The sequence below is a fragment of the Hemicordylus capensis genome, chromosome 5 (assembly GCF_027244095.1).
Source record: "Hemicordylus capensis ecotype Gifberg chromosome 5, rHemCap1.1.pri, whole genome shotgun sequence".
NCBI lineage: Eukaryota > Metazoa > Chordata > Lepidosauria > Squamata > Cordylidae > Hemicordylus > Hemicordylus capensis.
Genome location: NC_069661.1, coordinates 240,847,484 through 240,991,662, shown reverse-complemented (window position 1 = coordinate 240,991,662; position 144,179 = coordinate 240,847,484). Strand labels below are relative to the sequence as shown.

The 144,179-nt window shown below is 45.0% G+C and overlaps 2 protein-coding genes and 1 long non-coding RNA gene across 8 annotated transcripts; 1 reads left to right on the top strand and 2 right to left on the bottom strand.

The window, feature by feature from the left end:
- Positions 1-36,664: 36,664 nt before the first annotated feature.
- DERA (deoxyribose-phosphate aldolase) lies at positions 36,665-100,131 on the bottom strand. 4 transcript variants are annotated; one of them, XR_008308137.1, is made up of 10 exons: positions 99,959-100,124; positions 88,586-88,683; positions 79,669-79,816; positions 78,567-78,662; positions 76,802-76,936; positions 65,051-65,179; positions 48,603-48,715; positions 42,734-42,883; positions 40,881-41,116; positions 36,665-38,300 (listed from the first exon to the last, which is right to left on the bottom strand). XR_008308137.1 is itself a non-coding variant. In XM_053253760.1 (9 exons), the coding sequence occupies exons 1-9, from the start codon at positions 99,987-99,989 to the stop codon at positions 41,060-41,062; spliced, it is 957 nt and encodes a 318-aa protein (XP_053109735.1). In that variant the 5' UTR covers positions 99,990-100,124; the 3' UTR covers positions 40,854-41,059. The 4 variants fall into 4 exon arrangements, 2 of the variants coding, with proteins under 2 accessions (XP_053109735.1, XP_053109736.1); XM_053253760.1 differs by lacking the exon at positions 36,665-38,300 and having other exon boundaries at positions 40,854-41,116; XM_053253761.1 differs by lacking the exon at positions 36,665-38,300 and having other exon boundaries at positions 40,854-41,116; positions 79,669-79,812; positions 99,959-100,115.
- On the top strand, positions 91,566-118,482 carry LOC128326608 (uncharacterized). Of its 2 annotated transcripts, none has more exons than XR_008308139.1 (3): positions 91,566-91,881; positions 106,300-106,438; positions 118,102-118,482. It is a non-coding gene; the product is annotated as an uncharacterized LOC128326608 (long non-coding RNA). The 2 variants fall into 2 exon arrangements; XR_008308140.1 differs by lacking the exon at positions 91,566-91,881 and adding an exon at positions 100,122-100,420.
- Positions 105,433-119,946, bottom strand: STRAP (serine/threonine kinase receptor associated protein). Of its 2 annotated transcripts, none has more exons than XM_053253759.1 (10): positions 119,615-119,946; positions 117,699-117,834; positions 117,420-117,501; positions 117,094-117,166; positions 116,458-116,554; positions 114,490-114,627; positions 111,080-111,216; positions 109,249-109,398; positions 107,046-107,111; positions 105,433-105,927 (listed from the first exon to the last, which is right to left on the bottom strand). In XM_053253759.1, the coding sequence occupies exons 1-10, from the start codon at positions 119,724-119,726 to the stop codon at positions 105,869-105,871; spliced, it is 1,050 nt and encodes a 349-aa protein (XP_053109734.1). In that variant the 5' UTR covers positions 119,727-119,946; the 3' UTR covers positions 105,433-105,868. The 2 variants fall into 2 exon arrangements, with proteins under 2 accessions (XP_053109734.1, XP_053109733.1); XM_053253758.1 differs by having other exon boundaries at positions 105,433-105,930; positions 119,615-119,935.
- Positions 119,947-144,179: the final 24,233 nt, after the last annotated feature.

Sequence of the window (144,179 nt, the reverse complement as noted above, 5' to 3'; positions counted from 1 at the left end):
TCATTCTAATAATATAAATATTATACAATCTGTACAAAATACATAATAAAATGCATTGTTCTTCCTTTCCACCTCTGCCAAATCATCACACAAAACATGGAACACTTTTAAGGAGGAAAAAAATGAGAACCTTTTCTCATAATTTTGGAAAAGAATGGAGAAGGGGAAAGAAAGATGGAAAGGATGCAGCAGGAGGCTTGGAGAGAGAGAGAGAGAGAGAGAGAGAGAGAGAGAGAATGGAGCTGTCATGGTGGGAGAGAGAGAGAGAGAATGGAGCAGTCTTGGTGGGAGAGAGAGAGAGAGAGAGAGAGAGAGAGAGAATGGCGCAGTCTTGGTGGGGGAGAGAGAGAGAGAGAGAGAGAGAGAGAGAGAGAGAGAGAGAGAGAGAGAGAGAGAGAGAGAGAATGGAGCAGTCTTGGTGGGGGAGAGAGAGAATGGAGCAGTCTTGGTGGGAGAGAGAGAGAGAGAGAGAGAGAGAGAGAGAGAGAGAGAGAATGGCGCAGTCTTGGTGGGGGAGAGAGAGAGAGACTTAAGAGACTTAACTGCGCAGGCGCGCCTTGCAGTTGGGAAGCAACACCGGGCCAAATGGCAGACCCGAGTGTCGCTCTGGTTTCTGCCGCTGTGCTCCACTGCTCCCGTGGGGGAAGTTAAGGAAGAACACCTGCACCCCCACAGCCATCTCCTCGGCCATGCAGCGGCTGGAATTTTTTTCGAGGAGGTGTTTTTTAAGCAGCAGGGGGAGGAAGAGGAAATAGCCCCAGGGGCCAGGAAAAAAGGCCTCGCGGGCCGCATCCGGCCCCCGGGCCGCATGTTGTGCAGGCCTGCCTTTGACTGTCTTCCTGGACCTTAATTACAGCAGGTGGCATTTCTCTCCTTTTATAGATGCATCAGGCAGAAATTCATCACCTAGCATGTGATTGCATTCGTCACCTAGCATGTGATTGGGCTGAGAAGATATGCACTCTGGCAGATATTCAACTGGTACAGCTTCCCCACTGTCAAACTGAAAGGCCAAGGCAAAGTATGGGTGCATGGAGCTTAATTTGTGAACCCAGCATACTACACAAGTCTTTGCTGTTTATGATCTTTGCTGCTTACTTGGTGCAGAAGTTGAGGTGACCACCTTAACTTGCAATTTCCACACTTTTTTTAGAAAACAAGGGGGAAATGTAAGTACTCAGCTCTCATCTTAAACGGAATCACTGCCAAGTTATGGCTTTGTAATGCTCCACCCCAACACTGCTGCAGACTCCTAAGTATCCACGACACTGAGCTCTGATCAAGCAGTCACACAGCACAACCACAAATTTCCCCATTCCCCACAATGGCCAAAACCACAGTAGTGCTGCTTGGACAACCACTCATTCAGAGCAGCATCAGGGATGCTTAAGAGTCTGCAGCAGAGGATCATGGAGCCATAATGTCGCAAATGATGTGGGGCAATTTTTAAAATCTATTTTACTATACATCTGCCTCAGCCCTAGCAGACTCATTTAAAAATAATGTAGATGCAGGAAACTGAAAGAAGAAGAAAATGTTTCCGCATTTATTTAATAAAAAATGTTTCCGCGTTTATTTTTTGTGAAATAAATGTCAGTATAATTTCCAGCTTTATCCTGTGCATGCTTACTGAGAAGTTAGTCTCACTGAACTCAACGGCAGCCTCATTCACTTGTGGGGTGGGGGGAATAGGGTGGCTGGCATTAAAATCATGGAATTTGCATTCTCTTTTTCTCCCCTCAAAACCTTGCTTGGTTTTAAGAATCACACCATTCCGTCCCCCACCCACCCATTGATTTAAATCTGTTCTTTTATTTCAAGTGCTAATTGCCTTTCATAATAAACAGCCTCTTCAGCTACAATTACTGGCATTGCCAGAGACAGCCATCCAAAAAGTGTGGCTTCAGGCAAAAATAAGGTTGCCTTGGTTACCTAGACCCCCAAATGCTTCCATAGTGCATCTTTCGCCACTGTTTCCTGATCGACAGGATACAATAGAATTAAAAAATTCTGTTTGGCCTCCCTTCTTTCCAGCCTCCCCCATCCCAGTCACACATAAGGTCTCTTAGCTTCATTTAGAAATGTTGGTCCCACAGAGTAAGAAACATGTCAAGTAACAGGTTCACTTCCAAGAAAGTTAGGGCTGGTTCCTGTGTGGCTTCCTTTTACTTGCCTTGAGTACGGAAGACACAAGCCACACATCAGATGCGAACCACAAATGTGTGGATTATTATCCCTGCTGCTCTTGACAACAAATGTGCATGACAATTCGGTCCCCACGCATATGTGCCTTAAAAGAACATGTAAGTGTGGTTCCCATTTGACATGCTGCCCATATTATTTTATAGTCAGGCAAGTATGTACCGCATGGATATATGGAACTTGGAATGCCCCACCTTTCCATTTATAGAAAATCCTGAAAGCAGCTAACAGATACAGATTGAGAACAAACAATAAAACATGTCATAAAATGTACTACAACATAACAAATTGAAAACAGGAATTCAACAGCAGCACAGAGCAAAAGCATTAAGGATTAAGCATTATTCTCAAGCTTGGGCCCCCAGATGGTGTTGGACTACAGCTCCATCATCCCTGGCCACAATGGCCTACCACGATGGGAGCTGTAGTCTGGAGACCCAAGTTTGGGGACCCCTTGCATTAAGTGATATAAAAGCCATTGAGGCTATTCCCATGATCAGGCAAAATCGGGCTAGGGGAGCCTAGACTGATTTTGCCTGACCGTGAGAACCACAGGGCTAGCAGGCGAACCTGGTGGCCTCCAAGCGGTTAACCCGCTTAAGTAACCCTCCCCTAAGCCTAGGTTAGCGGAGCAAGCACTCTGCTAACCCAGGCTCTACGATCGTGAGTTGCCACGGTGTGGCTCTGTGGTGCAGCAACTCACGTGTAGACCCCAGACCAAGAGGCTTAAAAGCAGCCTCCTGGCTTGGGGGTCTCTCTAGCATGCCCTGCACACTCGCTCAGGGAATGCTGGAGCTTCCAGGGGCTGTGTGGCCCCCGATCCCCCCAGCCCCCGCCAGCTCCATAACGGAGCTGGCAGTCATGTAGGCAGCCAGTTCGGCCACCCGGAGCAGACTGACTGATTGTCTGCAGGGAGAGCAGGCTTAGCCCACTCTCCCCTCACACCCCATCCAGGCTCTTCTCACTGATTGTGATTGTGAATACTGATTGTGAGAAGAGCCTCATTATTCATTAAAAGCACCCTCAGGAAAGGAGAACCATCTTAGCCTGACAGCAAATGACAACGATGATGGTACCAGGTGAATATTTTTAGGGAAGGAGCTCAAAGCCAGGGTGCCACCACATCAAGGATGCTCTTTCTAGTAGTCAGCTGCTGAATATATAAAAGCAGGGAAGTCCATAAAAAGATGCTGCCCAGTTGAGCAGGAGAACCTTTTTAGTTGGTCAACATACTTTTTCATTCATTAATCTAGCCAATTTCTTGAATAAATATGGTAGTCCTAGTTCTATCCCTTAAGCACCACATGAGCAATCAGGTAGCCCTTTAAAAAGAAAGAAAAGCAGCAACGGAGATGGTGGCGCCCGTCCATTACTTCATGGGTGGCCAAACTGAGGCTCTCCAGCTATTGTTGAACTACTGTATAACTCCCATCATAGGAACATAGGAAGCTGCCATATACTGAATCGAACCATTGGTCCATCTAGCTCAGTATTGTCTACCCAGACCGGCAGCAGCTACTCCAAGGCTGCAGGCAGGAGTCCCTCTCAGCTCTATCTTGGAGATGCCAGGGAGGGAACTTGGAATTGTCTGCATGCAGGCATACAAGTGCTCTTCCCAGAGTGGCCCCATCCCCTATGGGGAATATCTTATAGTGCTCACATGTAGTCTCCCATTAAAATGCAACCAGGGTGGATCCTGCTTAGCTAAGGGAACAAGTCATGCTTGCTACCACAAGACCAGCTCTCTTCTCCATTTACGACTCTCTTTTTTAAAATGACCTGCACGAACTTTAAAAATATTTCAACTTCTTCTGGTTTTTTTTTTAATGTATGAAAAATGACACTACATTTGTTTTCAAATGAGTAATTCAGAATTATTTCCATTTCCGGCCGTAATGCAGCTGGGAATGATGGGAGTTGTAATCCACCAACAGATGTTTAGCCTTAGGTTGGCTATGTGGTGTTTTTGGTTAATGAATTCATTGATCCAGGCCAGCTTTTGAAAGGGGCTTTAGCTACATTTATTCCAATCCTGGAGTAGAGGTAGGGCTAACAAACAGCCAGCAGCAAGAGCAGAGAAAAGCAGTCTGCACTTGCCTCTCGATAAATAATATCTGTCCTGACATACCACAACTCTTGCCTCTGGACTCTACAGTCCACTGTGTCAACCAAAGGCTATGCACTTTCATTTCAAATGTGGAAGTAGGATTTCCACCTTCATACTTTGAATTTCAAATTTTGCATTTAGAATGGGAATGTTTTGGTTGAAATCTGAAAGGATGCAGAAGCATCCTTTAAAGTAATGGCTCTCTTATTTTTAGCTGGGGAATAGCCATTTTCTGTATTCAACAGCACACAACAACCCTCCAGTCAGGGGCATAACTATAATAAGGAAAGGGGAGACAGTTGTCTGGGGGCCCCCCAGAGGCAAGTCACATGACTGACTCCCCCAGCTGCGCATCCGCCCGGGATTCCTTCAGTTGTATCCATCCTCCGAAATTGATGTGAGCGTTAAGACCTGGAGCTACCAGAACAGCATGTCTTTCTCTAGTACCATTAAATGACTTGCATCGTCCACAATTTACAAAACCTTTTAAAAAATAATTTAGGATGATGTTCTATTGTGGCACATAGGTATATCTATATCTATATCTCTATGCTTTTTGTTTCCACTATTCAGCCTCATTTAAGATTTCTTTACTTCATGAGCTGAGCTTAAGGGGGGGGGCATTTTAAAATCTTGTCTCTGGGCCCACTCCAACCTTGCTACACCCCTGCCTCCAGTGGCTGTTGTTGGTTTCTCTCTTTAGACTGCAAGCCCTTTTTGGACAGGGAACCATCTTTTCATGCCCTTTGCTGTGTTGATAATGTTTTTGTTGAAAAGTGGTATGTATTCTTAAGAATACTTAATCGTTTCAGATTAGGGAGGAACCAACTGACTGGTCTTCCTCTGGTTGCCTTCTTCCCCTACCTATTGTGGACTTGATGAAATGTTGGAAGAAAAAGGGAAAGAAGAACAAGGGAAGACAAACCAGTTAGTCCCTCCATGCGGTGGAGAAGACGTGCTCCCAGCTGGTTGGGAGCAGACAAATCTACCTTTAGTAGGAGCAGGAGTTGGAATCTCCTTGAAGATTACAATATTTCAGTTAAGAAACAGGGGAAAAAAGAGGGCTCATTGCTTCTGAAATCGCAGTGCCTTTGTAGACACAGCTGGCTGATGTTAAAATTTTAACTGTTGCTTAAGATTCCATTTCTTAATTAGAGATAAAACTTTAAAAACAGCCCAGCTGCCATCAAAGCTCAGCATCTGGTATGGAGGCGTGAAGGAGGTGAGAACTGATGCAAAGGGGTCCCTGGGGGAGGGAAGCAGAAAGGGGGATCGGTGGACACTGTGAGATCGTTCCTTGAGTGACAGGCTTGCTAGGCTGCTCCTGAGACACTTTCCAGATCCATCATGCATAGTGAACGGCAGAATGGAAGAAGTTAGAGCTACTTCTAAAGCACAAACATGTAGGTTCCAACTGTCCCTGTTCACACAGTATGGTCCCTATTTCTGGAATAGGGACTGGGAAATCTCTGGCCAACATAATGTGTCATTCTAACATCTCTGTTAGAACTTGAGAGGCCACTGCCGCAGACCCAGAAACAGCGGCACTGCTGTAGAGAACCAGCAGTAGCTCTAACAGCGTTGCTGCAGTTTTTACCAGTCACACCAATGGGGAAAAATACAGTAGGACCATAGGAAGCTGCCTTATACCAAGCCAGGCCATTGGGGCATCTACCGCAGTATTGTCTACACACTAGGGCTGCATAAGTTCAGCCCTCCAGCTGTTTTTGGACTTCAACTCCCAACATCCCCAGCAGGGCCATCCCTTGGGGGTTGCAGGGCTGGGGGCCAATCAACATGTGCAGGGCCTCCTTGACATTTCATATGATTACAAAAACATATGGACTTATGACATATTGGGGCAATTCTCACGACCAACAAAAATGGGGCTAGGAGAGCCTAGCCCGACTTTTGTTGGTCGTAAGAACCACCGGGCTCGCAGCCGAGCCCGGTGGTTCTTGAGCGGGTAACCCGCTCGAGAACCCCTGTTAAAAAGCAGGTTTGCGGAGCGAGCGCTCCAGCAAACCTGCTTTTTAGGCTCGTGAGTAGCCGTGGCGCTGCTTCGTGCTGTGCCTACTCATGAGTAGACCCCTGGCTGGGAGGCAAAAAGCCACCTCCCGGGTTGGAGGTCTCCCCACTAAGCCCTGCGCACTCGCGCAGGGCATACTGGGGCTTGCGGGAGCTGCACAGCCCCCGCTCCCCCCACCCCCCACTGGCTCTGTCACGGAGCCGGTCATCGTGTGGGCGGCCGATCTGGCCACCCAGGGCTCCCTGCTTGCTCGTGAGCGGGGAGAGCAGGGAGAGCGGGCTTAGCCCACTCTTCCTGCTCACCAGTAAAAACCGGGTCTCACTGATCGTGGGACCCGGTCCACTGTGTAAATAGTGTGCGTGAGTGAAGTTTTGGGGCATGTCCAACAAGCTTGGACGTTTAGTGCATTTGTAAAGGGTGGGGAAGGTTAAAAGCACAACACATGCCCCTTGCTTCACAGTTCTCACTCAGACATTCTGGATTGCAAACCAATTTGAGCATAGTGCATGGGCAAATAAAATACAAAAATAAAGTTTATTCAGCTGTTTACAGTTAGTCCTACTTTCACTACTTGTGAAGTACTCTATGGATATAGAGAACTCTTTCTGGCAGCTTTACTGCTGTAGGGAAAAATGATTAAAAATCAACAGATTGGCCAGTCCATTTCAATTTCAATATTCAGAGTCCTCCCACTCTGCCCTACAGCTGTGCTCAATATCAAAGCCCTATGCCAAGTCATTCCAGGTGATCTAAAGGGTGGGGCAAAAAGTGGGGTGCTTTTACCCTTTTTTATGAAGGCAAGGGGGGATTGAATGATTTTCCACATGAGGGTGGAATGATGGTCCAAGGGAGTGTGGCTTCAATTCTAGGCGTTTTTGTAATTTGCTGCCATGAAACAAGACACTTATTGGATTTTTTTAATATATATATATTTTTAGGAAACAAACAAACAAACAAACATTTTTCCCAATCCATTACAATTTCAATATTCAGAGCCCTCCCATCCTGCTCTATATCGGTTCCCAATATCAAAGTCCTGTAGGAAGCCATTCCATAAATATACAGTCATCTCTCGACAACCACAAGGGTTCAGTTCCAAGAAAACCTTGCGGTTGGTGAATTTGCAGTTGGCGAGCCATTGAAATCAAAGGCAGAAAGGGGGTTAGGGGAGTCGCGGTCGTGAAAGGACTGCAAAATACAGTTTTTAAAAAGACAAATCCCTCCAAATCACACAAGTCAGTAAGTAGAGTGAAGGGGAACCCCTGAAAATCACTCCCTGACCCCCCCAAATCACCTCTGACCCCCCAAAATCACAAAAAACCCACAACTGCCCAAAAAATCACACCAAACCACAACTGCCACAACTTCCCAGTCATGGATTCTCAAAATCTTGACTGGGAAACCCAAGGTTGGCGAGAGATGACTCAACAAGGGGGCGGGATTATGAAAAAAAGGGAAACCCCAAACCTTCCATTGCTGGCTCTGAGAAGGAGGAGGGAGGCACAGGCTCTTAACACAGCCCAGGACTGCTGGCTAGGGTGGGCAGCCAGCACTGGCCACTCTGCCTCCTGGCTGGAGAGCTTCAGGGAACTGGGGAGAGCTTCAGAGAGGCCTTTTCCGGCAGAGAAGCCCTGGGAAACCCTGCCCACCTGCTGTACAGCAGAGAGTTGGGGAGCAGCGTCTCCACTCCTGTAAGGAGCCTTTGCATAGCAGACAAGCCTGCGCGCAGCTCCTGCAGGCGGCAGCTCTACAGGTCAGGTGAGTTGGGGGAGAGGAGGAAGGTCCATTTTTGCAGGGCAGGCTGCTTCACCGGGTGGCCTGTCCCAGTGCCGGGCCGTGGCGATCGCCCTGGTCGCCCCACCCTAACAACCAGCCTGATCCCCAGCCACAGAGGCCAATAGTCAGGTATGATGGGAGTTGTAGTTCAACATCTGCAAGAAGGTCAAAGATGTGCAGCCCTGATCTATATTGACTGGCAGCGGGGCAGGGGTTTCTCCCAGCCCTACCTGGAGATGTCAGGGAATGAACTTGTAAGCTATGGCCCCATCCCCTAAGGGGAAGATTTTACAGAGCTCACATGTAGTCACCCATCCAATGCAAATCAAGGCAGACCCTGCTTAGCAAAAGGGACAATTCATGCACACTACCACAAGACCAGCTCTCCGGCCCGAAAGGAGAGGTTATGCTGGTCGTGTGATCACCAGGTCTCAAGGCTTCTGAGTCAGCAGCAGTGGCAATTCCAGTTCTAACAGGAGCATTAAAACTGTGCTTCAGGTCAGATACTGTCACTATTATTTCTCTCCTTTTGCCTCTTAATAGCAATAGCACTTACATTTATATACCGCTTTATAGCCGAAGCTCTCTAAGCGGTTTACAATGATTTAGCATATTGCCCCCAACATTCTGGGTACTCAATTTACCGACCTCGGAAGGATGAGTCAACCTTGAGCCCCTGGTCAGGATCGAACTTGTAACCTTCTGGTTACAGGGCGGCAGTTTTACCACTGCGCCACCAGGGGCTCATTGGATGCCTTGTTCAATTTTCAGCTTACTTTCCAAAGGAAAGAAGGCTTATGAGATGTGTGTGTGTGTGTGTGTGTGTGTGTGTGTGTGTGTGTGTGTGGTGCCTCTCTCCAATAACGTATGTTTACAGTCCCCTGCCAAGAGAACAAAGAGGCACCTTTTTAAAGTGGTGATTCCCTTTATTAAGCAGGGGGAGAACAACTGGCCCTATCCATCCCCAGAACAGCATCCCTCCAGTGGGTATTGCTGGTGTCTTTCTTAGGTTTCTTTTAAAGATTATGAACCCTTTGGAGACAGGGAGGCATTTTGTTTGTTTGTTTGTTTATATTCATGTACCGCTTTGGGAACTTTTGTCAAAAAGCGGTATATAAATACTTGTTGTATTCGAATTTGTTCGGTCCAAATTCACAGGACTCTTGTCTGCCAGTTCCCCCCCCCCCCCTCTGATAACTTGTATGCTTACAGTCCAATACCAACCAAATTCACAGGACCCCAATGAGGGTACCTTTTGTGGATCTGACATGTTGTTTCAAGATGGTGGCCACTCAAAGTGTAGACAACACCCCTTGTAACCCACATGCTGACAACTGCATACAAGCCAAATTCACAACACATGGGAGTAGATCCTAGGTAAGAGTCACCATGTTAAGGGAAGCGAAAAGAAGGCCCCATTCATTCTACTTTGATCTATTTCTTTTCACAGGAGTTGCTTGAGTTGTCATTATTTGGGATTTCTGCTCATAGGAACATAGGAAGCTGCCATAAACTGAGTCAGACCATTGGTCCATCTAGCTCGGTATTGTCTTCACAGACTGGTAGCGGCTGCTCCAAGGTTGCAGGCAGGAATCGCTCTCAGACCTATCTTGAAGAAGCCAGGGAGGGAACTTGGAACCTAGATGCTCTTCCCAGAGCGGCTCTATCCCCTGAGGGGAATATCTGACAGTGCTCACACTTCTGGTCTCCCATTCAAATGCAACCAGGGCAGACCCTGCTTAGCTAAGAGGACAAGTCATGCTTGCTACCACCAGACCAGCTCTCCTCTCCTGCTCCCTCCCCAGAGTCTCCAGAAATTAAGTTTTCAAGCGGGTGAGTGTATGCATTGTTTCTCCAGTACACCAGCATGTAAATGGGTGCACAACACCAATGCGCTACACAGTGCACAGAATATATTGGGTGGAATCCAGTCTTCTGCATCTTGTAAGCGTGAAGTGGTGGAGGTGAGGGCTTGGGTGAAAATCCTTAGCATGAGAATTGGCTGTCACAAACATGTCTGTCTGTCTGTCTGTCTGTCTATCTATCAATTGTATTTTTATACCACCTGATAGGTATATCTCTAGGCAGCATACAAAATTTAAAATATTTAAAAGTCACACATTAAAATACATGAAAATAAAAACAATAGAATAACATTATTAAAAGAAGTTTTTTAAAAAATTATTAAAATTAATTATAATTAAAAGCCTGAGAGAACATATTGCTGTGTCCATCTGCAAGGTGTTGGTGGGTATGAAAGCAAGAGAGCATTCTTCTCTGCCCTTTCCAGGGAAGTAAAAAAGATCACATATTGCAGTGCTTTTCATGGAAAGGCCAGGGGCCAGTGGTGTCCCTCATTAACCCTAAGTGCAGCTCCCTGACTAATTGTTTATTGGGCCTGTATGAAGCTGAATATTCTTCAGAGTCTCCCTAGCACCATGCAGAGATGAGCGTTCTCATCTGTGCTGTGCTGTGCTTTGCCCAGAGCCTAAGGGCTACTTGAATGGAAACTGAGCCCTCTTGAACCCCTGCACTACCCTGAAAGGTGGGCATGGAGTGCTGAGAAGTGTAGCCCCTCCCAGGGCTTTCCCCACAGAGTGGGACCCGTCTCTCTTAAAGGGCTCTTCCAGCACTGAGAAAAGCACAGTACCATGCAAAGGCCAGCACAGTGGGAAATGGTTCTCATATTGAAGGGGTTTTTGTTGGTTTATTTTTGCCAGAGTGGCTCCTGCTTGAAAAAAATAGTGACGATCACTGACATATTGGCTTAGATATGCCAGACCAAAAAACAGCTCAACCATGAGACCAAACAGAACAACACTGGATAAATCTCTGTATCCTCAGTAAATCAACTTCACAGGGGATAAAATAAGGATATTATTGTGGGGTGTGTGTGTGTGTGTGTGTGTGTGTGTGTGTGTGTGTGTGTGTGTGTGTGTGTAGAGTCTGTCACAAAATGGCAGCCTGTACAAAAATTTACATAGAGAAAGAGATATGAGCACCCTGAATTCCAGGATAAATTTGCTGCAAGGGTGGAGAGAAGCAAGAAAGGATGCTTTGTGATTGTGGGGAAACTGGAGAGAAATCAATGCGAGAGAAAGTAAAAACAACCCTGATCACTCAAAGAGAGAGGAATTAAAAATGGCTCAGTCAGACTCTCACTCAGGCAGTCAATCAGATCTACCTTATTGGCTGGGAGGGAAAGGAGGGAGAAGCAAGCCCCAAACATCTGCAGAGCTACCTCAGATAAGCCAGGGAGCTACCTGTGCCAACCCTGCCCTAGGCTATATGTCATTTTCAACTCTACCAAGTTGATTTATCACTTTTCCCGTGTAGCACCTGTATTTGGAATGGAATGGAATGGAATGGAATGGAATGAATGAATGAATGAATGAATGGCTTTATTATGGTCAAAGACCAGCAATTGTACAAATGACCTAAACTATAAGCAGCTTTAAATAGAGGTTAAAAAGCCACCTAATGGCACAGTGGGAAATGACTTCCCTAGCAAGCATGAGGTTGCTGGTTCGAATCCCCGCTGGTCAGAGGCGTAACTAGGGAAAACGGCGCCCGGAGCAAGCACTGAAATGGCGCCCCCCCGCACCCCCCACTCCCCCCCAACATACTACATTATACTTAGGTTTTTCCTCACAAGTGCCCGCCACCGCCGCCAAGCCAGGCCACTGACTGGCCGCCAGGTGCCAGCAAACCAATGGGGGGGGCGCACGCAGCGTGGAAGGGACCGCTCGTGGGGAAGGGGGCACCGATGCGCTTCCTTGACTGCTGCAGCACTGCTGCACTGAGCAGGAAACATTTGTATTAACAAAAAAATTAAAAAAAATTGGTCATGGCGGCGCCCCCCACGTGACCAGAAAAGATGGCGCCCGGGGCACGTGCCCCCCCGCCCCCCTATAGTTACGCCTCTGCCGCTGGTACTATATCGGGCAGCAGCGATATAGGAAGATGCTGCAAGGCATCATCTCATACTGCGCGGGAGGAGGCAATGGTAAGCCCCTCCTGTATTCTACCAAAGAAAAACCACAGGGCTCTGTGGTCGCCAGGAGTCGACACCGACTCAACGGCACACTTTACCTTTAAACAGCATAAATAGAGGTTAAAAAGCATTAAAAGGTACACATGTATATCTAAACATGATGAGTCAACATTAGCTGTAGTCTTTCCATCACTAGAAGGATCCACCATAGTCTGGTGGTGTAATCTACAAGCTGACACACAAAATTTGTCTACATTATGAGGGATGGCAAGTGGCTGATCTGATAAAAGAGAGGTGTAAAATTCATCTGAACGACCCAGAAGACATATTTTTAAAGGTGTAATTAACTTACAGTGTACCTCACTGTCACATTATGTTCAACACCCGTGCCACAAGTGTACATTGTACACAGGTACAGATCTGTACATAGGTAAAGTTATTCATCCATTATATTGGACGCAGGTCCAGCAGAGCACTTCCTATCTGTACCATGCATTTAAGGGGGCCTGTACACAGGTTCACTTTTAACATGAACACAGATACAGTCTTTCACACAAAAACATGGACAGATGTACAGACATCTGAATGCAGGTACAACAGAAGGTCTGAATAGGGCTCTTCTGTTGCTGACGGCATTCCCCCTCCCCAAGCCATTAAATCACAGCTAAAAGGAGCAGCCCTGCTCTCCTAAAAAGAGCAAGGCAGTTGGGAACCTGTAAGATAATGCATGCAATCTGTAATGCCTGGTGGCTTTCAGACAAAAAGTTTAGATGTGAAGGAACGGGAGCAGTGTGACATCGGAACAAAACCATTTCCCTCTAGGAATTTGGAGTTAAGCTGACAGTGTAAGACCCACTTTTGAAAATCTTGGCCAGTCGGTAAAATTGCAAACTGCTAATTTTTGAATTACCTTGAGTTCCCAGTGACAAGCAACCCAAGCACTTAATTGCTGTTAACAAGTATGACTGACAAATCTGTGCCACTTATCTGGAGAAACCTTTCATTTGTTCCATATTAATAGTTCCACCCCACCACACCCACCCCCTAAAAACCCTTCTCCAGAGTAGTCTTGATCATGTACTTTGCTTCAAGGATTAACTGGTATTTGATATACTCTTTCAATATATTCACCACACATTTACTTATATTCTGCAATTGGTGTGTTACAATCAGTATTCTGTTTGTATCCCACTAAGTTCAGCCTTAACTTGAAATTCCCTTTCTCCAAGAATTCGGATGCTCTCCTCTTTGGCGGTCTTCATGTGTCAGCTAAATATGCCTCTTTTCTGGCAGGCTTTTTTGGAGCTCTTATGAGTGTAGGTCTTGCTAGCTGTTTGGTTTTATTTTTGCTCTTTTTAGAAAGATTGCATAATGCTGTTTTTATTGGCAAACACGATGCACCATTCTAATGTCTTCGTTAGAACTTGTGGTGCCGTTGCTGTAGATATGGAATCAATGGCATTGCTGTAGAGAACTGGTGGTAGCATTACCAGTTTCCCCCATTTGTGACAATGGGAATAGAAATGCTCAGGTAGCTGAGAGCATCAATTATTGTCTGGCCAGGGTGGGGGTGGGGGGGAATAAACCGTGCCAGACAGAGGTGCACCTAGGTAATTTTGGAGCCTGGACCTAAAGGCCTTTGGAGCCCCCACCCTTCTTTGGAGCCCCACACACACACACACACAGACTGTGACACACACAGTATTTTTAACGTGAGAGGGCACAAACGACAAGAATGTGAGAATATAAAATAGGCATATTTATGCAAATATGCATTAGCAGAAACATTTCAACATGCAACTTAACATATTCCCATTCCACATATTTCTTTCCCCACTTGCCCCCCCCCCCGCCCCTGTGCCACTCAGGACAGACTAAGGAGGATTTGGAGGCCTCCAAGGAGTGTGGAGGCCTTGGACTTTGGCCCCAAAGTCCAGAGGTAAGAGCGCCTCTGGTGCCAGAATATACTGTGTCTACCTGAATCCAACCAAGGCTAGATTTTTTCCAAGTTCTTTGCCGTTAGAAGTTGAGCAGTCATCTTAAATTCAGAGTCTTCTTCCTTTTGAGTTAATAGTGGTATAATTTGCATTTAACCTCTGTTTTTAATGGGAGTTGTCTTAAATTCAGCGTCGTCTTGTATTCAAGTAAATATGGTAGCACTGCCAATTATTCATGGAGGCGAGTCTCACGATCAGTGGGACCCGCCGGAGGGGGTTCAGTGGGGAGAGCAGGCTTAGCGCGCTCTCCCCACAGATGATCAAGGCTGCAGCCCTGGGCTTAGCCCGCTTTCCACTGATCATGAGAATCGCCTCTTTCTCTCCCTCTTGTATGGCACCCCTAAAGTACTGCACAGTGGTGTAAGAATGTAATATGTCACACTGCACCCTGCTCCCCAAAGGGGCCCCCAAATGCACGGTCTTCTTTGCTCATTGCACCTCAGCCCCCGCCTCCAGTAAATAGCTAGTCTCATAAGCTGCACTCCTTCTTCTGAATATGAATTGCCTGCCTCAGCATTCATTTCCAAAAAGAAATAGTCTCCGACTGAATTTCCAGATGAACAGCAACATCTTATCATCTCTGAAGTGTTAGGCGTTTTACCTGCAGGATAGACTGGGAACTCTCTCCCATTGTATCCTCAAACCAGCGAGGGCTACCCATTTGTTGGTTTTCTGTGCAGGTTGGTTATTTCAATTCGACCTCGTGAACGAGCAGTCTGTGTAGCTCAAATTAACGCTGGGGCTTGGCACTTCTTAACCGGGGATGGGGAACAAAATCAAACTTCTCCTTGGGTGCCAAAAATCCTAGGGCCATCCCTGGTCATGCTGCTAACCTGACTGCCATTTTTCTACAGTAGCCTTTCTGCTTCTGGATCACCAACAAAAAAGGAGGAGATTCCAAAAAGACCAAATGTAAACCATCAACCGGAACCTTAATGAAATACTACAAACAACTGCAAATACAAACAGTGATCAATATATACATATAAAACATGCATATGATGAGTTTTCTGGAAAACAACTCATTTCTATATTTTATCAACCGAATGAAAAAATTTATGTTAATGGACAAACTCAAAGATACTCAAACATATAGGATTGCTGAAGGTAAATGTGATCCTCCTGCTGGGTCTACAGTTCCAAAATGGAAAATAAATAGAGCCAAATTCCTCAATTCAATGATAAAATTGTATTGGAAAGAGAGAGAGAAATAAAATCCCTAGGAACTCTTTTCCAAACTCACCTCCAACGCCCCCACAATCCAATAAAGTTTAACTATTTGCCAAAATCAACCAAATTACTCTTGTGACAAATTCTCACTAAGAACTCTGCTTCCAGATCTGCAGCAGCCACACCAAAAGTAATAACAAACGTTAGAACTGTGCATCATGTTGGCCACTGTATTTTATTGTATTATTTTAACTTCTGGAAGTAACCTTGAGTTCTTTTAGAAAGTTGATGAGGTAGTAAGTCTCAAATTAACTAACTAACTAACTAACTAACTAACTAACTAAATACGATCCTCCCCATCTCTGACAATTTTTAGAAAGCATTTGAAAACCCACCTCTTCACCCAAGCTTTTTCTGTTCTTTAAATTTTAAGCTTTTAATTCATGGTTGATTTTTAAATTGTAAGTTTTTGTATATATTTTAACTTGTTTTATACTATTGTTAACCGCCCAGAGACGAAAGTTTGGGGCGGTGTACAAATGTAATAAATAAATAAATAAATAAATAAATATTGATTTTGCATTATGAAATTCTAAACCCTCCCAAGTTAGCATTTGGGTTGTCTGACTAGATTTTTGTTTAAAGCTCTCTGAAGGTCTTAGCTACCTTCCTGAAGGCTCAACATGAATGAGTTCGAGCAGCTGCCGGATAGCAACAAGGACAAGTGGAGGGCGGGAGAAACCGCTGGCCAGGAGAACGGCTGAGTGGCGGCCATCAGGCAGGGAGGACAAGAGGAAAGCCGAGGAGAACTAAAGGCGCAGATGCTCTGTGCCCGGTTCAGCTAGTTCACTTTTAATGATTGTAAAGTTTGGTTTTGAAAGGGTGCCGTCCCCCAGCAGGGACATAAGGGCAAGGAAGCATTTTGTGCTTCACCTCAGGTGCCACAATATCTGGGGCCACCCCTGTGTGTGCTGGTGGCAAAGCAACTTGCTCTGAGCCCTCTGAGGTAGGAGGAGGCCCAAGGAGCAGGGAAGTGCACGAATCCTTTGCTGAAAGCCTAAAGAATTTAGTTTAAGGTGAAAGACCATAAAGCAGGGGTTGGGACAAATAAGGACTGTCCTTTATTTTCTTGCCCTGTTTGTGAGCTTTCTTGAAGCATCTGGTTGTTGGCTATTGGACAGAGAAAACTGGACTAGTTGGGTCTTTGGTATGATGGTTCAAGGCAACACTTCTTATATTTGGAGGCTGTTTTTATATTACTTAACCAAGGAGTTTGCAAACTTGCATCCCTAGATGTTATACTATAACTCCCATCATTCCCTTTCGCCATTGTAGCTGGAGATGATGGGAATTGTAATCCAACAACATGTGGGGACCCAAATTTGCAAACCCCTGGGTTACTTGATTACTACGCACACTTTAACCCTTGGGCATCCAAAGATATTGCCTCATAAAATGAGAACATTGCTGGATAAGAGCAGTTTTTCCCCAACAGAAGGAAAGAAGCCTATTTGGAAAGCAGACAGGAAGACAATCTTTTCATTGTCCCTTGAAGTTACTTGGCCCTACCCTTGAGAATGATCTTAAGCTGCTCTACATTTCTCTGCCAGTTGTTTGAATGTACTCATCAACGCATCATGTCAACATGAGAAAGTGACCATATTTTTATTTTAACAATTGAGATGACTTTTGCAGGTTTTTCTCCGCAAGGAGTAAAGGAAAAAAACAACAACCCACATCTCTTTTCGCTTTTTGAGCGTTGGCCTCGTTTTTCCCTTGTAAAGATGTCTCAATTTATAGATTTATTTTGTACTCTTGTCTCGGAGACAGAATGTATCTGGTGTTTTTTGGGTTTTTTTAGTCCCTCTTTCTCTGTTCTGTCACTTCCAATTCACAGTTGCTAAGCGTTCCAAGAGCTCACCAGAGGGACCCTCTGATAGTGTGATTTGAAAACTTTGAAATAACACCTACCAGAAGAAGCACCATATGCTCCAAAGTTTCACAATGAACCAACAGGAGCATTCCAGAATAGCATTTGAAATTCCTGAAGCCTTTGCTACCAACAAAGGCCTCTTCAGTTAGGGTTCTATCCACACCAGCCAATTATTACATGAATTCTATCCCCCACCTCCATTATATACTGCTGCTGGCCTAGACAATTGCACCGCAGGGGTGCCATTTGCTAGGGTGACAAAGGTTTTAGGAGAGGGGGGCAAAGCTTCAGCAAGATCTAAAGACCTGCTGTTGAATATATTCATGGCATTCAAAAGAAATGCAATGTTTTAAAGAGCATGTACTACGATTGTGTCTATCCATCTATCTATATTTCACATGCACTCCCCACTTCTCTGAGCAGCAGAAAGTTAGCAACGTAGGAAGCTGCCTTACACGGAGTCAGACCCTTGATCCATCTAGCTCAATACTACAGTGAATAGCAGTGGTTCTCCAAAGTTCCAGACAGGAGGCTCTCCCAGCCCTACCTGGCCATGCCAGGTAGGGATGTGCATGAACCGCGGCTTGAGCACATTTTGAGAGCTTTAGGAAAGAGGAGAGCTTTAGGAAAGAGGAGAGCAGGTCCTTACCTGTTCTCCACCACCCCATACAGCTTTCTTCTGGAGCGGCACACATCTCTATGCGGCATCAGCATGCACGTGGCATCTATGCAAATGCGGGCACCCTTTGCAAGATCAGCAACACCATGCTGACCACGCAAATGGCACACATGAATGCGTGGATGCCATTTGCATGCTGATGCTGCGTGGAGCTTACAGTATAGGGCAGAAAAGAGCAGGTAAGGACCAGCTCTCCAGTGGTCCCAAGACCACTCTCAGACCCTGCTCCCAAAATGTGTTCGAACCGTGGTTCAAACCATGGTTCGTGCATATCTCTAATGTTAGGGAGTGTACCTGGGACCTTCGCCATGCAAGCAAATGCTCTAGCACTGAGTTACATCCCCAAGTTTCTAGTCCCTCTGGCTTGTGCATAAGAAGCTGCCATCTACTGAGTCATACCCTTGCTCCACCTAGTTCAGTATTGTCTACACCAGGGTTTCCTAACCTTGGGCCCCCAGATGTTGTTGGACTACAACTCCCAGAATCCTCAGCCACAAAGGCCATGTCTGGGGATTCTGGGAGTTGTTGTCCAACAACATCTGGGGGCCCAAGGTTAAGAAACCCTGGTCTACACTGTCTGGCAATGGTTCCCCAAGGCTTCAAGCAGGAGCCCCTCCCCGCCCTACCTGGAGATACCAGGGAATGAGCCTGGGAACTTCTGCATGCAAGCAGGTGTTCTACTGCTGAGCTGCTGCTCCATCCCCTCAGGGCAGTATTTTACACCAAACAGCACTTACATGGAGTCACCCATCCAAATGCAAACCAGAACAGACCCTGATTAGTAAAGATAACAATTTGCGTGCACTACCACGAAACCACCTAATGGCACAGTGGGGAAGTAGGGAGCAAGAGGTTGCTGGTTCAAATCCCTGCTGATATGTTTCCTAGACTATGGGAAATGCCTGTATTGGGCAGCAGCGATATAGGAAGATGTTGAAAGGCATCATTTCATACTGAGCAGGAGGAGGCCATGGTAAACTCCTCTTGTATCCTACCAAAGACAACCACAGGGCTCCGTGGTCACCAGGAGTCGACACCGACTCAACAGCACAAAACCACCTCTTCCCTCCAGTTCCAGGGGTGCAGTGCTTCATGGATTCTGGCTTCCTTTGAAAGAGGAATCACTGGAAACATATAGTCGCTGACATGATGTGCAACATTTTTGGAGACATAACACTGTGCGCTGGGGCTGCTGAGGAATTAGAAGGTATCCCGACACTGCTAAAAGTAGCACTTCCGCAGGTTTTTTAATAAATTGCCACAAATGGAGAAACCTGTCGACCCCTGCTATTTTGGCAAAGAGGCACCTTTTAACATGGTGATTCTTTTTATTTAGCAGGGGGAGAGTAACTGGCCCTATCCACCCCCAGCACAGTACCTCCAGTGACTGTTGCTGGTGTCTATCTCATGTTCCTTTTTAGATTATGAGCCCTTTGGGGACAGGGATCCATCTGATTGATTTATTATTTCTCTGTGTAAACTGCCCTGAGCCATTTTTGGAAGGGCGGTATAGAAATCGAAATAATAATAATAATAATAATAATAATAATAATAATAATAATAATAATAGGCTATACCTCCCTCGCAGGTCAGGTGGAAGAGGAATGCTGCAAGTCCATCAAACAATAGAGGAGGAGAAAAGAGGCCTTGAAGAATATATCAAGGACAGTGAAGAAGATGCACTTCAAATGGTCAATAATGCGAAACTATTCAACACCAATGAGACAAAGCAGGCCTACAAGAAAGAACAAGTCAAGAACCGAGCAGAAAAATGGAAAAAGAAGCCCCTGCATGGTCAATATTTGCACAATATAAGTGGAAAATCAGACATCACCAAGACCTGGCAATGGCTTAAGAATGGCAACTTGAAGAAAGAAACAGAGGGTTTAATATTGGCTGCACAAGAACAGGCACTAAGAACAAATGCAATAAGAGCAAAAGTAGAAAAGTCAACAAACAGCAAGTGTCGCCTTTGTAAAGAAACAGATGAAACAGTGGACAACCTAATCAGCTGTTGTAAAAAGATCGCACAGACTGACTACAAACAAACAAAGGCATGACAAAGTAGCAGGGATGATACACTGGAACATCTGCAAAAAATACAAGCTACCTGTAGCCAAACATTAGTGGGACCATAAAATTGAAAAAGTTGAAGAAAATGAAGATGTAAAAATATTATGGGACTTCCAACTACAAACAGACAAACATCTGCCACACAATACACCAGATATAACTGTAGTCAAGAAGAAAGAAAAACAAGTCAAAATAATCGACAGCAATACCAGGGGATAGCAGAATAGAAGAAAAAGAAATAGAAAAAATCACCAAATACAAAGATCTACAAATTGAAATTGAACGGCTGTGGCAGAAAAAGACCCAAATAATCCCAGTGGTAATTGGCGCCCTGGGTGCAGTTCCAAAAGACCTTGAAGAGCACCTCAACACCATAGGGGCCACAGAAATCACCATCAGCCAATTACAAAAAGCAGCTTTACTGGGAGCAGCCTATATTCTGCGACGATATCTATAACAACAGCAACAACATTGACAATAAAATTCAGCCATCCCAGGTCCTTGGGAAGGTCTCGATGTTTGGATAAAACAAACCAGTCAATAACACCTGTATGACTGTGTAAACAAGAAATAATAATAATAATAATAATAATATAAGTGCTGCTGACACAACTGCCCATTCTTTACAGTAATGGGGCTCCCTCCAACCCCATTGCAGTTCTGGAGCACGTCACGTCTCTGTAACACTTTGCATCATATTGCCCAGTGGCATATCAAGCTTAGGGAGGGCCCATGTTCAATAAATGTGTTGGGAATTCTCTCTGGTAAGAGATACCCTTCTATTACAGCAGAGTGCACTGAGGCACAACACAGCGGAGTCTGCCTAGGCATGTGTGTATGCTGAGAATAAAATAAACTTGGAGCCAGTTCATGGTTTCAAATCAATATAAGGAGTCTTTATTGGAGAACTCCATTCTAGATAGGAAAGTGGAGAGATAGAATCTCTAATCTAGCTAGCTAGCTGGATGGAGAGGGATGGTTTCTGCATCTCTGCACACATAGTGAAAGGAGAGAGGAGCGTGTGTGTTGCAAGGGGAAAGAAAAGGGAAGAGGAAGAGGCAAGCAGGAAGGAAGTCCCTGAGAGTAGTAATCTACATATCAAAGGGATAGTGTCAGAGCAGTAGAGAAGGGATGACCAATGTCTTGACCCGACTAGTCCTCTGACTCACTAGTCTGTCCCCCTCGGTCATTGAGACATGAGACTGTGCAGAGTCCTTCACTTCCAACAAAACGAACATTGCCCCCCTCCCATATTTTTGGGTAAGCAACAAGTGAGGGAGCCTTCGACAGCCCCTCTTTTCAGGGTGACTGTGGGTGACCCATGTTCTCAGGACACATCTGCCAACTCCGCCCAAGCAGAGTTGCACCCCTGACGTTGCTCCGTGTCTTAGGAATCTTTGATTTATTGTCAAATCTACAGGTTGAGTACTAAATCGAGTTGAAATCGCACAGCAATCCTACAAGAGGGCAACAGGTTACATCAGACTCCCAGCGAGAAGAACCTGCACCCTAAGGTGTTTCAGCTTTCTGGTCTAGTTTTCCATTCCACTGTCTTCAAACCACAACCCCAATTTCCCTTGGCACAATTCCTGTCTGGTTTCCAAACTGCTGCTTCAGTTTCTTAAGTCATACAAGAGGGAGAGAATGAAGTACCTTACACTCACCCCTCCCATCAGGTGGACACACATGCCAAGATATCCCCCACCAGGATACTTCTCAGGCCATTAACAGCCCATTCAGAGATATCCACTGGCCTCCTGGACTATCAGCCAGTGATCTGCCTAAGAAAAGTGTGAGCCAGCTAGCATTCCTAATCCTAACCTTCAATTCATTACAATATAGTCTCACAGTGTGTATAACAGTATTATCAGTGTGTGTGTGTGTGTGTGTGTGTGTGTGAGAGAGAGAGAGAGAGAGAGAGAGAGAGAGAGAGAGATTCATGCCTGTGGCACACATACCAACTTCACAGGTCTGTTCTGATATTTAGAATAATAGTCACCGTGTGTAGAAATTAGGACTAGTCCAAACATAAAGGTGCCCCCGAGAATTCACCACACGAAATCTGAAACATGGGAGGAGGAGAGGAACTGGCATTTCTAATACCTTGTATCCTGATCCTGTGGCTTCTGCTGCATCTAGCAGGGATGTTTTATATGTCAAACAAATATTCTCTGTGTGTAGTTACATGCACACAATCTCCTGTCTCCCACCCCTGGAATTCCACTGCACAGGAGAAATGGACAGCCCATTACTATTCCTTCCAAGATTGGCTGCCCAACTAAGATTCTGTTTTGTGAGAACAGCCAAAGCATCTCATACAACTTGGCAGAGCAGATCTGCAGACCCATTTCCATACATACAAAGTATTATATGCATGTGGAAACATGGCACAATAGTAATGCAGTGAGGATAGGAACATAGGAGGCTGCCATATATTGAGTCAGACCATTGGTCAGTCCATCTAGCTCATTGTCTAGACAGACTGGCAGTGGCTTGTCCAAGGTTGCAGGCAAGAGTCTCTCCCAGCCCTATCTTGGAGATGCTGCCAGGGAGAGAACTTGGAACCTTCTGCATGCAAGCATGTAGGTGCTCTTCCCAGAGCAGTCCCATCCCCTTAGGGGAAATATCTTACAGAGCTCACACATGGAGTCTCCCATTCACATGCAATCTGGGCAGACCCTGCTTAGCAAAGGGGACAATTCATCCTTGCTATTACAAGACCAGCTCCCATGGCAACCCCTGCTAACTTGGCAAAGAGGCACCTTTTATCGTGGTGATTCTCTTTATTTAGCAGGGGGAGAGTAACTGGCCCTATCAACCCCCAGTACAGTACCTCTAGTGACTGTTGCTGGTGTCTATCTTACCTTTTTAGATTGTGAGCCCTTTGGGGACAGGGATCCATCTTATTTATTTATTATTTGTGTAAGCCATTTGTGAGCCATTTTTGGAAGGGCGGTATAGAAATCAATCAATCAATCAATCAATCAATCAATCAATCAAATAAATAAATAAATAAATAAAATGTACCATATTTAGCTGAATCCAAGATGAGGTTTTCCCCTAGTTCTTTCCTGTAAATATTGGGTGTCTCCATGTGTGTTCATCTTAAATTCAGAGTCCTCTTTCTTCGGGGTAAATACAGGCACAATCTATAGGTAACCTCCATCGTTTAAGACATCTTCTTAAATTCAGAGTTGCCTTCTATTCAGGAAAATATAGTATATTTGGGTCCTAGAGCTTTAATGATTGTATTTAAAGAACCCTCATTCACTCCTGTATCCCAGAACAGGCACAAAAGCCAGTGCAGCCAGGTAGGTAGGAGTTGCCGCCAGTGTCCCAGGATCCAGGCCAATCCTTTCTGGCTAGGAATTGGCCTAGGTGAGACCATGTGTTCAAGGGGGTGCAGGGTCATCTCCCCTGCAGATTTCAGCTGGCTTGGTACTGACCTCTCTTCTCACCCTGGTCTATCCTGCCACATAGTCCTGGACAGGAAGAGAGAACAAGCCTGGAAAGCCAACTACAAGGAATCTAGCCCCTTTTCTGAATAAGTTTGAAAATGCCAGGCAAGAAATTAGCCACATTAATGACCTTCCCTTCGCTCTATATGCCTAGCAAAATCCTTGAGCCCCTAAAAAAGTTCTTTGTCCCCCTTTTGCTCCCCGAAACTAGTTGTTCTAGATCCAGCCTCAGGTCCTCAGCATCCTCTGTAGAGCCTGAACATGGGAGGATAAATTGCCTTTTTTGTTGTTGTTGTTCAACAAACCAGGCAGCTCCGTCTACAATCGCAATGACAGCTTTAAAACCTAATTGCTTCAGCCTTGGAAGTGCGAGTGGGTTGCAAGGTCAGCTGGTGAATTTTGTCATGTCCGCCCCCATCAGGTTCAGTGCCATGTGGGTTTCTTTACTCTCTCTAACCCTGATGCTTCCATGTTCCCCGTTTTTATATAATAAGATGGAGCATGGAAAAATATCTTTTTGAATCAAAGGCAAACTTCACATAAAACACAAGCTGTTCCCTTTGTGGTTAATTTTCATCCAGCTGCATTTAACTACTGATGGAGCCAGCAGAGAAAACTACTTGGCAACATTTCCTAATTAGGGGACGTTAATTACTGCTAAATACTATACAATTTCAATGTTATAAGAGTTCATCTCCATCAATGTTATTACAGTACTAAAAGAATTAATAATGATTTCAGACGTGGAAACTGTTGCCATTAGTTCAGTTTTAAAAGTGGCTCGACAATACAGTTTCAATATGTAAGTTGCAGAAAAGGCTCGGGGGCAGCCACTCTTCAGGGTTGTGTTATATTGGGCAGGGGTGGGCAAAAGGCTTCAGGGAGCAGCAACTCCCACCCACACCCCCAGAGACTTGGAACTACCAGGACAAAATGGTGGTTTGGGGCAGCAGAGCCAATCACAAAATGGCGGCTTAGGAAGGCAGAGCCAGTTGCAAAATGGCTGCCTATACAAAACTTGCCTCAACAGAAATCATTATAAGGGATGTTAATATCAAAACCCTTGCATTCCAGGAGGCTGTTGCAGCAGGACAGGAGGGGAGCAAGAGAGGTTGCTTTGTGGAGGAGGAAAATGGAGAGAAAATTATGGGACAGAAAGTAAAAGCAACAAAATAGAGTTTTCTCTGGGATTCCATCCCAAGTTCAGGGAGGTTCAAGCTCTGACGATAAGAGAGGTGGCGGCGGCAGCATTTTGAACCTACTGATAACATAGGATAGTTTTAGGAGGAGCCTAGCTAGGCAGCTCAAGCAGGGATGATTCAGCATTTCTTTCCCTCGCATGAGCTTGCTCTGAGACAAAGGCTTTAATCTGCTACACAAGCCAAGCCCACACACTTCAAAAATTTGCAGATGATTTCATTTGTAGCGATATGTTTATGGCAATCCATTTTCATATCAAGGATTACTGCCCAAACTTGCCGCCCCCCACCCTGGATTCCTCCTGCTGGGTGCTGTGCATCGCATTGCATTGCATAGTGCCCTAATAGTTGGGTATCCAATTACATGCAGATGTACCAGAGCAGGGCTGCTCAACTTTGGCCCTCCTGCAGATGTTGGCCTCCCATAATCCGCATAATCCCATGATTACCATAATCCCTGGCTATTGGCCACTGAGACTGAGGGGAGTTGTAGTCCAACAACAGCTGGAGGGCCAAAGTTGTTCAGTCTTGTACTAGAAACGTGATTCATCCACCACTTTCGTAAAAGGGAATCCCAAAGGATGACAAGTCTAGAAGTTCAATGAAGAAGGCATCCCCAAGAGGCAAAAATGGGGACCAAATAGGGTCAGTGATTTTCCAGGGGCAGATTCCAAAATATGTATCCCTGGAAAATGGGGACAGTTAGTGCCTATGAGATAGGGAGTAGCACCCCTCGGACCCACCTTGCAATTCAGGCATTGCTTGGTGGTGCTCCAAAGCTCCATACTCTGATTCTGTGGGACAGATTATTCTCCTGCAGCACCTACCGTTGCTCAGGTGAATGGGGGCTGAGATACTGGTATGGTCATCTGCTTTGGTACTTTGTACAGCAGCATAGGGAGACTGACGCAGCCCATGTGCGGCCACCGCCGCAGCCCCTTGGCCCCACGTCTGACGCCCGATGTGGGGGACATGGTCTCCCTCCCTGGCAGCCCCGTTTGGAAAGATTGGGCAGCGTGGGCTGGAGCGATTCTCCCTGCCTTAATAGCAGGGAGAGCCGTTCTGGCCGCGCTGCCAATGTAGCGTGGGCTGATCTCTCTCCTAAATGGGGCTTTGCGGTCCCATTTGGGAAGGAGATCAATTGGCCCCGCTGCATTGGTAGTGCGAGCAGGAGCAGCTCTCCCTGCCTTTAAGGCAGGAAGAGTCACTCCAGACGCGCTGCCAATCCAGCGTGGGCCAATTTCGGCTCCAACCGGGGGACTGAAATAACCCCTCCGCATCTGATGTCAAACGTAGGGGGGCATATCTAGGGCCGTGTTCACAGCCCCTGATTGGTGGCGGCCTGGGTTCTTTGAACTCATTCTCCCAGTGGTGGCTCCACCCCTGACTTTGTGCATTTAATGCTGAAACACTTTGATTTAGGCAGATTCAAGTTCCACTGCTGTCCAAACAGGAGTAAGAAATGGCTTAAATCCAGATGCTTTTGATTAACTACGTTATGGGGACCCAATGAAGCACTAAAAAAACTGCAGTGTAAGAACATCTATGGCATGTTAAGTAGGATGTGTCTGTTCCTCCTCTGACCAATACCTAGTGCTTTTCCTTCTTTAAGTGTTATTTTCACAGCAAAAAAGGGGGGGGGGAAATCTTGTTAGATAATTATTATAATGTGCAAAAACACCGCAGGGCATTTGCAACACATTCTTCTGAAGGCTAGCTTTTTTTCTCTTAGAGTTTATTCTTGGCAGTAGCACAGAAAAACAACAGGTTACTCACCTGTAACTTTGGTTCTTCTAGTGGTCATGACTCATCTGTACTTCTACACAAATGGGCTATGCGCCTGCGCAGAGACCGCGTCAGAATCTAACAAGCTCAATTCTCCTGCTTTGGGCAGGAACCCGGCCCCCAGCTGCTATATGTGGCTGCACCACTCCTCATCCCCTCAGTCACAGAGTTCAGCTTCAGTGAACCCCGCGGGGAGGATGGGAGGGCTTGTAGAAGTACAGATGACCACTAGAAGAACCAAAGTTACAGGTGAGTAACCTGTTGTCCTTCGACGTGGTTTCTGTCTTCTACACAAATGGGTGCATAACAAGCTAGCACCTTAAGGAGGAGGGAAGAACAGAAGCAAATATAATCTGCCAGAAATTTTTATTTCAGAAACAAGTACATCAACTGAAAATGGATTACAGGACACTCCTGCCAAACACAGCATCATTCCGTGCCCTGCTATCAATTGCATAATGATGAATAAATGAATGGGGTGAAGCCCAAGTAGTTGCCTGACAAATAGCATCCAATAGGACCGCATGATCAAAGGTCACAGAAGCTGCCACGGACCTAACAGAGTATGCCTTAACCGTAGCAGGTAACTGCTTATGAGCCAATTGATAACAAAGTTCAATTGTGGAAACTATCCACCTGGACATGGATTGAGCCAAGACTTGGAGACCTTTACGTGGCCCATCGTACAGAACAAACAAGGAAGGAGATTTTTTCCACTCAGCAGACCTCTGAACGTAGGACAATGCCCTTCGAATTTCTAAACGGTGTAACCTCTTTTCCACACCTGATGAAAGATTTGGAGAAAACACGGGCAAAGTGAGTGGGGAATGACCAGTGAAACATAGAAATCACTTTGGGCAGGAACTTGACATCTGTCCTGAGTACAACCTTGTCCTTATGGAACTGAAGGTATGGTTGGTCAGCCCTCAGGGCCCTTAACTCACTTACCCTCCTGGCAGAGATAATGGCCACCAGAAAGGTGACCTTCCAGGTCAGGAGCCGGGGATCAATTGAAGCCAAAGGCTCAAACAACATCCATGGTAGACCAGCAAATACTACTGACAGGTCCCAAACCAAACCGGTGACATAATCGGATCGACTGGGAACATGTGTGTTAAACCTTTAAGAAAACTTTTCACCACCAGGTCTTTAAACCAAGAAGCCCGGCCATCGGGGGAACATGCTACACAATAGCAGCCAAAAATACCTTAAGGGATGAAAGTTTTAAACTGGACTCCTTAAGAGACAACAGATAATTACAGATATTTTGAACAGATGGATTAAATGCATCAAAATTGTGCAGTAAAGCGAAGGAATAGAAACCAGTCCACTTTTGATCATATGATTTCCATGTGGACTGTTTTCTGGCAGCAACCAGAACTTCCCTAAGTCTCAACAGGAAGTCGGCAGGACCCTCTATGCCGTCAGATGGAGGGATTGAACATCTGGGTGAAGCGTCTGTCCTTCCTCTTGCGACAGCAGGTCCAGCCAGGCAATTAGGGGTTTCCAGGCCACTGCCAAGCACCTCAGGACCGGAAACCAAGGCCTCCTGGGCCACCATGGGGCTATCAGGATTGCCTTGGCTCGATTAACCCTTAGTTTGAGCAGGACCCTCAGAATGAGGGGAAATGGGGGAAACACATACAGAAGGGGGCCCGTCCAGGATAGGACGAAGGCATCACCCAGAGAGCCCTGGCCTATCTCTCCCCTGAAGCAATAGAGGGCACATTGCACATTGTCCTGGGAGGCAAATAGGTCCAGCAACAGGACTCCTCAGTTTAAAAATATGTCCCTGAGAACACTCTGGTGTAAGGCCCATTCATGGGAGACCACCGTCAATTTGCTCAGAGTGTCCGCTTGGACATTCAGTGCACCTTAAATATGAACTGCCTGAGGCGATACCGCATGTGCCACACACCAATGCCAAAGGTACGGAGCCAGAAATAGAAGGCTCCTTGAGGATGTGCTGCCCTGTTGATTGACGTAGGCTTTCGCTGTCGTATTGTCTGTTTGCATTATCACTGAATGACCCCCCAGTCAGGGGCAGGAAGCCTTTGAGAGTGTTGAAGATGGCCAACAGCTCCAGATAATTGATGTGTTGAGTCTTCTCTTTTTTGGGACCAATGTCCTCTCAGACAAAGCCCTTCCAGGTGTGTTCCCCAAAGGAGCTCCAATGCATCTGTCGTGACCACCCACCAGGCTCGAAGGGATTGAAAGGAAGTACTGACACTCAAGTGCCGAAACTCCATCCACCACTCTACTGTTATTATTTTATTATTATTATTTTACATTTATATCCCGCTCTTCCTCCAAGGAGCCCAGAGCGGTGTACTACATACTTGAGTTTCTCTTTTCACAACAACCCTGTGAAGTAGCTTAGGCTGAGAGAGAAGTGACTGGCCCAGAGTCACCCAGCTAGTTTTATGGCTGAATGGGGATTTGAACTCGGGTCTCCCCGGTCCTAGTCCAGCACTCTAACCACTACACCACGCTGGCTCGCCCACATCCATCAAGGGGTGCGTGCATTCTAGATGGCCCAGATCCCGAAGGGGATCGAACACGTCCAAAAACTGTCTCTGAATGACGTGCATAAGAAGACACGCTTGAACCGCATGCCTGGTGCTTGCCACGATGAGCCAATCGTCTAGTTATGGCAGCACCTGCAAACCTTGCTCCTGCAGAAACGCCACCACCGGGGCCAGACATTTCGTGAAGACCCTCAGTGCAGTCATGAGGCTGAACAGCAAGGCCTTGAATTGATAGGGGATCCCCCCAATCTGAAACCGCAGGAAGCATCGATGCTGAGGGCGTATTGAAAGATGATAGTACTCATTTTTATGTCCAGGGAAACCATCCACATGTTCTTTTCCAGGATGGTCATAATGGTCAGTACCAAGAACATTCGGAACCTCTTGTAGACCAAATGTTTGTTCAGGGCCCCGAGGTCTAGTATAGGGTGCTGACCACGCTTTGGTGCAAGAAAGTACCAAGAATAGAACCCGGGGCTGTCAGGTTTGGCGACTTTCTCGATCGCATCCTTTTCCAGGAGAACAGTGACCTCTTGATCTAACTCTGGGGTGCAAGGAGTCACTACAATCCCTGACGCCAGACAAGTCCCGCAAAACTCCAGGGCATAGCCCAAACATATAATTGTGAGGACCCACTGGTCCGTAGTCACTTCGTCCCAGCTCACCAAGAATGCAGCCAGGCAAGTCCTGTAGCGCCCCGAGTCATTGCTTCTTCTAGGGGATATTCGGGCACTGTTTCTGAAAGGCCAGCTTACTGGACTGGCCACCCGACTTGTGTTTTGGTTGGAATTTGCTGCCACAAAAGGACCATTCCTAAGGCGACTGTTGCTGGGAAGCGGCCTTCAGTGGTTGGTAAGGTGACCACTTGGCAGTTCTCTGCATTTTGCTAGCTGGTGAAGCATACAGCATGGAGTGCGCTGTGCTCCTCAACTTCTGAACCTTCTGGAGCGTATCATCAGTCTGTTCAGAGAAGAGGCTAGAGCCTCTGAAGGGCAGATCCTCGACCCTAGCCAGGGCCTCATAATGCAGTCCCGATGAATGCAACGAAGCGTGTCGCTGGAGCGCCACGAATGTGGCTATCACTTTAGCTGCACAGTCCACCAAATGCTGGGCCAAATAAAGTTCTTGTCTGGCCATCTGAATGGCCTCGCGGGCAAACAATTTGGCCGGATCCCTCTTGTCCTGAAGGAGGAGATCCAGAAAGGGACTCACCTTCTCCCACAAAAAGTGGTTATATCAGGCATTATAAGCCTGATAATTGGCCACCCTCAAATGTAGGGCCGAGGTGAAGTAGAGTCGCCTCCTGAAAGAGTCCAGCTTTCTGCCCGCTTTGTCACTCGGTGCTGACTGGCTGTGACCTCTGGTCCTTTGCAGCGATGCCTCCACGACGATCGAATTCGGGGTCGGGTGGTTCTTCAAAAAGGCTATATTGTCTTCCAGTTGTAGAAATTTCCTAGATGCCTGTTAGGCAGGGAAAGCGTCGGCGGCTTTTTCCAGTGACCCCAGATCACTTTTAACAATGCCGTGTTCAGGGGCAAAGCAGCTGGTATCTTGGCCTCAGAACCAATAAGGCTGAACGGGTCCAGCTCTCCCTTCTATTGGTTACCCAGGTTCACACCCAGGGCTGAAGCCATTTGTGTCACATATGCTGTGTACAGTTTGAAGTCCTCTGACAGGGAGACCAGCTTCGAGTCCAACTGAATGAAGAGCGGGGACGATCCCAGAGAAACAACCTCAGAGTCCTGCGAGCTAGCATCACTCTCATATCCAGGCTCCAACGGGGCCAAAGAGTCCTGTGCCACAGGCGTTGAACCCGAAGGGGAGCCCAGCTTGCTACCCTGATTGTCTGGTATCAAAACGGAAGGTTCTGCCAGCAGCACTTGGGCAGGCAAGGCAGCATGCGGTATCACCGGAACCAAAGGGGGTGGTTCATGACACTCTGTATGGTCCCTTGGGGAGTGTTGCGGTGAGCGGGAATGCGGCCTCCCTTCCAAATGTGAGGGGGGTTCTCGCCAACCCCTCATCATCAAGGATTTCCCATACACTAGGTCCTCCGAGTAGCGTAACCCATATGGGGATGAGCATAGTCGGAATAGTCAGACCGATAGTCCATCTAGTACTGGTCACACGATCCAGAGTCCTGGCGCCACATGCCGTAAGAAGGTTCACTGCGCTCAAGGGGGAGCAATATTCCACCACTCGACATCGATCTGGATAAAATTGATCATGACGGTCCCAGGATGCCAAAATCGGTGTAGAGACCGAGTTTTTGGCCTCCACAGGAGCAGACACCGCACGCTCCGATTGTCCTGATGAAGCCATCTTTACGCACCACTTCAGCGACAATACTTCCAAGAATGGACAGCCAGATCCCACAGGGCTGCGTGCAGTCGAGAAGCCCTATTTTTGCGAGCCTGCTTCATGAACTTCTGGCAATGAAGACAGGTCTTGACAATGTGGGATTCCCCTAAGCACAAGAGGCACTTGGTATGAGTATCGGGGGAAGAGATCTTAGATCTGCAAGAGATACATTTGTTAAAGTTTGTCGTACCCAGCATAAACGCCAAAGGCCAGCCGGCCACTACGCTCCATCCCAGCCGGGATCAGAACTCCAAAGGAGAGAAAAACCGCAAAAACAAAACGCAAGGAACAAAAACACTACTACACTGAGCTGCATATAGTGGCTGGGGGCGGGGTTTCTGCCCAAAGTAGGAGAATTGAGCTTGGTAGATTCTGACAAGGTCTCCGCGCAGGCGCACAGCCCATTTGTGTAGAAGACAGAAACCATGTCGAAGAAGAAGCCATCCATTTTTCTTCCTAGTCATATGCTCAGCAGGAACATATGGATGTTAAGCTTGCTGTCTTAGTACAACTTATTTAGTCCTGCATCGTGTTGGGGAAACTTTGGTATAATCAGGGATAGAATGACTAGATCTCTCTTAATCACAAGATATCCCATGATGCATTTGGTTGCTGGCCTTTTACTCCATTGCTCCTACCAAACTCATCAGTTAACCTTTGTTTTCTTTGAAGCACCATGAAAGCTATTCGTTATCTTTTGACCAGGCTTTGGGATGTTGTGTGCTTTCTGTCTGTGAGGCCGAAAGCAATATGTAGGATATCCTACATCCTAGCTTGAAAGGCCTCTATCCTGAGCCTGCTCTCTGCTTCAGTTCACTCAGCTTGCTGATGAGGGCACTTCTGCAGCACATGGACTATGACAAGAAGGGCTTTCAGCAATCAATTCTAAGTTGAGAAGTTTAAAAGAAGTTTGAAAGTTTGAAATGCGGTTGTGGTAGACTCAGCCTAAAGCACAAAAGTCTACTTGGTGGCAGTGGTTAAACTGGTAATTGTCAGAGAATGACTGACTCCAAGACTAGTTTCAACAAAATTTCCCCTTTGCGGTTATATTATCTATTACCCTCTTAAATGATCAAGGAATCAAGTTTGCTTTAACCCCACTCACTTTCCTTGCTTTGTAATGAAGAAGAGTCTTATAAAGTGCTCTAAGTCAGACACCAGGGATCTTGGTAAACAGATCCAGTGTCATCTTCATGGCACAATATGGCTGCTCTGACTAGTATATTTGTTAGAAGGCAAAATTTCCTTCACTGTGTGGAGGAATAGCTGTCTATGCCACCACGTGTGGAGGATCTACCTTGCTGTGCTACCACAAGACACGGATCCCTCTGACAATTACCAGTTTAAGCACTGCCACCAAGTAGACTTTTGTGCTTTAGGCTGAATCTACCACAACTGCATTTCAAACTTTTAAACTTCTTTTAAACCTCTGTTGCAAAAACAAACTTTGGTAGAATAGTAAGGACTATAGGCATGAGGTAAAGAAACAGAAGCTATAGTTCTTTTTATTTTGTAGAAGTCGTCAAGAAATTTTACTTTGCAATTCATTCAATTTAAATTTAAAGTTGTTACACAAGTTCAGTAAACCGCCCCCCCCAAAGGTCAACCAAAAGAGCATAGGGAACAAACAAAAAATGGTCAAAAATGCATCCACTAACTTGACTCTCACTGAGCCCAAATTTAGAGTCCTTGATGATCACCTTTAGCAACTCTGGCTTTTCCGCAATGCAGCTTCAGGTTTTTGTTTTTGTTTTTCTAGTTTTCTGTGATTTCAGCTCTGCAGACATTACACCTCCCTGCCAGTGACTTTAACAGCTATGTGTCAGCAGTCCTTCAGTTCTCTGATCCCTCTCCAGACTCCAACTTTTCCAGCCTGCTTTGACTGAAACTTCAACTCTTTCCAATTCCAGCTTCAACTCTTGGACTCTCTCTGTTCCAGCTCTCCAACATGTTATCTCTTAGACTCTCCTTCTCAGCTGAATTCTGACTTCTTCAAGGTGATTCTTTCTGACTTCTTTGGACTCCAACTTCTTCTAAGTCTCTGAACAACCCTTCTATATATACAAAAATTGTTCTAACAGTTGTTTATTGAACAACCCAATCAGTGTAATCCAAAGTCCCCTCCATTTTTCAAAAATTTCTTCCTCTCCAAAATCCAACCAGTGCATTGAATCATCCCCAGCCAGAACTTGCTTCATAGAAGCTGTGAACTTTTGATCCTGTTCACTCCCTTTACCAGCAAGCATTTTTACACAGAAACCCTATTTACAATCATGAAGAGTTTTGTGCCTCATTCCTTCACACACTGTATTATGCTATTCAGTGCAGGCATCTGGGGCTGAGATTGTTGAGCAGATGCTGAGGGCCCAGAGTCCACAGATGGATTCCACTGGTGATTCCTGAGACCAACATTGTGCCCTTCTGTGGTGCGAAGCAACTCCCACAAGGCCCACCCAGGTTTCAGGGGTCCATGGAGGGCAGTTTGACCAGGGCCCCCTGAAACCTAGAGCCTGGCATGTTATCATTCTCAGTGCACTTCATCTTGCTTCAGATTTCCTGTCATCAAGGTTTCACTGTTGGTGCAGATTCTGGGAAGTTTCCTCCAACAGATGACCTCGGAAATCTGTCCATGCGCAGCGAACATCCCCAGCTGTGGATACTCTCTACTTCTCTCTGATTGCCCCAGGTTTCATTTGCAAAGGCAAAGCAGTGAATTTTCTTAGTTTCATAGCTGTGAAGAAAAAAGCACCACCACAGGAAACCCACCACTGTGCAAGGTTTCTAATGGAGTCTTAGGCATCCATTGTGCTGTGCCATGGTCAACAATAAGAGTTCAAGTCAGGAACAACCATCATTGCTCAGGCAAAGTTCCAGCCTTTACAGCCATTCCTGTTGAGAACCACCAATAGTCTGCTTGTGTGGGTAGAACCACACCCTTCCCTGCCCCGAGAGATATTCCAAGCCATAGCCCTGCTGGCTACATGGGGTAGATATGCAAAGAGCTGTGGGTACCGCGTTCTAGCAATGGCAGTTCCTAACAATAATGGAATGGACTCTCTGCTTTATCATTAATAAATCTATTTTGTACCAGCTACCTTAAAAACCAATGTAGGACACGAGTAGAAGGAATTAGTTTTTATAGAAGTGTAGCGTACCCAGCATGTTCGCTACAATGGCCATTCGGAATTTTAAATAGTGTCTTTGTACAGTTAGAATACTCTAGTTCTCATCTGCCCTATTAAAAAATTGACCAGATGGAGATTTTTTCCCCCATCCTTCTTTCTGCACAGGTTGTATTTAATTAAAAATGATTTCCCTTTTAATCCTACTCCTGACATTTTATCTATCATCCAGATGTTACCTCTGATCATTTCAGCATAGGATCAGCAGGATAAAACTTACTTCTAGTCTCTGAAGGAAACAAGAAACCAAAGTAACAACTGAAGAAATTATCATGTGGAAGTAGGGTCTCCCCTTGCCTGTGCTTTGGTCCGCCTCTGCAGAGTTATAAAGTCTGACTTTATAGGTCATCTTGTGCAACATGCTGACTTGAGAAAGCGGGGAAACAAATCAATACTTTGGGAGAAGGAAAGTTATTACTGAAACCAATATACAGCTATCAGACCTTTTGGTCAAAAGTTAAAACTGATCTGCTGCTCTGAAAAAAAATTCTCTGCGCAATTTACAATAAGCACGAATGTACATAATATGTAGAAAGTTGTGATAGACAGAGCTCTGGCCTGGACTGCAGGTGGGGAGAGGAGGGCCATATTTTTAAAATACCCTCCATGTAAAATGAAAAAGAAAGAAAGAAAGAAAGAAAGAAAGAAAGAAAGAAAGAAAGAAAGAAAGAAAGAAAGAAAGAGAAACCAAACAAAAAACCCCAACAACCCCTCTGCATGTAATTACTGTATTTTCACACAGGGTTTGCATCTGGTGAAAGGGGGTGCTGGAGTATATGATTTGGGGGGGGGCATAAAACCTGCCACCATTGCCGCAGTACTCATCCCCCTGCTGCACCACCACCACTTGTTAAATATATTACACCCAAGGTGAGGGAAGTCCCAGCAGTAAAAGCAAAGTGGAGGGGGAGGTGTATGAACAGCCTCTCATTAAGATTCCCAAATGGAGATGCTTAGAATTGAACCAGGGACCTCAAGCTGGGAAAGCATGCCTTCCACGAGAGTGTTATGACCATCACCTGTCCAAAATTTCATTTAATCCTAATGGGAGGTTCCCATCCCCCAAGACATTCCCTGGTCTCAGGAGTGGTGGTAAGAGAGAGAGAGAGAGCAGGCCATTGGGAGAGCAGACAAGGCCACTCCTTGGCATATAGCCTGTGGGTTTTACACAGGTGCAGGGTATGCAGGTGGGTTCCCCCCCACCCCAAAAGTTATAATTTTCTGCAGATTATACTCAAGTGTGGGGTATACATGTGAATATATGGCAAAGGGAGAAAGGCTGAACATAGAATGCTTCTTGATGTACTAGTTTGCTGCATGCAGAGAATGCTTTGTTTATTCATCATCATGCAAAAATATGAACACACATATAAGTGCAGCCTACAGAGGTACAGTCCAGAATTCTGCAACCTCATGTCCCAAAAGGAATAAATTGGCTCAATATATGAAGCTGCCTTATCCTGGATCAGACCATTGGTTCATCTAGACCAGCAATGTTTACTTGGACTGGTCGCAGTTCTCCAACGATTCAGGCAAAGATATTCCCCAGCCTTGCTACCTTTTAAAGTGGAGATGCTTGGGACTGAACCAGGGACCTCAAGCAGGGAAAGCATGCCTTTTACCAGAGAGCTATGACCATCACCTGTCCAAAATTTCATTTAAAACTCTGGCCTACATTTCCACTGTCCAAGTGTCCGAGTGTACATAGGTATACAAACAAGTACATTCTGGGATGAATGTCGGTCTCAAGACTCAAGACTAGCTATCTGTTTTCAACGACAAAGGCCAGAGTGGCTGGGAGATGTGGGAATTGTGGTCCAACAACATCTGAGAATCCATGAGAACCCCTACACAGGGGATGGGGCTTCTAGGCAATTCTTAGGCACCTTGTCGCTGGTTTTAAAGTTAGCTAACATTTTAGCTTAATGATGCAGTATGAAGTGCTCGGTTTTGTCCTTTGAGCTAACTGTTTCATGTGATGGTGGTGGTGGAAACAGGAGGCTTAATGAGGGGGAAAAGAAGTCTGCCCAGCAACTGAGCCCTGCTTCCTCAGCAGAAGGCAGCGACCACATAAGGCATGAAGCTTGCTGTGGCCTGATCTTTCAAAAGGTAATGATTTTAGAATTATTTTTAGTTGTGTCGCGTGCATGCAGTAATTAATCACAAATCAAATGAGAGAGAACAATCCCTGTACAGATTATACTTTTATTTAAACATATGTTCTTAAAATGTCAAGCAATTTATTTCTGCAAAGTCAAAGTTGAAAACATGACTTAAAAGATTTCACAAAGTAGAAACTTTCTTCTTAAAAAAAAGGTGCAGATTCAAGGCATTTATGGCCATTTATTTATTTTATTTACAATATTTGTATACCAGTTTTGTTCCTCCCCCACCCCTCATTACCCTATGAAGGATTAAAATGGACTATAAAAGGCTGGGTGCTCATGGGCAGACTTGTGTGCTACACTCTGGAGTTTTGTGGGGCTCTTATGTGCAAGGGGGCTCCACAGGAACAACAGACTTGCCTGCAAACTAGTTACAAGAATGGGGAATGATGCCACGCACATACAGAGCACTCCCCAATTCGAAAATGAATAGGGAAGCTCCTGCTTGTGGTGAAGCTCAGGATGTGCACCGAAGCCTCCACTTGTTCCCCAGTCAGCCCTGGTCTACGCATGCAACCAAATGAGGTAGAAGAGTCCTGAACTGCTAGAATGGACTGCACCATTTCAGATATCTAACCCGCAGCCTCCACACAGACATGTCCCTCAAGGTAAGGTGTAGCCCTCAAGGACACCTCGCGAACTCTGTCTCGACGCAGAAGGGAGTCAAACAGGGATGCATCCTGGCCCCACTTCTTTTCAATTTCTACATCGACAACATGGTGAGCCACCTTAGTAACCCAGATTTCCATCCCCACAAGCTGGCCGAAAGAAGCATCTCTACTCTTCTCTACACCGATGATGCTGCAATCTTCTCAAGGGCGTTGGCGGTGCTAGCTCAGTATTGCAAGAGTGCATAACTTGAAATCAATGACCAAATTACAAAAAAGTCATGGCCTTTGCTAGAAGACCCAAGATCTGTTCCTGGAGTATTGATGGCCACAGGGTTAAGGAGGCTGGTTGTTTTACATACATGGGGGGTGGTCCTCCATGCCTCTGGCTCAAGAAAGGCCCATTGTGATCATGTCACCCTTACTGCACAGAGGAGATCAACTGCCATCCTGAAGTTTCTGTGGACTAGAGGTGGCCAATATGTACCTGCAGCGCTCAAATTATTTGAGGCTAAGCCGCTGGCACAATTACTCTACAGTGCCCACTCGGGTCCCCTCTCCAGTTCTGCCTCACTAGAATGAGTCCAGTCCAAACTTCTAAGAGCGGCCCTACAAGTGCCATCCTGGATCTCCATCCTGTGTCTCTCTAATACTACCCTGCAATTGGAAACTGGTACGATAAAGGTCAAGGCCAGAGTGTGGATGACCATTCTTAACCTATGGCTTAAACGATCCTTCAGCCCTCAGGGCCTGGCCCCTTTGACCCTGCAGGACAGTTTTCAATCCTCTTGGAAACGGGCCGTCTGGACTAAAGTGGTGCTGATGAGCTTTCCCCCTCCTCTCCTACTTGCTATGGCCTGTGGCAAGGTGAAAACAACCCTCAAACAGAGGATATTGGACACTGAGCGCCAGACCGACCTAAGCAAGGCTCCAAGCTTCTTGTCCTCCGAAAGTATTAGATGCTCTGCTTCTCCCGCTGCGTACTCAACACAGTTGGAAATTCCAAGCCACAGAAGGGCCTTCACTCTTGCCTGTTGTCATGTCTTCCCCTCCACTGTTTTAGAAGGCAAATACAGAAAGATTCCAGTCACGGAGAGACTTTGTTCCTGTGACACTGGGGAGGTTGAAACCACAGAGCATGCACTCTTCTCTTGACCCTTTTATAGAGACAATCGTGCCAAGCTTATACTTCCATTACTCCTCAAGTACCCTGGTCACCCAAGCCAAGGCTACACCTGGATGCTGCTATCGGATGAAGACCGGGCCTTCACGTATAACCCTGCCAGGTTCTGTGTGGCAGCGTGTATGTTCCTCTGGGACCCAACTCCCAGTCCATAACCATGTATCAGCTTCGTATTGTTTTTAACTACTGACTATTTTATCTGCTTGTTCAGTATTCCCAATTAGATATCCTATTTTATATATCTTGTTACAGTCCCTTCATATTATCTCTCTAAATATAGATGTATACAGTCATGATTATAATCTTAGTGATTTTACAGTTTTCCCTCTTGTTGCATGCTTTATTGCTCTGTTGTATTAGGCTTTTAGGCAATCATGCCTTTTATTCCCTGGTATCCTTTTTATACCTTTTATGCCTTTTTAATTTTTGTTTTATGCCCATTTGGCATAATAAATATTAATTTATTATGCAAATATTATCATTTGGCATAATAAATATTAATGCTATTTTGATGTCTTATTTCGAACCTAATTTTCTTTTATGTATCACTATGCATCACTTCGCATTGTAATAATCTCCTGTATCTTATGCTGTTATATGACCGTAATAAAGACGATAGTAGGGATGTGCATGAACTAGTTCATGCACTCCCGGGAGGTGGCGGCGGGGGGGGGAGGTCCCTTTTAAGGGGCTGGGAGGGTGCCCTTACCTGCCCTGCCGCTTTCCTCCCATCGGCGCTCTCCTCAAAAGCGTAGGAGCAGGGCTGCAGCGTACCTTCTTGCAGCCCCGGTGAACATCACCACGCTAATAGCCGGTGTGGCCATTTGCGTGGTGACGTTCACCAGGGCTGCAAGAAGATATGCTGTAGCCCCGCACCAAAGCTTTTGGGGAGAGCACCAGCAGGGGGAAAGTGGAGGGGGCACTCTGCCTGCCCCTTAAAGGAAAACACACGCGCACACACACACACCCCGCCTCTGAACCGGCTCGAACACCAGACTTTCTAACCGGTTTGGCACTCCCTTTCCGGTTCGTGCACATCCCTAGAAACTAGCAGAGCAGGGAGCAGACTGAGCCAGAACCATTCTCTCTACATGGTTGGGGTTTTTTTTAATGCTTGCAGGAAAGCTGTGTTTTTAAAATTAAAAAAATGGGGGATATCATTCAAAAATGTGACACACAGCCCTGCAATCTTAAGTGGTACACACCATTCAAATCAGCTCAGGATTCTACCACATTCTCTTGCAAGAGTGGTAGATCAGGCATGCAGGAAACTCCATATGGGTGACTGGGATATTCTAACAATGTATAACTTCCAATCCAGCTGATCTGAAAAACTGGGGCTACAGCTTACAAGGCTGGAAAACCCTAGGTAAAATCCAGCAATGGGGAAGAACATCAGCACTGAGGGCTGGAAGCAGAGAGCTGGTCTTGTGGTAGCATGACTTGTCCCTTTAGCTAAGCAGGGTCTGCCCTGGTTGCATATGTATGGGAGATTAGAAGTGTGAGCACTGTAAGAAATTCCCCTCAGGGGATGGGTCCGCTCTGGGAAGAGCAGAAGGTTCCAAGTTCTCTCCTTGGCAGCATCTCCAAGATAGGGCTGAAAAAGATTCATGCCTGCAACTTTGGAGAAGCTGCTGCTAGTCTGTGAAGACAATATTGAGCTAGATAGACCAATGGTCTGACTTAGTATGTGGAGGCTTCCTATGTTCCTATGTTCACTGCAAGGTAATGCATGATGGCTTCTCCAAGGGCTGGGGAAAGTAGCTGTAGATGACTGAAGAGAAGCGGTAGTGTCATACTGCAGGAGTGCTCAACCTTGGATCCCAAGAGGCTGTTGTGCTACAACTCCCATTACCCCAACCACAATGGTCAAAGGCCATTGTGGCAGGGGATGATGGGAGTGGTAGTCTAGAAACACCGGGGGACCTAAGGTTGGTAACCCTGTCCTGTTACCTCAATATGAGGACACTAAAACAAAAATCTCCATGGCTGAAATCAATGTATGCCATGAGCCTCTCCTTTCTAGCTTGTCTAAGCCAGCGGACCTCCTTGGCTCCCACCCAATCACATCAGACGCTCAAAGGGCTTTCTCATATCATTTTCAGTTCAGCATGGGTGTAGGGTGGAAGAAGAGTTCCTTTAAAAATTTCGCTTTTAAAAAAAGACGAAATCCCTGCTGTTCCTCTTATGAATAGGTCCCCTGGATCATAACCACTCACAGAATAGATAACAGCCTGAAAACTCTGCAGTCCAACCTTAAGAGAGATCAGAGAGTCTCAGACATGAAGCTCTTGCAAGTTTTTGGTCCATTCTGACACTGGTATTATTAAGCTGAAACATACTTCTGTTCATTCTTTTCTGGAATTAATGTTGTAACTCACACGAACGTGGCAGGAGACACAGGAAAATTGGCACTGCAAAATCTTTAAATTTGAAGCTTTTCTTATTTACCGTTAGAACGGGGTACACTCCTTAGTACAATGAAACCGTGAAATGGGAGCACCAGCCCTTTAATCCTTTTGTTAAGCACTCCTTGGGTTTGGTTGCAGACAGAGATTCAAGAACATATGAGAGGGATTCCGTATCCCCCGCTCCTCTCCCCCCCCAGGTATCCTGAATTAGTCTCTGGTCTAAGCCATAGGCAGGTCATAGTAAGCTGCGTATCTGCCAGTCACATGGTGGTAAATCTGCAGAGAGGTGGGGGGGGGGAGAGACAAAAAAGTTTACCAGAGCAATTATAGAAAAGCAGAAATTAAACAGGTGTAACAAAGCCGACAAATTAAGGGCAGGTTAACAAGAAGGCGGATGCAGTTTATAGACATTTAATTACTCACATTGATTAAAATTGTTCTTTATTCAAGTTTTCCGAAGACTGCTTCTTTGAGCAAGTACAAGATGATCTCATTTTACCCTACAGGCTTCATATTTTATTTGCAAAATGTATGTGTTCCTCCTTCTCCAAGTAGCTCAGAGTGCCCTGACAAGTAGGAAGTCTGGGCTGAGAGAGGAGGCCAAAGTTCTAGGAACATAGGACACTGCCATATACTGAGTCAGACCATTGGTCTATCTAGCTCAGTATTGTCTTCACAGACTGGCAGCGGCTTCTCCAAAGTTTTAGGCAGGAATCTCTCTCAGCCCTATCTTGGAGAAGCCAGGGAGGGAACTTGAAACCTTCTGCTCTTCCCAGAGCGGCTTTATCCCCTGAGGGGAATATCTTTCAGTGCTCACACATCAAGTCTCCCAATTCATATGCAGCCAGGGCAGACCCTGCTTAGCTATGGGGACAAGTCATGCTTGCTACCACAAGACCAGCTCTCCTCTCCTCTCCTCTTCTACGGACCAGCGGAACGTGGTCCAGCGGACCTCTTCTCTTCTACGGACCTATGGAAGACCAGCTCTTCTCTTATAAGCTGCATGGGAATTTGAACCCAAGACTCCTTAGCACTAATCCAATACTCTCTCCACTACACCACACCAACTCTTTAATGATACAGGCGGCCATTTGTTTTGGATTCCTAGCTAGGCCGGAATTTGTATTGATACTTCCTACATCCAAATCCAGCACATTCTCGGTGGTTAATGGTGGATTGTGATGCAGTGGCTAATGCACTGGATTGGGCTACGGGAGATCTACTTCCTAAGATCACCAGAAGCACATTTCTGACTATGCCATCCACATGGCAAGCCTCAATGGCAAAGTGGGGCCAGTTCGCATAGCCCAGTTCGCATAACTGGTTCCAGTTTGCACAGTCAAACTCGGATCCACACTGCCTTCGAGGACACCATTCACATGGAAAATATAACCTGAAGAAGGAACCAGGACCACTTGGGTATTGTGGCTGTATCTGCGGATGGGCCAGGTCACAGATAATGTAGCATTCTCTACATCATTACAGAGAGGAGCAGGGCAATAGATAAAACACATCATACAAATCCAGCTGGCTGCCTCGCTGGGTAGAAAGGAAGGTTTCTATTCTTCTGAGACTTGTAAAGCCTCAGATAGCAGGAGACCCATATTTGAGACCCTGGGGAGAGCCAGTGACAGTCACAATAGCCACAATTGGGCTCGAATGGCCAGTTTGAGTAAGGCACGTTAAAAGCCGAATGCCGGCAGCCAATTTAAAATGTGAAAATCATGCACACACAGAGTACAAGTCTCTTGTGGGCCTGTGCCACCCCAAGAATGCTAGAAGTAACAATGAATTCCCCTCTGCACCTCCAAACACATGGCCAAACTTTATATGGCATGAACAGCCACGATTTTTATTCATGTGTCTACACTGGTTAAAAAAACAACAACTAACCTGTCTCTCAATATCTCCCAGCAAAGAACTGGCACCGAGGCGGAATAGTTCTGGTCTCAGCCACTCAGCCCCAAGTTCTTCTTTTATCAGGGAGAGCCAGACAAGAGCATCTTTGGCACTGCGAATGCCTCCTGCAGGCTTAAATCCAACCTTGATTTTTTTTTTCAAAACAGAAAACAAAACACACACACACACACAGAAACAAACAACAACTCAGATGACAAGAAGATATAATTTGAGGAACACCAACAGCTGAGATACAAAAAATAAGGGATTTGCAAATAATGTAAATGCATCTTGTATGAATTTTATACAAAGTAGGAGAAATGTTTCACAAAAATATAACTAGTACAATTCACACGATCAACAGTTCATATGATTGAGGAGACACCTAGAGGAGGGGTAGGAGTGTGCACGGACCAGTCCGGGGTCATACAAAAGGCATCCGGACCGGTCCGGAATTCAGCCGGTCCGGCGGGGAGTGTGTCTTTAAGGGGGGGATAGTACTCCCCCCCCCGCTGCTCTTCCCCCTCCAGCGCTGGACTTCCCAAAAACGTTCTTGGGGCGGCAGAGTTCCTCCCTGCCACCCCTGCCCCCGTCATTGTCTTCAAAGAGTTAACAAGTAGAAAACGCTGGCGCTACGCATGCGCCCTTCGTGGCGTGCACGCTCGTCTCCGCCACTGGTGCGCGGGCGCCACATACATCGTTGTGACGTATGTGGTGCATGTGCCGGCAACGGGTGTGCGCACCGCAAAGGGCGCATGCGTGGCGCCAGCTTTTTCTACTTGTTAACTCTTTGAAGACAACAATGGGGGCAGGGGCAGCAGGGAGGAATTCTGCCGCCCCAAGAACATTTTTGGAAAGTCCAGTGCCGGGGGGGGGTGTTAAGTACTAACCCCCCCCCAAGACACACTCCCCCCAGTGCCGGACCACACCTCCGTGGTTCCGTGCACATCCCTAAGGAGGGGACGCCCCTGCATTCTGCTTCCCATAGTGGCCAACCAGTTGCCTCAAGAAACTCCACAAGCAGCATGGAGAGAACTATAGACTTTGGGTGGGCAAATTAGGCCTTTCAGCTGTTGCTGAACTACAACTCCCTTCATTCCCAGCAACAATTAATTATGACGGGGAATGATGTAGTTCAGCAACAGCTGGAGGGTCATGTTTGCCCCCCCCGTGGCCTTAGTCAATAGCTCTCTCCTGCTATTATTTCTCAGCGACTGGTATTCAGAAGCCTCCTGCCTCTGAATGTGGCACTTGGAACATCTGAGGACTGGTGAGAGGCATGTGAATACCTTCCCCTGTGCCCAGGGCTGTTTGCATCTGCCACCAGGACCCAGAAGCTGCAAGAGACCTCAGCAGCAATCCGAGTGAGGAAGTCACAGCCTCGAGGGACCCCTAGCGTCTAGCTCCTTCAGCAGCCACTTCCAGGCTGGAGTTGTTTCTTGTGCTGGGGCCCAGAGATTCTGCAGCACTGTTGCAACAGGGACCTCTGAGGATTGTCTGACACTCCCTAAGCCAGTGCCTCTTGCATCAGGAAACACCACAGGCATCTGCAAGAGGAGGTTCTGCCCAGTAAGAAATGCTCAGATTATTTATTTATTTATTAGTATTTTAAGTATGTTGTAAAACTGCCTCGAGAACTTTGGATAGGAGGCAGGATGTAAATATTTCAAATAAGTCAATACCTACATGGTGTAGTGGTTAGAGTGCTGGACTAGGACCGGGGAGACCCGAGTTCAAATCCCCATTCAGCCATGATACTTGCTGGGTGACTCTGGGCCAGTCGCTTCTCTCTCAGCCTAGCCTACTTCACAGGGTTGTTGTGAAAGAGAAACTCAAGTATGTAGTACACCGCTCTGGGCTCCTTGGAGGAAGAGCGGGATATAAATGTAAAAATAAAATAAAATAAAATAAAATAAAATAAAATAACAGTACTGCTACAAATATTTATACATTGCTGAACAGAACGGATGTTCTCAAAGCGGTTTGCACAATAAATAAATAAATAAAACAAAGATGGCTTCCTGCCTGGAAAGGGCCCCCCACTCTAAAAAAGAACATAAGGTGGGCATCGGCCACAGCCACTGGAAAGTGCTCTGCTGGGGTTAGATAGGGACAGTTGCTCTCCCCCTGCTGAACAGAGGAGAATCAGCGCTTTTAAAAGGTGCTTCTTTGCTCAGTTAGCAGGGGGTAGGGGTTGGCAGGCTTACCCTTCATGAAGTGGATTGCCTTGCCATTCTGTATAACAGAAGTATAAGTCCCTGAACAATATTAAATGCTTAAAGTAAAAGAAGCAGGCATAGCTGCTTTTAGATTGTGAGCCCTCTAGGGACAGGGTTCCATCTTATTTCTCTGTGTAAACCGCCCTGAGCCATTTTTGGAAGGGTGCCATAGAAACCAAATGAATGAATGAATGAAATCTACAAATTGAAATTGAAAGGCTGTGGCAGAAGAAGACCAAAATAATTCCAGTGGTCATTGGCGCCCTGGGTGCAGTTCCAAAAGACCTTGAAGAGCACCTCAACACCATAGGGGCCACAGAAATCACCATCAGCCAATTACAAAAAGCAACTTTACTGGGAACAGCCTATATTCTGCGATGATATCTATAATAACAGCAACAACATTGACAATAAAATTTAGCCATCCCAGGTCCTTGGGAAGGACTCGATGTCGGGATAAAACAAACCGGTCAATAACACCTGTCTGACTGTGTAAACAAGATAATAATAATAGCTGAAAGCATGAACCAATGCTGTTGCAACTTAACACACAGTCAAACTGTGCTGTGCTGATGTGGCAATGGTGCTTTCCCCCCACTATGGGAACAAACACCTACCCAGATCTGGAAGCTCCAGTGCACCGGGTGAGTGAGCGAGTGCACATGGCCACAAGGGGCTTGTGCATGAGCAGGGGCCACCCTGCAGGTTGCAACACTGTCTGCAGCATAGAAGTGGATGAGGAGCCTATTCCTCACACAGTACACCAGCATGCACACCTGAGCTCCACTGAGGTCTGGATCAGGCCAAGAGTTATGACATGCATCTAGGTTTCCTCGTGCATTTCTTCAATGCCATTACATTTCATTGGATTTGATAAATTTCTGTTTGTAATCTGCATGGTCCACAAGTGCTTGGGATGACACTCACTAATATAACTTAATAGAACATGGGAAGCTGCCATATACTGAGTCAGACCATTGGTCCATCTAGCTCAGTATCGTCTGCCCAGACTGGCAGCGGCTTCTCCAAGGCTGCAGGCAGGAATCTCTCTCAGCCCTGTGAAGTGGAGATGCTGCCACGCGGGAACACAGAACCTTCTACATGCAGGTGCTCTTCCCAGAGTGGCTCCATCCCCTAAGGGGGAATGTCTTACAGTGCTCACACATGTAGTCTCCCATTCATATGCAACCAGGGCAGACCCTGCTTAGCTATGGAGGCAGGTCATGCTTGCTACCATAAGACCAGCTCTCCTCCCATAGGAAACCTCCGTGTCAAAGGAGGAGGTGAGAAAGTTAAAAAATGAAAACAGAAAATTAGGATCAACTGTGCACGTGGTGTCGGGGCCAGAAAACCTCCCTAAGCAGGTGGAAGAGCTTCTGTGCCTACATGCAACACAGCTCCTGAGTTCCTGGTACTTTTTGGATCACATCTCCTTGCAGTACATAGAAGCCTGCTGGAATTCTCCTGACTTTTGGGGAATGGCTTGTTGGTGAGTGCAGGGAGCCACTTTTGGATGGGGTCTCAGAGGAACTGGTTCACAAATGGTAGCTCTGTGCACAACCCTTTGCATACTGACTCTCATCTTCTTCAGACTTGAACATTCATGTTCCCCCAAAGCATTCCATTCATTTCCACCCATCACTGCTGCCCATTCCTATCCTCACTCCCTTCCTGTTTGCTGACTTTCTAAAGAGCCCATCCGACTGCCAGAATACACCATATATTATTATTTTATATAAAATGTTTCATTCAAGAGCTATAAAAAGTCTGGCTACTTTCCCCCTGCTGTTTCACCGCATTTCATTATTTTGTTTAATAAGTTCATCTCCTTGAGAATTTTTCTCGTCACCTTATATTATTAAAAGTAATAAGTTTTCCTGGACTGGGGATTTCCCAACAGAAAAACCAATTTGTGTGTGTCCTTCAGTAATGACAGGAAAAGATTATTTCCCATTATGCTGCATACTTTTCATATCACCACCACAGCTTATCATTCAATAAATGTTACTCTGCAACCCGCTTCTGTCATTGGAAGAAGTTTAATTTCTACATTAACCTGTTTTTACTAGCCAACGCCTTGCTAGAAAGCATCTGTACGGCAGCCAAATTGGTTTGTTAAGGAAACCATTTAGAAATCTCTTGTCAGTGATAAAATTGTCTTCATTTAATAAAAGGATATAAACTCAGTTTACATCTAATTTTTCCCCCCCTGAGCAGGTGCACACACACTTTCAGTTAATAGAACTTGCTTTTAAAAACACACACACACTCCATAAATTCTGTTTAAATGAAAGATAAATTAAACAGTTATCTTAAATGACATGCAAGAGCTTTGCTGAGGCAACATAAAGGTCCAAAATCACATCCTCCACCACGCAGAAGTATGCAGCCAATGAAGAGCCCTATTATGTTGCCACATGAGAAAGGATGAGGATGTCTGGAAAGGGCGCCATTGCTTCGGCTGCAGACTTCACCTGCTTGGAGAATGGTCAGGAAGGATAACTGCTGAAGGCACTGGGCCGGGTATAGTTATGTGCCGAGATCCACATCCCAGCAGGAGACATACTACCAACCACAGAATCACAAAATGTTAGAGATGGAAGGAACCTTGGAGGACTTCCAACCCTATGCTGTCCTCAGTGCAGGAATCTGCTACGACATCCTTAAGAGATGGTTAGAATATAAGAACAGCCCTGCTGGATCAGGCCCAAGGCCTGTCTAGTCCAGCATCCTGTCTCCCAAAGTGGCCCACCAGACGCCTCTGAGAAGTCCACGGGCAAGTGGGGAGGGCTGCCCTCTCTCCTGCTGTTGCTCTCCTGTAACTGGTATTTAAAGGCATCTTGCCTCTGTGGCTGGAGGTGGCCTTTAGCCCTCAGGCTAGTAGACAGACCTGTCCTCCATGAATTTTAAAGTCATCCAAGCTAGTGGACATCACCACATCCCATGGCAGAGAATTCCATAGAATAATTATGCACTGTGTGAAAAAGTCCTTTTTTGTTGTTGTTGGCCTTCAGTTTCATGGGATGACCCCTGGTTCTAATGTTGTGAGAGAGGGAGAAAAAGTCCCTCTGTCCACTCTCTCTACTCCATGCATGTCTGTTTCCCCTCTGTTGGAAAATATCTAGAGAACAGCCCATCACCACCTTGGCGTTTGGCTCTGCAGTTTTTCCTCCTTGGTCTTCCTGCCCTCTCTGATGGTGATGGTGTGAATTGGGGACAGATGGAGTGGGGGAGTGACCGGGCAGAAGCAATGACACAGTAAGCCCACTCAGTATCTTGCTCAAGGGCCCCCAAAACCTAGGGCCAGGACTGATATCATGAATGCAGGTGTCAATGCCCCCATGCTAACCGTTTGGAAAGTCAGAGTGAGAGAGAATGATAATTTCTCCCCTCCACAAACAAGTGCCACAATTTCTCATGTTAGCTTGCACTAAGTGCTTGCACTAAGTGCTTGCACTTTGAACAATTACCATTAAATAAAACGGAGGAGCAGGAGCAGGAGGAGGAGGAGAAGACAACGACAACAACTACAACAACCCTAGAGCATAAGAACATGCTTCCTTTCTCTTTCACCATGCTGTTACTTTCAAAATACATGAGCAAGGCACCAATGCACTGGAAAGACGGGTATGGTATTATGTTACCTTATAGCCAGTTTTCCAGTGGAAGTCTCGAATGGCTCTTGCCATAACCAGCCCTACCGGAATGATAGCATTAACAGCTTCTTTTCCTGTAGAGGTCTTAATAAAATCAGAACCTTGGGGGGTAATAAAGAAAAAAGAAGAAGCTTTCTGTTACTAAAATTATAATTACTGGTTTATATCATTTATTTTATTTTATTTTATTTAGTACAATATTTGGTATCCCACACTTTTGATCCCAAAAGGACCTCCAAAGCTTCTTAGAACAGACAAATGCATTATAATCCAGGGTTTCTCAAACTTAGGTCTCCAGATGTTGCTGGACTACAACTCCCATTATTCCCAGCCACAATGGATGAAGGCCTGATGTGGCTGGGAATATAGCAACAGTATATGAGGACTCAAGCTTGACACCCTCTGGATTATATTCTGTAACACCCAACAGCATCAAAAAGAAAACTTCAAGCAGGCATAATGTTACCAATTAGTCCCAGCAGCAAATATTTCCTCTTGCCTCCAAAAACCATCTGAAAAAGTCATATTTCCCCCTGACATAATGTGCAATGATCCATGTGTGTTTTAATGAAATGAGTGGGTAGTTGCACAAGAGTGCTTTTGCACAAATGCAAAAAATTACGCAAATGGAGTCGTACGATGGACAGCCATTGGAAATAATGGCCACCCATCACACAACCGCATTTGCACAGTTTTTGCATTTGCAGAAGAGTGGCTTTCACTCACACGTGGGCAGGGACGAGTGATTTTTACCAGTCCTCTCTTTCCTCTGCAGCCCTCCACTTGTCCATCAAAAATACATCCCTGAGCACTGGGGGACTCTCGGGACAGATTTCTGGCAAACAAAGGATGCTGCAGAGGGAGAGAACATTAGCAAAAAATGCCTCCCCCTCCCCTCCCCCTGTGCATGTACAGAAATATTTTGCTTAGATAGTCTGGGTGCTTCCCACTGTCTTTTATGCCCACCCACCTAAAGATTGGAAAAGCAGGGTCATGGATGCTGATCTAAGCATAGAGGAAGCTACATACAGGGTTAGGTAGTTGTCCACATACCCTGGCCCCAGATCAATTTGGGCTCTAAAAGTTAACACCAGCATCTTGAATTCAGCCTGAAAGCAAACTGGTAACCAATGCAGAAGGTATAATATTAGAGATATTCTATGCTCTGTGTAGTGAACTTTGGCAGCTGCAGCATTGCAGACTAATTAAGTTGCCACCGTTCTTCAAAGGCAGCCTCACAGGGAGCATATGGCTTGTAGTTCAAAGTATTTCTCTCCACGACAAGGGAAATGCAGCCACTGCGGGTTTGGGCATCTCTCATTCCAGAGAGATGCCACTATACTGCTCACCTCTGCCAACACCTCTAGAGGGCTGACTCTAAAAATGACAACAATAAAACCCAACCAGCAGTAGTGGAGGTCCAACAAAGTGAGACCCCAACCTCAAGGATCGGCCATAGCCTAAGGTAAAAGCCCAGCAGCAACTCCAGAGACACTGCAAATTTTTACTCTCAAGTATGAGAAACACAGGTCAAACCCTTGTAAAATTTTGACAGACCCAAGTATGCCATAGGAGCTGAAAAACGACAGCTGGTATGCAGTGAATTAAAGCACTTGTGATGTAGCTCTGCTTCTGCATGGTGGGTGCTCAGTTCCTACCATTCTCCCCTTCCTTTCTCACAGCTTTAGTCTGCATATAAGCCAGCAGCTCTAGACTTCTTTAAACTTCCCTCCTTGCTTTGGAGCCTTAGTTTTCCCACCAGGAATCTTCTCAACATGTCGTGGCAATCACAGGGACTAGAAACCTAGGGAGTTTTGTTTAAGATTAATAGTGCTCAATGACAGGAAGCTAACAAGGATGCAAAAGTACTGAGTGCACTACCTGCGTTATCACACATCTACGGGCTGTTCATTTCAAAGGGGACTCAAACCAGGCTGCTTCTGACTGCCACTTTAAGAGCTGAAAGGCAGCAGCAAAATATGCAGCATGGATGCCTTCCGTATTGCTGCTCCAACAGTTGCTTCACTTCTGTTCTAACCTGGCATTGCAAGTAGGATTGTAGATGTGCCCCACAGCAGAAGGGGGGGGGGGGAAGAGTGGGCAGAGTGGACCAGGAGGTATTGTTGCTGCCTATTATTCTGTAACTCCTGAAAACTTTCTGTACTGGGCACTGGCACCCCACACTGAGCCCTCCTTAATCCTGGTGATCAAAGCCTTTTCCTCCTCTGTAGAAGAGCAAATCAAAACTCCACCCCACATTTTTCTGTGTGTCCCCCCCACATTTAATTGCAGAGTTTAAGCCCTTTAGCACAATACTTCCCCTCCCTCCTCCTTTCAGGGTAAGGTAAGTCAAAGCTTTTATAAATCTGGTAATTAGAAATCTCTATGGTACAGTTTCATTAAAAACTTTCATTAAACAACATCTGCCCTTGTATAGGGTCTCCTAATCAATTTGGTCAAACAGAAGGGCTTCTAATCGGCTGTTGATAAAAAATAGAAGATGAAATTTTAATTCTAATAGATTAACCACAAACTCAAGATAGTCCTCAAAATCCATCTTGCTCTATTCTCCAGTGGATTTAACGACTATTCAGCAACTCATTACTAAATAGAACAAGATGAACATTTTCCAGTTCATTAAAGAAATGTACTATGTATTTTTGCATTGTCCTCATGATTCGTTACAGGGAGTCTTAATTACAAGATAATGGATAATGGTTATTAAACGCCGGCTCCAGTAATGAAGCTCTATTCATTTGCGAGCCTTGGAGACTGCAAAGAGGGGAAAATAAAATTACTAGCTTCAAAAGATTAACGGATCAAATTATTATTCAATTTTGAAAATCTCATTCAGACTTTGCAGAAACAAGAAGGATTTTTTTTTTAAAAAAAATACTAGTATTAGGACTATAGTGATGCACTTATTTTTTAAAATAAAATAATATCTTAAGGCTATTAGCAGAATAATCAGCTTGAGATGTGATTATCAAACATACAGCCAATTTAGCAGCATCTTCTAACAATGAAAACAATACATTTTTTATTTCACGGACAAATTCTATTTATGATACAAGCGAGAGCTTGCTAGCAGGATTCCATAAAGAACATGGAAGATGTATGCTGCCACAGAGCATTACAATATAAAGGTATTATTAACATTTTATATTCCACTAATGAAAATGGGGAAGTTAGGGGGGGAAATCAAACCACTGCTTTAAAATGGAGACCATTAACATAATTCACACTAACTTTATAAATAAGGTGTTTCTGGCTATATTATTCACCTGTCAGTGCTTTTATTTTATTCTTTCAGAGAGTTGTGATTTTTTTAAAAAAGAGGTCAAAGTTTAGGCAAAGGGAAAATGCTAAGAGCCTGATCCCACAATCACTTTTAGCTTTGATGAAACAACAGCAGAAGTTGTTTGTGTTAGAGCCAGCGGAGACTGAGTGGTTTCCAGCAGATCTTGCGGCACTGGACCTGGTGCCATGGTTTGGCCAAGTGCTGAGACAGCCTGCAGTGGGGTGGTCAGGTTAGGGCATGGTGGGTGAGGGCCAGATGCAAGAGATGCAGTCAAGGATAGGCCAAGGCTGGTACCAGATCAGGGCAAACAGGAACAGAACATTAGAGGCAGGAAGCATGCTCAAAGACAAGCTGGGATCAAGTACCAGGTGAGAGAGATGAAGTGGAGGGCCAGAGCCAGAAGATGTCAGCTGGGTTACTGGCCAGGTATTGAAGGAGATGAGGCAAAGCAGGGGTGGTGTCTGTTGCTACTCAGACAAATTAGCTTGGAGAAAACCATTTTATAGGATCTGGTGAGTCCCCACTCGGCGAAGGAATCCGCTGACCACATCCAGGCTAGATGTCAGCTGATAGGCCCAACACTGCAGCCTAGAGGTCGTCCTTGCTCCATGGATGTTTACTCTGTCCGGCTTGCTGAAGAGTCGTGGTGCAGAAAGTAAGGAAGTGACGAATGGCTGCTGGTTCAAGACACGTGTGTGTGTGTGCACGTGCACACATGCACACCCACACAAATACACCCTACTGACACCTGGGCACAATGGTGTAATGACACAAGGGATCAAGCAGTAACAAAAGGTCAGAGTAAGGTGATAAATTGTTGAGGTCATTCACACAATCAAAAACTGTGTTCTACCAGGTTTGGGAACTGTGTATGCTCCCAATTTTTTGTTGTGTGGGAGCAAGGTTTCCACACAACCAAAAATTGGGAGCACACACAGCTCCCAAACCTGAGTAGAACACAGTTTTTATTGTGTGAATGACCTCGGGAGTGATTAAGATCTGGAAGAAAGGGCAGGAGGTCCACAAAGCAAGAGGCAGGAACACTTGGGTTAGTGTCTCAAAAGCAGATGCTGCCCATCCATACTGGCTTTGGAGAAAAAGAAGGCAAGTGGAAGACCAACAGAGCCAGTGCGGTCTACTGGTGAAGGTGCTATTCTTTGACCAGGAAGATTAGAATTCCAGTCCCTACTTGATGATGATTGCTGTCTCCCTGCCTAATCTCGTTCATAAAGATGCCGTGGGATAATGGGAGACAGCCCAAGTCCATGTACGCTGCTCTGAGCTCAATGGAGGAAGAGTGGGATGCAAATTGAATGAAAGTAGGAACATGAAGAATCTCAATTCAGAAAAAGAGCACATTGCAAGCAGACTTGAATACAATGTTAAATGCAAATAAAGCTCAAGGGTGTTTTTTTTCCAGGTGAACAAAACCTAGAAAGAAATCTAGACCAAATGCATTTTAGGAGGTCATTTTTTAGGCTCCAGTTCTTAAAAATATTGGCTTTAAATGTTAGGCTTCAATTCGGGGCAAGAAGATGTAGAAGTTCCAGAGTGGGACTTTCTTGCAAGGATATTTGGAGAAGAGAGATGAAGAGGGGAAATGCATGCTATTTGGTGCATTTTGATATTGAAACAAAAGTGAATGCTTTTGGAATAAGTCACTTTGATCCAGAAATAAAAAATACCCAACCTGGCAAACATCTAGAAACAAGATGAGCAGGACGAGTGTGTGTTCCCTGCTATTAAGCCCTTCAGTTCAAATGCTGGATTAGTAAATGGTAACCATTTACATGATTAAAACTGGAGAGTGGTATTGAGCTAGCTATATCCAAGAACAATATTATGGTTCCATTATTAAGCAGTAAAGAGTAATAAGCAGCATAGCTATCACAGAGTAATCACAATCTTTGCGTTTCCAAGTGCTGTAAACACCCCGGGGACATGATTATCTCCTGATAACCTCAGACTGCTTAAAGTTGCTTTACTCTTAATAAAGAATAAGGACACAGCCTGCAATTTAAAATAATGCAGAGCAATCTGGTTGCCGCATAATCATTTCGTGCCACAATTTTCATTGCAATCCTTTAAATGCATGGAAATCCAAATTGAATACCCAGATTACAGTGTTAACCAAAAGCTACAGACATGCCCTCCCACAGCCGCTGCCGCCATTACCTTTAGCACAAGGCCACGGCCCTCTGCAAATCTGCCAGGCCTATGACTAACCAGAGCCTGAGCCATACATTCCCAGGGTACAGCGGAAGTTGCTTTTGTGCGGTCATATTCCACACCACTGCAGAAGCGCTTATAGCAGGAGCTGGGAACTGAAGACCAAGGGCTAGATTCGGACCCCTGAGGCAGGGGGTTCTCAAACTTGGGTTGCCAGATGTTGCTGGACTACAACGCAGAAACATCTGTCGAGAGAAACTGAAGAGCTGCCCAGTTGGACCAAGGGTCCCTCTAATAGACCGGCATCCCGCTCCCCACGGTCACCAGCCAGATGCCACCAGAAAGAACACAAGCTGGACACTAAGGAACTTTGTGGGCTGGGAGGAGGACGGTGTGGTTACTTCCCACACCAGCAGTGTCAGCACCAAAGCTACCTTTGCACTGGCACAGGAAGCAACTACTTTAACTACCTCGTTTTTGTGATTTGTCGTTACAGGTATGGTGACTGCACGGGTGGTCCTAATTATGTGGAAACACTCAGAAGGGTTATATACACAACTTCTTTCCCCTTTCCTTTCTTTCTCCTTAAACCAGAAGTCAAGAGTTAATTCTGTATGTGGGGGATTAAAAAGCAGGATTCTAGCTCTTAAGCTTGCAAATATTGGCTTGAACATTTGCGGGCAAGTGTTGAACTCCCAATTTAACAAAAGAAATGATAAAAATGCTCTTTTCTTTACTCCACCCTCTAAATCAGGCAGCTCAAATGAGGAACATTTGGGATTTGGAGTGGATTTGGTTCCAGGGCCTGGAATGGAGCTTGGGCTTCAAGCAAAAAAAGTAGATCCAACAAACCTGATGTCTACCTATCCCTAATTTGGAGAGCCCCAGGCCCACAATTCAACACCACTGCCCACCCCAAAGTTTCACCTCCCAAACAAGGCACAAAGCAAAAGCACTAAACTAGGCCTGCTTTTCAAAATTTCTTCATGTTTTAGATTATTAGATTATTGTTGCAAAAATTAAAAGGAGAGGAGGGGAGAGATATTTCAGATTTAAAACACAGAAAAATATAGAGGCGCAAGTATTGGGCTTCTCTTGAAAATGGAAGTGAATTGTGCAGGCACGTCCTTGCTTATCCAGAGCTCCGTGTGTACCTCTGTGTTGCAGGAAGCAATGGGCCATCTTTATTTACCTCCGTTTCTTTCCTGGGCAACTCCTGAAGCCTGGTATCCCTATGGGCTAATTTTTGTTTTGTTTTGTTTTTAAAGATGGGTTGGCTATGCATGAACAAGCAGTCAGGAGGGGGGGCTCTCATGCTCCTCGCCCCCAGGCATAAAGTTGTTCAACCAGCTGTAACTCGACCCAACAGCAAGGAGCCTGCATTTTACCATCATGTCATCAAAGATGTTATGGGAGCCTTTGTCAAAGGCTTTATTGAAATCAAGATGCATTATATCCACAGTATTCCCATGATCTACTAAATGAATAACTATCAAAGAAGGAGATAAGGTTAGGCTGGCATAACTTGTTCCTGGTTCCAGCTAATCATCAGATTCCTTTCCAAGTGTACACAGATAGCTTAAGAATCTGTTCTAGGATTTTGCCAGCTATTGATGGCAAGCGGACTAGGATGCAATTCTGCAGGGCCCTCCCCCCCGACTTCTTAAAGGCAAGGAGGCAGCCGCACCTCAGGCTCATAGGTGTGCATTCATGTAATGCCAATCCAGGTTTCCCCTCACCTCTTGCCTGTGGGCTTCCCAGAGGCATCTGGTGAGCCACTGTGTGAAGCAGGATGCTGGACTAGATGGGCCTTGAGTCTGATCCAGCAGGGCTGTTCTTCTGTTGAGGTTTGGTGTGCTATATCAGAACCAGTTTGGAGAGACTCAACATAGTTGATCTCAGACAGGTATGCCCAATAGAATAATCTAAAGACGTCTGTGATGAGATATTGCAAAGGTTTGCATAATTCATTTCTATGAATCATGTACAATTTTAAAAGAACATTTTTTAAAAATTTGGTCCATCTTCCAAATGTTCTTCTTTTTACATTTATAGCCCTCTCTCTAGTCCTCTAGCCCATTAGCATGTAACACTCCCCCCCCCCGCTGCCCGAATTTATCCGAATTCAGATGGAGCGGGCTCTCTGAAATCAGGAAAACTGCAGAGAGGAGGGAAAACTGGCTGTGCAGACTTCTTTCTTGCTTGAAGGACAGCTCACACAGCCAATCACACCTGGAGAGAGGGAGGAGTTTGAGCGAAAACAGCCTCCCGTGCTGCATTAGTACATAACACTCCGCAGCTGGAACCCCAGGTATGATCAACAAAATTCACTGCAAACTGAGGGTTCAAACGGAGGCCTGCAGAGTACAACCTTGGGTCTCTGGACAAGCGGGACCAGAGTTGCATGCATCTGGACATAACGGTAGGGTTCAGCATTATCTGCAACTCCGGTTCCATGAACCTGCAACTCTGGTTCCATGTTACGTTGAATGCAGCCAGTAGTTTACATGGGGCTTCCAGGGGTCTCCAGTCCAGTTACTGATCTGATCCATACTCACAGTTAAGCTAGTTTCAATCAAGCGATAGCAGCAGATGCTCCCACATTATTCCCCTCAACCTACATCACGTAAGGTACAATTATTTCCAGTAACTGGATTTAACTTTGATGCTTTCCAGTGTCAGCAGTAACTTGTTAACTAATTTTATTAATAAAAGTCCATTGTCTACCAAACTTGGGGGAAAGTTGCTGAAATGGAAAAATGAGCCGCTTGAAATGGATTTAGAAAAATATATTACACTGAACAAAGCAAGCTGGAAAATTAGGCTCCTTTATCAGACTTTGAAAGTGCTATGAATTTTAAACATAACTTTTAAAAAAGCCAGATATATAAAAGAAGAAGAAAAACACACACACAACCAAGATCATCACACTTCAATGTCAACTTGAGTGTATTTTCCCCCCAATAGTTTCTGATAAAAGCAGCCAAATAAAAGAACATGCCTTGAAGGAAGGCAGAGATTATTTTTGCTTTGAAACCTTCAGGTTTTAAATATGAGTGCCTGGTCTACTCTTTGCCAAACCCCTCAAAACCTGCCCCCCAAAGAAGCACTAAAATGTTTTGATTAGAATAAGTGATGAATTTGCCCAAATTAAACATTAAACATATATGTATTATTCTTTCTATGCTGCTATCAGTGTACATGGTGCTTTACAGAACTGCATCACTAAAAAGACAAGTGCCTCCACCAAGGAGCATACAAGCATTGGCTGACATCCAGAGCAAGCTTCCTGGGGAAGGGGCAATTTTTGACAACCCCAGGAAACCGTCTGTGCCTCTCAAGAATATGTCCCTAAGGGTCACTCAGTTCTCAGGGACATATTTTTAGGAAGCACAGAGGGCTTCTGGGGGAAGAGGTGGTAATAAAAAACCACCCACTCCCCAGTGCATTTAGCTTGGAAGTGCTGTTAGTCTGTTCCTCTCATTATACTTTTCTCACTATTTTTGCCACAAGGGAAACAGAGAGTGGGAACAAGGATAACAGGGGATTTTTATCTTTCTGACAATGCATATCCTCCACCCTGAGAATCAGACGACAGGGGCTACGATGCCATGCTTGGCCATAAAATAATAGTTTGAGCAGAGACTGAGGTCTACTCCATGAGTTATTTCCCCCTAACAATCTCCGCATTAGATGAGCCAATGGCTCTGACCCGACTACACTGTCAGAACTATTGTATGCAGAACTGCTGCTGTAGGATCGCAATATACAAAGCACAGCAATGAAGCTGCATGCAGCATTCCCAGTTTCATGTTCTCAAACAAACACATTTCAAGTAATTACACATTTCAAGTAAAGTAAACTGGCTACTAGTTCCGATGGCTTTAAGAGGGGTTTGGAGAACTTCATGGAGGAGAGGTCTATCAATGGCTACTAGACTGAGGGCTACAGGCCACCTCCAGCCTCAGAGGCAGGATGCCTCTGAGTACCAATTGCAGAGGAGTAACAGCAGGAGAGAGGGCATGCCCTCAACTCCTGCCTGTGGCTTCCAGCAGCATCTGGTGGGCTAAAGTGTGAAACAGGATGCTGGACTAGATGGGCCTTGGGCCCGATCCAGCAGGGCTGTTCTTTTGCTCTTACTTCAAAAGCCAGCCCTGGCCATTGTGAGAAATCCCAGCTCCCTGACACTTCAGAAGCAGAGGGGAGAGGGTGAGCACCATTCTTGTTGCACCCATCAGTATCCAGACAAACAGCGCCTGGCAGAGTTTGCATCCCTGTGAGAGCTGCCTCTCGTGAGACTGCCTAGTTTTCCCCGTAAGAGTCGGTGTTCTGCACATCCCAGGTTTGCCGCCAGTGATATTAGGGCTGTTGTGCCCCTGGGGAAAAACTGGCCACTGCCTTTGTGTGCCTTCCTACGAGTCCTAAAGGCTCTCTCATTTATTGATATCTATGTAATCCACTTTGGGAACTTTTGCTGAAAAGCGGTATATAAACATTCATCATATTCCTCCCTCATTCCCAGGGACATCCAGCGCTGTGTTGCTGAACTCCTCCCCCACAATCTCTCCTAGTTGTAGGAGGGCCACCGTTCTCTGAAAGCTATTTGGTAAATGAGGGAACTGAAGCAGAACTGTCATTAATTTGGCCTAATTCTCACCCATACACTTAACAATATCAGATAATAATGGTACATAAGCACATAAGGAAAGCCATCCTGGATCAGGCCCACGGCCTATCTAGTCCAGCATCCTGTTTCCCACGGTGGCCCGCCAGATGCCTCTGGGAAGCCCATGGACAAGAGATGAAAGTGTGCCCCCTCTCTTGTTGTTCCCTTGTGCATTTTGGCGGGTAGGATTTTGACAGGATGGAACCATAGCTCAGTGGTAGAACATCTGCTTTGTGTGCAGAAGGTGCCCAGTGCAGTTCCTGGCACCTCCAGGTAGAGCTGAGAAAGACTCCTGCCTGAAACCTTAGAGAGTTGCTGCCAATGAGTGTGGACAATACTGAGCTAGATGGACCAAGTGTCCATTAAGGCACCTTTTTACATTCCTATGTTCCTAATGTTAAACCATTTATTGATGCATTTGCACCCACCCCTTCTCTTGAAAAAACTGAAGCTTTATGTCAGCAAGAGCCCGTTCAAGACTTTTAATATTTCCAATGTAATTCTAATTTGTACCTATCTCCACTCCAAACATCCAACTAACTTATTCTGGGCGAGTTTGGCTCCGAAGAATAAATGAAACTTATTTAACAACTTTATTAAAATAGTCCATCATAATCATTAAAAAAAAATCTATGCCAAGAAACCCACAAAAAATTAACTCAAGGTAGTTTAAATATTTATAAGGAATACTACTATATATTATATATATAAAGAGGTGGGGGGAAGATTTAGTGTGAATCTTGTCAGAAAATCAATTTCAGAAGAATGGGTGGGAGTGAAAATTAAGGGAGGGAAAAGTTTGTTCTTCACTCCTGTAACTTATTGTAGACTAAAATATCCATTTAAAAACTCCAAGCATCTGTTCAGTGGCAGCTGTAAGTAACATTACCCACACTCAGACAATTTATATCTTTCCCTTTTATTAAAAAATAAACAGGCTCCTTTAAATTATTCACTAGCAAATTAACATAAACACAAGTGCTGCTGCATCTCAGACACCACAGAATGGGGCCTCCTAGCTCCAGATGATCTAAAACCTCCTACATTTCACTGACTATCCAACTCTTCATGCATTATCCCACCCAAGTTAACACATGAAAACTTGGAAAACTTACATACCATATCAAAGTTGCATCCATAAATAATAAAAAGCAGGAAAAAATGGATTGATAACTCAAGGGACCAACTAACTTCTTAAAACACACACACACACACACACACACACACATACACACACACAAAGTTCTATACTCTTGCATTCATCACACCGTTTAAGTTGGCATCAATCCCCCTCTGTTTTCATGCTGCCACCCTGAACCGAGAAATGATGTCCACTTATGAATGGGCAAAGGTTCCTAGTGCTGAGACCAGGAATGGGCTGTGGGTGGCCACTCCCAAATTCTGATCTGGAGCATGCATTTTTCAGTGATTTGCATTGACCAAAGAGCTGGATTGACCCTGCTGGACCACACCGAAGGACCATCAAGTCCAGCATTCTGTGTCACACAGTAGCCAATCAGATGACTCTGGGAAGTTCTCCACTGCTGTTGCTGCCCGCTCCCAGCAGCAGGTATTCAGTAGCATACTGCCTCAACCTGGAGGTAGCAGACAGTCTTCTTCAGACCTATTCTCCTCCATGAAATAGTCTAATCCCCTTCTATCCATCAAAGCTGGTGACCATCGCCACATAGTGGCAGTGCGCCCCCTTAAATGCATTGGGCATTGTGTCAGGAAGTATGTTCCTCTATCTGTCCAGAGTGAACACGAAAGTTTGTACACCACAATCAGCGCCAAAGGCGTTTTCAGACTGTTGCCTTTTCAGATGGTGCTGGGGCATCTTGGGATATTAATAGGGGGTTGTCATTGAAAAGACGGGCAATGACAGACAAGCATCCCAAAGGCAGTTTGCCCACTACTGCTGAACTTCCCCTCCAACACGCAGCTGAACAAAGAGGAATGTAGGTGCGGAAACGTTGCAAGGGAGCTTCAGTCTGTTCCTTGCCTGCTGCTTTTATTCTGCAGCTCCTCCCTCTGGCTACTTTTTCCAGGGGCAGCTCTTTCATGAGGCGAGGTGTGGTGGTCACCTCAGGCAGTGATTTATTGGGGCGGAAACAGGTTGGCAAGATGCCCCACCCCTGGAGCAGCTCTTTGGGACTGAACTGATCCTTGCAAGGAGCACCTCCCTCCGTACTCCCTGCCAGAAGCAAAAGTAGAGGAGAGGAGGTTGCTGGCAACCTTCCCACCACCCCACATGACCCTTTCAAAGCTTGCAAGGGTCCGTTATGAAAGGGGGTGCCCCCCACCAGGGACATGGGGCTACAATACCTCAGGCTACCCCTTTGACCAAAAAAAGCCTAGTCTCAAAGACAGGCTGGAGAAAAACGGGTGAGGCACAGGGAATTTCAGAGGAAAGTAGGGAGGGAAACGGCTGAGCATCCTCCTCTCCTGCCACTTATCCACTGAAAATCCACACTCAGCCCCCACTTCATATTACAGGTGGCCCTTCTTACCCGTGGTTTTGCGTATCCATGGTTGGGTCATAGGGACCCAGTTACTTTATTTGTGGGGTGAAAATAGGTTTATTTTCACCTATCTTCAGTTCTTGAGTGACCAAAAATGACTTCTGACATCATTTCCTACCACTACTTTGTAGTGCTCAGCCATTTTGTGGCTCTTTTCTACAAAAACAAAATAAAACAATGCGGGGGGGGGGGAGAACAAGAATCTGAGGATTTGGAAGTTTGGGGGGCATTGCTGAAGAGCAAGGTACTATGCTTATTTCTGTCCCCACTGCTTTTTCTTGTGATTTTCAGCACACTTCAGTGTGCTTAGGAACCTAACCCTCCAATCCCCATATGGTTAAGATATCTTTATTCGTAGTTTCGTTATCTGAGGAAACAGGCGGGAACAGAATGCCTGCTAACTGAGCAAAGAGGCACCTTTCAAAGTGGTGGTTCTCTTATATTTCGCAGGGGGAGAGGAAATGGCCGTATCCAGCCCCAAAACAGCATCCCTCCAGTGGATGTTGCTGGTGTCAACTTTATGATTCTTTTTTAGATTGTAAGCTCATTTGGGACAGGGAACCATCTTTCTTATTCATTCATTCTTTATTTATTTATTTTTCTATGTAAACTGCTTTGGAAGCTTTGCTGAAAAGTGGCATATAAAGAGTAGTAGTAGTAGTAGTAGTAGTAGTAGTAGTAAAATAATGAGGGCCACCTGTACAAACAAAGGTGGAAATGGGAATCGTCGCTGTTGCCAACTGTGTAATTAAAGAACCTTTTGTATGAACCTGTAAATGTTAAATCGGGTGTGTGTGTGATATTTTACACACACACACCCTACTTTATAAAAATCAGTTCAGGGTTCTAAATACTGAGGCATGTTGCTTCTCTTTGGAGGGGGAAAAGCTGCACTTTGTATATCATTGGCTTCCTACTGGCAAAGCATTATAATTCCTAGAAAATACATGGCAAAACCCATGACAAAACAGTCTTTCTAGGCCCACCTCTATTATTCAGGAGGACTGGCAGTGGAAAGCAGGCATTCAAGAGTTCCATGAAATAAAGGTTAATGGGACATAAATTGCTAGAGATCAATAAGCAATTACTCCTGAAAACATAAGAACAGCCCTGCTGGATCAGGCCCAAGGCCCATCTAGTCCAGCATCCTGTTTCACACAGTGGCCCACCAGTCGCCTCTGGGAAGCCCACAGGCAAGAGATGAAGGCATGCCCTCTCTCCTGCTGTTGCTCCCCTGAAACTGGTATTTAGAGGCATCTTTGCACATTAACTGGAGACTTGGTGGCAACACTGGATACCAAAAACAGGAGTTTTCACCCAAGAGCTGTTGAACCCTTCCATCCAACATTGGCTTCAAATGAGGTGCTTGTTTCTCAGGAATACGAGATGTTCTGTTTTTGAAACACGACCCAACATTTTTCTGTGCTGTGCTCAGTTCAATTCAAACAAAATGCACTTACCCACTAACAAAGCCATGGATCAATGAAAGCTTTTACATATGTTCAGAAAGGGGAAACTGCAATGAAAAATCCCCAACAATGCAAAGGAAAAAATATTGTTAACAGCAGAGCCACCTACTGCATCGCAAGGGAACTGCAGCAGGAAAACAAGTGGGGGAAATGATAATCGTTGAGATGAATAACCAACTGGATGGATGAAGGGTCAACTCTTGCTCTAAAGATTTGAATGCTTTATTTCTTCTTTTGTTAAGTGTAGATTTTTGCAAGCCTCAGAGTATTAGTGAGCCAGCAGTACAGTTCTAGCAGCACCTCCAAATGGGCTGTTGATGCAGCAGGACCTGTATCAAAAAAAGGTTCCTACCAGGATCTCTGACTATGTTTGTGCTGTGGATCCGGGGCATTGGTATTCTCGCTTTTTTGAGTTTGTGCTCGGGTCTTTTTTTAACTGACGCGCCAGTGGGGGAAGGCGGCATGTCCCGACTCCTGTTCGGTGCGGTTCTACCTCTTCCACATACATTGCTCAATTTAAACAGCCCTTGAAGCCTGATAGGAGCTTTGGGCTCACATGTTCTTTCTTTCACTCTCCTTCTTCATGTACTCCCTTCTCTGGTTTTCAGTAAACCACAGCTTGTCATGGCACCCAAGCCGGCACACTATGGCTTGCTCATGCCTAGCAAACCAACACCAGAAAGCCGCTCTACTCTTCCCTTCTTCATCCTCATTTTGACACAGAACGTTCCAAACAGCATCCCTCAAGGATGAACAGTCCAAACCAGAGGCTTTCAGTGCCTGTTGGCTTTCTTTGAGGTCCGCTGCTCTGCATCCTATTTGATTTGAAGTACTGGCAGTCAGGTTCCACTACAGTTGAATCAAAGCATACCTCTTCAATACAGGCTGCTCTTGCTCCCAAACATTTCCTGGAACTTGGGCTGACTGTTTTTTTGCTTTGTTTTGTTTTTAAGATTCCATTTTAAATTCTCTTTTAAGTTTTTCTGATTTCATCAGTCCCATGTTGCGCAGTGTTACATGGGTGTTTCCAATCAGCCCGCACTGCTACAGGCATCCAAGGAAGCACTGATGGTCCTGTGCAAGGGTGCAAATACTTAAAGCAGTAAACCCTAATTTCAGGAGAACTACTTGCACTGGAATCAATGTAAATAGCACTCGTGAAGTTAAAGTGCATTGATTTAAGTATTTGCACATTTGCGCAAGACTGATGTTGCCACAGCAGTATGGGCCCAAAAGAAACCCCCACATAACAAGGGCCATTGCCTATATCATTTTAAAGTGCTCTCAGCTGCCTTGAGAGTCTTTGGCCAGAAGGAGGGATACACATGTTTTAAATAGATAACAAACAGCAGTAACTGTAGCTGTGTGTATGGGTTCTCAAACTGAGGAGAAAAGGGATATACAGTACCTCCTCTCTCCCCAAGGCCTCTCAGGTCTGTTGGCCCACTGAAAGCCGTAGTACTAGTAGTAGTAGTAGTAGTAGTAGTAGTAGTAGTAATAAAATAGGAAGCTGCCATATACTGAGTCAGACCATAGGCCCATCTAGCTCAGTATTGTCTTCACAGACTGGCAGAGGCTTCCCCAAGGTTGCAGGCAGGAATCTCTCTCAGCCCTATCTGAGAGAAGCCAGAGAGGGCACTTGAAACATTCTGCTCTTCCCAGAGCGGCTCCATCCCCTAAGCGGAATATCTTACAATGCACACACATCAAGCCTCCTATTCATACGCAACCCGGGCAGACCCTGCTTAGCTGAGGGGACAAGTCATGCTTGCTACCACAAGACCAGCTCTCCTCCATAGTAGTAAGGTTATGTGTTCTATTTAAAAGCAAATCCAGACTCAAAGTACATAGGAACATAGGAAGCTGCCATATACTGAGTCAAACCATTGGTCTATCTAGCTCAGTATTGTCTTCACAGACTGGCAGTGGCTTCTCCTAGGTTGCAGGCAGGAATCTCTCTCAGCCCTATCTTGGAGAAGCCATGGAGGGAACTTGAAACCTTCTCCTCTTCCCAGAGTGGCTCCATCCCCTGAGGGGAATATCTTCCAGTGCTCACACTTCTAGTCTCCCTTCCATATGCAACCAGGGCAGACCCTGCTTAGCTAAGGGGACAAGTCGTGCTTGCTACCACAAGACCAACTCTCGTCTGGTCTGGTTCCGTAGGTCCACAATTGCAGACTGGGAGATCTTTGCAGATGGAGAATTGAGGAGGATAGAGCCTGACTTCCCAGAGGCCAAATCTTCCTGATCTGGCTCCTCCAACAAAATACTTCCTAAATTTAAGAACAAGAGCAAATACATAGAGTTACCTGCCATCATAGCTACAAGACTGGCTTTGTAGACATTAGTGAGGGATCCCAGCTCTCCAGTTCCCAAGATGGTTTTCATATGAGCGTCTCCACAGGCTTGACGGAACTGACGGATTTCCTCATAGAGGCCTAGAAGGAATTAAGTTTGATTAAAAATATGCCTCATTATAGTATTCCAGTTCTAGCTTGACAAAAGAGCACTGTTTCCTTCCCATTATAAGAAACCCAAAAGAAACTAAAATCAAGCCAACTTCTAAAAGGGTTGTAGATTAACAAGTACAGATTAGAAATCTGATTTTTTTTCCCTCCTAAAGAAATTTGTTTCGGCTCCAGTGTGTATACTGGAGAACTACTTAGAACTCCAGCAGCCATCATTAAAATCTCTTTCTCCCCATTCATAAAAGAAAACAGGCTCAACATGTTAAAAAGATTAGTCCTCAGAATCAGTGTCTGAAAAACAAAAACATCTACAATTTCTGCTCATCCGCCCCTTTATATTTTCTGTCTTCACTGACTGGTTTGAGACAAATATTGGAGCATTGGCTTACGCAAAAGCCCACCCCCAAAACTCACTAAAATTCACTCAAAACCTAAAACCTGCACTTTGAACAGCAAACTGTGTTCAGGCTGTGAGTTGAGGGATTTCTGCATGAGGACAACCTTGATTCAGACACAACCATTAGATGCAGGCTGCTGCCATTCCTATGGGACTCATCCTATCTAGAATCCTTGTCCTTCCCGTTTGCCATTTTTAAAAAGTCTGAAGACATTGTTCTTCTCTAAATGCTTTTAGAGACCCACTGCTATTCTCTTTAGTGTATCTTTTCCCCTCCTCTCCCCACTGCCCCCTTCTGCAAAAGAATTTAAAAGGCAGTGCCCCTGGGTTATTTTTCATTTTAACATAAAAGGCATCCCCAAGAGTGGCTGACATGCTGCTCAGCCTTACGAGGGTGGAACAAGAGCTCTATCCTCTCAAGGAGCGACTTACTTTAAGATGCACAAAGCTTGCTTCATAGAGCTGGGGGTGGGCGGGCTATTTTTGTTTCTCTCCCCTCCCTACAAAAGCCCTTTCTGTGTCTAGGACTATGTCCACAAGGGCTACATGATCTTCACAGACATATTACTAGACACAAAGTGGGTGTTTGTAGGGAGGGGAGACAAAGGGAAATTGCTTCCCCTCCTCCTGCCCACCCAGTGCTGTGATGTAAACCACACATTTTGCTAGTTAAGTCACTTCTTGCTCTAACCTCAAAAGGCTGCACAGCATGTCGGCCAATAATTTGTGTGGGAATGCTGTGTTCTTACAGATCTGTGTTTAATATCAGCTTGTTGTTTTACAACATGAAATTAACCCGGTGCTGACAGGACTGTAGATTAACAGAAATTGCAGGAAAAGTCAGCTGCTTGATAATAATCCAGAATCTAGGAACTGGGAGTCAGTAAGTGTGCACAAGCCACTGCAAGCTTCCAAGAGCCTACTCTACATTTTACTACCTATGAAACAAAAAGGTGTGAAACTTGGAAAGCTTTGTGAGATTGTATGATGACACTGTCTATTTGGGATAGAAACTGTAGGCAGCTGTCTTGATCCATGGGTGGGGGGTGGGGGAATCCAAACATCCCAAACTGATAACACCTTTATTAGGACCAAACAAAAGGACACAGTGTCGCAAATGCTAGTTGCTCAGGATTTTGCATCATTTCAGCTGGCCCCAATAAAGGTATTAGCAGATTATGGTATTAGGATTTATGCCTATTAGGGCTGTGCATTCATTTTGTAACAAATGGGAAGAAATTAGTACTGAATAGGGCTCATTCATTACTAAATGAATGCCAGAGTTTCTAAGAATTCTGAATTAAGTGTATGTCCTTTGTCTTATTTGGAACAATTTGGAACTCTTTCCAGAGGGACTTAGCTGTATACCAGCAGCAGTGGAGCTTATTTTAGCACCAGCCTCCCTGTTGTTGGCATGTTATCCCAGAATGCCTGGATGTTGTGTCATTCTTGGCATTATGAGGGGGCAAGGTGGCAGTCACCAGCAGGAGCTGAGTTTTTTGTGATGGCTGCTAATTTTTCCCCAGAATGACACAACACCCAGGTTATGTTTTGGATTAAAAATGGCAGCTATCAAGATGTTGCCCCCAAAGAAGCAAAAATGGATGAAAATGGCTGCCAACAATAACAAAATGAATGCGAATCCAATGAATGAGTAACCAAACCCAGGAAGCTTTAGCAAGGAAAACCAATAACAAAATGAAGAAAATTGTCTTACACATCACTTACATCTATAAGAAGTGGCTACTAATGACTTCCTCTTTATTCTCAGAGATGAAATCCTCTCACTAAAACTCCCCAAGGTTTACCTTTAATGCATGGAGTTTCTGTCTACATCCCCATCTGTGAGTTTGTTCTTCCCAAGGAAGGAACCCTAAGCTAGTGGCAGCTCCTAAGGCCCACAATTATGTCTCCCTCCCAACAAGTTCTCCTATTAAATTCAGATTTTGGAGATTTTTTGAATGAATGAGAACTTCCCCACTCAGGAACAGAAGGAGCTAGATAAGCACAGACACACCACCTAGGGAAGAAGCAGTATGCAATTCTCACTCAGAATCTTCAAAATTTTGTTTTATGTTTATGAAAGAGAATGATGGGGTGCAGTAAATACACCGTAAGAGGCAATATGCTTCTGAACACCAGATGCTGGAGATAAACAAGGAGGTGGAGCTTTTGTCTGGAACTATGGTCCAATTCGCCTCCTAACCAGTGGCATACCATGTGGGACAGGGCTGCAGTTAATGGTATGGAGAAAACTGATTCTGCACATTTGCAGAAACCTCATTACTACTCCGAGAACCTGATCCTTGCCACTAAAAACAGATGGACTTTTGGTCTGTTCCAGCAAGGATGCCCTTCTCTATGTATGATAAAGAGATCAAGAGATAAATATCTTTATTTGTGGCATACCAGTAGGGAAGAATGCCAGATGGAATAAATTTAGAGGGTTTTTGTTGTTGTTTTTTAAAAAATACTTTTTAAATAATGCACTAATGGAAGATTGTTAGCAAAAAAACTACCTATCAGAAATGAGTTCAGTAAATCAAGTGCAAGGACTCAGTTTCTAAACTAAAGAAGGGAGCCACACAATACATTTGCTTTTATACTCCAATCCATTAGAGAGCACTTAAAATAATTGTTAAAGACCAGGCTTTGTCAATTATAGTTCAAGTGGCATGAAGATATTCAACAACAGGTAACAGCAGATTTAACTTAAAGCTCAGCATAATTGAACGTACACTAAAGTACTTAACATTTTCAGCAATTTTTGAAACAATTTAAGTGCTGAAAGACTGTTCAGAAAGTCCAGCAGTCATCCATCAAGCATGACTCTCAACTTTGCTACAGGCTTCTGAAAAAGCATTTAAAAAAAAAAAGAGGAACAGAAAAGTCAAGTACAATTTTAAAAAATCATACTAGCAATGCTATAATAAAGGATAGGTTACAAATTGACATTTAAATGGATTTGTCTCTTAAACATAGATGTGTGGGGGCAAAATGTGGTTAAGAACTTAACAGCCCTGCTGGATCAGCCCAAGGCCCATCTAGTCCTGCATCCTGTTTTGCACAGTGGCCCACCAGATGCCTCTGGGAAGCCCACAGGCAAGGGCTGAGGACATGTCTTCTCTCCTGCTGTTACTCCTCTACAATGGGTATTTAGAGGCATCTTGCCTCTGAGGCTAGAGGAGCTCTATAGCCATCAGACTAGTAGCCAATAATAGACCTGTCCTCCATGAATTTATCTAAACCACTCTTAAAGCCATCCAGGCGTTGGCTGTCACGACATCTAGTGGCAGAGAATTCCATAGGTTGATTATGTGTCATGTGAAAAAGTACTTCCTTTTGTCAGTCCTATATTTCTTAACAATCAGTTTCATGGGATGACTCCTGGTTCTAGTATTATGCAAGAGGGAGAAAAATTTATCCCTATCAACTTTCTCCACACCATGCATGATTTTAAAGACCTCTATCATATCTCCCCTCAGTGGAAAGCACATTCTCCTTTCTAGGACTGCTTTCATGGAAAAAAGTAACATGTTTTACATTTATTATTATTATTTATTATTATTATTACGTTTTATATTCTGCTCTTCCTCCACGGAGCCCAGAGCGGTGTACTACATACTTAAGTTCTTCCTCACAACAACCCTGTGAAGTAGGTTAGGCTGAGAGAGAAGTGACTGGCCCAGAGTCACCCAGCAAGTATCATGGCTGAATGGGGACTTGAACTCGGGTCTCCCCGGTCCTAGTCCAACACTCTAACCACTACACCACACTTATGTCTCCATTCAGTTTGCTAACTTGTTGGTCTTAGACAACAACTCCCATCATCCCCAGTCACAATGACAAAAGACCAGAGATTATGAGAGATGTAAACCAAAACCAGCAAGTTACCCAAGACAGCCTCTGTTTCATAATGGGCACCCAATGCAGCTTTCCCCCTTATTCTGCTGTACCTCCAAGTCATTAGTTTAACGGGCAGAAAAAGCACTTTTCCTTCTCTGTCACTTAATGTCCCTCTTGCTGGACACCCCAGAGCAAAGGGTCATCAATTCAGTGACACCATGAGCAACACTTCCAGCTTCCAACCAGGGCTGATAAAAATCAAAGGGTTTTTTTCAAAAAAGAAGAAATTGGATTGCTTTGATTTAAATCAGATTTTTAAAATTTTGAATTGATTTTTAAAAAAATAGTTAAAAGAGAGAACCTAGGTCAAAGAAATCATCATGAATATTCAAACTGCTAGTTGTATTCTATGAACATGTTAACAGCAGTATATGGGGATGAGATATAACAGACCTGATCAGTCCTATTCTGAAGGTGGTGAACATGCAGCACACACACCTTGCTCCCCTCCCCACCAAAGGGGAATGGACAATGAATGAATAGAGGTCAATGAATGAATAGAGGATGTGGCAGTGGGGTGGGGGTGGAGAAGATCTGAACAAGGGGGAGGAGTTTGGATATAAATACGATGGGGAAGGCAAGGTAATAGAAAGTGAAACCAAAAGTGAACGGAACATATTCATTCAGTCCTGAGGAAACCTTTTCCAAGTGTGTATCCTCCACTGTAGAAGGAAAACATCTATTATGTCAGCAGGCCATAAGAGATACCCTATTTGGGAATATTTTAATGAAGTCCCTGTATCTGTGGGTAAGAAAGGCGTGCGTGTGAAATGCAAACAGTGCAACGGCGAAATGCAAGGCCTGGTTGCCCAAAGGAAACAGCATTATGAGAAGTGTGTATCTCCCTTCTAAAAATGAAACCTACATCTATCCCTAAATATGTATTAAGGTTATATTAGACAACAAGAATGTATTTTTATAGAAAATGATGATTAAATAGAATCTTACTGACTTAGTAATTTAAATGGCGATTCAAATAATTAAAATTGACTCCTGTGAAGCGACTGAAATCGTGATTTAAATCAAATTAAACCTGATGCCAACCCTTCTTCCATGAAGGACAAGAAACAGGGCAGGCACTATAGAGATGACAGCAGAGTAGCTTCCTCCATTCTGCATTAGACTCCTGTCCTGTATACAGCACTGTTAAATGGAGCCTAGAATTCATATCTGTGCATAGCTCTTCAATTTTCCTCTCACTGTGTTCTTGAGCACCCAGAAAAGGACTAGAATCCTGTCTGCAATAGCTCCCCTTTGTTACTTTTCAATAACACCCTCTGCCTTAACTTGAGTTTCCAATTATATGTGACTGTGCCTTTGCCACACCATTGAAAATCTGCAACCCTTGATAGCCTGGAAAATGCTCTGGGAGAATAGAAATGCATAACAACAAAGAAAGCTTTCTGCCATGGACAATGACAAAACTCCAACATTTATAAAGATATGAGGAATACAGAGCCAAGTTCTCACTTTAGCAGCTCTGGGTCTGCAAACTAGTGTTAAAGAGGATCTTAGAAGAGATGCAGATTTATTTAATTTTTAATTTTTTAAAAACCAAAAACCATTGACTGAAACAAAAAATTCCTGGACAAGCTGTTGTACTAGGGCGATTATGAAAACTCCAGCAATTACTGGAGTTGATAAATGTCCATGCGTAGAAGGGACACATGGACTGTGTCTTACAAGAATGGTCCCAGGACATGCTCTGAAGGCACACAATGCAACCTTGCTGAAGCTAAGCGTATCTGGTTCTCATCAGTGCCTAAACAGATCTCTTGGGAACCCTATGTAGACCACCTTGAGTTCCATCATGGAAGAACAAGATCTATACACAATACAAGGCTGCTCAACTTCAGCCCTCCTGCAGATGTTGTCCTACAATTCCCATAATCTCTGGCTATTGGCCACTGTGGCTGGGGATTTTGGGAGTTGTAGACTCATACTGCATGGGAGGAGGCAATGGAAACAGTGTTCTATTTTTTTTTCATCTGTGTGAGGAATTAGTTTTGTTCTGGGCGGGAGTATCAAGGCAGTTTGTGCACATTTGCATTCAGAATGGGGCCTTCCTAATTCAACCTGAGTGGGATCTAAAATTAACTGAGTGGACATCAAAAAACTTGTGAGTGCAGGCATGTGCACATGCCTTAGCGGGAACACTGAATGATAAACCCCTCCTGTATTCTACCAAAGAAAACCACAGGGCTCTGTGGGTGCAATGAGTCGGAATCGACTTGATAGCACACTTTACTTATATTACTTAGTCCAAAAACAGCTGGAGGGTCAAAGTTGAGCAAGCCTGATATAATAGAAGAAACGTAAGCATACAGATACTCAAGACAGGATACTAGGTTCTATTCTGTAGTCCATCTACCCCAGTGATCTTTACTATTTCTCAAGTGGGGGCCACTTTGACAATAAAAGCCTTCAGTGTGAGAGTCACTTCTCACTGTGCTGACCTCTTCCCAGTACTGCGCTTTCCTCAGTCCTGGGAGGGTCCTTTAAGAGAGACAGAGTCCTCTCTTAAGAGCTCCTATGGAAAAAGCACTTGGAGGGCTACCCTTCCCAGCACTCTGGGCACACTTCCCAGCACCATCACGCTTTCCAAGATGGTGCCGGGGCTCTGTTTCCCTTAAAGATCCTCCCAGAGCTGGGCAAATCACAGCACTGCACAGTGAGAATGGTCATCTCCACATGGTGCCAGGGAGACTGTGCAGAGTAGTCCGCTTCAGCCGAAGCTTCAGACAGGCCCAATAAACAATTAGTCAGGGGGCCGCTCTTAGGGTTGATGGGGGCTGCCACTGGCTTCTGGGCCTTGCAATGATGAACACTGATCTACCCACAATTCCTATATCCTTCTATTCTTCCGTTCCTCAATATCATCTTCATAATTAAAAGAAAAAAAGACTAAGATAGTGCTCCTTCCTGCAGGAAACCCAATGCTCATTAAGTAGGGCCCTGCTGAAAATTCTGTTGTTGCTGAGAATTCTCTGCTGAGAATTAACCAATCACAAGTTCCTAAGGTTGACTTGTGATTGGTTAACTGTGGTTAGCAGAACCTACATCATGCCAGGACCAGCTCTACGAGTAACAGTAGTGCTAACTGAGCAAAGAGGCACCTTTTAAAAGTGTTGATTCTCTTTATTTAGATGGGGGAGAGCAACTGGCCCTATCCATCTCCAACACAGCATGCCTCCAATGGCTGTTGCTGGGGTCTATCTTATGTCTCTTTTTTAGACTGTGAGCCCTTTGGGGGGCAGCCAGCCATTTTATTTATTTATATTTTTGTAAACCACTTTGGGAACTTTTGTTGAAAAGTGGTATATAAATATTCGTCGTATTTGTAACAGAACACCGGCACACAGAAACTGAAGGCAAAGTCCACAATGGTGCTTGGTGAAGAGGCTATTAGTGCTGTATACTGTTCCCTCCAAGCTGTGCACATGTGCACGCACTCACACATTTTCTGAAGTCCGCTCAGTTAATTTTAGATCCCACTCAGGTTGAATCAGGAAGGCCCCACTCTGAATGCATGTGCGCACACACTGCCTTGATACTGCCACCCAGAACAAAACTCATTCCGCACACAGATGAAAAAAAAAAAGAGAGAGAACACTGTTGCTGTATTCTCCAGCTAAAGAGAAGTTGCCTTCTAATGCAACGATGCTAACTATATTCTTTATTATTATTAACATGGAACTTAGTTATTGGATCGTTGTCAGCACTTAAAGGCAAACCATTCAAGGTACATTAAGAGAAAACCAATTACAGAGAAAAGCCATCTCCTACTGTATTATCAAGCTTACTAATTAATAGCATTCCAAGGAGACAACTTACAACAGCAATCTAAACGGTACCAAACATTCCCTGAGATTCTGCGAAAACCAATTAGAAAACACACAGATTTTGTTGTCAGGAACCAAACACACTTATTTTTTTTAACAAGATACCATCTAAGCAGACAACCCCTTGAGTTCTTTTTAACAATTCTGTTTTGGAAATAATTAGTACGTTGGCACCCATGTCATCTTGCTTCCCCTCCCCGTTGAAGTTAGGGAGGGAGTTCCCCTCCCATGAAGTTAGACAAAAGTGGGAAAAATATTTTTCACAATATTCCTGGGTAGAAAGCTTTGAAAAAGTTTGGAAATACGTTAGGTATCGGTTTTTGGCAGTCACTAACACATTTCTATGGCAGACGTTCTTTCAGACAGCCACAAGTTGTGCACCAAGGACACATGACACCAAAGCATGAAGAAATGTTACTTAAGCTTTGAAGGAGCTACATATGGGTGCCAAATCATGGCTAACTTTTTCAGAATTATACAAGATTTTGCTTCCCAAGAGCTCATAATACAGCAGTTCCATAATTCGCAAAGGGAGGCCTCCTTCTGCCAGTATCAGCAGTCAACAAGAACTTAGGACCAGGCATTTCCCTTGGCTGTGTGTATCTAGGCTACAGATTGTATTGTAAGTCACCTTGGGAGGCATTGTGTGTAATAACAAATCAGCTAAATAAGGATAACAAATCAGCTAAATAAAATAAAAGTAACTCCCTGCCCAGGAGATCCACTTAGACCTTGCCGAATGATTTTTATAAACTCTTGAAGACTTTGGCTGACACCTCGACGCTTTAGTGCATTCAGCCAAGAAACGCAGACATGCAGCAGCTGCGCTTCCAAAATTGCTCTTGCTAAGAGAGCCAGTGATCAACTGATTCTTGACAACTCTTATTATTTTATTGTTAAATTTATACACTGCCTTTCATAACAAATTCACAACCTATGTGTCAAAAGCAAACATTATACACACACACACACACACACATAGAGAGAGAGAGAGAGAGAGAATTAAACACAAACACAGAAGCAGCACCAATGGCCCCAAAAGAAAGCATCTTCTCTCCCAACGTCCTTTTCTAAAGAATTTGCTTCTCCAACCCTATCTTTCCTTTCCCCGCTGGCTTACAGTTCTTTCGTTTCTCCTGGCTCTTAAACCTTGGTGTGGCCCACGCATACATGCACACAGCCACCTTTTCTGCATAAGATAGTGAAGTCCTGTCACAGCCCAATGATTTCTTCCAGGTCAGCCAGACAGAATTACTCATTCTGCTGTAAGCAGCATTCTGGTAAACACAGAACCAACCTTTGTGAAAACCAGAAGCGGTACCATACAGGCTGCTGGCAGGAGGGTAATGGTGGTGGAGAGAAGAGATCTAATTGTGTTGTACATATAACAAGGGTTATATGTACAACGCAACACACACACACACATATACACACACACACACAAAACAACCCTTACTCCCTAAAAACTGTAACCATTTCTGAAAACAGTTTTTCATCTCGGAGAGACCATATAACTCCTGTACTGAAGGAGTTACACTGGCTGCCGATATGTTTCGGGGCAAAATACAAGGTGTTGGTTATCCTATATAATAAAAGGCTAAGTGAGTGGCCGTGGCTTTGGAATGTTGGGGATCTGCGTCCCTGCCTCCCTGGGCTGTTCTGGGCCTGCGCGAAGCGCAGGCCCAGAAGAGCCCAAGGGACACAGGACCTCAGACACCAGTGTCCCACAGCCACGGGCGGCCATTAGCCGGTGTGTGGCGGCGGGGGAAAGTGGCCGAGGCGGCGGCAGAGCCGCCGCCTCGGCCATGAGCTGCAGCACGGCGAGAGGAGGCCGAGACAACCAGAAGCGGCCGCCCTGAAAAAGGCGAGGGCAATGGCAGCGGGGGAAGACCGAGACGGGGGACAGGGAAGCTGGGCGAGGTGGCGGCAAAGCCGCCAACGAGGCCCCCGCCCGCTCACAGCCGTCACCCCCGCCTGCTCACCCACCCTCCCAGCTGCCCAAAAATGAAGCTGGGCGAGGTGGCGGCGAAGCCGCCAACGAGGCCCCCGCCCTCTCACAGCCGCCGCCGCCTGCTCACCCACCCTCCCAGCTGCCCAAAATCACCTTCCCCGCTCCCCCCCCCAAAAGATTAAGGGCCAAAATGGCCCATGAGAAGGTCGCCGCCCCCGCCTATCGCCCTCCCAGCTGTCGAAGACCACCTTACCCGCTCCAGCCCGAGGGAAAAGAGACGAGCTCACGAGCAGAGCTCCTCTCTGTGCTAAGTCACTGCTCAAACTGCCGCTATGGACGCAAAGGACGCCTATTGCGTCCATTGCAACAGTATGGGCAGCAGCTTAACACAGAGAATAGCTCTGTTTCCGAGTTCCTCTCTTCTCCTTCGGGCTGGAGCGGGTAAGGTGGGCTCCGGCAGCTGGGTGCGCGGGAGGGCGATAGGCGGGGGCGGCCACCTTCTCATGGGCCATTTTGGCCATTATTCATCCACCCCCCCCCCAAAAAAGTATAAGCAAAATAAGGAAGAACAAAAACAGAGACAACAACAAAACAAAAAACAAAAAGAGAGAGGGGACAAGGGGGGGAAAAAGAGACAGAAAGAGAGAGAGAGAGACAGAAAAGACGGGATAGAAAGCTAGCGCCCGTTATCATAACGGGCTTAAAAATACTAGTATCCTATAAAGCCCTAAACAGCTTGGGCCCTGAGTATTTAAGAGAACGTCTTCTTCATCATGAACCCTGCCGCCCATTGAGATCATCAGGTGAGGTCCGTCTGCATTTGCCACGGGCTCATCTGGAGGCCACTCAGGGACGGGCCCCAAGGCTTTGGAATGCACTCCCTAGTGAAATAAGAGCCTCCCCATCTCTGACAGCTTTTAAAAAGTCTTTAAAGATGCATCTGTTCACCCAGGCTTTTAATTAATATTGTTTTAATGATTTTAATGCTGTTTTAAAATATTATTCTAAAAATTTTAAATTGTTGTGTTTTAAATTTCTTGTTTGTGCTTTTAACTTATGTTTTACCTTCTGTTTTTATTTTGTTGTAAACCGCCTAGAGACGTGGGTTTTGGGCAGTATAAAAATATGTTAAATACATACATACATACATAATAAAATCCTAGCCAATTATTTTGAACCAAGATTTAGGCACTAGTGATTATTTCAGTGGGGTCGATTCTAAGAAAAGCAAATGGAAGGAAGTTCACACAAAGTTATATCCCTGCCCGCACTCCCCACAGCAGCCTCCTACAACCCCCTGAAAAAGCTGCTCCTGAGAGGCTACAGTAGGAAGTGGGGTTTGGCAAAAATGTCTTCTGTTCATGCAACTTAGGAACCAAGCCAATATATCCAGTTGTAGTCATACAGACACTTAAAATAGAAATGCCCCCCCAAAAAAACCCACCCATTGAGCAATACTGCATATGATTCACTGTTAGGGTTCTGCTAATTCTCACCTTCCCATTGTCCCGTCAGTACTAAGGTTCTGTTAATGACAACGTCAATCTCTCTGGCACCATCTTCCACAGCTAGTTGGATCTCCTCTAAGCGAGTTTTCAGAGCTGTCTGTCCTGCTGGGAACCCAGTAGCCACTAAGAAGAGGGGAACGATGATCAATAAGAAACAAAATTGCAAGTTATTACAAAGCTCACAGCATACTGGCCACAAGCAGAAATCTAGCAACGGGGCAGCAGCTGCTACCTAGATTCTGGACCATAGATTCAGGATGTTCACAATAAATTACAGTCCACTTGTGCAATGAACAAAACCGGGGGTGGCGGTGGGGGGGAGAGATACAAAATCCCTCCTCTAGCTGTGAAGAGTCCCGGATAGGCTGCCACCCTCCACTTTTTAATATGAGCAGATTCACCCTTCCAAGGGAACATTCTGGGAGAGTAAAGTGGAAATCTCCCTACAAGAAAGCTTTGAGCAGCCTTAGGGCTTCAAGAGCATGTACTAGGGCAGAACCCAATAAGGAGAGACACTCTACAGTATAACAACAACAAGGAGGATTTATTAATAATTGGATGATCAGGAAAACTACAGAGGCATCAACAAATTGCTGCTTCCATTCAAGTAAAACCCTTCCCGAGGAACTACAAGAACCATGCAGTCAGATCCAAACACTTAAACAAAAATAAATGCCTTAATCCATCTAGCTAAACTGGTCTCTATCCTTCCTACTTACTTCCAGGTAAGGAACTCCCAGCTGATTCCCAGCCCAAGGCTGTTAGTCTCTTCTTTCCCTACAGTAGTTACTGATCAGACCTTACTCAGAGGCCTCCAGGGAAGAACTGAACTCTTAACACACCCCTCCCCTATATAGGCTGTTGACCAGTAAACACTGCCCCTCACTCTGGTTTAGGACACAGGGATTTGATTCTCCTGGGCTTTCTTCCTGATTTGGAGAAGCCCACCCTCCAAGCAGTTCCTCTAATTGAGGCCTAGTCCTCCCTCAAACCTAACTATCACTACAACGAGTTCCATTCTACCCTCAACATAATATGCTGAACAATAAATACTAGTAGTGCAATCCTTTCCTCAACTTGCAACCCCTGGGTGGGGATACAATCAATATTAAATCCCATTGCACTAGTAGAAGGAGAAACTACACAATGAATTCATACTGACATTGCACCACCACTGCACTGGGGATACATATGACAGGCCTAAGGGCATACCTGATCCCTTTCTCCCATTGTGCTTAGATTCGATACAGGTACAGCCACATCTGAACAGGAAACCATTACATACAATAAGCAAACGTGTGCAGGCCTTCTTAATTTATTTCATTTATTCAGATCAAAGTTCTTTTGTTTTGTTTTTAAATTGATAACCATGAAGAAAATACTAGGAGTGTACATGAAATGCATTTTGCATTCTGTTCTGAGCTGGTTGCTCCGAAAGAACGACCCTGGTCAACTGGAACAGTCTAACCCTATTCTGAGTGCCATTTTGGATTCCAAAATGGCACCTTGGAATGGGGTCAGAACATTCCTCCTCAAAATGGGTTGTTCCATTCAGAGCTTGGAACAGGCCCCCTTTTTGGGTGTGTGTATGTGTTCTGTTCCAAGCTTGGAACACTCAAAACAGCCCGTTTCGAAGCAGAACTTTCTAACCTTGAAACATTCTGCACACTCCTAATAAACACAAACTGGTTCATGGCCTCCAAGATGTCATCCAAGACCTTAAAAACAAAAAACAAAAACAAAACACCCTTACCTGAAGCAACTGGAATGTTGCAGCCAGCTGCCCTGAGTGCTTTAACAGCATCACCTACTCTAGCTGGATAGACACAAACAGCAGCAGTTGTAATGCCTGAAAAGAACCATAGTCAAGTGTTATGAGGATTGCTCTATGGCCCAGCTTATTCTAATTTTAAATCATTTACTTTCAGGGCTGATCTTTCCCATTATGCAGAGAGAGGCAGCTTGGCTTAGTGGCAGATTCTGCACTATCATTAGAAGCCAGGAAATTGTTTATTATTTAGGAGGTGCTTATATTTTTACATTCATGGTTGTTGAGCCTCAGGCATTGAGATGCCATGGATAGTCTCTGTCTGCTTTTGTTGCTGTTCCCAATGAACTTCTGAGGGTAACCAAGGTAATTTTGCAGAGAGGAAAATAGCTGTAGGAATCCATTGGGATATTGACTATATTCTACACAGGAAGTCCTCGACTTAAGATGTTCTGAAGACATTGCTCCCCCTCCAGGCTCAGCTGCTGTGTGGCAACAGCAAGTGGTGGACAGCCCAGCCCACACGCAGCATCCTGCCTGACCTTATTCCGTCCCCGTCTAAGCACTGCCCAGTAGGAGTTGATGGAGGTGAGCAACTCAGCTGCCTCCCTTCCTTCCATGGAGAAGTGATCCAGGGTGGCAAGGGTGAGCAACTTTTGATTCTCCACCATCAACATCTCTGCACGCCACCAGTTTTGACAACAGAAGGAGGGAAAATAGGATATCCGACCTTCGTTCAGGAACCAACCCCCCATTTAGAACATTGTTTCCTATGGGAAAATAGGTCCAAGTTAAGATATTTCAACTTAAGACACAGGTTTTGAAGTATGTGTAGAGGGGCAATTTGGTCGATCACCCCCTCACGTGATTAAAGGACATCCCGACAGCATGGCAGGACATCCTGAAATCACCTCAGGGCAGGCGTGCTCTCGGCGCGCCCCTGCCCTGATTGCGCGATGGATCAGCTCTTTGTGTGAACCAGCTCTAAATCTCTCTGCTCATCAAAGAAAAATGATGGCACTATCCCACAAGCAGTTTATACTCCTGACAGATACAAACATGTTCACAGACCTCCAGCTCTCTGTACCTTTATCATGCATGTTCACTGCTTGCAACAGATCCTCTCTGATGGGATGTTTGGCTTTATAACACAACCTGTAGACATTGGAAGGGGTATCATCGCCTGAAAGGGTGGTAAGGTCTATGCAGGTGACGGCCCTCAGAAGCCAAGCTGCCTTTATCAACAGAAAAAGAAAATGTGATTAAGAGCCTTTATTATTTAGCTGTGTCACTAGAGAAAATATAGGACGGAGTCTATGAGGAAGATTACACATTTATGACAAAATAAAATTTACTAGCTGACCTGGTGGCCCCATTTTGTTCCCCTCCCCTCCCCCATTTCGTGGGGTCTAGATTACCTATAAATCAGTTTATTGGTGTTGTCAATAATAGCATGTCTACAGACCTTTTATGGTGCTCACAATGCTTCACATGCATCATCCCAACCGGCCTCATAACATACAAGGCCTTTTTAGTTGTGTCACCGGGAACATCTTCCCAAAGGAGGTCCACACCTGCTCATAAGCACTTCAGACCTTTTCTGTTTTGATGGACCTTTTTAGATGCTGCTTCTTAAGTGCTTCAATGACTGCTGCCATTTATTTACCAGTTATGATTATTGGATTGTTCTTGGATTAATTTTAATGATCTTATTTCTAATTGTATTTTTAGCGGATTATTATTTAGCTGCCTCGAGCATCAATGATAGAAAGGCAGGGTATAAAGGTCAGTAGTAAATCAAACAAAAATCCTGCAAGAACTTTTCTTAAAGTGAAGCTACATTAACAAATGTCTATCCAATGTTACATCCTTATAGTAGATATTTCAATATGAAATAAGAAGCATTCATTTTTATTCCATTTGTTTGATGGACTTTGTTCTTCAGAGGGCCAGCTCAAATGATCCAATAAGAACACAACTCTGTGTGCTCCTTACTCCTTCCTCCCTTTTCCTCCTTAACTCATGAGAAAAGGACTCAGGTTATGCCACAATTTCACATGATGACCAATTCCAGGAGTTGTGATTTAACTGTGGTTTGCAAACAAGGACATAACTCTGGTTCCTATCCTGATTTGTGAGCCATAGTTAAACCACAGCACCTAGGTTCAGGTGACATGTGCAGCTGTAGTTTAATTAATCAGGATTCTATCATCATAGCTCCACACCAGAAGTGAGAAGAAGGGGAAGAGAGAGCTCAATGATAAGCTGAACCAGCCCAGAATGTCCATCCCAGCATTCTCCAAAACCATAAGGCATGATCGTTGGAATGTAAGAGAGTTCCAGTATCAGGTCCAAATTATTTATGTTGCAACCAAAGGTTTGTTAATAGGTTTGCAACTCCTAGGGCTTTCATCTCAAGAACATTTAACAATTGGCTCAAATATGAAACTGTTATCCTTTATCCTGAAAATCAGCAACACGCGTTTTCCAGGAAATGTTGAATCTGAAAATTTTCAAATGCCCTAAAATCAACTGGGGTCCAATTCAGCAGATTTGACTTGCTTAGTAAACGTAACCATGCTTTAAAAGTAATTATGTTAATTTTAAGAGCCATGTAAATATCTCAGACATTTTTCCAATAGCCTAAAGTATTTGAACTGAAATATCTGATAAGGAAAAGAATAGATAAAGCACACTTAATGCGGCTAAAATGTTGTACTGTATACAAATCTTTACTTGAAAGTTATTTTTATTGGAATACTTGGAAATATTTTAAGGCATGACAACTCAATAGCATACACTTCCTTATATAGTTTTACATTTTAAGAAAAAATGAGATACTGAAACCTGTTAACATGCCACTTTTTGCATAGGCAAAGAGCTATGCATTTACATTTACATTTATTATCTATGCATTCATATTTCCCAAGGGATAAGTTACCTGGAAAAAAAATTAAAATTACAACTCTGAAACAACCATATTTGACTAGTACTGTATTCATTCATTATGTAACTAATTAACTTTATGAAACAGAACATTTTCAGGCACAATTCCCCACAGAAAAATAGAGCAGTAGAAAAAATTTCCTCCCCACATCACTACTTAAAATATAATAACATTCCTATAAGAACTTACTATGCTTGTATATCCCCGGAACAGTGGTTCCCAGCGAGGGGTACATGAACCTCTGGGGCATTTCTATGGTTTGTAAGGGGTATTCAGAGCCCTCCCGCCTCCGAGTCAATGACTAATTATTAGGATTAGCTTCACTGCCTTCTAATCAGAGGACTTGGCTATTACAGTCACTGGCTTACATCCAGATTAAATTATTGCCAGAGTGTGGTCTAAGGGCATACCTTGATGAAGCTAAACAGATCTTGGTGTAGTCAGTGCCTGGATGGAAGGCTCATGTTAGGGATGTGCACAGAACCGGTTACGAGGCCTTTTATGGGCCCCTGAATGAAGGTGGGGGGGTGCGCTTACCCCTCCCTCCGCTTTCCCCCCACCAGCGTTCTGTTAGCAAAGGGTCCGTCGGGGCGTCAGCTGCCCTGTTGCCTCATGAGACCCTGTGTCACCAGAAATATGCAAGCATGCACATTGGACACGTGAGTGCAACAGGCACGTTGGGTACGTCCGGTGACATAGCGTCCTATGAGGCAATGGGGCGGCAGGGAGGTACGCTGCCGCCCTGACGGATCCTTTCCTAATGGAGTGCCGGTGGGGGGGAAGCGGAGGGAGGGGTAAGTGCACCCTCCCCTGCCCTTAATGTCAACTCCTCCTTCTAACTCTCCCCCCCCACCCCCTGCCCAGTTCTGTGCATCCCTAGCTCATGTTTGCCACCTTTGGGGATGAGGCCATTGCTCAGTGTTAGTATATATGTTTTGCATGCAGAAGGTCCCAGGTTCAATCCCTGGCATCTGCAGATAGGGCTGGGAAAAACTCCTGAGTCTTGCCTGAAACTTTGGAGCAGCTGCTGCCAGTCAGTGTAGACAATACTGAGCTAGATAGACCAATGGTCTCACTCAGTAAAAGGCAGGTTCATATGAATTCCTGAGTAGTGCTCTTGAAAATAGTGGGTCAAGTTTACTTGTTTTATTAATTTCAGTGGGAGTACTAATCAGTCACTGGTTTACATCCAGACTAAGTGACTCTAATAGTCAATCTCATAACCATCTATCTATCTATCTATCTCTCTGTCTGTCTATCTAATTCTCTAAGGCATACCCGTAGCTAATCCTGTGTGTGGCAGCTCTCGCGAGAGTTCATGAGCAGCTGCCAGGAGTTGCGAGAGCTGGCGAAGAGGGAGACCGAGGAGGAGGAGGAGCTGCCGAGGATGGCCAAGCAGGTGGTGAAAATGGGGCCACTGACCTTCTCGCAAAGAGGATGGGAGCTGGCGGGGGGAGGGATGTGGGCAGAGGTGGAGGAGAAGGCGGTGCCACCACTGTGAGCGTCCAATAAAAATGGGCTGCCAGGCTCCTCCCAAGGATGACAAGAGCTGGCGGGGGGAGGGAGGTCGAGGAGGCAGCGCCACCACTACTGCAAGCAGCCGAGCAGCCAGCGAAAACAGGGCCACCAGCCTCCTCGCAGGGAGGATGAGAGCTGCTGGCGGAAAGTGCGGTGAGGGAGACTGGCTGAAAGGATGGGAGGAGAACTGGCTGAGCCCTGAAATGGAGGGGGAGAAAGGGAGAACTAGGGGCACAGATGCTCTGCGCCCGAGTCAGCTAGTAACATTTAAATTTGTGCGTGTGTGTGTGTGTGTATATATAAAGCTATAAATATCTATTTAAAAAATATACAAAGATCTATAAAGCTACCTGAAGTGAAGGTTTCAGAATTGTTAAAAAAGGTTGAAGCCCCCTGCCTTAGTATAAACAGCTGGAATGTATTATTACTTTTCGTATTTTGTATTCATTTAATATTTACATAGCAAAAGGTCAGGAAGTCCTTTGTCGAAATCATGCCTCAGCCATGAAGCAACCTTAGGCAAGCCATTTCCTCTCAACCCCACTCCCTACAAAATGGGGATAATAATGCTGGCCATTGGGGCAAGAGGGGCACCCCCTCCCACATGCTCCCCCACTCATCCTCCTCCCCTCCAACATCCAACCACCACTAAGCCATATATTCCTTTCTCGCCTTGCTTTCTCCTAAGATTCCCCTATGGGTCTTTCTTTTACAAGTACCTGTCCCTACCATACGGTCTTAATTGGCATAATTAGCATAAATAAATATTCATAAACTGAACATTTAGCCCTCCAGGGCCATTAAGGCTTTGCCCGTTTTTGTTGAGAAGGTGGGCGCGGACGTTAACAGTCCTAACCACTAACAGAGAGTGGTTGCCACTAACATAGCAAGCACCACCAATAAGAGCTGTGTTGGAGGTGGGCGTTGCAGTGTCCCTCTGGGCAGCCGCATCGGAAGTAGCAACCGCCATTTTTAGTAGGAGTGCGGTGGCAGCAGATTCTGCCTATGGTGCGATCTGAGAGCTGTCTGGGGTAAGCCAAGCTGTGCTGGGGACTGGGCTCACATAAAGAAGCCAAGCCGAGCTACTGAGCAAATGGGCGTGAGCTGCCAAAGTGACCGGTAGCTCCCCTTAGCAAGAACCCGCTGGCTTTGGCCCTGACGCAGTTTAAAAGCCATGTTGGGGCTGAAGCCAACTGGAAGAAAGGAGGGGCCTGCCCAAGCAACAGAGAGCTCCATTTCATTCCAGCAGGCCGCTCCTGTTTCTTTTCCTCCTCTCTTTCATAGTGTTTCCCCAAAGTTGCAGCCAGGTGCTGGGCTACTATTTTGAGGACATCTGTCTCAGGCAAAGTTGATCTCTATTGCTTCTGCTGTGCATGGAGCACGGTGGGCAGGCAAGCTGAAGCAACCGAGAAAAACTCTGCCTGTCTCGGAGGTCATTTCCAGCCACCATTTTGTGAAGAGGAGCCATTTTGTGGCTCATCTGGGACAAAAAAAAAAATCCGCTTTTCTTTCCATGAAAAATTGCAGAATAATGGAGCAATTCAGACTTCTCGGGGGCATTGCTGGGAAGCTGGAGGCCCACGGAGAATGGCAGGGTGCCTAATTTTGCCTGTTATTTACATGTTTTGACTGTTTCCCCCATGATTTTCGGGCCTCCAAGAACCTAACCTCCACAGTCCCATTGACCTAATGACTCGGTATACGCGGTTTCCTTATACGCGGTAACTGTGGGGAATGGAACCCCTGTGAATACCAAGGTTCGTCTGGACTGCAGAATTCTTGACTGCAAATTTGGGACTGACAAGGTCTTAGTCTGAGCTAGGTGACAAGGAGAGCAGAATTTCAAAATTCAGACTGTTAGTTCTACCTATTGTTATCCCTGACCTTGCCCTGTCCTGCACAGGTCCGCCCTACCCCCTGCTCTGGTGACTGCCAGCCGCCACTGATGCTAACCTACCTTACAGGGCTGTTGTAAGGATTACAAGATAGCATTTGTGGAGCACTTTGAACACTCAGAAATGTTACACAAGTACTAAGCATTATTACTATCATTATGGACACGTTCTTAAGTTTTGCTTTTCATGAAGCAGTTTCTGAATTTATTGATTTTTAAAATGAAAAAGCAGCATTTTTAGAAGGAATCCCTATTCCAAATGAAATGAATTGAAGGAAAAGTTCATTTAAAATCAGCTGCTGTGAGAGGGATTCTGGCCTTCTCACTTGCGAAACAAGCTGCGGAGACAGATGTAGTAAAAATGCTTCCAAGAATTGGTGTGAACTTTGGTGTGGGGGAGATTTGGCTTTTTTTTTTTTTAATTGACGTTATTTTCACAGAAGAGACTGAGCTATAAGAGCCAGAATACATATTCCAAAGCCAAACTTTCACCAGAGTTCATGGCATTTAGAAGCTGTCTGTCTGCCTCAGGCCCAGTTTAACATGAAGCAAACTGGAAGGATTCCTGAGGTAATACAGCGGATTGTACCACAGCAGGCAGTATAGTGCACTGTACCACTAGGAGATGCAGATTTAGGACATTGTCTCAAGTGAAAACTCCCAAATATTATGAACTGACTGCAAGATTAACATCACGCTTACAGAAGAGCATTTTTTTAAAATCATGCATGGAGAGAGGGGCAATTTTTGTCAATCCTGACCCCCTTTGCTACCTGTGCCTCCTGAAAATATGTCCCTGAGGGTCTCCCAACCCTCAGGGGCATATTTTTGGGAGGCACAGGCAGCTGTAGAGGAGGGCAGGAATCAGCGAGAATTGTCCCTCCCCCTTGTACAATGGTCTTTCATAAGCATAACAGTAGTCTGGATTTGGACCAGGAATGATAATGATCTAATACAGTATAACGAGAAAATCAAAGGAAAACGTTCTAAAGCACACTGCTCCCTTTTGTGCTCGTTTTTTGTTGTCTGAAGTGAGACTGTCCATTCTACTACCTCAGGACTCTGCTCTCTGTGTAGAGTAGGCCTTCATTAGCCCAACAATACAACCCATACCACTTTGTCAGCTTTAAGCAGACACCTTTGTAAATCAGATTTTTTAAAAACAACAACAACGGGATGGGAGGTGGGTGGGGAGGATCTTTTTGCAGAGATCCAACATTATTACTTGATAGTGCTGGAAATATTTTTGTTCCACTTAAAGTGTTTCAAAGCAGGTGGAAATAGCTGGCATTGGGGTAGAGGAAGAAGACCAGAGTTCATGGGGAGGCAGGAAGGGTCAGGGAAAAATAAGGGCCACAGACACAACAAACGGAAAGAATTTGTCTTTTCCACAGGTACAAGATCAGCCAGCCATGTTTATGCTGTCTGGAGCCGGTTCAAAACTTGTCTCCTCTGAGAGAAGGGGGTCCTCCCCCACATCCTACGGGGCACAGAGGATCTCTTGTGCTGCACAGAACCATGTTACTTCCGGACGCCACGAGGAAACTTCCTCAGTACTGTTTCTGCACCTGGCTCAGCCCAGCAGAACACAGGACTCTGCCATCGTGACTGTACAGAGGAGCAATCGGATGAGTAGTACAATAGAGTAATTCTATTGTACTATTCTAAGACAAAATGGCTTTTAACATGTAATAAAGGGCCAGTTTGGATGATATCCCCCCATCGTCTGGACCAGCCCATAGCATGGGTGTCCCAGTGAGTGACGGTCAAGAGAGGGCACTCCGTCCCCCAACAGAAATCAGGCCCACTGAATTGTATGGGGTTTACTCTTAGGCATGTGGGTATAGGATTGCAGGGTTTGAGCCCCCCCCCCACCAAAAGTCCTGCGGATGCCCACGCAATGAAGAAAAGGGACATGCCAAGACAGCATTTGTCCCAATGACATTTCGACATGTTCCTTTATAGGGGGGGCGGGAATAAAAGGAAGAGTAGTTCCTTTTAGAGTAGTATCGTGGCGGTGGGGGGTAGTCCAAACTGCCGCTTTACATGTGGCCCAAATACCAGTTTAAACTAGTATTTGGCCTATGTGTGTGTGTCTGTCTGTGTGTATGTAGAGTGTGTGTGTGTGTAGAGTGGCAGCTGAGATGAATCACGCCTCCACACACAATAAAGGAACATGCTGAGACGATGTTGTGACATCTGGGAAAGACAGTAGAACAGGCATGCACTCAATGGGCCAGTTTGGTGGCGGGCGGGTGGAGGAGGGGGAGAAGTTTAATCTGAACTGGCCCATTGTATGTTACACATACAGGAGTCTGTATCACAGATTTTTGTGCAAACAACTGTACATATATTCATTTTAAACATCAACAGAGGGTCTAGACATCTCAAAGATATAGAGCATAGATCACAAGCCCTGCTGTATGGGTGTGGAATGTAACACCTGAAAATCTTAGGTATGGCAGGATCTAGACTAAATTAATCATGACTATGCCAGGCCTTGACAAATTGTATTTGGATCCAGGATCCAGCCAGCCCAAAAAATTAAGAGCCAAACAATGGACACTTGACAACATTCCCAGAAACTGTGGAGGGCTTCTTTTTGACCCCTTTATAGTAACATGTTTAGAACAGAAGCAGGGTTGCTTGGGACAAAGAAATATTTAATTAAATAGCTCTACCCTTGAATATCCTAGTCTAGGTGCCCTGGTTAAATTTCCAGGTGCCATGGCTCCCTAGCACCTGGGATTTTTCAAGCCCTGGACTGAGTATCATTGAAATAACTGAGACAATTTAGTCATGACTAACTCAATTCCCATTGATTTAACCAGCGAGTGCAGTTCTGCTCCCCTTCCATGTGTACAGTGAACATGTGGAGCAATGTTCCAATGGGCAACCCTATCTCAGGAGGGTAGGATTATTAGAGAGAGAGAGAGAGAAATAAATTTTTCCACTTAAAAGCACCACATAAATTATTAGTAAGAATAGCAGTATCAAACCAAATCTTCATGAGGATTAGACATAAAGACCATAAATCAGTCTGCACACTATGGCCATGATTCAGCCCAAAATTGTGCTCATGCCCACTGAAATCAGAGGGTTGGTGTGGAATTATAGCTTGGAGACACACAAATAATATTCTGCAAGAGAAGTTGCAAGAATGAAGCAGTAAAACAAAATCCCATGGCGAGATACAAGTGGTACGAAGGCAAGCCAAAAATCAACAGAGACTACTAGCGTTAGCCATATTAAAATTAAAGCAGGGGGAAGAGGGAGAGAGAAGACGGTGATTGCTTTTGTACAGAGAACTGTCCAAGAAGCAGGATAAATGTGCTGGCTTGGATAATGGACACTGCTATCTGCTCATGAATAAAGATGTCTTAAATTCATTTGTGGTTTTGCCACTCACAAGTCCCATCCGTCCATCCCCCCCCCCCCCCCGCCACCCTGTTGCTTGGATAAAGGAATCATCTTTTCCTAACCCATTATCATTGCCATAAAAAATGAATTATTAAAATAAGACGTGAGCAAGCCCAATCTTTTAAGTTTACAGGCACCTTGAATGAAATTCAATATTAAGGCTCACAAGAGGAAGAATGGCCAGAAGCTCAAGAGCAGAATGCTTAAGGAAGGGGCAGCACAAACCTGCCAATCCTTTTTCACAGCCCTGCATGTCCGAATTTGCTCTGCACTCCTTAGGACTGCTGGCTGATTCACCCGAACTCTTGCAAGCCAACCGAGGTCTAGGAAGGGAAAGAAAACCCCAGTTATCTCCAGTGCATTTTAAAGGGTTGCCCATATGGTTTACTCTCAGTGCCACAATTCAGAACAAAGATACCTATTTTGATCTGGAACATAGGAACATAGGAAACTGCCATATACTGAGTCAGACCATTGATCTATCTAGCTCAGTATTGTCTTCACAGACTGGCAGCGGCTTCTCCAAGGCTGCAGGCAGGAGTCTCTCTCAGCCCTATCTTGGAGATGCTGCCAGGGAGGGAACTTGAAACCTTCTGCTCTTCCCAGAACAGCAACATCCCCTGAGGGGAATATCTTACAGTGCTCACACTTCTAGTTCCCTTTCATATGCAACCAGGGCGGACCCTGCTTAGCTAAGGGGACAAGTCATGCTTACTACCACAAGACCAGCTCTGCTCAGAAGAGCATCTGCTTTGCATGCAGAAGATCCCAGTTTCAATCCCTGCCATCTTTTAGTAGGGCTGTGAAAGACTCTTGCCCGAAACCCTGGAGAAGCCACTATCAGTCAGTGTAGACAATATGGAGCTAGATGGACCAATGGTCTGACGATATAAGGCAGCTTCCTATGTTCCTATGATATTTTCCCACAAGCCAGTAATGGAAGCTTCTGTGTGGGAGACAGGCAGAGAGACACGCCTATCTATCTATCTATCTATCTAGAATATTTATATCCCACTTTTTGAGAAAAGTTCCCAAAGCAGTTTACATAGATATAAATAAATAAAATGGCTCCCTGTCCCTAAAGGGCTCACAGTCTAAAAGCGAAACATAAGATGGACACCAGCAACAGCCATTGGAGGGATGCTGTGCTGGGGATGATAGGGCCAGTTGTTCTCACCCTGTTAAATAAAGAGGATCACCACTTTTAAAAGGTGCCTCTTTGCTCAGTTATCAGGGGACTGCTGGCTGAACTATGGTTCAGCCTTTTGTAAGAATGCAGCTAGTGTTCTTCCAACAGGCAAATAATCCCTGGTAATAGGGAAAGTATACAACCATCACTTGTGAACTGCTAGTCATGTGTTCACTTTTCCAAAAGTACACAGGTCAGGGAGCTGTGTAGAATAAAAACCATCCTGTGTGAAGCTGCTTCGAGTGTCTGGCGAAGGAAAACGACATATAGGTTCATTAAAATTGGAGCGTGAATCCTACATTTTAAAAAAATGTCATCTGCTCGTCATCTGAATATTCATGTGGCTTCAGGGATAAAAGTAATTAAAGCAGTTAAACTACAGCTAATTAGCCAACTTTCTTTAATCCTCTCCTGAAAAAAAGAAATGTTTTTCTTCCTCTGAAGACATGTCAAAAAAAAAAACCCTCTTCAAAACTGTATTTAGAAGTTTCTTGCAAAGAGCCGATCTCCTTTGACTCCAGGCTATTTGCCCATGGTGCCTAAGGGTATGAGAGCATATTGGGTGTGATGCCAAACACAAAGGCATGCTAATAAGAGGGCTTTGAACAGGGTTACTATTGAGTACACGTGAATTCTCTTAATCAGAGATAAACTTGGCAATGACCCACATAGGAACAGTCCTGTGAATGCTCACCTAAATTGCCAGGGGATGAAATCTGATGCATCATGCTATAGCTACAGGCTGCCTTGCTAATATGTCCCCAAAAGTTATGAGCCCACCTGTCTACCGATACTCACAGATATTAGTCAGCCGTGGGGAAACTAATGGCCTAGGAAAACAAGAACATTTCATCCAGTTTACAAAAGCTTCACATCTGGTCATTTGAAGGAAATTCTTTCTCCGAAGAACATAGGAAGCTGCCTTATACCAAGTCAGACCATTGATCCATCTAGCTCAGTATTGTCTACACTGACTGGAAGCAGCTTTTCCAAGGTTACAGGTAAGAGTCTCTCCCAGCCCTGCCTAGCGATGCCAGAGAGTGAACCAGGGACCTTCTGTATGCAAGCAGATGTTCTACCACTGAGCCATGGCCCCATCCCCAAAGGGGAATATCTTATAGTAATCACAGGTCGTCTCCCTTCCCACTGTAAACCAGGTCACCTCTGTAGTGGTCCTATTGTCCAGTCACGCCTAGGAGACTAGCGAGCTACTAACCTCGATGGTAGGGGAAGCAGGTATCCGTGCGACTTCTATCCCAAGATGGTGTTCCGAAGTGCTATGCCAAATTGAGCAGGACTGCATGAGCTGGTGTCCAGAGCATAGTGCCTGACAAATGATAGAGGAGCATTCCATGTCACTGCCCGGCATATGGTGTCCAGTGGAATCCCTTGTAGAAGGCCGTTGAGGTTGCCATGGCTCTTGTGCGCATGGGGCATAGACAGTGGGATACGGTTGGGCAGCGTGTATGCCAGCTGGATTGTAGAGATAATCCAAGCTGAAAGGCGCTGAAATGACAATTGCTTCCCTTTGTTGGGGCCTGCAAAGCAGACAAAGAGGGCAGTGGGCTGTCTGAAGGGCCATGTCTGGTATAGGTAGAAAGGCAAAGTGTGCTTGACATACAGGCTATGCCATGCCCGTTCAGAGTCTGAGGCCAGATTCTGGAAGAAGACTGGTAGACAGATGTCTTGGGAAACATGGTACTGTGAGACCACCTTTAGCAAGTAGTTGACATCCAAGCGAAGGAGCACCTTGGCTTGCTGTAGGTGGGTTTGCCCACAGGGTGGGTCTGCCTGTAGGGTGCAGAGTTCTGACACAGGTGGGCTGAGGTGATGGCCAGAAGAAATGCTATCTTGGTTAAGGTATTTGAGGGAGCATGTATCCCTGGGCTTGAATGGCTTGCGCATAAAAGAGACAAGTACTAGTTTTAAGTCCCACCGGGGGCTAGTCTAGGTTTAAGGGGAAACCAGCAGAGCAAACCTTTGAAAAAACATTATAACTGGTTCCTTGGGGGGAAATATGAACATGTGAGGTCCAGGCTGCGATGGCAGCCAAGTTAACTTTCAACAAAGCAAATGATAGCCCCGATTTTTAAAGAACTGACAGGTAAGAAAGTATAAACTCAATGGAGGCTTTCTTGGGGGAGATGTTCTTAGTAGCAGCAAAGGTAGTAAAGCGTCTCCACTTTGCCTTGTAGGACAAACGTGGAGATGGTTTCCTGGACACCCTGAGGACCTTCAAGAGTTTGTGGTCCTGCATCTTGTTGGACAAATGCGGCAGGCTGTCAGATGGAGACTTTTGACATCTGGATGGTGCACCGTTCCGTGTTCTTTGGTAAGAAGGTTGACGTGGAGTGGTAGGGACATGTGTTGGGTACCTGATAGGGATAGGAGGGTGGCAAATCAAGCCTGGCATGGCCACAATGGTGCAATGAAGATGCAGTCTGAGTTCTCTGTCAGGATCTTCTCAAGGACCTTTGGAATTAGTGGAAATGGGGGAACATGTATAAAAGATCTGAAGTCAAGGGCAATCAGAATGCATCTCCTAGTGAGTTTGGTCCATGTCCCCCTCATCTGCAAAACTGGTGCATTGCCTGTTGTCCATAGTTGCAAAGATATCTATGTGTAGCTGACCCCATAGATGGAATAGGTCCCATATCACCGTTGGATCTAGGGTCCATTTGTGGGAAGTCTAGGCATCTTTGATGGCTTAACAAGTCTACCCACACATTCAGTTTCCCTACTATGTGAGTTGCCAATGGCTGGATCCAGTTGCCGAGGCACCATTCTCAAATGCCAGTTGCCAGTTTGGATAGAGTCGGTGAACGAGTGCCCCCTTGATGGTTTAGGTAGGCTTGGGCTGTTAAATTGTCCGTCAATAAGAGAATGGACTTCCCTGCCAGTAGGGGCAGAAATGCTTTCATGACTTTCCACATGGCTAGTAGTTCCAGGCAACTGATGTGGTATGAAAGCTCGGGGCCAGACCAGTAGCTTGCTACACTCCTTCCTCCTCAATGTGACCCCCATCCAGAGTTGGACACATCGGTTGTCAGTGTGATTTTTAGTGGGCTGTATACAAAAGGGTGTCCTCCTCATAAGTTGGTTTGTCCACCAAAGTAGTGAGGTTCTTGCATGCCTGGGGATCCGGAACATATCCCTTGTGTGGTTCTCTTGCAGATGGAATACTAAGATAAATTGTAGCACGTGCTGAGTGGGTTTCTGAAGTTATCAAGCGGTGTGCCATCTCTCTGATATTGTTGAACCTGTGTTGTAGCAGAGAGGCTGTCACTGAGGGAGAGTCAAGTAGGACCCCAACAAACTCTACAGAAGTAGAAGGGGTGAGTTTTGATTGTTCCTAGTTGACCTGTAGCCCTAATTCCTTCAGTAGTTGCAGGGTGTGTTGATGTGTTGATGAAGTTCGTACTATGTCTGTGTTACTAGGAGATGCACTTCCCAAAGATGGGAAGAGCCAGATGGAGTGCTGGCATAGATGGGCGACTACCATGGCCATACATTTTGTAAATACTCATGGGGCCAGGGAGAGGCCAAACGATAAGACCTTGTACTGGTAGATTTGGTACCCTATGCAAAAGCTCAGGTATTTCCTGTGGGCTGGGTGGATGGAAATACAGAAGTATGCAGCTTTGAGATCTATTGATGCAAACCAGTTATTCTGGAATAACAGTTGCAAGATGTGATTGAGTATAATCATCCGGAAACAGCAGTAGCAGACCAAGTCATTGAGTTTGTCTAAGTCTAGTATAGGTCATAGTCCTCCATCCCTTTTGGGGATTGTGAAGTAACGCAAGTAGAACCTGGAGTTGATGTTGTGGTGCAACCTTTGTATGGCCCCCTTGTTCATCACGTTGCACACTTCTTGTAGTAGTATCATCATAGGGGTTGTTAATTGGATCCCCGAAAAGGTTGGGAGGCCCTCAAAATCTATAGCATAGCCCATACGTATTATGGTTAGTACCCAGTGGTCTGGTGTTATATATTGCCACGCCTCTGCATAGGGAAGGAGTCTCAACCCCAAGCAAGTCATGTCAAGTTCGCTTAGGGTAAGTTGGTTTGATCTTCTGTGTGGACCTTGAGGCCTGTGAAGAGGGCTTCCAAATAGGAACTATAAGGCTGGTACTTATTCTGTTTCTGCTCCTGTGTGTGGGCAGAATGGTTGGTAAGTTGGTTTGGCTTGAAACTGTGATGGTCAGCATTGTTTAGATGGATGTAAAACTGCCGCCCTGTAACCAGAAGGTTACAAGTTTGATCCTGACCAGGGGCTCAAGGTTGACTCAGCCTTCCATCCTTCCGAGATCGGTAAAAAGAGTACCCAGAATGTTGGGGGGCAATATGCTAAAATCATTGTAAACCACTTAGAGAGCTTCCAGCTATAGAGCAGTATATAAATGTAAGTGCTATTGCTATTGCTATGTGGTTGATAGGATTGCAGGCCCATGGACTTGACTGTTTTTCGTTTATGCACTCTTTCTAGAGTGTCATCCGTCTCCTACCCAAATCAGTTTTCTCCATCAAAGGGGAGATCTTCAAACCTTAGCTTTGCTTCAGCAGAAAGTGAGGTAGATTTCAACCAGGCATGTCTCCATAGAGCTACTGCTGACGCCATGGCCCTTGACCCACAGTCTGCCTCATGGAGAGCTGAATATAATTGTTGTTTGGTTATCTGAAGCCCTTCAGTGAGGAAGGTCATCACTGCTTCTCGTTGGTCCACCTGTAGTTGGCTGATGAACGGATCCAAGCCATGCATCCTTGATAACTGGAGATGCGTAGTTGAAGGCTGGCGGTAGTGTAGATTCTCTTCCCAAAGGAATCCAGCTTCCTGCCATCTTGATCAGCTGGGGAAGACAATAGTTTCTGTTTGGTCCCCGGCTGTGCTGATTCCACCACAACAGCGTTTGGTTTAAGGTGCTTGAACAAGTACAGAGCATTACTATAATGGACCTGGTATAGGTTTTCCAGTCTCTTGGAGGTAGGGTGAATCAAAGCGGGTTTAATCCATGAATGAGCCTTTAACCACTTCAGTGACTGCAGGTAACAATGGCAGAGGGTCCTTTGTCTCCTGAATAGCCTGCTGGGTCTCTAGGCCCAAAGACAACACCATCCTTTGTATCTGTTCTGAGTAGGGTCGGTATTCCTCAGCAAAGGAAGCTGTTCTGCAATTCCCAGCAATTCCTCCAAGTGGGATGAATCTGGTGGGAGTTTGAAATCTTTGTGGACTGAAAAGGTATCATCATCAGCGTCAGATCCTGCCAGGTTCTTCGGAGGGCTGGGGACCTTTGGCTCTAGCACTGGAGGGCCCAGATTAGGTTGCAGACCTGTTTGTGGGGGTCACAATCCTTAGGTTTCTGTCTTGTCTTGAAATTCTTGAGTGCTGCTTCTTCCCAGTAGCAGCCTCTAGGGCTTTAGTAGAGTGGGTCACTGGAGGGGACCTTGAGTTAGAACAAGACCTTTGGGGCTCTACCGATCCCATTCATCAGGACTCCAATAGCTGCGTCCCCCATGATATTATATATCTGATTGCAGTTCCACTAGCATATAGTCTACCCTGGGTCATAGGAACATAGGAAACTGCCATATACTGAGTCAGACCATTGGTCTATCTAGCTCAGTATTGTCTTCACAGACTGGCAGCTGCTTCTCCAAGGTTGCAGGCAGGAATCTCTCTCAGCCCTATCTTGGAGAAGCCAGGGAGGGAACTTGAAACCTTCTGCTCTTCCCAGAGCAGCTTCATCCCCTGAGGGGAAGATCTTGCAGTGCTCATATCAAGTCTCCCATTCAGATGCAACCAGGGCAGACCCTGCTTAGCTACAGGGACAGGTCATGCTTGCTACCACAAGACCAGCTCTCCTCTCCTGTGTCTGTGGAACTCCATGTCATATCTGGCAGGGGAGGCTTTGTACCTGTATTCAGGGGTATACTGGTAACACCTTCTCTCCCAATATCGCAGGGGTCACTTACCACCATAGACCGTGCCCCTGCATCTATCTCAGGCCAAGGAATCTCAGTCCTTCTCAGAGTGCTGGGATTCTTGATCGGGGTCAAGTTCCCAGTCTGGCAGTACTTCCCTTCCTCTTCCAAGATGGGTTCCAGGTCCAGATGTAAGTTGTCCTTGGAATCCGACAGTGCACGGACAAGCAAGGTAGCCACTGAAACTGTTGCCACCTTGTAATCTTGTGGGGCAACTGGTTGCTTCTCCTTCTCCCTCTTCCTCTCATGGGCTGGGTCTGAGGAGGATTTGGCCTTCTTATGGGGCTTCCTGTCCTGACACACACCCAATGTGGTTCTCGGTATTGGTTGGTCCTTAGGCAGAGGAAGGGCGGGGCCAGGCTTTGGCACTTGGAAAGTATTGAGCATAAGAGGGTATTGGGAAGTATTGGGCATAAGAGCTGGGCCACTTGGGAGGTATTGAGTGTAACAGAGTTTGACTCGTCTCCGCACTGCATTTCTAAGGAGCTAGTAAGGGGCTCCTTGATATAGGGCTGGACAAGTTTCTCTTGCGGACACTGTTACAAATAAGCCCTGCCTTACTCTGAATCACACCATGGGTCCATCTAGTACAGATTGGCTACCTTTACTGCTACAGTGTGTGTGTGTGTGTGTGTGTGTGTGTGTGTGTGTGTGTGTGTGTGTGTGTACAGATGTCGGCACACATGGCCATATTTTTGTGTAGATGACTACCAGTGTTCCCTCTAACAGGGACTCCCAGATGCTGTTGACTACAACTCCCAGAATCCCCAGCTGCAATGGCTTTTGCTTGGGGATTGTGGGAGTTGCAGTCAAAAACATCTCGGGATTCCTGTTAGAGGGAACACTGATGACTACATGCATTCACCCAGGCACAGGCCCCCTCAAATAGAGGGTGCAGATAAGATGTGTACAGCTATACGTGTGTTTAACATGACGGGTGAATAACTGATTATGCATACAGATCTGTATGTACATATATATACAGTGGGTATTGAAAAGAATCACCCCCTTTGATAGACCTTAAATTCTGGTTCCCTTACATCCCGAAATGAAAACACAAAGAAAATTCCCTTCACCAGCTGTACTTATCCAATGCAACCTATAACATCCAACTGAAAAACATCACAATTACAGTCCAGAAAAAGTGTCAGAAATAAAAAACAAGAATTACTGAGATTGAAAAAGGATCACCCCCCCAATGTCAATATTTTGTTGAACCACCTTTTGATTTAATAACAGCCTTGAGTCTGTTGGGATACTTCTCTATCAACCTTGCACATCTAGACGGAGCAATATTTGCCCACTCCTCCATACAGAACTGTTCAAGTTCGGTCACATTGGATGGTAGGTGTTGGTGGACTGCTATCTTCAAATCTCTCCACAGATTTTCTATGGGATTTAGGTCTGGGCTCTGACTGGGCCACATGAGGACGTTCACTTTTTTCTCCTTCAGCCACTGTGTGGTCAATTTTGCTGTGTGCTTCAGATCGTTGTCATGTTGAAAGGTGAATCTTCTGCCCATCCTCAACTGTCTGGCAGAGGGTAGCAGGTTTTCTTCCAGAATCTGACGGTATTTTGCCCCATCCATTTTTCCTTCTACCCTAACGAGAGCCCCAGTCCCTGAGGCAGAGAAACACCCCCACAACAGGATGCTGCCGCCTCCATGCTTCACTGTAGGTATGGTGTGTTGTGGATGGTGAGCTGCGTTGGATTTACGCCAGGTGTACTGTTTGGTGTTGAGGCCAAATAGTTCAATCTTGGTCTCATCTGACCATAAGACCTTTTTCCATTTGGCATCAGAATCTTCAAGGTGCCTTCTGGCAAAGCTCAAACGAGCTTTAATGTGGCCTTTCTTGAGAAGTGGCTTTCTCCTTGCGACCCTTCCGAACAAGCCACATTTTTTCCACAACACACCATACCTACAGTGAAGCATGGAGGCGGCAGCATCCTGTTGTGGGGGTGTTTCTCTGCCTCAGGGACTGGGGCTCTCATTAGGGTAGAAGGAAAAATGGATGGGGCAAAATACCGTCAGATTCTGGAAGAAAACCTGCTACCCTCTGCCAGACAGTTGAGGATGGGCAGAAGATTCACCTTTCAACATGACAACGATCCGAAGCACACAGCAAAATTGACCACACAGGGGCTGAAGGAGAAAAAAGTGAACGTCCTCATGTGGCCCAGTCAGAGCCCAGACCTAAATCCCATAGAAAATCTGTGGAGAGATTTGAAGATAGCAGTCCACCAACACCTACCATCCAATGTGACCGAACTTGAACAGTTCTGTATGGAGGAGTGGGCAAATATTGCTCCGTCTAGATGTGCAAGGTTGATAGAGAAGTATCCCAACAGACTCAAGGCTGTTATTAAATCAAAAGGTGGTTCAACAAAATATTGACATTGGGGGGGTGATCCTTTTTCAATCTCAGTAATTCTTGTTTTTTATTTCTGACACTTTTTCTGGACTGTAATTGTGATGTTTTTCAGTTGGATGTTATAGGTTGCATTGGATAAGTACAGCTGGTGAAGGGAATTTTCTTTGTGTTTTCATTTCAGGATGTAAGGGAACCGGAATTTAAGGCCTATCAAAGGGGGTGATTCTTTTCAATACCCACTGTATAACATAGACTGTATGTGCATTGAATAGGACTACTATTCATTGCATGTGTATACTATTCAATGCATGTGCATGTGTGAATAGGGACACACACCCTGGCAGCAGATCTCCAGGGTTTCAGAGAGGGGTCCTTTCTCAGTCCTACCTGAAGATACCAGGAATTGAACCTGGGACCCTCCCCCCCCCCCCCCCCGTTTTTTGGTCTGTTATTATTTAATGTGTTATGTGTTTTTATTCCATGCTTTAATACTGTGTTGTGAACCACCCAGAGAACAATGTGTTATGGGGCGGCTAACAAAGTTATTTATTATTATTACTGATAGTGACTGGCCCAGAGTCAGTCAGGAAGCTTCCTGGCTGGGTAAGGATTTAAATCAGACCTCCCAAATCCTTGGTACCCTTTCCTAGAACACATCAATAAATCCTCTCACACCACAGCTCCACTTGCACATTACTGAAAGCTAATAAATGGATAGTGATTGTTCCAATAGTCATATCTTGGGGAAAACCTTCATCCTATTGTTCTCCAATGCCCGTATTTTACCCTTTGTGTTTGAATATCAGTGGAGTCCTTGGACTCTTTTTTGTTTGTTTGTTCTGGAGATTATTTTTATTTAAAACAAATAAATAAAATATCTGGGGGGAAATGTGTGTCCAGGGAACAAATCCAGAACAAGAGGTTAGTGGAGCAACAGAAACCAGAAGCAGGAACCAAAAATGGGAGGTGGAGTCAGAGAACAAGCATCACTCAGAATCCAGCTTATAGCAACTTGGCAGGAAGAAGGCTTTTATTTAGCACCAGGAAACTAACACCTCTAAAAGGCCAAGATGAGGGAAAACTAACAGCGCAAGGACTCTGGAATTTAATATACCTGTTTGCCTTCACTGCTGCATAGAACCTGGGCGCAGCAGCAGCCATCTCCACTGTCCTCTTCCCTGCCAAGCCTACCAAATATGTACTTTAAACCCTTTCAAAACAAGGAGGTGCCCATGTCCTTCAACTGCACGCAGTGTACTAGCGAAAGGGTAACCAATTGGAGGCTCTCCCGCGGCTGTTGACTACAATTCCCATCATCCCCAGCAACAATAAGGCAACAGGGGGTGATAGGAGTTGTAGATCAACACCTGGCCACCCCCCACCGCAGCGACTAGCTGGCCAAAGGGCAGGCAAAGCAGAGCAGGCGAAAGGCTGTTCTCTCCCTGGCAGTTGTGCAGCAGAGGGAACTTCAAGAAGTACGGATCCCCACCAAAAAGCACACACCCCGTGTGCACCTGGTGCAGTTTCCCGTCTTGCAGACCCTCTAGACCGCGTGCAGGATCCCTGGGGTTACCCTACCACAAACCAGACCTGGGGTGCAATCCTAAACGCATGCACTAGGATTCCCAACTTCGGGTCCCCCCAAATGCTGCTTGCGGGACTGGAAATCCCATCCCCCCTAGCCCCAGTGGCCAGAGCTCCTGGCTGGGGGTGACAGGCGTTGCAGTCTAGCTAGGGAGGGAGCCAGGATTGGGAGCCCCCGCTACTCGGGAGTAAGCTCAAACTCAGCAGAGCTTTTGCGTCTCAGTAAACTGAGGGTGGCGCGGCGGCAAACCGTGGCGGTCCTCCTAAGAGGCGCCAGGAGGGTCTAGACGAGTGACTCTGCCGCTCGGACTTTAGTGAACGTGCACAGGATGCGGCTGCAGCTGCTGCTGCAGAATGCAACATTTTAAAGGATCTAAAACAACACACAAGCACTAATCCTCCTTCCTGCGGCATCCACGGAGGCGGCTGTGGCTCCAGCGAGGTCCGCTGCCTGCTGCGCCCGCTCCTTACCTAGCTCCGTGCCTTGGTTTCTAGCAGCCATGATCCTGGCGACGGGCACCACAGAGCAAGAGCCGCCCTCCTCTCTCCTTCCAGGGCCCTGAGCTGCAGCAGCACTTCCTGCGGACGACGACGCCGCCACCTCTCCACCCCTTCCTGCCCTTTCACCGCCTTCTGTTCAGGACGCAGCAGCAGCAAGCAGCAGCAGCGTGGAAGAGCCTGGCGAAGCGGCTGCAGGGTTCCCGCGCTCCCCAAGAACCGGTTTCGGGGCGACTTTTGCTCCGCTTGTTGCCTGGATTGACGTTCCATACAGCCTCGAGCGAGAGCCGCCGCTTGGCCCGTTCATCCAGAGGCCTTCCAAGGCTTAACAGCCCCGGGCATGCTTACTCGGAATTAAGTCCCATTGAATCCAATGGGGCCTACCTCCAAGAAAATGTGTATATAGAATTGTACTACAACATTCTCTCTCTTTCGGTCAGTGCCCAGCATGGTACTGCAGCATTAATTTCCATTGAAATTTCAGGCTGAGCATCAGGTTTGGGGCAACATAAGAACAGCCCTGTTGGATCAGGCCCATGGTCCATCTAGTCCAGCATCCTGTTTCATACAGTGGCCCAACAGATGCTTCTGGAAGCTTATAGGCAGTAGTTGAGGGCATGCTCTCCTGCTGTTTCTCGCCTGCAACTGGTATTCAGAGGCTGGAGGTGGCCTGTAGCCTTCTGACTAGTAACTAGTCGGAAGGCTACAGGCCAGTAGCATCAATAGACCTCTCCTCCATGAAGTTATCCAAAACCCTCCCAGGTTGTTGCCATGCAGGTTGTTGGCTGTTACATCTTGTGGCAGAGAATGCCACAAGTTGATTATGTCCATTTGCTGGTCCTAAATTTCCTGGCAATCAATTTCATGGGATGACCCCTGATTCTAGTGTTATATGAGAGGGAGAAGAATTTCTCTCGATCCACATTCTCTACACCATGCATGATTTTAAAAACCTCTATCATGTCTCCCCACAGTCATCTTTTTTCTAAACTAAATAGCCCCGGGTATTGCAGCCTTGCCTCATAGGGAAGGTGCTCTAGGCCCCTGATCATCTTGGTTGCCCCCTTCTGCACCTTTTCCAGTTCTACAATGTCCTTCTTTAGATGTGGTGACCAGAATTTTACACAGTAGTCCAGGTATGGCCACACCATAGTTTTGTACAAAGGCATTATAATATTAGTTTTATTTTCAATCCCCTTTCTAATAATCCCTAGCTTCATGGAATTGGCCTTTTTCACAGCTTTCACACATTGAGTTGACATTTTAAACGAACTGTCCACCATGACCCCAAGATTCCTCTCCTTGTCTCCCATTTAGAGTACAGTACACACCTATGCAAGTTTACTCAGAAGTAAGCTCCATTGGTTTAAATGGAACTTATACCCTAGTAAGAGTGCGTTGAATCACAGCCTTGGCCTCAACCACCTTGTGATGTAGGTTAGGCAGAGACAGCAGCCCTATTCAGACATGATGTATAGCATACAGACATCTGCACATGCACTACTCTAGTAAATCAGCATAATTAAGTTACATGGGTTTGGTTTGGTTGGGCTGGGTGCCAGCCCACATACCACCTTTTTCTCTCACACACACACCCACCCCTGACTGGCCCACCTGCTGTTTTCTGGCCAACCAGGCACCAGCTTCTCCCCACCCCCGCTTTCTGGCTGGTGGGCTTCTTCGCCGCCGCCGCCGCCGCCACCCCCGCTTTTTTGGCCGGACAGCATTTTCCTCCCTCCCACCCGTCCTGTGGCTGTGTCAGCTCTCCGAACTCTTGCGAGAGCTGCCATGCATGGGATGAGTCACGGGTATGCCTTAAGAGAATTAAATCTACATAGTAAATGTGTACACGCTTTTGTGTGAACAACTGGACCTAGACACAAGGCCCTTAAAGGAATGGCATGGATAGGAAATGCATTGTTGTATGTGTATTCAACATCACATGAATAACTGTAGGTGTGCAGAGACCTGTACCTGTGCACACTATGTTGATTGTACAATTGTTGAAAATAAGGTTTGAATAGGGCTTAAGTGATTAGCCCAAAGATGTTTAGTAGTTTTTGTGGCTACAGGAGAGCTGGTCTTGTGGTAGCAAGCATGAATTTCCCCCTTTGCTAAGTAGGGTCTGCCCTACTTTGCACTTGAATGGGAGATTACATGTGTGAGCACTGCAAGATATTCCCCTTAGGGTATAGGGCCTGCATGAAGAACATCAGGGAGTTCCTCTCTGGCATCTCCAGACAGGGCTGAGAGAGATTCCTGCCTGCAACCTTGGAGAAGCCGCTGCCAGTCTGTGTAGACAATCCTGAGCTAGATAGACCAATGGTCTGACTCAGTATATGGCAGCTTCCTATGTTCCTAACTGGTATCTGGCCCTCTGGACTGCCTCCAATGCCTTAGCCACTGTACCTGGGATTCTAACCTGGGTCCCTACATGTTGCTTAACTACTATTTCCATCACCCCAGGCTGTCGCCAGGAATGATGGGAGTTGTAGTCCGACAACATTCCAGCAGAACTCAAGCTTGAGAACCCCTGCACTACATCATACTGTTCTGCAATAACTTACAATAAAGCCAGTGTGATTGGTTAGGAGTACGCAGTTGAAGGTGGCAACTTTTCAGAGGCAAATGTCTTCAGACTACTTCAGCAGAGGCCACCAGTTTGACTCTTAATGGTGCATGCTTACTCAGAAGTGTCCCATTGAAATCAGTGGGATGCACTCCCATGTAAGCACACAGGACTGCAATGTGTTTCTCTCCCCACTGCTCCCAGCTGTAGTGGAAAGGAGAAAACTTGATCACAATTGTAGTGAGTGTTGCCAACTTTTGAGCTGGCTCTGAAGCTGTCCCTTTAACAGCAGTTGGCACTGCAGCAATCAGCCATTGTTCATGTTATGAAAAAGATCCAAAGAAATGCAAGATATATATAGAGAGAGATATATAGATATATTTTTTTTAAGACTAGTACCAGCAACTAGTACTTGCTTACTTAACTTTAAATATTTGCAGCCCTATCTCGTACATGTTTTCTTGGCAAGAAATAAATCTTACTGTGGTCAGAACACTTGGGAAAGTTTATACTGGAATCTGTTAGCCCTTAAGGTGCCAGAGAACTAGTAAGTTGCACTGCAGCCTTACAACTTAATCCTACGCATGTATACGCAGAAGTCCTCTTCTGTTTACTCTGTCATAAATCAATCGGTTTGGGATTGCAGCCATTGCGACCCCTTCTTTGACAGACAGGGTTGCCAACATTTGAAGCAGGCACCTCCAGCTATCCCTTAACAGCAGGAGTGCCCAACTTTGGGTCCCCTGATGACAGACTATAGCTCCCACCGTCCTCGGTCACAGTGGCCTTCATCATCTAGGGACCCATGGTTGGGAACCCCTGTTGTCCAGCAACTAGCTGGTGGCCTTGTTCAGAGTCCACAGTTATGCCATGGAACATTTCAGTTGCTGATTTCTGCATGCAGAAGAGGCCAGACTCTTTACCTGGCCAGTTGGCAATCCTATTTATTAACCCAGTTTCTTCAGGGCCCTGCTAAATCAGACAGACACCCTTTATTATTCCAGTATCGTTTCCAACAGCAGCTAATTTGATGCCAGACAGAATAGGAAACAAAAGCTGCTGGCTATTGGGTGTCCTCAGCAACTAGACTTTAGGATTTCAACTGTTGAAACCACTAGCTTTACATAGCCACACTTTCCAATTTACAGGAGCTGTGTTGCATCGTATTGAAGGAAGACAAAAAATGCCACCTTCATAATGAGCCTTGCACAGAAACTAACTAGCACTGACTAGGCTGCCTGCTCCTGCAGACTTGTCACTTGTGGCAGAGGAGGGATTATGGCTACTGACTAGGGATGTGCACGGAACCACGTGGGGGAGGCTCAGAGGTGGCGGGGGTGCTGCTTTAAGAGCAGGGGAGGGTGCACTTACCCCTCCCGCTGGCGTCCATTTTTTTCAAAGCCTGTTAGGGCAGCAGCGTACCTCCCAGCCGCCCTGTTGTCTGGAAGTCTCCGACGTGCCTGCCCACATCAGCACAGGCGCGCACATACCGGCACGTCAGACTTCTGGTCATACCTGGACAACGGGGCAGCAGGGAGGTACGCTGCTGCCAATGGGCTTTGGAAAAAATGGATGCTGGCGGGAGAGGTAAGTGCACCCTCCCCCACTCTTAAAAGTTGGACACCCCCCACTGTTGAAACCGTCAGTTCTTCGAACCAGCTCCATGCACATCCCTACTATTGACTGGCAGCAGCTCTCCAAAGTTTCATGCAGAAGTCTTTCCCAGCCCTACCTGGACATTCCAGGGAATGAACCTGGGGCCTTCTGCACCCACTGAGCTACGACCCCATCGCCTAAAGGAAATATCTTACAGCAGATGATGCTCACAACTATTCACCCATCCAAATGCAAACCAGGGCAGAACCTGCTTAACAAAAAAACCAATTCATGCTCACTACCACAAGATCAGCTCTCTGCCTACATGCTGCTTGCTAATAACTTTGGGAAGGGAAATTTGTCCGTATTCACTGATAAAGACCTTTTCCCTTATTAGCCTTGCCCTCCCCTCCAACTCTAATGTGAGTACAAGGGAACCCAGACAGCTTCAAGCAACCACGTCATTCCTAGCACCTTTAAAGTAAACCTTAAACATGTTCAAGGTTAACATAATGCAAATTGTGGGCTGGTCGAAACACAGAACCAACATTAAACCTGGGTTCCAGACAATGCCCCTAGTCTCAGGATCACCTCCTCTTCCTCCTGCCCATGAGTCAAAATCAGGGACGGGAACATGAATTTCCACTGCTAAGAAATGTTACGTGGAACCACAATTTAACCCTGTTTCCGCATTGACATCTGAACCCACCCATAGTAGTCTAGAACATCAAGCTGATATTCCTAAAGAGTGCAGCTTTGGGCACAAATATATGAAGTATTCTGAACAGATTATATCTATGCAATCATAAAATATCTGATCTTTATATATTTATTCTCCAGTTACAGATGACCCCTTAAACCACAACTTTATTCCGGTATAACCCAGTGAATAACCTGACGCACACACAAAAGACCCATTTTTTAAAATGGCAAGAAAACAGCTTTTCTGTTGTGTAGAAAGGCTCAAGCAATAGTATTTGGAGAAATCGAGAGGACAGTGCCTAAGCACCTACATTTTTACATGTTTCAGATTTAGATATCAGATGAACAATTTCCACCATATGTATTGTGTATAATCATGGCAGTTATAACACATGCATCATCCACATGTTATTTTAGAGATACTTTTGAATATAAAGGTTTACTGGGAGGAAAAAAATGCAAGCCTTGAACAGCAGAACACTCAGCCACCTATCGTGCAAACTACCACCAAACCTCAGCCCTCTTTTCCATTCCAAACTCAAAACGCTCAACAAGACTGCGTGATGAGCTTCCTTAGGAGTGATGTGGTAGAGGAGTTTTATTTGGAAACATGTTGAGAAGCAATGCATAACAAAAAAAAAAAAAATCCCAAGTCAGTTATTTTACCACATAACCCCAGCTTACCAACTCTTCCCACTTTCAGAAAACACTCTACTAGAAGCCATTACATTTCTCCTCAATAATAAACACTACAATGAGTTAACCGAAGTTGGAGAAACTGGGTCTCAGCTGCTGGCATGTTACATTCAGACAGGCAACAGGCAGTGGTGCGAGGAGACCGCCAAAACTGTAACTGCTTTGCCTTGCTCGGTACCCTCAGCTCTCTTTCCAGACCATCGGTTCCAATGCCTTCTCATCAATGACTGCCATCTTTGCCTTAGGTGCCCTGGGCGGCTGCTGCATACCACTGCTTTCTTGATTTCATGTCCATGTGTTGCCATTAACAACCGTGACGCTCAAGCCTTAACTTCAGGAGTCGTGCTGTAGATGGAGTCTGAATTTTCAGAGCCAAGGTCTTCTGTATGTTAAGGAAGGAAGCACCAAATAGCAGTATTTAGCAGAGGTCACTTAAATTCATCCAAATTCAACCTTATTCAAGTGTTCCACCACATTCCTCAAGACAATTATTATATATTCTGAAGTTTGTGTCCTTGGATTTGTTTGTGCGAAATAAAGTCATTCTTCATGTTTACCTACAGATAACAAATTTTGCATAAACAATCCTGCCACTTACATTAGCTGAACGCATTACTTTTCTCATCGGAATATGCTGGGTGAAAGGTTTAAATAATTATTTTTCTAGAAGAAATTCTGAATATGATAACAATATAATTCTGAATATAATAATAATAATCATCATCATCATCTTAACTGTTACTGTTCTCAGATAATCAAATCAATAATTCAGAAACGTCAACATGCCCAAGCGAAGCAGAAGACCTCTCTCAGATCCAAACAGAGACAATTTCAAGAAAATAGCCATCACTAGAGCAGTAGAAAATGATCGAACATTCTTGAACTTTCCTGTAAGTATAATCTATGCAAAATGCTTTTGCCTGGTCAATGACAGGCCCTGCCCACTAGATTCAAATACTTTTAAACGTAAGAGAACAAACTGCACACATTGAGTATTTGTAAAGCTCCTTGGGGCTTTTAAAATAAAAAGGCAGGATAATCAGTCTTTTAAATGATTTTAAGTGCAGCCTGACCCCATCACCGGCTTAGCAATGTGACACTCTGAGTGCCCAACAGCAGCATCCACTACAAGGCAAGCAGTGCAGTCAAAACACTTTGTGTGTCGCTGGCTCCTCCCTAATGTGCCAGCCTTTGGAGCATCTTGGGCACAAGGAGCAAAGAGCTCTCCTCCCCAAAAGGATCATGCCCCGAGCTCCCTCACTTCAGTGGTGTCTTACAATAGTTCCAAATCCACAACACAACCGGCTGCCACTGCTTCTGGGCAGCAGTGGAGGGTGGAGACAACTTCCACAACTCTTGCAGTGGCTTCAAGTGAAGCATCATACTGGCTCCTATGACTTTGTTCCCTCTGTGTGAAGTAGTGCGTTGAACAGTGCAAAGTGTGTAGAGGCCATGATCGAAATTATCCAGACTCTACTGTATCTGTCAGCTCATTACCTAGTTCTTCCTCTGCAGTCCCTGGAAGGTTACCCTTTGGTTTAGCCAGATCTCCACCTTCTTCTTCTGTGGAGAGAGAGAGAGAGAGAACAAAAATCTTCTCATATCCTTAACTATGTCAAACTTCATTTTTAAAAGAGTATGCATGTCTGTTGTAGAGTTATGTTAACTTAAGCAACTACATTCTACCACTGCTTTTATATGAAAGACCAACTCCTTGCATGCAACTCTGTTAAATTTATATTAAAAATGTTTATATTAAAAATGTCTTATTCCGAGTCAATTTCAAGTAACTCACTGATTTGAACCGCCATAGAGTTTTGCACTGCCTTTCAATTTTAGGTCCAACCCCAACAGCAGAGAAAAGAATACCAGTAGTTCCATGGTCACTGAGGAACTTGTCTGAATTAATCCTAATTGTGCTGTGGTAATGCTGTACCACTTCAGACTGTGGTTAAGGACTCGCATGGTTGCGTGCTCCTCCATGAAAGAACTCCCTCCACATAGAAAACTAGATGCCAAAGTAAAGGATTCTAACCTCTGTGTGTGTGTGTTTGGTGTGGAGGACCATCCAGCCACAGGAGTTCCCACCTGCAATCTGAACTTGGAAACACAGGAAGTTGTCTTACACCAAGTCAGACCATTAGTCTGTCTAGCTCAGAATTGTCTGCAACCAGGGGTTCTTAACCTTGGGTGTGAAATGCCCTTTTGCGGGGTGAAGGACATGCCAGATTTTTAAAGATTATTTTAGAAGGTAAATTATCAAATACACAAATTAAGCATAGGTACATAATAAGAAGTACTACTATTTTGTTTCATCAAACCTATGTATTTAACATTATACATTTTAAATGATTATATAAAACAATTTAGTCTGAAAGCATAAAACACTTTATGAAACACGAAGTCTGGCACTGAACTCTTTCCACAAGCAAAACACTTTGTATGTTGCACTGTCATGCACTTGCCACAGATACTTTGCCTACAAAATTGAGGGATACTGTCTATTGCAGTGAGCACAGTTAACTTCAGAGGACTGCTCTAAATCATCACCTCTTCTATGCTTTTTGCAAAGAAATCGGTACCAAGCACACTGGTACCGAGCCAACATATCTAGACAGGTGGCTTCCCCGTAGGCGTATTTTTGATATGTGTGAAGAAATGTCACTTTCTTTGCAGCCAAGGCAGTAATTTAGTTGATAAGATCAAAAATAGAGAGTTTATCCTTTGCCTGTCATACATGGCAGAAGTACTCACAGCCAGCATGGTGTAGTGATTAGAGTGCTGGACTAAGACCGGGGAGGCCCGAGTTCAAATCCCCATTCTGCCAGGATACTTGTTGGGTGACTCTGGGCCAGTCACTTCTCTCTCAGCCTAACCTACTTCACAGGGTTGTTGTGAAAGAGAAACTTAAGTATGTAGTACACCTGCTCTGGGCTCCTTGGAGGAAGAGCGGGATATAAATGTAATCATCATCATCATCTATGCAAGGAACTGGGCACTGTAGCCACAACCAGCGAAGAGAAGCGCTAGACATCCTGGTGTCATTTGCAACTACATACTTGTGTGAGATAGGATTTTCATCACTCTTACACATAAAAAAAAAACGGGGGGGGCACTTAAATGAGCGTGGTGACATGCTTGTGGCTATTCAAAAAAACAAAAAGTTCCTCATTTTTCGAACATCATTGAACAAAAGCAATAGCAGAAGTGTCACTGAGCTGGTAAATTTTTAAAAAGAGGATGCAAGAACCTATTTTGAGAACCAAGGGGGTGCAGTAAAGGTTAAGAACCACTGATCTACAACTCTCAGTGATCATCCAAGGTTACAGGCAGGCATCTCTCTCAAGCCCTACCTGGAGATGCTGCCAGGGATTGAACCTGGAACCCCAGATGCTCTTCTACTGAGCTATGGTCTCATTCCCCTACCTTACAGCACTCACATGTAGTCTCCCATTCAAATGTAAACCAGGACAGACCCTGTTTAACAAAAGGGGCAATTCATGCTCACTACCACAAGACTCTCCTTCCTAACTTCAGTGACGAAATATACTTAAATAATGCTCTAGTAGTATGCAATTCAGTCAAATGCCATCAAGTTGCAAAGTAACAAATAAGAATGTATTCAATATAATTTTACAAGAATTAACTTGTCTCATTTTACTGTGCACTTTAGTTTTATCGTTAACACACTTGTTCTTACCAGGAATCACACATTTCCAGAGACCATATGTTTTCCCTACTGTTGTCTGCCACAGTCGTAGCGTTCCATCCTCAGAGCCACTAGAATACAATTCTCCATCTGGGCTAAATCTGACACAGTGAATGGGCCCAAAGTGCCCCTTGTAAGATTCTGCAGGAAAGTTACAATATAATGAATTTCAGGCAAGAAACATAGCTTCTGGCTGAGGGAAAATATATATTTTACACACACATCAAGAGAGATCTTGTCCTATCAATTTAGAATGGATATAACAATCACTTGCTTTGGAGTCTGGGATGAAGGCTGCTGGCCCTTCAATCTCCAGTTGAGGATATTCAAATAGAATCACAGCTATGAGGCCCCATCAATTTATATGGTATTTAGAGACCATCCACTGCTTGGGTATGGCTTACCATCAGAAACAGAGGGAGTTGCATGTTTGCAGAAGCCACAAAGTCTCATCCAACAATGCTTTCCTGGCAGTACAGAACTGCAGAAGTGCAACCACAATCAGCATTATGCCTACTTGTCACCTTAAGAGAGACTCTAACCAACCACCAGAGGGCCACTGGGATCAAAAGCTAAAACTTCAATCCAAACACTAATTGTTCTTGCTACATTCCTTACTCAAAATCAATACGGAAGGATTAGAACAGCCTCAAAGGCTTAAGAATTTGGAACAAGGGCCCAAAGTATTAAACACTCTCTGTTATTGAGAAATGGCTCCTAGAAATTTAGGACCTTTTTCCCAGCATTTGGAAGAGTGTTTGTTGTTTGTGACCAAAAGGTCTGGGGAGCAAGTGGAACACATATACCTTTGGGCACAATGTGTCTCTTATTTTGCATACCTAACATGAAACCAGATTGGCTAGCACCAGCTCAATGCCTGCCAGCACAGGTATTGAAAAACTGGAAAACCTGTGTGCCAAGAAAGGAGGAGCCCAGTAACATCCACTCCCACAGAGACCACCACTGGCCTGTGTGGACTATTGGGGCAGCCTCTCCCCAACCTTCCCTCGAGTACTAAAAGAACTGTGTGCTGTGAGAGGAAGGCAAGAAAGAAGGCGCCCAAGTCAGGGAGCTTTTGAATATTGTAAACGGAGGCTTTGCTTGCCTTAGTCAAGGCAGAAAGATTAATTTTAAATGCAACCAAAAATAAATACTAATCCATCTAGGCTGATTTGGCCCACATCGGTGGCTTACAACTTTAGCAAGTCTAGCAGCTACTTTGACCAACACTTTTAAACAATGGAACCACTTCTAATTTTTTTAAGCTCTCAGTTTCTGATTTTCCTTCTCTTGCCCCAGTTATTTATTTACTCTTAGCCAGAACCTCGACACCACCTGCTGACTGACACACAAGTGTCTACTAGCCACCATTTTGGATTTGCACAGGTTGTGCAAAGGTTGGCTTTCAAATCCTTTTTCAATCTGATTCTTCCTTGAAAATTAGCACCAAAAAAGAGGTGTCATTCTTGGTACTCAGTTACAGCTGAGTGTGAAAGATCAATCATATAGAAGACTGCTGTTCTAACAAGAGTTAAGAGGCCAATGTTTAATATAGTACAATCCTGTTGTCAGTTGAGCTTACTCACATCCCAAAAGGGATATCACTGCTACATAAAACGACCTGACTAAAGTTAAAAGGGATGTTATATTGAAGGCTGCATCTGATATATCAGGAAATTGTCTCTTCACCATGCTAATCCCAATGAAGTGTGAAAGCTAAAAAGGAGACTTAAAGCTTTGGTATTAGCAATTCATGGGTTTTAATATTAACAGAAATGTAAATTATCAAAACATGCTCTGAAAGTCGGTATATATCACATACCTAATTCTTCACCAGTATTATAATCATACTTATACAGTTTAAAATCTTCACCACCTGCAACTAGAAACTCTTTCTCAGGATGAAGGGATGCAGAATTAACTGTTGCAGGAGCTTCAAATGATTTAATCTGTTCCAGGCTACAGAGAGAAAATGGGATTTAAAGACGTATCTCAAAACTGACCTCTGAACAAGTAAATACTGAAACACATACACTAAATAGGAGTTTTATTAAGATGGAATTCCATTCAGACTAGTTTCAGTTATATTCACCAATCAAACTATGGGGTGTCCAGCAACAAATGCATCAGTTGAGAAGTTTGACAAGTGGGTGTTTGTATACATACACACACACACACACACACACACACACACACACACACACACGCGCGATACATAAACTGCATGCAACACACTCCAGGAAAGTCAGTCTTTATACATTTATAGTGGTTAATAGTATACATTCTGCTTTAGATAACAAGTAGTTCTCCAGATGCCCCATATAAGGGATGAGGCTAGTGGTGACTGGGGTAGAGGGCCTTTTCAGTGATGGTGCCCCAATTTTGGAATGCTCTTCCCAGGGCTGCCTGACTGATGTTCAATTCAGCTAACTTTAGCCACTCGGCTAAGACTCAAAGAAACCAAAATGCACCCAAACCTTCAACTGATTGATTCTAATGCTGCTATCCTGCTATCTCATGTTCATAGTGGTTTTAAAGCTCTCAGTATATTCTGTTGGGGGTGGGGGGTGACCACACACACACACACACACACACACAGGCAAATCTTGTTTGTTATATGCAGGACCACTATTTGCAGTTTTGAATACTCCTTATCACACTCGACCTCATCAACAGATATGAAAAACCCATGTATCCACGATTCCTAGGTCGGAAATTACTGCAGAGATCATTTTCGGCTACCATTTCCTCCACAGGAGTTGTTTTGTGGTTCATTTCATTTAAAAATATCTATTTAAAAATGGAGAAAATCCACGACTTTTGGGGGAGGCATTGCTGGACACCAGGAGACCCATGGAGCATGGTAGGGCACTTTATTTGGCCCCTTTTCCCTTTTTGAAAATGTTTTAACCATATTTCTTAAGAGTTTAAGAACCTAACCCCCACAATCCCACAGACTCAATGCCTCATTATCCGCGGTTTCGTTACCCGCGATAATCTGCAGGAATGGAACCCCCACAGATAATGAGGTCCACCTGTGTGTGTGTTTGTGTGTGTACACACATTTGATTTTTATTTTGTTTTGTTAGCTGCTTTGCAAATTCCAATTAAGAAGCAGAATGTATGTTTTTAAAATAAAATAAATAGGATGAAACTTTAGTCACAGGAGGAAAATCATGAAACATTCATGATCCGGCTCTATACCAGAGGACTGGAAAGTAGCAAATGTAACAATGATTTTCAAAAAGGGATCCAGGGGCGATCCAGGAAAATATAGGCTGGTTAGCTTATCTGTTCCAGGCAAATTGATGGAAAGCATCCTCAAGGATAAAATTGTAAAGCACATAGAAGAACAGGCCCTGCTGGGAGAGAACCAGCATGGCTTCTGCAAAGGTCAATCTTTTGGAGTTCTTTGAGTGTCAACAAGTGTGTGGATCAAGGTGATCCAGTTGACCTTTTGGAGTTCTTTGAGTGTGGATCAAGGTGATCCAGTTGACACAGTATACCTGGACTTCCAAAAAGCTTTCAGCAAAATTCCTCATCAAAGACTCCTGAGGAAACTTAGCAGTCATGGGATAAGGGGACAAGTACATGTTTGGATTGCTAACTGGTTGAAGGACAGGAAACAGAGGGTAGGTATAAATGGAGAGTTTTCACAATGGAGGGAAGTAAGAAGTGCGGTCCCCCCGAGATCTGTATTGGGACCGCTGCTTTTTAATTTATTCATAAATGATCTAGAAGTAGGGGTAAGCAGCGAGGTGGCCAGATTTTGCAGATGATACCAAACTCTTTCGGGTAGTGAAATCCAAAACGGATTGTGAGGAGCTCCAAAAGGATCTCTCCAAACTGGGGGAGTGGGTGACAAAGTGGCAAATGCGATTCAATGTTGACAAGTGTAAAGTGATGCATGTTGGGATGAAAAACCCCAACTTCAAATATGTGTTGATGGGATCTGAGCTGCTGGTGACTGACCAGGAGAGGGATCTTGGGGTTGTGGTGGACAGCTTGTTGAAAGTGTCGACTCAATGTGAAGCAGCTGTGAAAAACACCAATTCCATACTAGGGATCATTAGGAAGGGGATAGGAAAAAAAATGCTAATATTATAATGCCCTTATACAAAACTATGGTGCGGCCACACCTGGAGTACAGCATACAATTCTGGCCACCACATCTAAAAAAGGACATTGTAGAACTGGAAAAGGTACAGAAGAGGGCAACCAAGATGATCAGGGGCCTAGAGCACCTTCCTTATGAGGCAAGACTACAACACCTAGGGCTTTTTAGTTAAGAAAAAAAGACAAATGCGGGGAGACATGATAGAGGTCTATAAAATCATACATGGTGTGGAGAAAGTGGACAGAAAGAAATTCTTCTCCCTCTCACATAACACTAGAACCAGAGTGCATCCCATAAAATTGATTGCCAAGAAATCTAGGACCAATAAACGGACGTACTTTTTCACATAGCACATAATCCACTTGTGGAATTCTCTGCCACAAGATGTGATGACAGCCAACAACCTGGATGGCTTTAAGAGGGGTTTGGATAACTTCATGGAGAATAGGTCTATCAAGGACTACTAGTCGGAGGACTATAGGCCACCTCCAGCCTCAAAGGCAGGATGCCTCTGAGTACCAGTTTCAGGGCAGTAACAGTAGGAGAGAAGTCATGCCCTCAACTCCTCCCTGTGGGTTCCCCAGAGGCATCTGGTGGGCCAGTGTGTGAAACAGGGTGCTAGACTAGATGGGCCTTGGGCCTAATCCAGCAGGGCTGTTCTTGTCATTCTCCAAATATCTCTCTCTCTCTCTCTCTCTCTCTCTCTCTCTCTCTCTCTCTCTCTCTCACACACACACACCCCTACCTAAACATCCTGAATCTGACCTTCAAGTGCATGATGCAGAAGCAGATGTTTCAGCAAACCTTATCTTGCAGCCAAGCATGTCAGTAGAGAAGTTAGTGGGAGTATATTGTTCATTTTGTATTGCAAACCATGTAACAAAAGTGAGATCTGAGACTGTGAAACAGTCAGTTACACGGTTATCTGTAAACTTCATATGAACTTGTATCCTATGTATATTACATATATCCTCCTCTGTAGAAAGCAGAAATGATCCTAAAGAGAAGGATAGGAACTAGTAGGAACTGAACCCACATTTCTCATCCACTTGTGCTGTTCTGAATCATGCCAACTTTATCTGTCACATTCCTTAAAGAAACAAAAAGAAACTTACGTTTCTGCACTATGAAATGCGATGGTCCTTCCATAAGTGACCACAAGTATCTCCCCTTCTGGAATGTACTCCATGCTGCTCACAGACATGGCAACATTTATTGCCTTCACTTCTGTATATGTACTTCTGTCCCAGAGTCTGCAATGGAGGCAAGAATAAAGTCTGCTTAGCTTATCCTAATTTCAGGGCCATAGGTGAAATCCTCAAATTTTTCTGAGGTGGAATCCTCAAATTTTTCTGCCATCAGAATGTGCTGATTGTCTAGGTGCTGAACTGTCACCTAGACAATTACACTGAAGCTGAAGAGCACAGGCACGGGGAGTCTTACGTTTCTTGGTGTCACCCAGTCTGGCACATGAATGTGTGACTTTTTACAGAAGAGTTATATTTATTTTTATTTATTTTACATTTATATCCCGCTCTTCCTCCAAGGAGCCCAGAGCAGTGTACTACATACTTGAGTTTCTCCTCACAACAACCCTGTGAAGTAGGTTAGGCTGAGAGAGAAGTGACTGGCCCAGAGTCACCCAGCTAGTGTCATGGCTGAATGGGGATTTGAACTCGGATCTCCCCGGTCCTTGTCCAGTACTCTAACCACTACACCTGTTCGTGCTGAAGACTGAGGGTCTAGGGTCTTCAGCTTAAGACACTGTTCTGACATCATCAGCTATTGAGTTTGGGAGGGGGGATGCTAATGGGAAAGCAAGGGAAGCTTCTAATGAATCAGAACCAAGGCAGAAATTGTGAGTTCTATTCTAACCACGGTGCAAATACACGAATTCTTGTAATGTTACAGTAAAAACATCCCCCACTTCCACAGCCAATCAAATCCCTCCTCTACTTGGCAAATTTAGAAACAAACAGCACTGTCTTTGAAGGCATTTGTTTAGGACACCAGTAGTGCCCCAAGATGGCATCTATACACCACCTAAGTACACCATTATATGTGAATATCTTGTGCTTGATTTCATTTAATTATGTTTACATTTATATCCCATCTTCCTCCAAGGAGCCCAGAGTGGTGTATGTGGTTATGTTTATCCTCACAACCACCCTGTGAGGTAGGTTAGGCAGAGAGATAAATGGCTGGCTCAGAGTCACCCAATGGGTTTCATGGCTGAATGGGGATTCGATATTGGGTTCTCCCGTTCTAGTCCAGAACCTTAACTACTGATAACCCAAGGTATACGTAAAAATTTAAACACTTTTTTAAAAATCTTGTTTTCATCTGGTATACAAGACGTTATAAGAACTATGATGATTTCAATCCTGTGGTAAGCCACCTTGAAAATGAGAATGTGACTGAGAAGCAAATTGTCAACATTGTAAATAAATGGATAAAAATAGTTTACCTGACATTTTAAAGAGAGGAGAGCTGGTCTTGTGGTAGCAAGCATGACTTGTCCCCTTACCTAAATAGGGTCTGCCCTGGTTGCAGTTGAATGGGAGACTAGAAGTGTGAGCACTGTAAGATGTTCCCCTCAAAGGGGGGCGGGGGGACTGCTAGTCTGTGAACACAATACTGAGCTAGATAAGACCAATGGTCTGACTCAGTATATGGCAGCTTCCTATGTTCCTACATAATCGTGTTGTGGTAGAAAATTTGCTGTCACACAAATGGCAATTCTGACCTAATACTTACACCCATATAGGATTGTACCCTTCATCCACCAGCACTCCAGTAGATGAGGGCTACAATCCTATATGGATTTAAGTTCCACTGAAATCAATGTGACTTATTTCTGAGTAGACATGCATAAAACTGTGCTGTAGATAAACTACAGGAGATAGTATATGGTTTTTAGGACTGATAGCAATATCAGAGGCCTAGTATGACAAACACTAAATGAAATACTAAGTTTATGTACTGAATTTTTTTTTTAAAGCCTTTACTGATGGGAAGAGCAACAGACATCTGACAGACACATGCCAAATACACTTGTGAAAGCATGAGATATTATTTCTTACCTGACAGTTTTATCATCTGCTGAAAGGATCTGTTTGTCATCACTGGTCCACAGAGCTTTTTTAATACCAGACGTGTGGCCACTGACCATTTGAGGTTCTAAAATACAAGAGCAAGCATCTTAATATATTTTTTAAAGAAGTCTAGCCTTGTCCCTTCACCATGATAGTTTTCTCAGTATGCAAGCTGTGATCCAGAATGAATACTTCTAAAGAACTACTAAGAGAATCGTAAATAGTGCATGAGATGCAGTCCTACTACATTGTTAGTTTACTCTAGCATGATACCAACAAAATTTTTGTTGATGTTTATTTCCCTTCTTGCATATAACAGTGAAGTATAATTGCAGGCAGCCCAAGGACTGAACAAACCTCTACCTTTTATGCATAAACTCAAACAAATAAAAATATAAAATCACTCCCAAACTAAGCACTGTTTCGTAAGCCCCAGCTCACTTTTATTCAATCTACAGAAGACATTCATAAAAAGATACTGTCGTATGTGTATGATTTTAGTTCTGCCGAATTGCAGGATTCCATTAAACAGTAAGCTTACTAAAGCCAAGACTAGCAGAGTTGTAAATAGAGCAATTTTAAACTTTCCATGTTAATCAGTTTCACTAAACAGTTAAAACCCACCTGCCTCTGGCTTGCTTAAGTCATAGATTCGCAACAATTTATCTTGTCCCGCTGTCAACAGGTAATTGCTGTCCTAGAACAGGGAGAAAAAGTATCAGATTTTTTCCATCTATAGGGCCTCTAGAGTTACAATACTATATTAAAACCACCCATACCACTTATAAATCCTTTTTGCTTTTCAAAAAATATTCATTTTATCCATCAACAACAATGTGCTGCACAAAGCAACTTTTACAGTATAACAATTTATACTTTTTTTGTATAAAGCACAAGGAAACAATAGGCATATTTTCAAGTGAGAAAGGAGAAATGTGCCTTTGCCATACCTGAGTGAAATCCACAGATTTGACAATGTGCTTGTGAGCCAAGGTGATCAGTTCATCTCCTGAAACACCATCCCACACTTTGCTGAAACACAAGAACGTACATGCTAGGTTAAGCTATGTCTCAAGACAGACAGAACTCTCTGACACAGTGGCAAAGTTTTCCCGATAGTGTCTGAACTTCACTGATCGGAGAGACCAGAAAACCAACACCCAGATGCATTAAAGAAGCTGGAGGGAACGCACATGGAAGGTTTTTGTGTTGAAAGGACTTCCACTTACGCAGTGAAATCAGCAGCTGCTGTAGCTGCTTTAGTGGCATCCTTATTCAAAGTGGCACCCCAGACAGCTCCTTTGTGACCCAGAAATGTTCCAATCCAGTCTCCTGTGTCACCTTGGCGAAGCATAGGCTTCCCATCTGAACAGATAAACATACAACAGGTTTATTATCTTAATAAGAAAATTAAATTAGATGTTGATGCAAAACATATGCCAACAAGACCTACCATATAGTAGTATCAGGAAATTATCTCAAAGAAACTGTCTCAAAGAAATTATCTCAAATTCTACATGCATAAGGGGTTCTAGATGTTTTGGCCAAAGTCTTTTGTAGCCTAATGTACAGGTTGTCGCGATTCTGTACAGATCTAGGAAGTCTACCTGCTTGTCTATTGCTTATTTATAGATGGAAAAGCCAGCCAAGAGCCCCTGACTTTGCCAGGATCTGGGAACTCACTTTCAACACCCAATTCAGCACTTGAACATGCGGAGATCAAAGCTGCTGTTAATTCAGGAGAAGCTGTCCCAGGATTATGGATCACATTAACATTATCTGTTTTATGTTTAAAAAAAATTATCCCAGGATTCTCCTCAAGGGACTTCACATCAATCAATAAAACCATAATTGAGCAACAGGAGAAGGTACACCACTGCTTTGTTTATCATGCAACAATGGCCTGATTTGGACAATATTTTGGGTCCGACCACATGTGACAAAGATGTATGTGCACCATAAGCACACACATTCCCCTCCCTTCTGGTATTTATTAATGTAAATTATAAATGGTGCAGCATTTATTATTATTAATGACATGGAGTGGTTTATCCAAGCTCCCCCACTACACATAGTACAAATACTAATTTAAAGCTGTATTTGCAAATTGTGCAGAGGAGTGGTTCAGATTAACCATCACCACACACAATGAAAGGAAGATGCTCCAGAGTGCTAGAAGTGCAGCGGAAATAATGTGCATGTTCACGGTTTGCATTTGTCCTTATTGTGTGCGGTTGGTCTCATGGATATCTGAACTGACCCTATGTTCTTTAGAAACAGCACTACAAATAAGTGCAATGAGAATAGCTGGAATTTGGTATATCATACAATGAAGGCTTGTATGAGCCACACTCCTGCCAGAACAAGGCTCTTGGAGTTTTACTAACTGAATAGAAGGGGGAGGGATGGTACTTGCAAGTCTTCGGTTTAAGTTCTATTTATACCCCCACCCCACCCACCCCAGCTCAGATGTGCCCTAGAGAGACCCCACCCTTTAGTGTATAGATCAATCAGCTGAAACTAGTTCTTCTGCACATTTACTCAACTATTCAATAGGATTCCAAGTCACTTTGTATTTCATACAATGAAGTGGATTTCAAGCTTTTTTTTCAGTTGCACTAATTGTTATAGCAACCCATGTTTTAATGGGCTGCTATAACACTTCATTGTATGAAATGCAAAGTGACTTGGAATGGTGGGGACACCTTTAAGGACAGGAGAGGATGCACTCCCCCCCGCCCCGCCACATTTCCTCCACCAGCACTCCCTTGAAAACCAAACCAGCAGGGTGGCAGCCTACCTCCCTGCTGCCACGTCCCCTCTTCCATCTGGAAGTAGGGGATGGGGTGGCAGGGAGATATGCTGCCACCCCACCAGTCTGGTTTTCAAGGGAGCGTGGGCAGGGGAAACTCTGAGAGGCCGGTAGATAACTACACCCTCCCCCGTCCTTAAAGGTGTCCCTGCCCCCACGTTCGAACCGGCCCCCGGCCAGCTCCGTGCGCATCCCTAATGTATGGATGTAGTATGAATAAATAAATAAATAAATCAGTCATTTAAGTCGAGCAGTCGCTTCTATAGGGTTCGACGACCACACGCTCGCACCGAAAAGCCCCTTGGGGGGCGACTGCCGCCCACTCCGCCTCACCCTTGCAGGCACTGATGAGGAAGTAGCCATAGGGAGTGATGCCGCTGAAGGCCAGGTCCACCACGGGCCGCGTGTGGCCGGAGCACGTCAGCGGGGTCTGTCTCATCGCCATGGCGGCGCCGGACCGGAGAAAGCGAAGAAGACGTGAGGAGAGGAGAGGCCTCAGCCGGCTTCGTCTACGAGGTACGCCGCCCGCCTGCCTGCCCGCCCACCGCCACGCGAAGCCACCGGCCGCGGAGAAGGGGGAGCTGGGACGACGCCGGCAACGGAAGTGACGCGAACGGAAGCAGCTCCTCCCAGAAGTCCGTGCGTGCGTCCTCACCCGGAGAGGAGCATGGGTGACCTAGAGAGGCATTTCCGGTCTCCTCATTAAACGTTCGGGGTAGAAACGAGCAGGCAGGCAGGCATAGAGACTGAGGAACAGAGCGGCCACGGGGGTCTGCGTGAAGCTCCTGCTCTCTCGAGGCACCCTTTGGCCTTGGAAACCGGAAGTGATAGTTTCTCAGCGACTCCTCCCCCCGCCCCCACCGTGGTGCAACCCATTGCTCTGGCGGCTCGTTGCGTTGGTGGTCGGGTGCGAGATTTGAGGACGGACAGCAAAGGCAGAACAAACGAATGCAGCAGTCGCTCTGGTTCCTGAGTCTGGGGCAGGGGCACAAAGACGCACTGCCCCTTTAAGGGGCTGTACCCTCTCAGGCCCCGTCTCCGAGCATCATTAACACCCTCTGTGTGCGTCTCTGGACGCAGACCCCGGAGGATCACGTGGTGTGGTCTCTGCAGACCTCCGAATGAGCGAAGTGGTACAGTCCTCGTGGGCTGGAATGGGCTCTACCACTTCAGGCGGCGGCGGCGGCGGCGTCGGGGTCATTTTGATTGCATGTTACTCTAAAAAAAAAAAAAAAGCTGCAAACCGAAAACTAACATTTCAGGCCAGTGGGGATGGTGGCTGCAGCTCGGTGGTAGGTTTGAACCAGAGCTGCTCAACTTTGTCCCCAGAGGTGCACCTAGGTAAATTTGGAGCTTGGACCTAAAAGCCTTTGGAGGCCGCTCCTCCCCTGCAAATTAAGCATCATCATGCTCGAACGGGCGGTCGCCCGGGACAGACTAAAGAAGATTTGGGGCGGGGGCAGAGTCTAGGGGTAAGAGTGCCTCTGTTCGTCCCTCCTGCAGATGTTGGCCTACAATTCCCATTTCCTGGCTATTGACCACAGTGGGTGGGGATGATGAGTGTTGTAGTCCAAGAACAAGTGGAGGGGGGTTAAGCTAAGCAGGCCTGGCATCTCTGGGGAGGGCTAGGAAGGACCTTTGTCCTAAGAGTCGCTGCCAGTCACTGTAAAGTGAGCAAGTGCTCTGACCAAGGCAACTTCTTATGTTCTTGTGGGCAAAGAGCATCTCTTTGATCTGCTGGAGCAGGTCCCTCCATCACCTGGTTTTGGTGTTTGTTTTTTGCTTGAAGGAACTTCTTTACATTGAAGAATATAAAAATTGCACATGATCCACCATGTGCAATTTGAAGTAGGACAGTCCATTCTCAGGGGTGTCATGGAGGGGACACACACAAGGACAGAGCACTGGTACTTCTTGGCTTCTCTGGATGTTGGGATGGGCATGACCAGGGGGGGGCTGACATGGAGGGTGCCTGTACTTCTCAGTTTGCAGGTACACTGCTGATTCTTCTTCATTCTGCTGCATGTGTAGGATACCATGTAGGCTTGCATTGGGCTGCCCTGGCACTTCAGTGGCGGTAGTATATAACAGCTCTAAATGCTGCAAACAAAGTTGTGTTGTGAATATGGTCTTGGAAATAGACAGAAGAGTTGTATGCATGTTTAGCATGCACATATCACACGCACAAGTGAATCCCACTTGTATTTTGCAAGCATGGAACCATATTCCTGACTGCTCCTGGAATTTCCCCAAAGGCCGATTCCACGGTTCAAAGCCCCCAAGGCCAACTGGTTTTTTGTGTGTGTGTGGTGGTTTTTGCTGCCTTCTGGTCTGCAGACTTCTGTTGTGACTGATGCAAATTTTCATTTTGCCATTTTCAGGCTAATTTTCAGATTGTCTTGTGCCTTTTTTTAAAATTGTGGTTGCTTAGCCAGGATACATTTCAGGTCCCTGATTTTGAAGGAGATATACAAATGTTCACTCTGCCACATGTAGCACTACCACGAGTAATGGCTTTTCAGCTTTTCATGTAAAGGCTGTAATATTTAAATCAGTTCAGCAAGGTCTATTGGGTTATTAATGGGGTTTCCCACCACCTCAGAATATTTATGTCCTTATCAAAACTGTGCAAGGGAGGTTAAGTAGATGTCTAACTCTTATTTATTGCTTTTGTGAGGAGTTTAGCTAGATAATTAAATAAGTAGCTAAAGGCATGTGCCTTAATCTTAAAACTACTTAATCACCCCCATTTATCTATTTCATGCATCAGTGGAAGTATTTTAATTTTAATTCCCTTCCAGTATCCCTTGAGTCTCTTGACAAATGTAATCTGTATTTTGTTGATTTCCAGTGCTAACTTTGAATCGTGTCTGGCTTAATTAGCAGAACTGTCTTCTAAAAATTTTAAAAGGCTCATAGGTTGAATATTATGGAAAACTGAGTGGCCCAGAAAGAAAATAATAAAATCCAAGGTCAGCAACATTGACTTTGTACAGAAATTTGGAATAAGCAATGAAATCTATGCAGTGTGAGCAGTGATGTTAATGCAGACAAGCTGTGCTCCTCAGGAACTTTATTGGTCCCAAAGCTTGGCTTATAATTTAATTTTCTATAAAATTGGCCTGCAATTTGCCCTCTATGCAAAGCTGTGATGTGATATCCAATTGGGGAGATATAAACCTGCTAATAATCAGAGGAAGGTCATAAATATCTCAAGTAAAATGGAAAGCCAGAGGTGGAGAGACCCCTAGAGACATCAGACATATTAACATGGAGCCATATTAAAAAAACATTAACAGGACAGACCATGCCTGTTTCACTGCTTTCCTTGAAACCAGTCTGTTAGAAATAGTGTCATTATTGTCTGATTGTATAGGATCCCTCCTATTAACTTTATAAACAGCTGTAGAGGCTAATATATAATGATAAGGATTTGGAACAGCAAAAAGCTGAGTTCTTCGCCCTTTTATTACTAAATTCAGGGGTTGCTATCAAAAGTGAAGCAACTGAGGAGACTCCCAGAGATAAATGACAGCCTGTCCTATAGCTGTAGCTGCAATCCTAAACACATTTACCTGTAAATAAATTCTACTGAAATTAACAAGACTTCCTGCTGACTTAACATTTTTAAACGCGGGATGAACTTTGCATAGACTTCTAAGAAAAGATAGGTGCCTACATACTTGCTTTACTATTGAAGGATCTCCCCATCTGAACCAGTAGGGATACTTCCTCGTGCAAGCCCTATAACATATCTGTTCAAACTCCCAGACAGTTCAAAAGGAAAGACCAGCTCTTTCTTCCATTTCTCTAGCCACGCTCCAGAAACTGATCACACAACAGAGGAACTCATAAGGCAGCTTCACACATAACAGTGGCAAGTAAATCAGAAGGAGCCACCGGTTCCCAGCGAGCGTGTGCTTCTGACATGAGCCAGTGTCATCTGAACCTGGAAATGTTGGGTTGCCAATGTTGGGTCACCTCCACCACCCAACATTGGTAGCTTAGATTTCAAGTGGAGTGGTAGATGTTGGGTGGTGGAGGATTCTTGACATTGGCAACCCAACATTTCCAGGTTTGGATGATACTGGAAGGCGGGGTGGCTCATACTGGAAGCACGTGCTGTCCAGGAATCGGCAGTTCCTTCCTACTTGTTGCTGCCCGTAGTGAGCGAGCTGTCTGACATGTTTGCCATAGAAGCTGTCTGTTTTTCTCAACGTGAGCAACCTACTTTCACAAGCAGGGAGTCACAAAGAGCTGGGGGGAAAGGCAAGCCACTAGGAGCCCAGTGATCAGGGGAATCAGCTGTGAGGGAGCCTCAGCAGAGAAATGAGTAAAGAAACAGCATTATAATCTGTAGAACTTGCACAGGCCCGAGGAATGTGTATCTCCACCTTTGCCAATATTCCACCATCCAACCAGATATCTACAAATCCACTTACCAGTGGCGAGTGTCCCCAATCCTCTGGAGCACTGTTTCTCAACCACTGGTCCATGAGCTGTTCGGTACTGGTTAGGGTACTCTTTAGTAGAGTGATTTAATCAGGATGTCAGCCTGTGTTCCTAGGAATCTCAGGGTTCCTCAGAAGCTTAGTTTCCTTATTCAGTTGTGAACAGAATGTCAGTATCAAATTCCATTATGTAAAACAAAAAACATAACGTTTGGTGACTCAGATCAGTGGTAGAGAATCTGCTTGGGTGCAGGAAGTCCCAGGTTCAATCATTGGCATCTCTGATCTCAAAGGCGACTGCCGGAATCCTTGGAGAACTGCTGCCAGTCAGTGTATGCCAGTGGCGTAGCTAAAATTGCACATTTGTGGGGGGAGAAATGTCCCTGGGCCCTTGAGAAAGGGGACTCCTCCATCTGCTGGCCAGGAACTCACTCTTTGCTCTTTACTGTTCTTCTGCAGCAAAGGTATGGGAGAAGGAAAAGAATATGGGGGAGCATCTTCATTTTTTGTCTCGGGGCTCACTCCAATCTCGTTATACCCCTGGTGCAGCGGCATAGCTATAGTTGAGCAGGGCATGGGGATGTCACTGGGCCCCTGAGGGAGAGGGGCCCCAGCATATATAGGGTATATGAGATGAGGTTTGAGATGGAAGGGGTATACTTTTTTAAAGGGCGGGGGGCTGGGGACAACCCTTTTAGTGTTTGCCTAAAGCATTGCCAAAGCATTTAGCAGCATTGCTTAGACAATGCTGACGATATTGTTCTTGGACTCTACATAGGACCATAGGAAGCTGCCATATACTGAGTCAGGCCATTGGTCTATCTAGCTCAGTATTGTCTTCACAGGCTGGCAGCAGCTTCTCCAAGGTTGCAGGCAGGTATCTCTCTTGGCCCTATCTTGGAGATGCTGCCAGGGAGGGAACTTGGAACCTTCTGCTTTTCCCAAAGCATCTGCATCCCCTGAGGGGAATATCTTGCAGTGCTCACACATCAAGTCTCCCATTCATATGCAACCAAGGTGGACCCTGCTTAGCTAAGGGGACAGGTCATGCTTGCTACCACAAGACCAGCTCTCCTCTCTCTAGTCTCTACCTACTCTTTGCCACTAGATGGAGAGCTCTGCCTATCCTGCTGAGTGCCAACTATTTTCCTTTCCAGCCAAGCAGTTTTTCCATTGTTCATACGCTATTAATATTGTGTTGTTACATCCTGCTTTTGTTGACCTCTCTTCACTAATAAGCTATATATTAATTTTGTTCTTGCTTTTCCATCCCTCCTTCAAGAAGCTTGGTGTGCCATACACCGGGTTCATCCAGTTTTATTCTCACATCCGCTCAAAGAGGTAGGTAGGGTTACCACTCCGCCCCCTCCCCCTGGCTTTGTTCCTCCACTTTTTTCAGGAACCTGACATGTAGACATTAAGCAGGGAAAGCTTTTCCTAGTACGGAGATAAATGAAGGGGAAAGTTGTGTCTGCTGTATATCTGTGTATCAGGCTTTCCGAACCTACCCAGAGGAGCCCCTCTTGACTTGAAGGATGAGAAGCACAAATGAAACCCCCCAGCCCCAAGAAAAGCTTCCTAGATCCATCTGACCCTGAACAGCAAGAGCTTGTGACCTGTCCTTCAGTCAGCCTCTTGGAGGAGCCTGGAGATGTTTCCCCACTCCCAGCAGGGCTCCTAGAACTCCTCCCATTGCTCTTGGGACTCCAGGAGGAGAGACAAGACTGTACCAGGGTCTAGCTACAGCTCTGGAGGTGAACTGCTCACTTGGCTTCTTGGGGCCTCCCAGTGAGTCTATTTGTGGGGAGGAAGAAGCCAGCCCAGGCACCCACTTTGGATCAGGTCTGGCTTGAGATCCAGGAAGGGGCAGCGTTCCTGGCTGCTATATAAACCCCTCCAGTTGGAGCTAGCCTTTAATAGGTCAAAAGCCCCTTAACAGAGTTGCTGCCTTGCTGGACAACATGGAAGCAGGCTGATGCTCCAGGAAGAGGAGCAGGGCCAGAAGAAAAGGTAATGGCTCCAGAGCTAGGCTATATTGAAGGATGACAATTTCCCCAAAGGCTGCCAAGTGAGCTTCATGGCTGAGCAAGGACCTGAGCTCCTTTTTACAAGGTCCATGCCCCCAACACAGTCTATTTGCACTGGCATTAAATCCCACTGATTGCTAGCCATGGTCCAGACGGTGCCGTACCCTGCAATACCCAGTTAACCCTACTGACTGGTGGAAGAAGAAGGAAAGGGTGTGTGTGCATTAACTATCACCCCTGATTCCTGAACTGTTCCCCAAGAGCGGCTTGGTTAGCCAAACATGTCACTAGTAAAAATGGGTTAGCTATGTGGGTTTATTGCTTCAGATCCACAGGCATACTTTATTAATAAAAACAACAATAATTAATAATAATAAATGCTTTGAAATTCAAACCAAACATTCCTCACACACAGAGAGACACTTATAATAACGTTCTGGACGTGACAAAGGCTCATTCCAGAGGTCCTCACCAGCTGCTCAACACAATTCATCAAACAGCCATTAGCAGGCCACAACAATAGGCAATGAGCTCCCTAGTGTGGTGGTATGATGTCTCTTAAGAAAATGCTAATAGTCCCCTTTCTAAAACAAAATGCCATTTCACCAGACTATTTCAGTTTGTGGCAGCCATAGGAAAATTCTCAGAGCAGGAGCACATATTATGGTTGCCATGGGGATGCCACTGAAGATGGCCGCCCTGAGGCAAATCATCCTTAGACTTTGCATAAAGGAGTACTGACCGCACACACTGGGGCTGCCATAATGTGAGCCCCAACATCCTTCCCAGAGATTACTGATAATGTAATACTGATTTTTGAAAAGGGATTGGGTGGTGGTGGTGGTGGTGGAGGGGTTCCGGGAAATTGCGGGCCTGTTAGCTAAGGATCAGCCTTCAAAGATATTAAATCATCTGCGTGAACCATTATGGAGGTATGAACTGCACTTTCTCTAAGATACCAGATAAACCTCAGTCCTGTTTAGATGTGGCACTTGTGTGCTGAGTCCCAAGAGCGTACCTGGAAGTCCCACCTTGGCTCTGATGCACCAAAAAGCATTAGCATCCCCACATAAATGTGCAGCATTTACCTGAAGATGCAAACTTTAAAAAAGGGTGATGGCTGATGCTTCCATGATTGGAAGGCTGGGGTGCCCCAGCTTTCTTATCGCAGAAGCAACCGTCCTCCCCCTTATGACATTTGCTTCTTCAGGTAAGGGCTGTAAGCATGGAGATGTGGCAGCACAAGGCTTCTCAGTGCCAGGGCGGGGATTGCCAGCATGCTCTCAGGATGCTGTATGCAAGTGGAGTGCCCTCCTTCCTTTTAAGCAAGTTGTTCTTGTAAGAACTAATCTGCCTACTTTCCTTTCACTATTCCTACAACTGGACTAAATTTGGCCCAAATCAGTTAGGCAGTTCACAAGTTAGCCCACTTGCACCTCAAATGTTTATGTGTCTGCCATCTTGAATTGGGGTGGATGACTTCATCACAAACTGGGCATTTGAGGTGTCCCTATGTGTCCCTACAACTGTACCAAATGTGGTCTAAATCATTTCTCATTTCACCTCAAATGTTCACATGTCCACCATCTTGAATAAGGGTGGATGACATCATCACAAACTGCGCCATTGAGACATCCATATGTGTCCCTACAGCTGTAGCAAATTTGGTTCAAATCGGTTAGGCAGTTTAGCCCACTTGCACCTCAAATGTTTACGCATCCACCATCTTGAATTGGGGTGGATGACATCATCACAAGCTATGCTGTTGAGGTGTCCCTATGTGTGCCTACAACTGTACCCGATTTGGTTCATATTGTTCCAGACATTGCAAAGTGGGAGACTGTAGCAGATTAAGGACTTTGTCTCTGAGCAAGCCCACGTGAGGAGAAGAAAAATGCTGAATCATCCCCTCTATGCTTTCCGAGCAAGGCTTCTCCTTAAACCTTCCTGTGATTTTTGGTAGGTTCTAAAGGCTGCCACCATCACTTGTTTATCAACAGAGCTTGACCCCCATTCCAGACTTGGGTGGAAATCCCAGGGAAATCTCTCTTTCTTTTGCTATTGGAAAAATACAGAAATCTTCCATGTGCAAGCCTACACGTGGTGAGAAAACTTATCACTGTGGACTGAACTGAGGCATGTTTGCACCAGAGTAAAATCCTTTTCAGCCCCCAATTTCCTGAGTTAAAATGCACTTAGAGAGGTTTGTAAAATGCAAAGAACAAAAAGAAAAACAGTTTTATTCCAAATGCGACAGACTGCTTCTGTCTGAGGCTTTCTCAGCTTTTAGTTACAGGTAAAAATACTCAGTAGGTCGCAAGAATACTTCAAAAAGCACCCCAGATGGTGTTGGGGTGGCACACTTTCAAAATCGTCGTTACCCAGTTGCAAAGAACATGTGTATATGGAAAAGTAAAAGCACCCTTAGAACAGTAGCAGGGATATACCAAACACAAAAGAAAGTGAAAGTCTAACGTGAAATTTGAGTAAACAGACTTTTCCCTAGACTAACTCCCTGAAGCCTTTCTTGAACTCACCAAATCCTGGTGAAGAACTCAAGCGTCCTGGCTTCCTAGGACTTACAGAGGTCATTCCACGAGAGAAAGCTCCATGCTAGCTTTGACCATGAGGGAGCAAAAACTCCATTGCTTCTCACTAAGCCTTTCTACCCGTGCTTCTCTTGGCACTCCCAACCTGCTGCTTCTAACAAAGAACTCTTCTCTTCCTCCCAACAGGTCTCTAGGTTTCACCTGCCTGGCATGCTGATAGGCTGAGCTCTGGAGTTCACCAGCCTGTCAGTCAGGACAGGGTTCACTTCTGGTTAACTCTTTAGGGGAGGGGTGGCTGATAACTACAGGGACGGACACAGATGGACATACACACGGAATGCCGGGAGATCTCATAAGCCTACTGGAAAGTAGGCTAAAAATGTCTGAAAAGGGCTCTAGACAGTGTTCCTCCCCAGGGGCGTATCTAGGGTGAGGCAGGCAGGGCACTTGAAGGGAGCGCACTTTTAAAAAATTATTATTTATTTATTTATTTCAAGTCCACCGAAAACAAAATGGCCACCGTGCATGCTCAAATGGCCTCTGTGAGACCCTAGGCCATGCCAGGCCTCGCAGAGGCCATTTGAGCATGCATGGCAGCCATTTTGTTTTCAGTGGCCATTTTTTTTAAAAAATAAGTTTAAAAAATGGCCACCGCACATGCTCAAATGGTCCCTGTGAGGCCCTAGAGGCCAGCAGGGGGAGGGGAAACCTTTGCAGACCCCCCATGGCCTTTAGGAAGCCCCCAGAAGAGTCTACAGGTAAAAAAGATTTCTTTAAAAATTTAATACAATATGTCACTGTACACATTCAGATTGGCACTATGTACAGAGAATCAGGGCTTGTGAATACTGAGCTGAAGCTTATGAACTAGGATTGTATTCATTTGCTCTTACTTTGCTTCTTGTGGTAAGTGAGTTAAACGTGATGTCTTAATAATATGGCTATTAATAGTGAGTTTGTCTTTGAATCAGTGTGAAATCCAGATGTTTGAACAGGGGGGCGCAATTTGAGTGCTTGCCCTAGGCGCTATTTTCCCTAGATACGCCTCTGTTCCTCCCCCATGCCCTGGATTTCTTCCTAACCTTGTATCTCCAGAAGTTATTGGACTACAACTCCCATCAACCCCTATCTGAATGGCCTTCAGCTCTAGAGAACAATGCAGAAGATGCTAGAGAAGATTTTTCACCCAGCTGCTTTGTGTGAAAGTACTGCATTCACTATTCCCATTATCAGTATACTGCAGCTTCTCTTGTTTTCTCCCTGATTTGTGAGCTTCAACTGCTGACCCCGTTCCGCTTTGTGAATGCACTTGGAGGGAGGAGCATACGGTGTGTCAAGGTGCTTGACAAAAAACAGAGACAGTCCAAGGAATTCAAAATCATTGTGTGAGCCGAGGATGAAAATAAGAGCCTTATCTGTATTCTATTATTGGCTCCAAGAACAAACCCAGCAGCGGCACATCAAAGAAAAGCTGGGTCAGTATGTGGTTTTCTGCTGAAACTGTGGTCGATACATCACATGATTTCAGACTAATCCACAATCCAAGGATCACGTCTGGGCTGCATCCCACAACCCACTTTCCACATCCAGATTTCTGCATTAGTACTCATTATAGAGGAACCGTAGAACTGACATGAACTCATGCAATATTATTCATGGTTCTCTTGGCAAACGTCTCAGAATATTCTTCATCTTGGCTATTTTCCCTTCTCCAGTGTGCTTTACTAAAATACTGGTTTCGTATAAATTCATCCATTCTGTGCCCTGCTAACTGGGCAAAGAGACAACTTTTCAAGCATTGGTTCTCTTATATTTAGCAGGGAGAGAGCAAACGGCCCTATTCAGCCCAGCATCGTATTCCTCCAGTAGTTGTTGCTGGTGTGTTTCTTTTTCGATTCTGAGCCCTTCTGGGACAGGGAGCCATCATTTTCCTATTTCCCTCCCAGTATGTAAACCACTTTGAGAACTTTCTGGTTGAAAAGTGGTATATAAATAATATATAACAACAGTCAACCACTGCCATGTTTTTGGAGTGGGGGTGAAGTTGCACTGTTTATGGCATTTGAGGCAAATATATAAATATCAGCACAACTGTTGCAACATGAGGGTGTATATGAAAATTATGATGCAGAGAAAAGGCAGAAGAAGTGTGTTTATTTTGTCATTGATCAATTTTTTTAAAAAACTCATTTCTTTCTTTTACCATTATGGGGAAAGTAAAACAGTATTACTGCTTTCCTTTTATTCTGCAGCTGTCCAAGATTAAAAGGATAACACAGGGAGAAAGAGAAAAATGGCATGATCGGAGGTAGATGGCACAGGATACTATTTCTATCAAGCTGGTAGAAGCCAAGTGACAAGAGAGGAAAACTCAAAGGGCTTATGCTCCAAGATGTGAAAAAGTAGAAGAGAAACTAATTGTTTTCAGTAACTGTCATCATATTAATGGTGGTTATCGAAAAGAAGGAGAGTTTCTGCATGTGGTGGTTGTCTTGCAACTTTGGTCATTCCCTAAACTTCTAAACCAGGGATTCCCAACCTTGGATCCCCAGAGGTTATTAGACGACAGCTCCCATCATTCCCAGCTACAATCGACTTTGGCCTGGTACTTAACCCTTACTCCACTGTTTGCTTTTTCTCTGCACTTTCCTTCCCCAGTTGTTCCTCAGCTGGAGTCTCCCCCCGCCCCCCGGCATGTGTTCCTGCAGCTGGGAGAAAAAGAGGCTGGGTGTCCAGGGTGACCATCGCAGACCTCTACTTTGAGCTATAGAGTTGCCATCAAAGACTGCCTAAAGTGAAATTTCACAGCAAACGTTGAAGTTGGGAGGAGCCATAGCTTAATGGTGGACCACATGCTTGGTTTGCATGAAGAAGGTAAAGATAAAGTGTCCCGTCGAGTCGATGTCGACTCCTGGCGACCACAGAGCCCTGTGGTTTTCTTTAAGTAGAATGCAGAAAGGGTTTACCATTGCCATCTCCCACGCAGTATGAGATGATGCCTTTCAGCATCTTCCTATATCGCTGCTGCCAGATATAGGTGTTTCCCATAGTCTGGGAAACATACCAGCAGGGATTCGAACCAGCAACCTCTGGCTTGCTAGTCAAGTCATTTCCCCACTGTGCCTTTAGGTGAAGAAGGACCCAGCTTTAATCCCTGGCAGAAGCATTTCAAGGACCAGGTAGCAGATGATAGGATAAACCTCTGCCTGAGACCCTGGAAAGCTGCAATCAGTCACAGTAGTCAATGCTGGGCTAGATGGATGAGCAGTCTGTCTCGGCATAAGGCAGCTTTTTACAGGAGAGGTTGTGGGTCCGTGGTAGGGCACATGGTTGCAGGTTCAATCCTTGGCCTCTCCAGGTAGGGCTGGTCAATACCCCTCTCTGAAACTGTGGAGAACTGCTGCAAGTCACTGTAGACAGTACTGAGCTAGATGTAACTAGAAAGGGCAGGAGCACATTCATCCATTCATTCATTCATTTCATTTTTCTCCCACTCTTCCTTCAAGGAGCCCAGAGCAGTGTACATGGTTATGTTTGGCCTCACAACAACCCTGTGAGCGGGGTTAGGTTGGGAGATATGTGACTGGCCCAGAGTCAGTCAATGAGTTGAATAGCGGAATGGGGATTTGAACTCAAGTCTCCCCGCTCCTCTTCTAACACTCTAACCACTATATCACACAAGCAAAAAAGAACTCCAATCTACATACGTTAAACCTTGGAGAGCTGCTGCCAGTCAGGGTAGACAGGACTGAGCTAGGTGGGTTGATAATTTGACTTTTAGTATAAAGTTAACGTAATTTCAGATTCCAAGGGACATTGTATACGCTTGGGTGAGATCTTCCAGGAAGGAAAAAAAGTTTCATTAAAACTGCTGACATTTCTTTCAATGGGAAATGACGCTGAACATCCCAACCGGTGCAAAGAAACAGTACAGCATTCATAGACTATACACTTAACTTTTACTAAACTTTGTGTCCTAATGATCACCAATTGTCTTGGGATGTGGTGAGAGAAAAGGAATGTCAGAGGAGTTCCCATTCATACACACAGGCACACTGTTAAATTATGATGTGTTCTGTTTACTTGTTTTAGGAAAGCTGGAGAAGGAAACACAAGAGCAATCTTGTTCAAATAAATTCAGAGAAATCTGCATGGAATAGTAATTACTCCCTCAAGTGTGGGCGCAAGTTACAGAAGAAGGAGCAAGAGAATTGTAATCAGCAAAACAGATCGGAGCAATTAATCAGTGATCGTGAGAGCTGGTTATCTTGCTCTGTTGCTCTGAGAAAAAAAAGTTTAGAACAGCATCCAGAAAAGCACTTCACGTGAGTTTTAAAGGGACATTGAGAATTTTCATGGTAAGCATTGCCACACTGGAAGATTCTAGGCTGGGGTGGCACAAAGTATAACGCGATCTACTTGGTAGGCCTCTGGGTGACTTGAGGTAGATTGACAGGTGTTTCTGACCCCCCAACACTTTTAACGATAGCAAATAAAATAGCAAGATTTAAACCATATCTGCCTTATGATTCGCCTTATGGTACTCTCTTATCTCTCACCGCCAATGTTCCTTATCTGTTAAAAATGAGTTTAACATCATTGGGGAGAAGGGCTACCCAGAAAATCCAGAACAGTGCCTCAGCTAGTTGTTCCCCTCATGGTTTTAAGGTCCCCCCCCCTTCCTCCAGCAGGCCTCTATGTATACTGTTCCAGGCTGAGCTGGGGTCTTCATTAAGGCAGGGATCCAGGAGTAACACAGAGATCAGACAGCTCCCGGGGAAGGGAGTCAGGATCTTGGACAGCTCTGAGCAGGCACACAGGAGAGCTGGGTACAGCAGTGTAAGAGAGATGTTGCTCCAGCAGCTGCTTGAAGCAGACTGACAGTGTTTATGACTGTTGCCCAGGTAGGGTGGATTGGTCTCTTCCCTTTCCTGGGAAAGACCCCATTGTTCAAAAGGGTCTTGCCTGATTTTCTAAGCATTGTCTCCTGTGGCACTATAGGAAATCTCTGCCTGGGCTGGCAGATCTTCAAGGGACTCCTCTGAGCCAAAAGATGAAGGCAGGGCCATGTCCTCAGGTTGTGTGTGTGGGGGTGAGAGGTGCTGGCTCCTGAACTAAGACTGCAACCTCACAAAAAAGGATTACAATAGAGGATTGTATCAGAACATCACACACACACACAAATTACAGGGGAAAGGTGCTAAGCCTAATTAATCATTAGCAAGACAGTCAGAAGGTGGTTCACTTGTCTGGTGTGAACTGCTTTGTGTCTGATCAGTATGTGCAGAAGATTTCAGTTTTTCAAGAGAACAGTTCTAACCCACTCTAAATACTGCTTCTACAGATACAATCCATTTTTGAAAGGTCATCCTATTTAAATGTAGTTTAACAAAGAAGGTTTTTCCTTCCTTTCTTCTCTAGGGGAAACTCCGTGTTTATTGGCTTCAGCCCAACATTCTTGCAGCTGTTCTTTGGTTCTGGATATGTTTGTAGACCTCTTGGGTTGCCTATTATCTAATATACTGGGGAACTGACGACTCACCAGATTTCTAAAGAACTGCCTAATGCATGGGGTGGGGTGGGGGGAACCCGTTCAAAAAGATTCCCACGGGCATGGATGGATGTACACGAAATAAACATTTTAGAACTTGAGCGCATTTACAAATAAACTTGCCTGCTCTTTTCAGCAACAGATGAAAAGCAATGCCTGCATCACATTGAAAACAGCTGGTATTTGGTCACTGATTTCAATCACAGATTCCCAGTTCTCTAAAACACAGATGCACAGGAACCTTAAGCATGCTTGCCTTAAACCTCAGCCAAGGGGCTCATATTGCCAGAGTGACATGTACTTTATAATCAGTACAGATTCTGTACAAATGCACACGTCTGTAGATTCCAGGAAGGCCAACATCAGCACTTTTGCTAGCATAGTCCAACCAGGAGATAGGAAAGAAAGGAAAATTTTTCTGCACAGGGCAATAGAGATGATAGTTTATTCACCAGCTCTATGGGAGAAGGGCATGAGCACACCATGAGTGCGCATGACCACCCTCCCTCCTGAGTCCTGGCATTTAGGGGTGCCTTCCCCTAGTTGTGTGTGGACAGTTTGTGCAACCACCCTTCTACACTCACTGGAGATATTAGTCTAAACTGCGCATAACTGAATAAATTTTGGATTGTTTTAAATGTTGTTTTAGAATATTGTTTAAAACAATTTAAATTGTTGTGTTTTAAATTTCTTGGTTTTGTTTTTAACTAATTTGTTGTTGTTTTTTTATCTTGTTGTAAACCGCCTAGAGACGTAAGTTTTGGGCGGTAGAAAAATATGTTAAATTAAAAAATAAATAAATAAATAAATTGAGGTGTGTGATGGGCGGCCATTGGGAATAATGTGTTGGCGCAACTTTGGGATTTGCGCAACAATGCTCTTGCACAGAGCCAGCCCTGGGGCTTTTGGCGCCCTAGGCAAAGTTTGAATTTGGCACCTGTCCTGCGGAGAAGTGTTGGCAAGGTTGGCGTTGCTTACTTGCTCTTTCTCCCCCCCACCAACCCCAAGCCCCCCATTCATCCTCCAGAAAGGAGAGCAAATGGGGCACTCCTAGCAAGTCAGTGGTTGCTTGGAGAGGGAAAGGAAGGCATGCAGTGCCCCCGAAGGATTGGTGGTTAATATTGGGGGGGGCCTGTTCCAGTCTCCAGCCTCCAGCTGCTCAGTCTATACGTGATATTGGCTCTGTCTATGCAAAAGGCAAAAGAATTCAAGTGTAAAGAAGAGCCAAAGAAGAGTCCTCTGCTAATTTTATAGTCAACCGCCTGAGAGCCTTGGCGGACTTTTAAAAAAGGAAGCCTGTCTGCCAATCAATGGAAGAAATGCTGGGCCTGGATGCCGGAGACAACCCTCCTAGCATTTTTATTTATTTATTTATTTACAATATTTATACCCCGCCCCTCCAAAGCGCTACTGCTCAGAGTGTATCACAACAATAAGGTAGACACAGATACAACAAAAGTAATACAATTAACTTTTTTTTTTAAAGTCAGATTAAAAACCACAATTATTAGGTTCAAATTAAAACTGAAAACTATAAAAAGCTAAAGAAGCTAATGAACCTACCAGATATAACAAAATAATAATGGAACATTAAAAAGCCTCCTTAAAAAGGTGTGTTTTAAGATTTTTTTTAAAGACACTGAGGGAGGGAGCATGGCGAAGCTCTTCAGAGAGGGTGTTCCAAAGCCGAAGGGCCACAACCAAAAAGGCCCCGTCTCTAGTCCCCGCCAACTGGATCTCTGTTAGTGGCAGGGTCATGAGCAGGGCCTGAGATGATGAGCAGAGGGCCCTAGCAGATTCATTAGTATGTGAAAGGTCACCTTATTAGTTCAGAGTTTTCCTTTCTGGTATGATGTCTTTGTATGTGTAAAGTGCCATTTTGGTATTGTAAATCTGTAAATGTTTGGAACTATGTGTATCTAATTTTTAAAAAGTGTTTTCCCCAAAATTCATTTCCCAAGAATTGGTACCCTGAGTGGCTGCCTAGCTTTGCCTAGTGGACAAGCTGGGCCTGGCCTTGCGCAACGGTGTACACGTTTCACCAAAAGGAAATGTTGCGCAGGACATCAGCCAACAACAACAATGGGAAGAGAGCTGGCCTTGTGGTAGCAAGTATGAATTGTCCCCTTTGCTAAGCAGGGTCCACCCTGGTTTGCATTTGAATGGGAGTCTACATATAAGATATTGCCCTTAGGGGATGGGGCCACTCTGGAAAGAGCACCTGAATGCCAAAGGTTCCAAGTTCCCTCCCTGGCAGCATCTCCAAGATAGGGCTGAGAGAGACTCCTGCCTGCAACCTTGGAGAAGCAGCTGCCAGTCTGGGTAGACAATACTGAGCTAGATGGACCAATGGTCTGACTTGGTATAAGGCAGCTTCCTAGGTTCCTAACAATAACCCACTCTGTTTATTCAGGAAACTCACTGCCCAGACTTGGCACCCAGAAATTGATTGCCCATTGTGCGTGTATAACCTGGTCAGCCTTTTTAATTTGTTTCTTCCCCTTTTTTAAACTTGTCTCTCCTTTCCATGTAAGGCAAAGCTCTTGAGGAAGCTTACCCAAGGGAATTAAAAACAAAACTCAAAAGCAATAAAAGGGATTAAACATCAGAACCAAGGGTGTGTGTGGGTGTGTGTGTGTGGGTGTGTGTAGCGGTTTATAAAAGAAAATATATTCCAACTTGCCAGAGCAAGTGCATATCAGTGGTGACACAATATTAGCAATGAAGGGCCAGAGAAAATTCTCGGGGCAGAGAGATCCACATCCTAAAAGTTCACATCAAAAAGGCCCTTTCTGCATTTGGTATGTGGATTGATAGTGGGGCCAAAAGGTATTTCTCTTCATGGCTGCTCACTCCAGGTTTAGGGTCTGTACTGTACAGAGTTTTTCCCTCTGTCAAAATTGCAGCAAACTATTTTTGGTAATGGAAAGAATGTACTGCAGTTATGCTGAAATTTGGCTAAAGATACTCTGCTTAATCACCCAAATGGTCCTAAACAGATAAGCCAAAGCTAAAGAGTTCCAAAATATCTCTAGAGATGGTCTGTTTTCAGTACTTCTTAATGTTGTTTGCTGGTGCCAATGTTTTGTGATGAATTTGAAGGAAAATAGTTTCAGCTTTTCCCATGATCTTAGTGTCATGAGAATTTGAAAGTCACAGACTTATTACTGTTGATTGAACAATAGGCTTCTGGCCCAGTTCAGAATAACAGAGTCATTGTTGGGAGGAACTCTGGGGCGATATGAGAGTTTCATGTGCTCCAAATGTCCCTATTTAGAAAAGCTGCCTTCCACTGATTCCGACCATTGGTCTGTTTAGGGTGGCCACATGTACTCCTTTGACCTGGACAGTCCTCTGTTCGAATGGCTGTCTAGGTTCTGGTCAGGTCCTGACTCATATTTGATATGAAACAGCTTATGGATCCAAGGCTTACCCTATAGACTCTAATGGAGGGAGTTAATAACTTTGTCATTTCTTGCCAGTATGGGATGAAAGTTGCAGGCATGACATTCTCCTGGGAGGACTTCATGTCCTCCAAATTTCAGGCAGTCTTGGGGTTACTTTGCAGGCACACTTTACATTTCTGCCTTTGACAGTTGGCAGCAATTGAAAATCGGGAATAAGAAAGGACACAACTTCAGTGGGGGGCAGGGGGAAGCTCCCAGCTGATGTTTCACATGAGTTCTAGTAACAGCACACTAGAAAATGTTTATTTTTTCTTCCTGCTTTCACTCTTAGTGATGGGAAGGATAATAGGATCATTCCTATAAAAGGATGACAGACTAGTCCTCACTTATAGCAAGTGCTATGAGGGTGGGCTTTTCCTAATAAGAGAAAAGGCCTGGGGAAATCAAAACAAAAGGACCAATCTCAAGGACTGGCTGGGAACTGCATACACAGCCACCTGCTGAAGAAGAGAAAGCTTTATCTTAGTTTGTTCTGTCCCAAGAGTGCCCTGAGTAAGCAGCTGGCTGAGAAGCTTCTGGGGAAATGAGAGGCCACAGCCTGTGAGTAATATGATAGGGACCAGTTCAGTTAGACATGTGAGGGACTTTTTCCCCCTTTACTGTATTGCTTGAATCTGAGTACCCAGGTTAATTAAAACTCTCTCTCTCTCTTTCAAACTGCTTTATTAAGGGAGCATAAGAACAGCCCTGCTGGATCAGGCCCAAGGCCTATCTAGTCCAGCATCCTGTTTCACACAGTGGCCCACCAAATGCCTCTGGGAAGCCCACAGGCAAGAGGTGACGGCATGCCCTCTCTCTTGCTGTAGTTCCCTTGCAGATGGTATTGAGAGGTATCGTGCCTCTAATGCTGGAGGTAGCTTATAGCCACCAGAGTAGTAGCCATTGATAGACCTGTCCTCCACGAATTTGTCTCCATGAAGATGCAATTCTTCTTACTGTATACCTTCTTCTTTTAATCTAATAATAAATCATTGTTGCTGAAGTGTGCTACTCTTCATTTTGGGTCTACCTTAGTCCTCACACACCTCTGGAGGCCTAGGAATGCTCAGCCCCTTCTAGGGAGGATTTTGCCACCAACACCCCACCCCGAGAAATCTTATAAAGAGAGAGGTTTGTCCACATTAAAATAAAATGGATGTTGACAGCCTACTTTGAATCCCTTACAGTCCAGGATTCACCCCAGTGAACTCCACCCTCCTCCTCTGGCTCTGGTGGATCCTATGACACTCAGATTTTCAGTTAGCTGGAACTGCATTCTTGTAAAGCTTCTACCACCCCATCCCGTTACAAATACGAATATGACAAATATTTATATACCACTTTTCAACAGAAGTTCTCAAAGCAGTTTACACAGATATAAACAATCAAACAAACAAACAAACGCAATGATACAGTTGGTAAGCTCTTTCACACAATCATCTGGGGGTGGTTCAGGGGAGGGAAGAGTTCCTACCATGATCCCCACAGAGAAGCAGATCCTTTGTTTGGCTTTGCAAACTCACCACTCAAATGCACTGGTGGAGGAAACCAACCAGCGGCCTCTGTTCCTCCTGCCAGTGCCCCACCACGCCCCCTGCGTCTGACATCAGCCGCAGGGGGCGTGGCTTTGCTTTGCTCCCAAATGGGGCTGTGCAGCCCCTTTTGAGAGCAAATACTTGTTGGGAATTCTCTTTGGTGAGAGAATTCCTTTTTCATTATAGCAGAGTGCACAGAGGCACAACACAGCGGAATTTACTTAGGCATGAGTGTATGCTGAGAGTAAAGTAACTTGGAGCCAATTAATAGTATCAAATCAATACATAAGGCATTTATTAAGGAACTCCATTCTAGATAGGAAAGTGAGGAGATAGAATCTCTAATCTGTCTATCTAGCTGGATGCAGATGGTTTCTGCATCTTCTCTGCACACATGGTGCAGGGAGAGGAGCTTGCCATGTTGCAAGGTAGAAGGAACAGGAAGGGAAGAGAAAGAGGAAGGAAGTCATCCTGAGATTAGCAATCTACATTCCAAAGGGATAGTGTCAGAGCAGTAGAGAAGGGATGACCAATGTCTTGACCCTCTAGCCCTCTGACTCACTAGTCTGTCCTCCACTGTCTGAGACAAGAGACAGCGCAAAGTCCTTAATTTCCAACAATACCTTTAAAGGCAGGGAGAGCAGTTTCCGGCCAGGCTGCGAATGCAGAGCTGGTCAGTATTTGCTCTCAAAAGGGGCCATGCGGCCCCATTTGTAAGCAAAGCCACACCCCCTGCATCTGATGCAAGATACAAGGGGTATGGCTGGGGCACCCCTGATTGGTGGAGGCCCAGGTTCTTTGAACCTGTCTGCTCAATGGTGGCTCCACCTCTACTCAGATGATAACTGCAGTCATGGTCTCTATTATGGAAAAAGGGAGCTTGGTCCTGCTAGGAGGTATCCTAGAATGCATTGCACTCCCATCAGATAGGCACCCCTCAGTGCACCAGCAGCTCTCTTCTGCTAGGCCCCTCAATCTGCAGCACTCTATGACAAACATGGTGGCCAGCTGCCCCGAGCTGCAGAATAAGGGAAGTGCTGACACGTGAGCAAACACCAAGGTAGAACGGCTCCTCTTTTCATCCTACCTTAGTAAAAACTCAGGATCTGGGCTACCCCTGTTTGTGCAGGCTGAGTTGGAGGATTTCCCATGGGAGTTGGAGGACTTCCCATGTATAGTACTAGCTGGGTTTGCTGCCTACTAGCCTCCAATTCTTGGTCATGTGAATGGGCTCAATGTCTGCCTTATTCTCTAATACTTGGCATAAAATATCCCAACATCACATAAGCTTATGTGTTCAGGATTCTTTAGATTTTTGTTTTGTTTTGTTTTGCATATGCTAATAAATAATAATAAATAATAATAAAAGACTCATGCTTGATATTAAAATTAGTAACTAGATTTATAACTATTCTTATATTTTTCCAGTAGTGAAAAAATCTTTTAAAATAATAATTAAGAAGAAGAAGATGATGATGATGAAGATGTTTGAGTGTGAAGATGCCACCACTTACGAAAAGAGCTGCCAGTGTCTTGTGGCAGTTCCAACTTCTTGAACCGTGTGCACTTGTAAGCTTCTGCAGCTGGTGGAGTGGCACCAACTACTGTGCCATAATTTTATAGCAATTTTCTCTCTTAAGATTTGTACACAGTGACAAGCTGTAATTCTTTTTTCAAGTCATATTCCCAGGAATCTTATCTTGTCAGCTTTTCAAGATCTTGGGTCTACTTGATTATGAATTATTTAACTTGTTCCACCTCACATTGAAACTGCCGTAATATATTATAGAGGTTGGATGGTATATTTGTTTAATTATGTCTTAATGTTTTGTTTCTTTTTCTTGGAAAGAAGAAAGTGGTTGCCAGGAAATTTAGGACCCTCTGAAACTGATTGCCAGGAAATTTGGGGCAAACAAAAGGAAGTACTTTTTAATAGTGCACATGATTAATCTCTGGAATTCTCTGCCACAGGATGTAGTGATGGCTACCAGCTTGAATGGCTTTGAAAGGGGCGTATACATATCCATGGAGGCTGTTCCTACAATCAGCCTAAACCGGGCTAGGAAAGCCAAGCCCAGTCTTTGCTGATCGTAAAGCTGACCATGTGGCTTACAGCAGCAGCACAACAGCAAACCCCACAAAGAGGCCACCCTTTTAAATGGGGTTAAGAAAGTTAGCACTCTCGTAGCCCTGTTTCTTAAACCGCCTGCTTGCAGCCGGGGCTGGGAGACTGCGGGGCTCCTGGCCACCATTGGGAGGTTCCCCATAATGCACTGCACACACACGTGGTGCATTATGGGAATTCCAGGGGGCAGGGCAATGCTTCCCAGACCCCGACCCTCCATGCTGCCGGGTGTAGCTGGCAATCATCTGGGCGGGCGGACAACAAAGAGAGAGGGATCGTCTGTGGGGAGGTAAATGCTAGCAGCTTTCCTCCCCACTCTCCCTCCAGCCCTTTCTCACTGATTGTGGGAAAGGGCTCGTGGAGATCTATCAATGGCTACTAGTCTTGATGGCTATGGGCTACCTCCAGGTTCAGAGGCAGGATGCCTCCGGATACCAGATGTAGGAGAGCAACAGCAGGAGAGAGAGAGCAGGCCTTATCTCCTGCTTGTGGGCTTCCCAGAAGCATCTGATGGGCCACTGTGGGAAACAGGATGTGGGATGATAAATCTTGAGTCTGATCCAACAAGGCTCTTCTTAGGTTCTTTCTTTTCTATGCTGTGTGCTTCTGGAGCATTTAAGCTTATCAATAGGCCCCAAAGATCATCCTCCTCTCGCAGTGGCAATCCCCAGAGGGCAGTAATTTCCTGGGCACAGCCTCGAGCTTGGGTATGGGGCAGGGTGATGGTAGAAAGAAGAAACAAACAAGTTATATTGTTTCGGCTCACTGCACTGCAATCCATGTCGGATTTCCACAAAACACACTTTCAGAAATAGAAACACACAAAACAATTCACACAAATCTTTGTTTGTCTACCTCATTCCGTCTTTTAGAACCCGCCTTTTAGGGTTCTTGGCAGCAGCACTACCACATCCTCAGAACAAAGCAGATTTCCAGTCATCAACTATCAAGGCACGAAGGGAGAGTGCATGGTCATTTTGTGGTACAGGAGAATGCTTGCAGACTGCAAGCCTTTTTACTAGTAGGATATAAGAAAGCTAACACATTAAAAGGTGCCTCTTTGCTCAGTTTGCAGGCACGAGCAATACTCTGTTACAAGACAATATGCCTATTGTGATTGTGAGTTATTTTAAGAACGACAACAGATGTTCCTAAAATACTTTATTATTTATTTATTTATTGGCAGTTTAACCTTGAGTGTATCCAAGAGATGTCTTCTGGACATTACTGAACCCTCCATGCTAAATCTCTCTCCCTAATAGGGTACCCTGTATAGCATTCCATATCAAACTAGCAAGAAATGAGTCTATTTTTGTTTTTAAATAATCTAACAGAAGATGTCATTTCAAATAATGATATGAATAAGAGCTTGGCATCTTCTCTAATGCAAACATGGGTTTTGCTTTTAATCTTGCAAAATATCCTCCAGAGCCTTGGGCTTGCTCGGTGATCTGACCTTGGCAGCAAAGAGCATTTTATGATTTCATATGACTTGTGTTGTGCTCCATTAGTTTCTCTGGTGTATTAAAAACAAACCCATACTTCCACATGATTCCCCCCCCCCCACTCCTGCCTTTTAACTCTTAGAAAACAAGTTCCTTTCCTTATACTGACACTGACTGAAAAATCCAGACTAAATTATTCCTGACTAGTACTACTGAAATAAAGATGTCCTTTAGAGTAACTCCTGAGTAGTACCACTGAGTAATCTTAGTCTGGATGTCAACTGGTGTCTGCTTTCCCAGAATGTATGGGAAGAGTTTTAGTTCTTCAGGATTTAGGAAGCTGCCATATACTGAGTCAGACCATAGGTCCATCTAGCTCAGTATTGTCTACACAGACTGGCAGTGGCTTCTCCAAGGTTGCAGGCAGGAATCTCTCTCAGCCCTATCTTGGAAATTCCAGGGAGGGAACTTGGAACCTTCTCAGAGCAGCTCCATCCCCTAAGGGGAATATCTTACAGTTTTGCTCACACATCATTGAGTCTCCCATTCATAAGCAACCAGGGCAGACCCTGCTTAGCTAAGGGGACAAGTCATGCTTGCTACCACAAGACCAGCTCTTCCGACAGCTGTCATTCCCAACCCTACAGTTCTCCACAGAGGAGGCTTTACCGCGAGTTTTCTCTGAGGCTTTACTGCGAACGAAAACCCAACACAAAAAGTGGATTTTTTTTAACCTCGGATATAAATTGGGCTGCACCCTAACATGCAGTAAAAAAAAAACCTGAATTGATTGTGAAGTGCTCCCTGATAGCTTGCAGGGACTTCTGGGTACCCCTGCTGGAATTGTGAAAGCACCCCTTCCATTCTGGAGGAGATGCGAGCTAAAGGGCTTTAAAAGCCCTGTGTAAAAAACTTCCTGGAAATGCCTTGGATTCAGTCTGCAGAACATGTGCTTTTCAACCACCACCACCACCACCACCCAGGTATAGCTCAGTGGAAAAGCATCTTTGTTGCATGCAGACGGTTCCAGATTCAATCCCTGATATCTCTAGGTAGAGCTAGGAAAGATTCTGGCCTGAAACCTTAGAAAGGCTGCTACCAGTCAGGGTAGGCTGGGAAGGACTCCCATCTAAAACCCTGGAGAGCTGCTGCCAGTTAGTGTAGACCAGGGTTCCCTCTAACATGGATTCCCAGATGTTGTTGACTGTAGTATATTCTGGGAGATTCTGGGAGACTACAACTCCCAGAATCCCCAAGCAAAAGCCATTGCAGAGTTGAAAAACTTGTTTTAATAATTTTATTCTATTGATTTTATTGTCATGTATTTTAATTTGTGACTTTTAAATATTTTAATTTTTGTACACCGCCTAGAGATATACATATCAGGCAATATAAAAATATGGTTGATAAATAAATAAATAACCAGAATTAATAATAATTAATAGAAATAATTGCCAGAATTAAACTGGCCTGTCCTGCTCTTGTGCATTTTCTCAATATGGAGATAAATATTATCGCCAGTTATTGTCTGCCCATCAAGTTGCAATTGTAAAAAGGAAAGCAGGGATGGCTGATCATCCAAAGTAGCCTGCTAGTAGGTTATATTACCTCTGGGCTGCCAACATGGAACCCGGATATCACCCCCAAGGGGCTGGATTGTGCTCCAAGGTCACCCACTAACTGACCCCTGCCCCATATCAACTCCCGCTCCCCACTTTCTCAAATCAATCCCTAGGATGACTCATCCCACCTCATCATCCTGACACATC

Bases quoted from the DNA above. Each gene is read 5' to 3' on its own strand.
- STRAP (XM_053253758.1), bottom strand. From the start codon at position 119,726: ATGGCGATGAGACAGACCCCGCTGACGTGCTCCGGCCACACGCGGCCC. The intron at 114,628-116,457 runs GTAAGAAATAAT...CCTCCATTGCAG, and splicing joins GCAGATGATAAAACTGTCAG to ACTCTGGGACAGAAGTACAT. The intron at 111,217-114,489 runs GTAAGTTTCTTT...TTCTCTCTGTAG, and splicing joins GCATTTCATAGTGCAGAAAC to CCTGGAACAGATTAAATCAT.
- DERA (XM_053253760.1), bottom strand. From the start codon at position 99,989: ATGGCTGCTAGAAACCAAGGCACGGAGCTAG. The intron at 79,817-88,585 runs GTTTGTGCTGCC...CTGTTGATAAAG, and splicing joins CTGTGAAAAAGGATTGGCAG to GCAGCTTGGCTTCTGAGGGC. The intron at 48,716-65,050 runs GTAACTCTATGT...TTACCCCCCAAG, and splicing joins TCTTGTAGCTATGATGGCAG to GTTCTGATTTTATTAAGACC.